Genomic DNA, 121,896 nt, shown 5'->3' on the forward strand with positions numbered 1-121,896 from the left:
TGATATCATCCGTCCATCTTCTCTTGACCTATTCCTCTAATTCAGGGAGGCAGGGCAAAGGATCCAATCCCAATGGGTGCTACCTGGACAGTCCATCCCAAACACTCAGGGATAGAAACACACACACACACACACACACACACACACACACACTGTTAGTGGTCTTGCTCGTGCCTTGTCTGGATGGTTTTAAATCTCACGTCCTCGAGATGTTGATGCGAGAGTTTGGTCAAATTTCAGCTGAATGGTTTTCTTGCTTTAAGCAAAAATGTTTCATAAACGTTCCTTCTGTGCACGTTTTGAAATATATCTGCTTCTCAGTTTGATTCAAACGGGCATTATGTGTTCACTGGTGACTAAAAAACAACAGATTCGGCACTTTGAGAAAATGACTTTTATGTATATCCAGGCTGCAGTGGTTTGACAAACGTTTTCCAACATGTTGAATGTATGGAGAGAAAAAAAGCCTCTATTTCATATTCAACACAGATTTCATTTAGAAATTTCTTGAGAACTTTCCTCAGACTGGAAACTAATTTCCAGGCCGTCAGAGTTTAATTTGTATTCCCCTTTTGTTTTTCAACGATGATCTACTTATTTGTTTGCATTATTATTGTGATGTTTGTTGTGTTCATATTAAAAAGTAGTCGCTGCCTTTATTAGAAAGAAACTTTAGTTGCTGGAGAAGACAATAATAAAGTTGAACACCACACAATGCCGTTTGAATGTTATCTAAGTAATCAGTATTATTATTGTGGTTTGGATGTGACAGCAGGATTTCATAATATCTTCATCATCGTCATCTTAAAAAGGACATGGACTCAGGTTTTTTCAGCAAACTTCAGAGGCAAAAGAATTCAATAACCTTGAAGAAAACAAAATGGTGAGATGGAAACACTTCACATTTCTTTTATTCCACTGTGGTGACCAATAAGAGAAAGACTTTGATCATTCATTTGTACTTTTTTTGTGTTTTCACGAAAGACTGTGTACAGTCAGAAGTGCCTGCACACTAATGAAGCCAACCATGGAGAACTACTGTTCAGTCAAACGTTGCCAGAGTTTGCTTGTGTGTCTAACGTGAGGACAGAGGGGCTGAAACAAAGTCATGCTTCTGCTGTAGGATCATCTAACCTCTGCAGAAAGTCAATAAACTGGTTAAAAAGTAAAACTGAACAGGACAGAATCTCGGCCTTGTTTTGCACCACAACGGTTTCAAGTAAAAATGGAAAACTTTCTCTGCTGCTACTGAAAATGCAACTTTTTGACGCTGCAGGCTTATGACGTGTTCTTTCTTACACCACATAGATAATTTATGGTTTTGACATGAGTTTCTCCAGATGTTAAGATTTTTGCTAATGTTTACCGTGGACTTATTTGCTATGGTTCGTAGCCAGTGTTGGGAGTAACGCGTTACCAAAGTTACGCAGTTACAGTAACTTATAACTATTTGCTGTTACACAGCAATTTTTTTTTAAGAATGTAGGAAAACAGCACAAGACAGAAAATAGATCATCAATATATTAAGCTGAGCTTAATATATTGATATACGCTGATGATGCTGTGCTGTTCATCCAGGTTGTGATGATAGGACAATTGCTGACAACCTCACAAATGGACTAAGCAAAGTGCATGACTGGCTTGAACAAAGTTGCTTCATGCTCAACTCAAAAAAGATGGTCTGCATGATGTTCAGCAAAAAAATAGTAAAACAACCATCAACACAAGTCAGATCCTTTGTGTTCTTGGATGGTGAACAATTGGAGTTGGTAACCCAGTTCAAATATCTTGGGGTCATGCTGGACTCCAACCTCACATTCAAAAAACAGATTAAAAAAGTCAAATATAATTAAGTTTAACTTACAAAACTTCAAACAAATCCCACTTTTCATCGCAACAGAGGCAGCAAAATCCTACCTATTCTCCCACATGGAATACTGCTTCACAGTGTGGTCCTTTGCTGGTGTCACTGCGCTTAAGCCAACTGAACAACTATATAAAAAAGCTATGAAGATATTTGATCGAAAGCCTCAGTCTTTTCATATTTGATAGAAAAATTCAGTCTTTTAAATTTTGAAAATCTAAACATTTTTGAAACTAATTGCCTTGTGTACACAGTGTTGAATGGCCTGGCCCCAGCAGTGACACTAGTACCCGATCCACAGTGAGGGGGGACCGTGACGTGCAGTTTTGGAGAGCCACGTTTGCACAGAACGTGCTTTTAGTCAAGGGTTGTTCTAGTTGGAACATTCTACCAGTGACCGGAAGAGGAAGCACCACTTATGTCTCATTCAAGAGACAACTTAAAACATTTCTTCTCAACCAGCAAAATTGTGACCACTTGGAGGTGTTTTAGTACACAGGGACATGTATCTTTGTATTTTCATATTTTATATCATGAGTAGGTCAGTGTGAATGAGTGTGAGGGGGAGGGAGGAGTGTATGGCTAATATTGGAACATGTGATAAGGCAGTAACTTTAGCACTTCAGGGACAGATGTAGTAGTTTTTTAAATGCTGTACTGTCTGTTTGGTAATGTGGTATGTTTCCTCCTGCGTTATGTCATATATGTATTTTATCTGGGAAATGGCGCTTTCACATGGGCCACAAAACATGTCGGATGTGGGTCACTTGTGAGTAAAAAGTCAGAGTTGGGTTGTAATTCCCTGCTGTGTGAACGAGGCCTAAAGGCCCCTGCATACTCCCATAAGAACCCATAAGAACAAGAACAGACAATCGGCTGTGACGTCAGCCAGCCACTGAGTTCATTCTCCGTGAAGAAACTGTCAAGCTCGTAGGCCACGCCCCCTCACGACAGGCACACATCTGTGAAGGAGCGTTTTAACTTTTCAACGGCACAGTTTATTTCTCGCCTCCAATGTTTTCAGAAATAAATGTATCTGAACTGTTTCAGTAATAAAAGAGAAAGTTTGTGTCTGAGCCGCCATGATGGTCTGGTTTTAACTGCAGGAGCTGAGTGATGCATTCAGGTGCATCACGTAAGCCTGCACTCCGGCATTTTAACGAGCTGCGGGGCTCATACAGTAGCGAGGTTACAAGGTAGATATGATTAAAGTATGATTGATAGATATTAGCGAGCTGGAACATGCATGCGCAGCACACGGCAGTGCAGACAAAACGTGCGGCATGACATAGTTTGGCCAGGACGGTTGGCATACCCGAACCAAATTTCTTTGCTAGAGGGAGCTTCTAGTTCTTATGGAGTATCAATTGGCCTTAAGACACACCAGGAATGCTGACATACTTAACCAACAACAGGGTCCTTCTGATCATATTACAGCACTTGGTTTGACTGGTCTGGTCTGATTTCATCAATTAACACTTAAACCTTGTAAGACGGTGGCTTTTTTTTTTTCCTCCCATTTGTCAGGACCTGAGGTGTCAGTCTGGACAGTTTATTGATATTGGTGGCGTGTGATTCTCTCTGTGGTGGATTCTAAATTTATATTACTAGACAGTGTCATGGATTTAATCAAACCGCTGCATTGTGGATCTATGGATCTTAGTTAGGTACAATATTTAGTGTGTGTGTGCTTGTGTGTAAAGTTTAAGTACTAAATGATCAAACCTGCTTTGATGACACTTCTCTTGATGAATGTGATACTATAGTTTATATTATAACAGTAAAAATGTCAGGTCCAGTTCTCCAAAAGCACTTTCTGATTGTTGGTAAATCATAAGTTATATTCATTCAGTGTATGTTGTCTTTGGGCTGCGAGCGTGAATAAAAAGAGGATAAAATGATAGAGACCAGCATATAAAGAGATTGTGAGTTTTGTGATGTCATCAATCTGTAGGTTACATTATAGTGGCTCCAGCTCTGTCGTGTTTCATTTGAATTGACCTCGACTTTAAATATCTGCAGCATCTTCCTCATAACTTAGCAGACTCTTGTCTGTTTTTGTGATTCTGACGGTCATTGTTACTTATTCTATTGCGCCATGAGCCTTTACTGTGTCTATTATATGAAGTTGTTGGTAACTTCAGGAGCCGACACAGTCATTATCCTAGAGCAGCTCCACTGAATCCAGAATCAGCAGCAATAAACTACATTTCAGCTATTTAGAATGCCTGGTCTGCAGCTATTTTGGTGAAAGTAACTCAAACGTAATACAAAAGTAGTATTATAATTCAGAGACAGTAGCCTGATATTGCAATGTAAGTAATTACTTTGAAATGACAGTTACTAATAATATATAATAGATTACATTTTGGTAACTTACCCAACACAACTCGTAGATAAGCTATTTTTCAAGTTTGAACCAGAATGTGAGCCAGAAGGAGAGCTCCTGAAGACGTTCAGACAGGCTGCAGCAGGACGTTTCAGAACGGTGAGAGTGTTGTTACAACCATGGACATAATAAAGAGTAGACGCCGCATCGACCGCTACTACCGATTGGCGCTGGCGAGCGGTGGCGCCGCCATCTTGGCCCGGTCGTCCGCCCGCTCAGTCTCATCTGCTTGGCAGGAGCAATGACGTGTCAGCGACTTTATTCAATCAGAACTCGATGAATACTGAACTGGTTTTCTTTCCTGTAAACATCCTACATGTAGCTCTGATACAGGACACATGGTGTGGGGTATTTTGATCTTCAGAGTGGACTAAACAATAATACAATGTTCTGATTTGTGATCTATGATAGGTCATTTATAAAACACACACACACACACCCACCCACCCACCCACACAAAAAACACACACACACACACACACACACACACACACACACACACACACACACACACACACACACACACACACACACACACACACACACACACACATACAGAAATATATGAAGCAGAAGCAGATTGTGCACTACTCTGCCATTTTAAAAAGTATAAAATATAATATGAAAACATTAGAAACCCATATATAAGATACAACACAATAGACAAGTTATCGATCAGAACAAAATCTAGATTTTTTTATTTATTAATTAATTTCAGGCATACGACACTTCACATGTGTACAATCACATACTTACCAATATCCATATAGTCTGTATAACATACAAATACATCTATATACAGCCTATGATTAGAATATAAATAAATGATACCTTGTGAAAATATATTCAGAGAAAATAGATAATCTATATTTAAGTATACCCACACACATATGTACATACCTCATATATGTAATTAACATGTCTGAAATGGGGCAGGAAGAACTAAAACTTGTCAAATACTCCATAGTTCTACTTTATAAATATCTTTCTGTATTAAACACACACACACACACACACACACACACACACACACACACACACACACACACACACACACACACACACACACACACACACACACACACACACACACACACACACAGGCAGATGGCAAAAACCTTCAGCACTCTAACCTAATAATTATCAAAGGAGATGTTCAGAAACTTCGGCGGAAGAAAGAAACAATCTGAAAGGCATGAATGCTTTTAGTATGAATAGCTGAAATCAGTAATTGGTGATACTTCTCATTTCACAGATTTTGAAACAACTCAGCAGGGATGTTGTTTCAAACGATCTCAGAGAATAAACCACAGACTTTCGATAGCTATAGGCTTGATAAAATCCTTCTATTTCTTCCAAGACACACTGTTACAGTATTATATTAAAGCGCTTTACGACATTAGTTGTATGTTTGAGGTTGGTGAATACATTTAAATCCAATTGTTAATTGCATTATTTGTGTGAGAAATTCCAGTTTTACCTACAGATACCTAAGCGTTTCACATATTTCTGACAGAAAGTTGAGTTTAAGTGCGATTGTAATAAATTAAAGCTCTAGTGCACCTGGTGCAACTATGTTAAAATATTTTCTAAAATCTCTGTGTTGTAATAAAACCATCCACACACCAACAGTGTGTGTTGCACTGTTTAAAGGTCCCATATTGTGCAAAAGAAAAGTTTTCAATGTTATTTCTAACAGTAATACAGGTACATCTCAAAAAAATTGATTATCATGAAAATGTTCAATATCAGAAAGTCAAACCCATATATGATATAGGCTCATGACACATAGAGTGAAATACTTCAAGTCTTTATTTCTTGATGTTTTGATGATTATGGCTTACAGGTAATGAAAACCCTAAATTCAGTGTCTTAGAAAATTGGAATATTACAGAAGATCAAGAAAAAAATTATAATTTAAAGAAAAGTGTAAGGCTTCTGAAAACTATGTTCATTTCTATGCACTCAATACTTGGTTGGGCTCCTTTACGGAAGTAAACAAAACTATGTTAATTACATACATTTTTTGTAACGAGTTAAACACTTCAAATCAAATAATTAAATTAACGCATGTGTGTGTATATATGTTTATATGTGAATCACTGTGCATATGTGTTTGCACAAAGGTTTACACTCAGGTTTAACAGTGTATAGAAAAATAGAATGACTAGAATAATATTCATATAAAAAACATTTGTGTAAAAGATGGTGTATATAAATATATCCTTGTATGGTGGTGTCTGTATCATCCTCAAGTTTGGGTCCTCTACCAGAGGGTTCTGCACAGTATCTTAGCAGTTCCAAGGACTTTTCTGGACTGAAACCTTGTATGTTGTTTCTGGGATCTACTGCAGCCATTCTTCTAGTTTGAGTGTCACTGCCCTGAGTGCTCTTACTACTAATGGAACCACATCAGCTTTAACCCTCCACATCTGTCCCAGCTGTTCCTTCAACCCTTGGTACTTCTTCACCTTTTCAACCTGCCCATCTTTCTGATGTTGCTGTCAGCTGGTACTGACACATCTATCACCGTTTTCTCATCTGTTGTCTGTCAACCGCCACAATGTCCAACAGTTCCAAACCACCTTCATGAGGATCTGCCACTGAGATTTAGGTACTTTGACTCCATACTGGGTACAGATGTTTCTGTACACTATCCAGCCACTTGGTTGTCTGTCCATGTCTGCTGATGCTGCTTGCATCTTAAACCCTGCTACTATGAGCTGGACCATCTGTGGGGCATCTACAGTATAAACACCCTGCACCTTGGATCTGATCGAGAATAGAATAGAATAGAATAGAATAGAATAGAAACTTTATTGTCATTGTCACAGGTACAACGAGATTAAAAAGTGCCAACCCATCTGTGCATCATAAAAACAATAAACATACCATAAACACTGTTAAAATATAAAAATAGAGGGATAAAAACAAATAGTCCAGTTCTTCTGGTGGTGTTCCTGCTCCAGGTCAGGTCCTTCTCGATGTGGACTCCCAGGAAACGGACGTCAGCCATCCTCTCCACACAGTCCCCACCAATGTTAAGAGGCATTATGTCTCCCTTTTTTCTTCTAACGTCAATGATGACCTCTTTGGTTTTGGAGGTGTTTAACAGGAGATTGTTTCAACACACCAACCAATCAGTCGCTCCACCTCATCCCTGTAGGTGGTCTCATTCCCCCTCAGTTCCACCATCATGGTAACGTCTGCAAATTTCACACAGCCCTGTGGGGAGCTGGTGCTGAGGTCAAGGGCTGTAGATGTGTGTGGGGCCACTCTCACCCTCTGACTGCGACCAGACAGGAAGTTTATGATCCACATGCAAATCACATGAGGGAGACCCAAGTTCACCAGTTTGTCCACCAGTCTATGAGGTAGGATGGGGTTGAATTCGGGGTTGAATGCGGAGCTGTAGTTCACAAAAAGCAGGCGCACGTAGCTCCCCTTCAGCTCCTGGTGGGACAGTTCAGCATGGAGGGCTGTAGCTACCGTATCTTCTGTGGACCTGTTTGCCCTATACGCAAACTGGTGTGGGTCAAAGGTTGGAGGGAGGTAGAATGTGGTATGACCCCGGACCTGATTTTCATCGCTACGGGGTTGAGTGCAACTGGCCACTAGTCATTAAGGCTGGTGATGTGCCATTTCTATGGCAGTGGGACTATGATGGAGGATTTCTGGCAGGGTGGGACGGTGGACTGGAACAGGGACTGGTTGAAGATCTTGGTGAAGACTCAAGCCAGCTGGTCTGCGCAGTCCTTCAGTACCCGTCCAGGTAAGCCGTCGGGTCCAGTGGCCTTCCTCGAATTCACGGTCCAGAGCGTGCGCCTCACTTCACTCTCCTCCACCTTGATGGAGATGCTGTGTCGGGCCTCAGGGTAGAGTGCAGCTCCACCTCAAAGTGGGTGAAGAAGAGGTTCAGCTCCTCTGCCAGTAATGTGTCACCCTCAGCATGTGTCCAGGTGGTCTTCAATCCTCCTCCTGTATTCCGACTTGGTGTTCCTGATGCAGGTTGTGTCCAGACCTGAAGGGGACGTTCTTCTCCTTCAGCAGCTGCTGGACCTTCCAGTTGGGATAGATCCGGATATGTCTGTCCACCGTCACAGTGTCCATGCAGTATTTAATCTAACGCAGTACTATGGCCGACCCTGGCCTCAGCTTTAAACATTTAAGAAAAAGGTTAAAATTCTCCATTTCCAAATTTTTCAAACAGTGTCCCTTAAAGGGTTAAATATGGATGGCTTGCACATTTATTTTTATCTCTTTTCATTGATATTTTACCCACAATATCTCAACTTTTCTGCAAAGAAGGCGCTCCTCGTGATGCCCTGAAATTAAACAATTCACAGGTCAGCAGTGTGGATCTATCAGCACTGAAACATGCATCCCACTGCTGAAGCTGGTGTGGAGGCATCATGAGAGCAGACCTCCAGACGGTGGTGTTGCTCTGCAGCCGAGTGGATTCGCTGACGTCCTGACGGAGGCTCGGCTGTGGACAGTTGTGGCCCACGGTGGCCCACGGTGGAGCTGCGGTGGAGCTGTGACATACGGCGCTGAGGGAACGACGGAATTTCATGACTCACTTGGACTGACAATGTGTTCATCCTCCCTGCGAGCTCCGCTGCAGGCGAGCCAAGTGCCTGTGGACACATAAATTACCCAAAAGCAAGGACATCACCACGCTGTGTGAGCCAACACTGAATAGAGGCAGGAATACAGCACATCTGCAATTTTACTGAGCAATTTTCAGACCAAAACAAGCAGTAAAGAGTCTTTTAGAGAAATAAAACATTTTCATTGGTAGATGAGTATTTTCCTCAGATTTTCTTTATGTTTTGGAAGAGATCATGAAATCAATTTTTCATAAATTACTCAATCTTTAATATATCCATCCAGTTATTAAAACCTTTCCATATTTGGTAACATGCAGATCTTTTCACATTTCTTCAAATGCTGAAGTTAAGAAAAGAGAATAGAATAGAATAGAATAGAATAGAATAGAATAGAATACTTTCTTAATCCCAAAGATATTGAATACATAATTGAAGAGTAATGCTTTACATTAAGATCGGCGTAGCTTGCGTTCAGAATATATGAAAACGTCTTCTTTAAACTTTTCATAACCCTCAAATACTGTAGCGCTTTGAGCCTTTGACAGTCGCTTCAAAACATGGAAAAATGTTAAAAACTCATTGGAATTCTTTCTGTACTGCATTTTTCTATTAAGTCAGAGTGTTTCTTCAAATAACAAAATTAACTGTTGGACTGCAGTACTCAGTAAACTTGGCCAAATATAAATTCCAAAATAAGTGTGATTTTGGTCAATTATAAACTACAAACTTGATTTTGTGACGTATTAATGACATGAAATGAAATTTTTACGCACTTAAATAAATAGGAAAATTAAACAAAACTAGTAGTGCAGCAGCAGGATCGTAAAGCAATTGAATCAGCTGGACTTGTTGACTTTACTAGGCTACTAGTTCCCCATCGTTTAGGTCCCGTTTACACAACGCTTTCAACTGAAAACAGAACATTTTTGTTGTGTTTTGGTGTCCATTTACACGCTAATGGTGATCAGAGCCCCTGAAAACACAACTTTTTAAAAACACTCCATGGAAACGGTGGAAAATGCCACTTTTCTAAAATGCTCCAACATGCTAACTACATCACTTTCAGCATTTCTGCCATGAAACTTTTCTGAAACAATAAGATTTTTTTTTTAATAATGCTTTGTGTATTTGTGGTTTAAACTCATCCTCCTGCACTTAGTGGTTTAGATGATACAAATATAATGTCAGATGATATTCACAAGCCTCTGCATGTTTCAGAGTGTTAGAGAGTGCTGCGATCTCACTTCATTTAAGTTTCATATGTTTCCGTTCATTATGTGTAGTGTTGTTGAAGAGGCAGGGAAATCATTTCATAACAACATTTTAGATTCATTTTCTAACTTATTGTGAGTCATGTTGCACCTGGTCCTAACTAACCTCCGCCTTTCAGTTACACTAACTTCATATATTTATTCCTCCATTCATCCATTCTTGTCTATCCATTATTCCTCCATTCTTGTCTCTCCTCTCTCATTCAGCTGTGTTGATTCCAATTAATTAAGTCTTTTTATACAGAAACCCTCATGTGTGACCCTCATCACACTCATTCTTGTTCTGTTTGTGTAGTTGAACATGATTGAGGTAAATTGCGAGAGTGTAGAGGTGTGGGAACTCATAGAAATAGAAGAAGTTAAGTTAAACTTAATTTTCAACCAGATGAACTGTGTACATGAGCCAGTTGAGCAAACTGCACTAAATATAGCATTTGTCTTGATCAGGGTTTGAAATGTGTTGTTGAGCCACGTTTCCATAAAAACAAAAACACAGCACTCTTTCGCCGTCCTTGTGGTTGAGCGGAGCAGTCGGATGTGTTCCAGCTTGTTGTCCAGGGAGTGTACGTTGGCCAGTGCGATGGTGGGGATCGCTGCTGGCCTAGCCTGGATACCTCTGCTCTTACCCCTCTTCTGCTTTCTCTCCCTCCACTGTGGGCGAGCTGCAGGAGTGCGGGTCGGTGGTGGTGGAGTAGGCCTCCAGACTCTGTACCTGTTCGGCAACCCTATGAATGCTGTTCTGTCAATTTCAAGCAGAAACTTGCGGCAGTATGTTCGCCTCACTATTGCTGGACACGTAAAAAAACATTGAGGTTCACAAAAACATTACTTTGTCGGGCGAGAGAGAAGCTGCAGCATCTGAACATGCCGTCATCTTGGATGATCATGATCATATCCCTAATTTTCCATACACCTTTCAGTTTTTTATGTAAATTTTTCATATTACAATCCATATTTGATGTGTTTTCCAAAGTTATTCAGACTTTTCATTGCTCTCCACCTTAATTAGAAGGTTCATACTTTATATCAGATGACGACCTGAGAAACCGTCTCTGCTGTGGATGAACCGGCAAAGCTTCTGCTCCCCCACTAACGTGGCACTTTTCCTGTATGAACCACCAGTTCTTGTTTAGCTGCCAGCCTTTACAATGTCGTGCCCCCCCCCCCCCCCCCCCCCCCCCCCCCCCCGCCTTTCAGACTGTGTACCTTTGTCTGTGCTGATGAAGCTGGCCAAGCTTTGCCGAGCAGTTCCAGGCGACTCTGTTTGCCCTGGCAGCCGGACCACGCCACCTTTAACCACCGTCACTCTCCAGCATGTCCTTGTATTGCCACTTGCCGCACTGTACTGCCTCCGTGTCTATTTGTACTTTTGAAGAGAGCAAAGTTTCCATTGTAGGGTGCCAAATTGTTTAGAGGATGAAACTTTAATAATTCCCAAGAGGATATTGAGCCGTAGCAACAGCATGTAAGACGCAGCAAAGAAAGGGAGGGTATAAATAGGGCTGCTAACAGGGGTATTGAACATACAGCAACCTGTAAGATGAGCTGGTAATGGCTCAGTTTAGAAGAAATGTGTTAATGAAGGCTTGAGCCTTCAGGATTGTTGCGGTTGAGATGCAGTAAAACACAGAAGTCTCAGGTCCTCTAAATGCATGATTTTATGTAATAACAGGTCTCAAGATTTGATTGACAATGAAAAAAAGTGTCAAATAGCTTTTGTTGCACCAAAAATACCAACATAGCCTTCAGAAAACCAACTTAAGATGTTATATCCATGTTTCCATCAAAAGTAAGACATAATCAGGAATCAAAACTCCAAAAATGGACAGATTAAAGCAAAACAGTAAGAGCTTAAAGCCTGAAGTCTCTTTTGAGAGCAGAGGTTACCAAAATGTTGAATCACAGACCCCTGGATTCCGTAAGAGTGGGAAGGATCCTACTCTGCTCTCTGAACAGCCTGTATCTCAAATCTGGTTGGTATCTATGTGCAGACTGGACATATACTTTCCATTACACTTACCACTCATTCAGTGATAATAATATTTATTCTTAGAAAATAATCAATGGGTCTACTTTATTCTTTTTATCATGTTTTTTTTTGAAGACATTCCTTCGACCCTCAGATTTCTCAGATTTCTGCTCCCTGGAAGCTCACGACACACACACTGAGAACAACTAGCTTAAGTTAGGGCCCCGTTTACGTGACAAAGTTTCAAGAGAAAATCCATTGGTTTTTGCGTTTTCATTTTGTGTTTACATGATAACGTTACGGTGACTGTCAACGATAAAACCACCAAGTCCCAGGACACTACGGACTGAGAGTCATGACACTCTGGAGGAAAACGTTGTTATTGTTCACCTACTGAGCATGTGCAGAAGAACTATTTACTACGGTCATAGTGCACCTGTGAAGTAGAATAGAATGTCTTTATTGTCATTGTACAGGTACAACAAAATTGTAAGGTGCAGTCCTCCTAAAGTGCCGTTACAAAAAATTAAGTGTTAAAAAATGCACTAAATAAAAACTGAGTGCACAATATTAATAAATAAATAAATAGATAAAACATCAATAAAACATCAACCGGTGTAAAAAAAAATTACGGGAAAGACAACGCCAGTCAAACATTATTAAGTGCAATAATGGCTTTTGTATAGAAACGGTTTCTTAGTCTGTTTGTTCTGGCCTTTAATGTCCTGTAACATCTGGCAGACGGTAACTGTTTAAAAAGTGCAAATCTGGGATGAGTTGGGTCCTTGAGTATCTGCTGGGCTTTTCTGAGGCAGTGGGAACCGTAGAGATCCTCCAGGGATGGAAGGGGGCAGCTGGTGATCTTCTGGGTTGTGGAGATGATTTTCTGGAGCTGTTTCCTGTTTGCTGCTGTGCAGCTGGAAAACCACACACACATACAGTATGTAAGAATGCTCTGTATGGAGCATTAATAAAAGGACACTAACAGTTCCTGTCTGAGGTAATTGTTTCTCAGTATCCTCAGAAAGTAAAGTCTCTGCCGTGCTATGATGGCTGTAGTGTTGGCACTCCAGGTCAGGTCATCCTCTGTGTGCACGCGCAGGAATCAGCAGCTGGAGACCCTCTCCACACAGTCCCCGACAATGAACAGGGGCGGAGTATCTGTTTTCCTCCTCCTAAAGTCTACGATGATCTCCTTCGTTTTCTTGATGTTCAGGATGAGGTTATTCTCCATGCACCATGCAGACAGCCTCTGCGTTTTCCCTCGTCTCCATAGAGACAGAGACAGAGCATTTTCATAAACGTATATTATCTCCACTTTCCACGTGAAGAGAGGTGGAGATTGCAAATATGTCACATTACCTCTTCATTTTATTTCATAAATACTCTAATCTCAACTGTTTCCCCCCATTTTTCAATACATATATCTAGGGATGCGCCGATACTGATACCAGTATCTGGTATCGGTTTGATACGAGGCATTCGTACTTGTACTCATAAAACTGTTTTATTGAAATGTTTTCTAACAGTATATGGCAGTGCCATAAAATAACTCATTTTGAATGTCATTTTCCACAATGTTCAAATAACATCTGTGGAAAATAATTTGTGTATTGGCCCAAGTACTCAGTACCGGTATCTGTGAGTACTCCAATGCAACCACTCATACACTACTTGCTTTGGAAAAACGTGGTATCGGTGGATCCCTACATATATATCTTTACAAATACAGCAGCAATTGGCTGCTTGGGGGTTTGGGGGGTGTCCCCCCGTGTCATCGTGGGCCCGGGCCAGCAGCACTCTGTCGCCCCACCAGCTCTGCTACAGAACCACCAAGGTCACCAATGTTTTTCACTTCATCCAGAAACTGCCTGGATATTGTTTTGCCTTTCATAGTTGAAGGGATACAGCGCTTCAGTGCAGCTAAGTCCAATTGAAATGTTATAGTTTGAAATTCTTTATGTGTAACAAGAAAAAAAGGAGCAAAACGTGTCACAGAACACGAAAAATAGATGAAATTTTGTGACCATTTGACAAACTGCCGTGAGACTGGATTGGAAAATTAGTAGGCGTCAACGTCCTGTGGACTCCTACACACACGTCATTGTTTGTTTCTGATGTTTGTTTTTAGTCCACTGACAGATTAGGAATATCTTCACTGTTCTGTGTGAACAGTGGAAGAAGTGGAGTGACGGATCACATTCCACTGGTGTCACGATAAAGGTTTTGTTGTGCCAATTAAATGAATCATAGAACACCTGGACTTTTTTATTAGGATTAGGATTCAGATTTATAGGTGATGAGTAACGAAGAGTCATCTGGCATCTAATCCAGAACTGCAATGTAATGGACATTTTTATATCCAGAAAGTGCGTGATTATATATTGATATGTTTTTACAGAAAAAGAACCATACTTACCGTATAGATCCCAATAGAAGAGCACCGCCCAATGGAAGAGCACCGCCCAATGGAAGAGCACCGCCCAATAGAAGAGCACCGCCCAATAGAAGAGCACCCCTCCCATTTCCAACGATGTGGAGCACGTGAAGAAAGAACTAACCGCACTGATTTATAAAATATTATATTTTGTAGTGGATGTAAAAATGCAGAAACAACAGCCATGTCGCCCCTCCTCTCCCAGTCGCTGAAAGCCAGACGAGGTTAGATTTTAAAAGGGAGACAGCTCTGGGAAAAAAGCTGTTCCTCAGTCAACTGGTTTTGGACCTGAGGCACCTGCCTGAGAGCAAAAACTTAAAGGCACTTCCATACTTTCTGCATTGCGCGTCCGCAGACCACTTAGGATTTGCACGCGAGTTGCAGATGCGCATGTGGTTCCATTCATACTATATTTCAGGGTTCACGTCGGGACACGTTCCCTAACGTAAACTAACCATCCCAAATATATTTCCACTTCTGGTGGCAGGCGTTCTCCTCCTTTCCTAAAGGAGCAGGTTATTGTCCTCCATCATTGTATTCAGTCATTATCACATGTTACTGAAAATCTATAATCTGGACATTTTGAACATTGCTGGATTATTTCCATGAAAACATTCTACAGCAAACTGAATGATCAGTTTTTTTGTAAGAACTATAAAGCGCTCCACATTTGCTTTGTATTGAACTTGATTAAATTGGATTTTTTTCCTCATTTACTCTGCACATAATTACCCAAACCTGACAAACACAACACAATACCAGAATTTTATGCCAGATGAATGAGAAATAAATTTGGGCTTCACATTGTGTTAGTGGTTAGCTTTTTTATCCAACAGTGAGGACTTCGCATGCCTTTTTTAGCATGGTTTTCTTTTTTAGCATGGTTTTCTTTTTTAGCATGGTTTCCTTTAGACGGTTTCGCCCCGTTTTGTGGAAAACACATGAGCCGATTAACACGGTTTTGTTTTTTTGTGGTTGTTCTCTACAATGTTTAAAAGACATAGACCAGAGTAGACCAGCTAACCAGATCTGATGCAGCAGGCCATACAGAAATTTAATGGCGGCCACTCTTATGCCGTGATAAATGGATATGATTGGGCAATAGCCAATGCCTTGTTACAAGTAATAAAAATACAATTTTGTTTGCAGCAGTCCAAACAAATTTAACTATAGGATGATTACAAAAAAAAGAAAAATACGGATAAAAAACGTGATAATGAATACTTTGGTATATTTTTTCACATTTTGTTTTATGATATAAAAAACGTTTTCCAAAATGAAAATTGGTCTTAAGCTTTCGTAAAATTGTTCCACATTTTATAATGTTGGTTTGCACCTCCCGGCCACTGTACAAACTATTGCTACAGAACCTGCTTTTCTATGGTGCTGTGCACAACAGTATTTGGTTTCACTGGAATCTTTTCATCACTTTAGAAAGCAGACATTTAAATATTAAACCCTACCTTGTTAATGAAAGTACTTACTGTTCTAACATTTACACTTTTAAAAGACTCAAAAGAAGAAGAGAAAATTTGAGGCATTTATATTCAATAAATATATGGAATGAGTAAAACTGACTGAGATCACGTATATTCCTGCTTCAAATATCCTTCATGTGGATTTTGTTCATCCTAGATTTATGCAAAAGGCACTATATATATATATATATATATATATATATATATATATATATATATATATATATATATATATATATATTAAACATGTAGAAATCACCACTTGCAAATGTTTAATGCACATTAAGTGGCCTACTATCAATATTGAGTTCTCAAGTTTAATATTTCCCATTTTCATCTTAAATTGTAATAAAATTTGTGTTTTCAAAGCAACAGTAACAATTCCATTGTGAACACAGTGAAACAGGGTGTGTTGCTCTTTCATAATTTCCAAAAGGTATAATAAATCCCAATTGAATATTGCTGATCTGAAAGTTTAACACAACTTAATCATAGTTTCTGTGATCATAGTTCTTAACCAAGTTATCAAACATGTTTAATTTAGTAAGGATCAACTAGAACTGTTACTGGGGCACATGACAAATAAGACAAAATATTGTGATTCAACCTTTCTTTCATGAGAATACTCTCCTCTGGCCGCAGTGGCAGTTGCTCGAGCAGCAAATGTAATCTACATGCAGCATGTCATAACAACCCCAACCTCAACCGAAGCTGATCAGCCACGCTGTCTTCCTGTGTCCCAGTTTGCTGCTCCTTGCTGGGGTTTTCAGACCCCGATGCATAAGATTGGAATCAGGTCGCTCTGCTGTTATCTCCACTCAGCCATTAGATAGATGGCTGCACTGTAAGGACAGCTGACTGCACAGCTTCTACCTGACAATACACTCTGGTACTCACACACACGAGGAACACACTAGACAAAAAAAAAAAATAGAACATAAAGGAAAACACCCTACACCAAAAACATAAATACCCAGTGTGAACTCCCAAATAAACTGGTTGAAATCAAATTCAAACTCCACAAAGAAACAGTGTAAACCAAGGATTATCTCTAAACTAGAATATTTAAGATAAACTTTTCAGTGTGTCTGCCGCTCGCTGCTAGAATCTACTCCATACTGCCATTACAAAGAACATTCAAACAGCAAAAGCTCTATCATTGTGTGTGAGTGTTTGAGAGAGAGGATAATATGTATCTGAAATAATGACAGTAATTGTGAAGAAGTATCAATAAAGTACCACAAAAAGTTAAAAAGTAGCAATAAAGTAGCAATATTACAGAAAAAGTATCAATAAAGCACCAGTAGAAGTTAAAAATTATCAATAAAGTAGCAGTCATAGTGGCAAGGTTTCAATAAAGTACTAGTAATAGTGGAAAGTATCAATAAATTACCAGTAAACGTTAAAAGAAGTATCAATAAAGTATCACTAAAAGTTCAAAGTTATCAAGAAAGTAGCAGTATTAGAGAAAAAATATCAATAAAGCACCAGTAATAGTGGAAAGGTACCAATAAAATACTAGTAATAGTGGAAAAGTATCAATAAAGTTGAGATAATAGAGAAAAAGTAAAGTACCAGTAACAGTTAAAAGAAATCAAGAAAGTACTGTTATCTATAAAGTACCAGTAATAATGCAAAAGTCTAAAAATAAATACCAGTAAGAGTTAGAAATGATCGATAAAGTAGCAGTATTATAGAAAAGTATCAATAAAGTACTACTATTAGTGGAAAGGTATCAATAAAGTACCAGTAAAAGTTTAAAAAGTATCAAATAAGTAGCAATAATAGTAAAATGGTGTCAATAAAGTAGCAGTAATTGTCCGGTGGAAGAAAAAAAAGAAGAAAACCAGACCAGTTCCAAGAAGAAGAATGTGCCTCACCTATTACATTGGCACACACACATAATCGAAAACCAGAAAAATCTGTCTAAATCTAGTACAAAACTGCAGAAAACCATTCTAAACCGGTTTGAAAACCAAAGGAAACTTTGAAACCCAGAGTACACAATGAAAAACCACAGTATATAGAAATAAAGTAATTACCTCAGAAACTCAGTTTCACACAGAATTAACTGCAGAATTAACTGCAGAAATCATGTGCAAACCCTGTGTGTTCAATCCATTCCTAAACTACAGAAAATCTGCAAAAACACATTATAAACAACAAAAACCTAGTGTTAACTGGGTCTTCATCAGAAAATCAGACTAAAGCCAGTCCAATCCTTGAAAATACAATATAAATCAAGAATAAACATAACCAGTCTAAACCCAAAACTACATAAAATATGCTAAAACCCTTTATACACACAAAACTAGTGTAAACTGGGGTTTCCTTAGAGAAAACCAGACTACAACTCGTCCAAACTTCAGAAAACCAATGTGCGTAAAGCAAGTTCAAATATTAGAAAACCATCTAACCCACTCTAAAAGTATAGAAGAATCATCAAAACCCAGTTCAAACTTCAGAAAATCACTCTAAATCCATTATAAAACTACAGAAAATCTGTTAAAAATTCACTATCAATAACTGATAACTAGTTTAAACGGGGTCTTCATCAGAGAAAACCAGCGTAAACTCAACCCAATCCTCAGTGAAATCTGGGTTTGGAATCTGGACGAACTGTAAATCTCTTGGACAACTTGCAAAACTATAAAACCTCTACGTTTAAAATCGTCTCTTTCCATTAAATGGACTCTGACCATTCAAACTAAACCAGTGTGTTTGCTTCAGGAGTCAGAACGTACTTTCCTCATGAAGAGTGAGCCAAACCCAAAGAAAGGGACTCAGGAAGCATGGAAAACCAGACAAGCAAAGCAAACTGGATCATTTTGGAGCTACAAAAGTGGTTTAGAGCATGAAAATAGACTCAAAAAACCCAGAAGATGATGTCTACATTACTAAAGGAAGGTTTGGGGTCACACAGAAAGCTTTGGACGTTGTAACTATAAGTAACTTGTCTCAGGTATCTAAAGAAATGTCCAAAAAGAAAAAAATACTTGATTGTTGCATCACTGAATTTTCCTCACTGTGCCCACATCATTGAGTGTATTACTGAATATGTGTTGTGCTGACACTTTCCAGTTATATTGTTGTAGCTTAAACCCTAAATCACACTGGAGTTGTACACTTGTCATCGTTTCTTTCACTTTAAAGAAACGATGAACACATTTCAGGATGAAATGTTTGAAAAAGTAAAAATACAACAATGTGCAAGAAATAATTGCTCGTTTTCTGATGTGTGTTATCCAAATCGATGAGTGAGTGAATGGAGCCTGAATGGAGTGTGTGTCTTTGTTTGTCTGTTGTTGTGGGGTCCACACACTGGAAGGAATATACTTAGTGGGTTTAACATTTGTTGAGTTGTCAAAAAGTTGAATGATTGGGAGTTGGGACAATGGGTTTGGCTTCTGGTGGCGTTGGGGAAATCAGTAAGACGTTGAAAAGGGAGAAGGGGTTCAGAGTTGGGCGTACACAGAGAATATTATGGAGAGACGATGAAGTTGGATTATTATTATGGTGACTGTCAACTATAAAACTACCAAGTTGTAGGAGATTATGGACTGGGTGTCATGACACTCTGAAGGCAAACATTGTTCTTATTGTCCATCTACTGAGCATGTGCAGAAGAACTATTTACTATGGCTGTGGTGCACATGCATAGTAGCAGTGTTTTCAAAAAGTTGCATTTTCCTCCATTTCCACACAGACGGAAATAGGGCGTTTTCAGAAAGTTGTGTTTTCATTGGCTCTAAGCACCATTGTCGTTGAAAGTTTTCCATTTTCACTTTAAAACGTTGAGTCAGCGTAGAAAACTTTATCATTTAAGAGGTTGGGGTCATGGTGAGGGTAAGAGTCTCTAGACTTCAGATCAGGGATCAAATATGATTGATTAAGCAGCACATAAAACACAAATCCTGAAAGTGGTGTCAGCTTGTATCACATCTTTGTACATGTGCAGGGATGGAAAGGCACATTTTTACCACATTTTTAATTTTCAAAAGAAGTTTTCTTTTTGTTTCTCACAGTGTCAATACATCAGATGCAGTCTCTCAGAATGTCACGAGGAGAAGCGGCGATGGATGCTCTCTGACCTGGGCTCTTTTGACAACAGGAGAACACTTATTCTGAGAAGCCGGTTGAGTTTGAAGCTCTTTATTGAAGCGCTCCACGCTTGTGTGATGAAGCCACAGTGGAGCCGGAGTGTGTGGAGTGACATTGACCTGCACTCACTGACTCTCTTGGGTTTTCGTGGTGAAAAGCAACTGAAATTCCTTCTTAATTTTTGTCAAGTGTTCTTACACAACATGTTAAACTTCATAACTCGCCAGAGGGCTGGGGAAGGCCACGGACCACAATTGAGGTATTTAAAGAGCTAATAAGCACTTATTTGGTTAAACTTTTTACCCTTCAAGCTATTTGCTTACTTTTACATACGAACGCTATTAAGTTGCAACTGTGTGACCTCTGAAATCCAGCCTGAATACAGAGTGTACCAATGCACCCAGAGATAGGGCAGGGCCCCTGAGATAAACACCAACAGTGGAAAACCTCATAAGATTATTCTGCTTAGTTGACACAATATCACAGCAATAGTGCTGATGTGCTTATGTGTGTGTTTATACAGAACAAGGTGCGAGGCAACAAACACACAAACCGCACAGGGGCGGCTGAATGGGACTTGTCGGAACAAATCTTTTTTTTGCATGTCAACGCGTTACAGATTCTCCCTTCCGATAAGCGAAGTTCGCATTATTTCTGAGAAGCGAGCACACCTCGACGCCCTCTTTTCCGACCCCCGCCATCCGCCGTAGGAACGCAACGGAAGCGCGCTGAGCCCAAGAGCCGTTGGTTTTTCGCTTTACAAAACACCGCAAGACCGCAGTGACCCGATTGAACCGATTAGCAACAATGTTTTAGAGATGTTTTCTTTTTTTGCTTTGCACGATCTGCGATTTTACACGTCAACAGGTCGCTTCGGAAGATGCGGAAGGTCGCAGTTTTTTGGTCCGACTTTGCAGCCTTCCGTGTCTCCGACGCTTCGCTCTCGCCTGATGGAAAGCAAATAACAAGCCGCATGAAAAGCGCCCCCCCCCCCCACACACACACACACACACACACACACACACGGGCACGCTAACCCAGCACAAGATAACAGGGCCTCTGCGGGGGAGGGGGGGGGGGGGGTCGGGAGATGAAGGGGGGGTGAGGTATGGCACACACACACACACACACACACACACACACACACACACACACACACACACACACATACACACACACACACACACACACACACACACACACACACACACACACACACACACAAAGGCAGCCCTGAAATAGCCCCCTCGCACAATGAGACCTGCCACTCTGTCTATGAGATAATGTCTAATTGAAAACACTGCAGCCATTGTGCTCCTGTCACCGGCTCTATTGTCCAGATAGCCCTCCACCCCCACACCCCCCCACCTCACCCACCACCGCCGCCGCCACCTCTCTTTTTTCCATTGACGCGGCGCAATTGTTCCTCGCCATTGTGGCAACCCTACTCTCTCTCTCTCTGTTTCTCTCTGTCTCTCTCAGTATTGTTATAATTTCATTACTTATTTGTTTTTTGTTCTGCTTCTCCTTTCACTCCCCTGCAGACCTTTTGTTTGCCTTATTTAGGCACTTCATTGGGATCTGCTGCCAAGATGTGTGTGTGCTTGCACGTGTGTGTGTGTGTGTCTGTTTCAGTGTGTGTGTGTGTGAGCAGGTGTCAGTTTCACGAGGAGATAAAAACAGGAAGCAAGATAAAATAGCTCTTTGAGATGAAATAAAGCCCTCGCAGGCATCACAGAGAGAGAGGAGTGAGGCAGAGGAGGGGAGGCTGTTTCATCCACATGCAGCTCTGTGAAACCCGGCCTGCTGTTTATCCGCCGCCTGTATTTTTCTTTTTAATCGATGTCGTCCCGGAACTCTTGAGCAGGCTGTCGCAGCTGACCCCAGGGGATGAGTGGCACTGTGCCTCGGGCCTTCTCACTCTGTAGCTGAAGAACAGTAACACTCATGTTAAAGATGGCTTCACTCAGTTCTAGCTCAAACAGGAAGTGTCAAAGGCCCCGTTTTCAAGTGAAAACGCAAAACGTTTGCTGTGTTTGGGTGTCCGTTTACACACTGAAAACCCAGCTTTCAAAAACTTCTCACAAGGTGGAACTTTTAGAAACTTTTAACAATCCAACTTGGTCGTCTGTCCACTAGAATGTCCGTCTACTCACCATTGTTTATAGCGCATTGTTCTATGCTGCATGTGTGTGTGGTTTCATGAGGAAACAAACAGAGCAAACTGGAGGCCCAACATGCTCACTATATTGTTTCCAGGGTTAGACAAAAATGTTAGAAACATGTACACAAAAAATCATGGATTTCCACTTGAAACGTTGGCGTTGTCGTATAAGCGGGACCTGAACTTAAACAACACAAGCTGGTAGACCTACAATGTCTTAAGGTCGCTACACACTTTGTGATTTTTGGCCACCCCAGATGAAAGATAAGTATCGTTAGAGAATCGCGGCAGTATCTTTGGTCTTTGCTGAAAATCGGTGGCACGACATGGCTGTGTCAGACAGGTTCAAGGACGGCCTTTCTTGTGACAATCTGCTATAAAATTCAAACATTGTGAGATATTTGGGAGGATCAAGACAGGTGCTGTGACCTACGTCAACTACCTAACTAACTAACTAACTAACTAACTAACTAACTAACTAACTAACTAACTAATAGGAATGCAGTATGACCTACTGATCACACGGGTACCAAACCCAAATAGATGCTTTACAGTGTGTAGCCGGCGTTAAAGAAATAGATTGCAAATCTTGTGAATTGTGTTAAATAAACTTGCTTAAGTTTGGCTCTTAGTGGTCAATGTGAGCAAACTGCAGCTGTACTTTCAGACTTGGAGGTTATTGTGAAGCATTTCTGTCGAACGTGCCCCAGCAGGACGGAGTGAAGGTGCGAGCGATCCACTGTCGTCTCCGGGGTGAAAGAACAGACCCTCCCTTACTTATGAGAGCTGTTGCCCCTAATGCATTCGACGTGATTTCAAACACACACACGCACGCACGCACGCGCGCACGCGCGCACACACACACACACACACACACAACGAAGGTTTGTCCTCTCCCAGTGAAACTGGTGAGGCTCGCAGACTATAGTGGCGAGAAAAGACCCGTCTTTGTTCCCGTATGACTCTGCCAGGCTGGAATGTGAGACTTATTAGGCTGCTTTTGTGCACTAACAAGTCAGGCCACACATGTCATGTTGATTGAATAAATTGCTTGCAACAATGATAATCATCCCCCCCAAAGAACTTCTCGAGCACCTCTCCACCTGCATCGTCACCACGCTGAACTTTGGACCAAAAATATCATTAAAGCTGCGAGACCGAGATGAAGATGAATGGTCGCCATGGTAGCACTTAACACAGATCCTGATTCCTCTCACCTCACACAGTGTTTTTTAACGATTCGAAAGTGGTAATTACGTGAGAGAAAATCTGCTTCTATTTCGCTGGCGTTTTTTTTTTTTTGGTGAGTTTCAGTAGTTTGCTTTTGGAGCTGATGTCAATCAGTGATAAGAGCCCTTTTACGCGACGATTCAAGTGAAGACGTATTGATTTTGCATTTTTGTTTCAGGAAAGTTTCACGTTTACACAGAAACAGTCATTCGTATGGACAGATGATGAAGTTAAATGTATTTTTTTAATTTATTTTAACTACTGCTGAAATTGCTTCTTTGGGCAGTTGTTGACCAGATGACCCATCGGAAGTATTAGTGTGACTGTCAACTCTCAAGCTAGGTTTTCAGTGTATTTACGAGGTGCTCCAGTGTTAAACAAGTTGGGAATCATTAACAAATCAAACTCAGAGTCAGTTCTACTCTAAAAATAACAAACCAAAAATCATCCTATTCTCTCAGGGGTAAATCTTACGTAACAAACGAAAGAACAAAATATACAAAAAAAACCTTACCTCCCTACCAAGAATAAATGAGAAAAAGATTGAACTTAAAAGTTAAAGCTCACTCCAACACAGCACACACTTCTCTCTAACTGTTTGACTCAATGAAGGATGGCTCCGCCCCTCTAATCCAAATTCTGCCACCTGGCGACAAGATGTCAAGATGGTACAGTCCTATTTACATAGTTGAAGAGAAGCACACAGAGGACACAGAAAACACACACAAATACGACCGCAGTCGTAACAATGTACTGAGCATGTGCAGAAGAACTGTCTACGAAAGCTGTGGTGCGCATGAGCAGTAGCAGAATTTCCACAATCTACAAAGAGACACAACCCGAGTGTTTCCAGAAAGTGTTGTTTTCGCCCATTTAGACAATGATTGCGTCAAAGCGTTTTCAAAAAGTTTCATTTTCAGCGAATCCAAGCCCCGTTGTGCAAACGGACACCCAAAACCAAATGAAGGTTTCATGTTTTCACTTGAAATTGTTGTCGTGTGAAGAGGCCCTAAAGCTACTCATGGATGACAAGACCCAGAATGGTTGGATTATGTGTTTAAAAGGTCATCCTTGCTACTTAGAAATAGATAAACTACCCACAACATTCACTTGAAGTTGTATGATAATCATTGACTTACACTAATTAACTGTGAGCTCACACTAGCCTCAGCCTTGTGTTGACACTAATGTGAATTTGAGGAAACTGCTCATTGTTTTCAATTGTAACGGCTTTTATGTATTAATACGAGAGGAGGTCAGCAATAGAGAATTCAAGACTGTGAAGAGAGTCAAGAGTCTGCAGAGAGAGAGAGAGAGAGAGAGAGAGAGAGAGAGAGAGAGAGAGAGAGAGCCCACACAGACTACAGGAGACACATGGTGAGTAAGAAAGGTAAAAAAGCTCAGTGGAGGTCCTCCAGCAGTCTAAACCTTCAGTAGCTTCACTAGAAAATGATTCAGAGTGACCTTAACCAGCCCTAACTGTCAGCTTTATTGAATAGAAAAGTCTTAAGCCTAACGTTTAAAGTAGAGACTGTATCAGCCTCCCTACGAACTGCAGCATCTCAGATCAGTTGAAGACTTTAAGCAGGTATACAGACATCCGGATAATATGGAGGTACAATAGTCTACTCTGGTCATAAGAAATGCATGAATGTCATATATTGATCAAGATACTATAACTTTATGGAAAAACATGAAAACCCAGTGGAGTTGAGTTGATAAACAGGAAGTGCAGCTTGTGGGACTTGAGGAAACATCCATGCTTGTAAAAGTACTGATGAATGGATGGGCTGGGGACCATTCCTCTAACATTATTGTTATACATAATAATTTAAAAGTTAATTTAAGTGATCATTAACGGCACACCTGACAATAACACTGATGTAAAATAGCTTGAACGCAATGGAAAACACAGCGTTAGTCCGTGTCAATAACAAGTGAGACAGACATTACCGAGTTCCTCTTCAATATTTACAGAGCACTAATGCAGCAGTATTAGCAGTTGTTCTCTTTGTTGCTGGGGAGCAGCAAAGGAACAAAGGCTGTTGACACAATGCAGAGAAAAGTTGAGCTGCACTCAGGTAAGATGAGTTCTCAGCCGGCTGGATTACCTTTTGTCTGGTGCAGGCACATGATCAGGATGTAACCCCTACTGACCTGCGAGACTGAGTCTCTGACTCTGCCTGTATTTGTCTTAAAAGCACAACTAAAACAGATGTTTGATGGTGTGTGAAACTTGAGGCTGGATTCTGCTTTGTTTTTCTTAATTTCTGACTCTTTAATGTGTGGAGATTGAATAACTAAAACCACTGCAGTAACAAGATGTCCTTCGTTCTTTAATTTAGGCAGAAGGGTTTCAAATCTAATTCCAATATGGTGATCAGGGCAAACTCATGAGGGTATGTAAAAACCGAACATTCGTACTAAGGTATCCAGAATGTGATCATGAATTATTACAAAAAACTGAGTACTGGACACAAAAATAAGTCCCAAACAAACCCTTAAGCTCAGGAGGTTATTGCCATCCGAGAAGTGTTGTTCTTGTGTCAAGCTGATTGAAAGACGAGCTTTCGATATTGTTGTGCTTGTTTAGATTTAACATTAGATTGCAGTATCAGGAGTATTTTCTGGAAGGTTCATAGAGTTGTTAAACGTTACGCCATTGTTGTTATTGTCTGTCACAAACCATTTACGAAAGCCGCTGTTCCACCGCGCAGTACGTTGCGGAGCGAGGTGGAGTGGGAGGTTACGGTACAGTAAAGCGCACCCAGGACCAACTCTGTCTCACGGTCCCACCACAGAAAGTACGGTAAAAATGTAGGCGGGGTTGTGAACGACACGGAGAACGTCCAGCGAAGAATATGGAAGCGGCCGGCGGCCGTCCGAGTCGTTCTCTGTGACTCAGGTTAAACTTTCTCATTGGAAACAGCAGCATCCAGCTCCTGATGAATCTCCTCCTCCTGTTCCTGACGGAGGAGCGTCTGTATCTCATTAAGAGACCGCAGTGTTGTGTCGCGCGCCGACGTTTCAATAAACCCAGTTAACAAATTAACCAGTGAGTAATGTATGTAAACCACAACAGGAGGGTTTACAGGCGATTAAATAATTAAATATTGTGGGCAAGTAGAGAGTGACGATCCTCACTACCAACCAGCAGACGTCTGCGTTGCAGCTCCTCCTCACAGACCCGTTCCTCGGTCCCCGGAACCTCAACAGAGGGGTAGCGGAAAATTGTAGCCAGCGGTCGCGGGTTCTTTCTGTACCATCCACAACTTTTCAGTCGGACTCCGCGAAAACCCGCCCCGCCCTGCAATGCTTCGCGACAGAAGGTGCGGTGGAACCGCACCTTATGACCACAGTCATAGTGTTTCAGAAAAGTTGCATTTTTCCCCTTTAAATGGAGATCAAGTTGATGCTTTGGAAATGTTGTGTATTCAGTTGCTTTGAGCACCGTTGTCATGTAAATGGACATCCAAAACGCAACGGAAGATTGTCAATACTCTGCATGCTATCGCTCTTATAAAGAGACAAGGAAATAAAGCAGCAACTAATGCTAACATTACTTAGGAGAAACTGAACAGGAGCTTAGTAATGCTGTAACAATGAGCCAACATAGAGACAGCCCTACAATTATTTTAATGTTTTACAAAAATGTCTTTAAAACCTTAATAGCTACTGCGCATAAACAATTGCTCATTCAGTTCCCGACCTCATAACACATTACTCACAAACATTAACAAGTGTCGAGTTTGATTGTGAAGACAACAATGGCGTTTAAATGCCAGCGGTTTTAATGAAACTGGTTCTTCCTGTTACCATCTACCGAAGCATTCAAACTTTTCTGAAAACTAAGACTCAAATCCAACAGCCGTCAAGAGACGTACCGGCTATTTTGTTTTTGAATCCAGACACAACATGTTAATACAAATACTTTGTGAAATAAAGCTACTCCCCTGTCATGGATGGTTAATGAAATAAAGGCTCTTCCAAGGTACTGACGGGTTTTGTTTGGAATGATAGAAGCTGATAAACGTGTCAGGCTTATGAGTCGGTCGGTGTTTGAGATATAACTGGAGCGCCGCCCTCCGCCCTCCACCCCGCCACCCCGACCGCCGCTCGCTGACCCCCGCCACTTGTGGAGCAGACCAAGCTGACATGTTCATCAGATCCCCTCCGTGTTACAGCCAAACAAGCTCACAATGAAAAATGCCTCCACATTTCCCCGCTTTCACAAACACTATTTGAAACAAAAAGCCCTTATCGGACCTGGGTATTATTCACCATGTTAATTCCAGGGGAAAATAAATGCATTGTACATCTCAACGCTGCTGTTAAAACAAGATAAGGGCCGGGCGAGCGAGTCCAAGGCAGCGGCTATTGAGTGAATTGTTTAATAGAGAAAGTGTGAACAAGTTGGAAACAGTTTTTTCCCCCCATTCTTTCTCTCGCTGCTGTAGTTTTGTGACTAATGTGAGCCGTGTGGTAATCCCCAGGTAGCTTTCATTCACTGATCCTCACTGATCAGACGTCAGACATACACGTAAATAATATCGAAAGTGGAAACATGGAGTCTGGATTCCCTCTGATGTTCCCTCACTGATTAAGCATTGAGTGTTACAGTGAGCCTGAGCAGATGTGGTATTTATGGGGATTTAAGCAGGCGTGAGGTTCCATTTTTGTTCCATTCTCCGCAGCTGTAGAGCTTTTCTCCACCTCGGGCCACAATGGACCTCAATCTCTCTGTTCCTGACAGGTACAGCCACCTTCTAACACCAATGTGACAGCAGTTACTTATTGGTTTTTCTTTTCTTTCTTTTGTTTTTTTCTGAGCGGCCCAGTGTCTCAAGTTCAAGAGAACATTAGAACATGGCGTAAAATGTAGATTATTTCAACGCTGTGTAGAAGACATGTACACATGTATCTTAAATATTCTGAGCCTTGCTCAAAGAATTTGGGCTCTGGTCTTGGATTAAAACAGTCCTGGTTGAGTTTAAAGAAGTGAAGTACAAGTAATTGTGGTCTGTTTGACAAACCCCAGGCGTGGTTTGGTGAATCCAGGCCCTTAAGAGTCTGGATCGTACAAAACAATCCTTGTCTACTTTTTAAAGGACCTGGTTGTTCTTTTCAGAGTCTGCATGGAGTTTATAGAGTCAGGGAGGAAGAGTCTTAGTTTGGTTAAAATAATCCAGGTGTAGTTAGAACAGTACAAACTCTTCCACTCTTAAGGTGTGAAGTCTGCTTTGAACTGAAGTCTTATTGAAGTAGGCTACATGTGAAAGAAACTAAGGTTCAGTTTGGATGGATGGATGATGGACGGATGGATGGACCGACGACTGGATGGACGGACGGGTTAAGGGATGGACGGATTGACGGATGTACGCATGAATGGATGGATGGATGGATGACGATTGGCAATGCTTCAGAATACTGAAAAAAGAGCTTATTAAATATGTTACAACGAACAAAGTGAAGCAGAACTCTAAATCACTATTTGGTTTAAAATGGATTTTTTCAGAAAATGTCAAGGTTTTTCTTCAATGAAGTACCGACAATTTAAAGACTTTAACTTAACACGACGCAAAGAGGAATGTGGATCTTTTTTTCCTTCTATACTGCCTGACACCTCTAAACAATTACTGAAATCCAGAGAAAACACTCTTCAATCATGCAGGAAAGCATTACAGGATGATCTTCAAGCTCTGAGGCTCTGCTGCATTAAACACGTGATTATGTGAAACCACAGCATGAGCGCAGGAACACTTCTGAAACTGCCGCCTGTGAACACAGCTCATCCGTTCATCCACAAACACAAGTTGAAGGTCAAAGAAGAAGAGACGCTGAGTTAATTTAATGCTGTTCTTTCATCTGATGAAACAAAAGTTCACTTTTCCACCCAGCTTGTTGTCGGTACAGAAATCAAACACCAATATCAGTTCTCAATACAGTTGGATCTGTGATTATTCCAGTAGTACTTATCGAAATTTACAGAGAACATCTGACTGTCGCATGAGAATGTGGAAACTTGATCATTAAGTGAACAAGTGGTTTTATTGTGTACTCACAAATAAGTTTGTATGTTGTGGCTTCAACGCCACAAACCATAACTCGGTTTGTGCAGCATCCACCGATGGACGGAAGCAGTATGGTAGCAGATAATTACATCGAGAGTCACATCTGTAAAGTCCATGCTCGGTAAAGCTTGGGCAAAGAAAACCAAAACATGATTACACACGTAGCTATAATTGGTTCGCTCTCCGTGATGCAGGTCGCAGCAAGTTGCTCCACCCTGCACTGAAGCGATTGTCTGCTTTGAATGAAACATGTCAGCTTGTTTGGTCGAAGCTTTAACGGCTCTGCGATAACATCTGCACCGCGGACGGGCTCGGGTGCACGGCCAGGTGGAAGGTTGAAACGACGGGCCTTGATTCAAAGTGAGCGCTGGGGTTTTTTTTTTTAGAAATGCAATTGTTTTCACTACCTGTGCCGCGAGCACCATGTTTCATTACCGAGTGTTGCGTCATTTGACATCAGCAGCTCGAAATAGTTGAGGAGTTGGATTGTGTTGATCTCTGAGTGACTAATAAAAAACAATCTGATGGAAGGACAGCCATGTATCACTTCTGCTTCATCATTTTGCAGTAGATCAGAACAAACACTTGCTGATGGGCCTTCAGTCTCTGCAACTAAACAAAGCACACACAAATACATACAAAAATCAGGGCAAGGGATGAACTGATAGTACTTTTTTTAAAGGACAAGTAGGATTACTAACCATTAGCTACTTGTTGATACAGAATACCAATACAAGCACTTAATAAATACAATTACAACTAGAACGGGCACTCGGTAGAGCGCATACCTTCGCCAAAGCCACGTGTGTTTGCAGAACCAAGTTAGCATCGCTAGCAGGTCAGCCGCTCGCTCACACTGAGCGGGGGCACACAGACCTATTCCTGTGTATTTAACACGAGCTTAGTAAATCAGATAAACCACCACCTCAGTCAATGCGCTCACACTGGTGTTTCTGCATACTTGCCAAACTGAGATATTAGGTGTGAGGTCTGGAGTGGAGTTAGTTTAGCACGGTAGCTTCCGTGCTGCAGCCCTGACCGACAGCGCATCGCAGAGCTCCAGTGTGTCGACAACAGAGTAAATATTTACCTCTCCAGGGGCTGTTTGATCCCAAAATCTAATCGATTGGTCCTTGGATGATGACAAATCATCCCTGGAGATTTTATGCAATTCGGATCAGTAGTAAAAAAAAAAGATATCCTTCGCTCCAACGTTTATTGGTGACGATAATTACAGATGCACCCCACCAATACAGATACCAATATCAGTTTAAGGGTCTGATGCCGCACTTTCAGAAAAACTCCCTGAAACAACCCGGCGAGTATTACATGACATCAATCTATTACATGAGATCAAACTCAACCTGCAACCTATTCCTGTGTATTTAACACGAGCTTAGTAAATCAGACACATAGTGGTCGGAAAGATTCTGCCTTCAACACTATGAAGGTTTTACATTTCCTATATATTGACACTCAACTCCTATTAAAGCACCACCTACTGTTGAAAAGAGAGAATTGGGCCCTGATTACATATTTTGTTTTCATTTCAGAAAAGTTTTACGTTCAGTCGTTAACTTTAGAAAACAATGTTTATTTACATTGAAATGGCAGAAATGCTGATAATGAAGTAGTTTTCATCTTCATACTAGTGGAGAGATGACTAAGTTAGATTGTTATTACTGTGACTACAAAGCCACCAAATCCCAGGAGAATATGAACTGGGAGTCATGACACTCTGGAGGAAACATTGCTGTTCTCGTCCATCTCCTGAGCGTTTACAGAAGTATTCTATACTTGGGCCATTGTGTGCATGCACAGGAGCAGCGTTTCAGAAAATGTGCATTTTCCCCATTTCCAACGAGCATTTTCAAAACTAGTGTTTTCCACCGTTTCTGTAGAGATGGAGTCAGAGTGTTTTTGAAAGGTTGCTTCGTCAGTGGCTCTGGGCACCATTGTTGTGTAAATGTACACCAAAAAAGCAATGAAAGTCCCCGTTTTCAATTGAATACCTCTGGTACGATGCCTGATTGTTGAAGTGCAGATGAAGTTACAACATGGGAGAAAGATGCTGGATACTCTGCGTGCTATCACTCCTTTTTAAAAATGTATGAACTATAAACAAGGAAAAGAAGAATCGACAAAGAGTAAGAGAGAGAGAGAGAGAGAGAGAGAGAGAGAGAGAGAGAGAGAGAGAGAGAGAGAGAGAGAGAGAGAGTGCAGCGCTACAATTCTTTCAATATATGACAAAAGTGACTTAAGAAGCTCAATAGGTATTGTTAACGTGCTAATAATTGCTCAATCAGTTCCCGACTTAATCATTAGTCATTCACAAAAAATAGTTCCAAGTGTAAATGTGTTCAAAATATCCCCTTTTCACTGCCGCCAAGCATTGTTGTCGTATAAACAGACACCCAAAACAAAAGTGTTGTGTTTTCGCTTGTCAACAGAGCCTTACATTCCACCGCAGCTCAAACTGCTGCATTGGCTACAGAATAAGGAAAAAGGTTGGGACGTCATCAACATAAATAGTTGAGCTGGTATTGTTTGCACATGTGTCAAACCGGCTCAGGCAGAATTGCTCAGGTAGTCAAGACAATCACGGCGGAGGAAAGATGAAACACGGTAAACCTGAGGAAAACACAGCACAGTTCAGTTAACCACAGAGCTGTCAGGATGAGTGACACTTTGAACTTCACTAAGTGCTGGAAATGACATGAGCTCTGGCTCCGGGCCAGACACTGCAGTGAGTGTGGCCGAGCTCGTAGAAATACAAAGATCACAATGAACTATGTTGTTTGATTTACAGAACCTTGCGGTGATTTAATGAGTGAGTCGAATTGTGGATCAGAGCTGCAATCTCCAGGCACACCGTGGACATCCTGTCAGTCAGCGGGGCAGGAAGCCGGCGGCCAGCGGGTCGTCTGGCCGGCAGGACCGGGCGCGCAGGGGTCAGACTGTCAGGTGGAGGGGGGGCAGGTAGGTGAGGCCGCGAGGGGAACAAAGAAATACCAGCATCCACCTCCTCCTTCCCCATCCCGTCTGCCTTCCCTTCCCCTCTGAACAATCGGCACCGGCAGGAACAGGAAGTGATGTCGGAGGATCCAAACGGGGCAATTCCTTTTCGGAGGCTCGGAAAGACGAGTGTGGAAGTGAGGCGAGAAACAAAACACACGCAGGGCGAGAGGCAGGAGGGCATCCTGTTAGTGTGTGTGTGTGTGTGTGTGTGTGTGTGTGTGTGTGTGTGTGTGTGTGTGTGTGTGTGTGTGTGTGTGTGTGTGTGTGTGTGTGTGTGTGTGTGTGTGTGTGTGTGTGTGACCACTATTTTTAGAATATCCAACTTCAGACAGCGTGTCGTTCACTGCTGACATACACTATGAAAGAGTCGGAGTCTTTGCCACTATAACTTTGGATGAGGCTCATCTCAACGCTTCACCTGGCTCCCAAAAAAGTTGAGACACCAAGGCCCTGTTTACACAACGCTTTCAAGTATAAACAAAACGCTTTCTCTGTATTTTGGGTGTCCGTTTACATGACAATGAGGTCAATCAGATTAAAAATAAATAAAAAAATGAGGACAAGCAAATGATCCCATTTGTGTGTGTGTATGAAAATACTAAATGTTTAATCATATGTGTGCATGTACAAATAAACAAATTTGAATAAATAAAAAAAAACATGAATCCTGTTTGATAAAAGGAGTAGGAAGAATTATGCACTCTTTTTTCTTAACTGTTCTTACTATCAATAATTTGTATGTGATTTCCTGCCGGTGTAGAGAGATTTTTAAGATATAAGATATGAAATAGGAGCAACTGTTTTATCAAACACCAGCAAAACTGTTTAAAAAGCCATTTAAGTTTAATATAAACAAATCCAAGAGAATGGTTAAAACAAACAAACAAAAAAGATGAATAAATCATTGAATAAAAATATATAATTATTATGATTTAATAATAACATCAAAAATATATTACATTATTATTATTAGTAGCAGTAGTATTTAAGTAAAGAAAAAGAAAACTTGTTATTTCAAATTTTTTAAAGGACATTATCTAAAAGCTTGATTAAAAAGTCTTTTGTGTTTGTTTGTTTTGAATTTTGACCCTCTGAGCTACCCACAAACATGGGGCACAATGTTGGAAAATTGCTTCCTCGGGGGGTTTATGTCTCAACCTGCTTGCCCGATACTGGTGGAGTCCACGCTTCAGTGGAACGTCTCTCTTATAGGAGACCAACACAACATTAGATCCTAATGTTTTGGCTGATCTGTGTTTTATGTTTGTTGGGATTGTGTTGTCCATCCTTGTGGCTGCTGTCAGATATGAGGAGACACTGTGCCTTGACTGAGTGAGGCCGTGACAGCAGTGTTAACCCCCCCACCCCCACCCCCCTTGATGCTGGCCTCCCATCATTGTTATTTTGACTCGGGGGGCCCTCCGGGTGTCGGCCTGCCAGTCTCTTCTCTCTGCCTTCCTTGAGAATGTGAGCAGGCGCGTGGCATTGAGCGCCCATTCCAGCGGCTCGCAGCTCAGACACCAAGCATGTGGCGCGACAGCGATGCCCGACGAGTGACGTGACGACCGTGGGCGGACGGGTCCCCGCCCTGAAAGAGGACACCGCAGCCTGCGCCACCAGGGCTTCTTGCGTCTTTTCTTTCCCCTCCACTTGCGGGTTCTCGTCTGTCCACGGCTGCTAATTTCCGTCACACGTCCTCCTCTGGAGGAGGTGGTGGGAGGACAGGGGGGGGTGGCAGTGGGGGTGGGGGGCTGCAGGCCTGTGTTGTATGTTATTAATACTATTGTTAACTGCACACTCAAGGCTGGCCTCCCTGACTCAGCTCATCATGTTACAGGTAGATTGCGCACAACAGAGAAATGAACAATCCTGCTTTTTATAATCCCGTCTATAAATATCGGAGGGAATGCCTTCGCCAGTTATGGTCAGATACAGGCTGATTGTCATGGAGCATCTGCCTCAAGACTTTCAAAGGCCCCGTTTACACCATAACATTTCAAATGAAAATGCCTTGTTTTTGTGTTTTTTATTTTGAAAAGGATGTCTGTCGTGTGCAAGAAAACATTGATTTTTAAAACAGATTTTTTCAGAGTGGCGACACAACACAACACTGAGACTGGAGCTGAGATCTTGGGGATGCTGCCATGAAAGACAGCTACCTCGATGCTATCATACTACCTTCAAAGCCATGTTGGCAGGGGGAGTTTGTAAAAACACCCACAATGCAACACCTAGAGGAGGAGTTTTGGGGATATTTCACTGTATTTGCAGCAGATGGTTTGATTAAAAATGGTTTTATGATGAGATTTCAATTAGTTTTGGGACTAAATGTTGACATTTTCATCACATATACACTCCACAACAAACTTTAAAGTTAAAATTGAAAGGTTATTATGGCATTATGTTACCGCTCAGGATGAAATTGGGTTGTTTGTGGCCCCTGAACTAAAGTGAGTTTGACACTTCTGGTTTATTGTCTGATGTGAACAATATTTTTCTCTTTTTCTCCATCTTGATCAGCAAAGCTGCTACAAAGCTAAAGACATGCAGATTGTTTCATATGGCACAGCACCCTCTAGAGGTTTAGTCTGGTTGTGCAGCTTTATGTCTGGCAGTCTTCACCTTGACTTTGTTTTTGTTTCAATTTCTTATATTTGAATCTCCATTTGAATACCTCAACTAATACCATAAAGATGTTCTAACGGGGACTTTGAATTGATGATTTGCCAAGCGAGCGGATTATCACAGAGTGAAAAGAGAGACTTCTTATAGCAATAAGAGCGGTTCAGAGGTGCAGTCCATGTATGTTATTAACAGCCTCATCGCTTGATTAACGCTTATTCTGCTCTTCAAAAAAACCTGCTCGCTTTCAATCAAAAGTCCATTTGCGATGGAGAAATGGTTCGTTGTGCCGCGTTACAAAGGCAGCTTTTAACCCATTGTGTGGAGGGAGTCAGAGGTGAAGGTCAGCTCGCTGGTAGAGACTCAGCTTCATGATCTGACAAGCTGCTAAACAGCTGCCAGTGAAAATCTTCCGCAATTGACAACATTCACTCTAAACAATGTGTAAGAACTGAAACTAGGAATAAAAATAAAGCAGTGATTCCTTGTTTGCCACAAACATACAGAAGCAGGAACCTTCATTTCACCAATTCATTGTAAATAAACATGTAAATAAACAAAGCCAAGTCATATCCAAGGACAAGTGACACTTTGGACAATGAAGGTGGGAGGGGCACCCTGAAGAGGCGGGGCTTAGTAGCAATCTCACCAATTACTGATTAACACCAGAATGACTGACAGAATTAAACCAATCAGCATAATTTCAAGGCTGAGACTTAGGGCTCTTTTTAAATCGCCCCTGGTTCAGTGATTGGTTTAAAGTCCGTTCTGGTTTGTTCTCATGTGTTTCTACAAGATGTTGAGATGAAGACAACAAGCCGTGAGTCTCTGATTATTAACTCTGTTCCATCTCTTCTAATTTAACAGTTTGAAAGAAGAAATTTGGCTGAAAAGCTGCAGGTCAGGTTCAACTTCCTCCATCATAGTCATTTTTAAATGCACACAAACAGAAATGTGTTCAGAATTTTGCAAATGTGTCCAGGTTTGTTAATGTTTATATATGCTCATATTTATTAATGACTGAAAATCTAAGAGCTTAAAGTGTTTCAGTTAAGTTTCTTTCAAATTATTCTAAAATGCTTTAAAAGATAAATTGATGTGTTGTTTGAAAATATACCTGATATACCTTTTGTTTTCCCTAAACTCAGACTCTTTTCCAGTAAACCAGCCCCAAAAACACATTGATTTTCTAAAAGGGACTAATGAAGCTTCTGCTTGTATTTGTTTCTAAGTATGTTAATAAAAGAGTCTTAATAAGTGCTCTCTGTTCACTCGCTGTTTAAAAGAACTATAATGCTTCATCACTGGAGTTCTCTCAATCTAAATAAGGCAGGATTGCTGTAATCTGGTTTATAAACACACTGTATTTAAATGAAGTTATCATTGGCTGAAATTGAATAATAATAAAGAGCCTCACCTAAGAAATTTACCACCAGTCGCCACTGCCTGTTGGTGTCACAGTCTTCTGCCACGCTTTTTCTGTTTTCCTTTTCCTGTGTTTCCCCTTGTGTGTCAGTGTGGTGGGCGGAGTCGACATGCCCTGCACTGGAGCTGAGCTGCACACCTGAGAGCCATCATCATCACCGCCTCCATAAAGTCTCTGGATCACTCTCCTCTCGTCGCCAGATCGTCCGTTTACTCAAGTGGTATCATGCTCGGCCAGCGCAGTGTTTTGAAAAAAAACTTTTGTGCCCTTTTGGACCTTGTTTTGCAAACTCGTGTTCTTCCTCCTCTGTGCAGACTCAGTGTGTGCTGCTCTGTTTATGGATCTCCGGTTCTCGACTCCAACTGCCTGACCCCCGCTTAGCCTCAACCGCTCTGGTGGGTCCACCTGTTCCAATAAACAATCTTTTATTCACTTAGTCCATCTCCTCATCAGCGTTTGGGTCCAACACGCATTGTAAACCATAACAGTTGGCCTGTTATGTTTCTCTCTTACCTGTTGCTCTGTTATGTTTCTCTCTCTCACCTGTTGCTCTGTTATGTTTCTCTCTCTCACCTGTTGCTCTGTTATTTTTCTCTCTCTCACCTGTTGCTCTGTTATGTTTCTCTCTCTCACCTGTTGCTCTGTTATTTTTCTCTCTCTCACCTGTTGCTCTGTTATGTTTCTCTCTCTCACCTGTTGCTCTGTTATTTTTCTCTCTCTCACCTGTTGCTCTGTTATTTTTCTCTCTCTCACCTGTTGCTCTGTTATGTTTCTCTCTCACCTGTTGCTCTGTTATTTTTCTCTCTCTCACCTGTTGCTCTGTTATGTTTCTCTCTCACCTGTTGCTCTGTTATTTTTCTCTCTCTCACCTGTTGCTCTGTTATGTTTCTCTCTCACCTGTTGCTCTCTCTGCTCCTGTCCCTCCCTCACTTTGATTCACTCTCCAGTCCTTGATGTCTCTGCATGGCATTCATGTATTTACAATAGACAACATTACATATAGCAATGACAGTGACAGCATTTGACTTGCATAAATAAAAAAAAGTGTGTTAGGGTTTTTGTCAGACATTTAACTGAAATGTAGATGTATACAGGCTCATGCACTGTTAATTTTATTTACTGCATAGTTTGACCTTTACAGTAAAATATTTCCCTACTTTATTTTAAGACCTCCCCTCCAGCCCTGGGCCGTCCTCTCCTCCTCCTGTCTCCTTCCTGCTCCTCATCATACAGAATGTCTTCAGAGATGCAGGTCTAATGTGCAGCATAAATGTGAACCATTTTAAAACTGAACTGGGAAAAACAATTCACTCACTGGTTATTATGGAGAATCTCACCCTATAAATATTCAGAACACTCGTGAAATATTGCTGCTGATCACCTAACCCAAACCTTCATAGTACTGTGAATTAATTATTAAACATGTATCTTTAAAAAAATCTACTTGACATGACCTGTTCTCCTTTTTGGACCTATTATAATAATAATAATATGGTTTTTAAATGTTACTTCTCACCCTGAAGCTCCACCTCCTCTCCCGTCTCTTCTCTAGATGGATTACAGTTAATCTCATAAAATAGTTTGTTTCAAAAGTATTAGGAGCTAATCCACATTTCACTAATCAATTTAAGACCTGAAGCTTCCTCAGTCTCGCCACCTTTCATTGCTTCACTGCTGTAAGTTCGATCATTCTCCCGATGAGACATTTTACACATAACATCTAATATAAAGTCATTGTCAGATTAAATTTTCTATCTAACTTCTCTAGATTCTGCATGTTCCACAACTGTGGCTGACTATGGAAACAACAGATCTGCGATACTTAAGAATTAACACAATTATTCATTAAACAAAGACATTCTCACCACATGGTCAGCTGCACAGGTCACGGCCGTGCTCCCCCAGTTTAAGGATGGAAAGAGAGAGAGAGAGAGATTCTACCCCAACATTGACTTTTGAATCAGAGAGGCGGTTCTCCTTCCATCTCTGTGAACCGCCTCCTCTGACCACTTCCTGTTTTACACTTTCCGCCAATCACAATGGACTCTGTTCTCGGAGGCGGGCTCCGGTTTGCAGTCACTTCCTTGTTTACACATCAACAGGCTGTTGCCTGAGTATCAATGCAACCAACATGGAGGAAAATGGAAGGATGCAATCCTAATGTCTCTCAGGCCCCGTTTACACGACAACGAATTCGAGTGTATCCGCAAAACTTTCTTCACCTTTGGGGGGTCCGTTTACACGACACCAGTTTGCGGATGCACTGCTTTCACAAAGTTTTTATATCGGCTCTCAAGGTGGAAAGATTCTTTCACGGCGCAAATCCCTCCTGCAGAGACTGATGGAGGCTACTGAGCCTGTTACTGCCCATGCACATCTCTCCCCCTCCCTCCTGCTCATTCAGTTGTAAACAAACATGGCGGCCGAGTAGTGGTACGACTCGCGGTCCATATTCTAGTTTTATCGTCCAGATCAGTAGTTTAATAGTTGAGACTCACCCCTAATAGCATCCGATGCGTCATCAGTCCATTCGGATGTCAGGTTCTCTCCATTTTCTTCACGTTTATAGTGTCTTGTTCTCTGCACAAGTCTGTGTAGTTTCATTACAAAATCAAGCAACAGCGCCCTCCAGTGGCCCGCCATACTAACTACATTGTTGCCTCTGTGTCCGCTGCTGCAGTGTAAACGCACTCCTTTATTTTAACGGATTAGGTGTTGTCACGTGAAACGTTGTCATGTAAACGGGGCCTAACAGTGAAGCTAAAATGGCAGACTCCATAGAAGAATTCTAGTTAAAATAATCCAACATCATACATGTTGATAAATGTTGGAGTGAATAGGTTGTTCTCCTTGTGCACTGTAATGTTACTCACACTGACATTACTCTTTAAAAAAAATAACTCTTGCTGCAGTTTCAGCCTTTTCTTCAGTGACATTGTACTGAAATAAGATGACAAACTATTTAGTCCAGTGTTGATGATACTCAGAAACACTGACCCAGTTAGCAGTGAAATAAAGGACCAATGACCGTCCCAGAATTAAGACGAATTCATTCAACAGGTTTTGTTTCTAAATATGAATGTAAACAAAGAACATGACTTTATAAATGAGCCATATTCGTGGCAGCGTTCTCTCTGGGGGTATTATTGTAGCCAAACTATTTGTCTATGCATATGGAGAGTTGTCTGTCTGTACCTCAATCTGTCTGTCTGTACCTCAATCTGTCTGTCTGAAGTCAGAGTTATCCATGTGTAAAAGGATTTGTCAACGTGAACCTGAATCTAAAAAATTCACATTCGAATACAAATGCAGAAAATACAGACAACTCACCAGTTATGAGTCGCGCAGTTTCACAATTGGCTGTTTTTTTACACGTGACTTTTGCTACACTGCTGTCTGAAGGAATCGAAGCTGTAACGCATGGGTTTTGCTGCCCTGACCTCAGGCTCACAGGCTCCTTCATTCTGCCCTGCGCCTCAGTAGTTAACGACTGTCAGCCATCAGGCGGCGCTGTGCCCCAGGCTCATTGAGCGTATGTGACATAGACGGTGTGCAGACAACGATGGAATCCCGACTGCATGCTGTGAGTACATATCAATCATTTTTCACTTTTCTACAATTAGTGAGGCGATTGCTGGGCCTTCTCTAAATATCCTATTCCAGGTGTAGGTAGACAGATTCAGGTACAGACAGACAACTCTCCATACAAAGAGACAAATAGTTTTGCTACAATCATACCCCTATAGTTCTCCACAGAGCATTTTACCTTGTTCAAAAGAAGTCCTGTAATTAAAAAAACCCACTGTCCATTGCTCGGGTACATCCGAATTGTGATTGTGATATTGAGAGTGTTGATCACTTGTGCTTTGAATGTATATTTGTCAGTACTTTCTGGGAAGACTTTGATTTCTGGTGCTCATCTAAATCTGCATCCCCATCTCACCTGGACAAAGGCTATGTTTTATTTGGAATAGTTATAGCTGACAGCCTGCAAGACATTTAATGTTTTACTGATGATGGGGAAGTTTTTCATTCATAAAAACAAATATATGAAGAGCGCTAAGAGAGCGCTTCCAGCACCGTCCAGGCCAGCATGTTTACCTGCAGTAGCTGTGGTAGACCCTGCCTCTACCATCGTCTTCTGACACTGACAGCTGCCAACTGGTTCACTAATGAAGCAGTTACAACCTAAAGACACTACTAATATTACCTAACACAGATCATGACATAAAAATGTTTTTTAAACTTAGCAAAGTAAGTAGATAAAATTTAAAATAGAATAAATATATCGTAGCGTCCCGCAGGAAGTTGGGAAGAATGACGACCTTCTTGACTACAAAGTCGCTTTATTTATGAACGGAACATGGTTACTGTAGGCCGTAACCGCGCCAACACAATAAACCAGGCATTTACAGACCAAGCTGCTCCCTCTTTCATTCACGTCCAACTCCCTCTCCCGCGGCCGTCTCCTCACCCCTGCACTCCTGACCCGCCCCCAGGCTCCACCCACAGCCACTTACATTCCAACAGTGCATTCACTGAACAACTAAACAATAAGAACAATCAGAACATCATTCCTGAACAATAAAACCACAACTATAACACCACTGTGGAGATGTTACAACATGTTAAAACTACATGAAACTAAGGTGAGGACCCCGGCGAGCTCAGTAGGTAGAGCATGAGATTCTAAATCTCTAGGTAGAGGGTTCGTGTCCCACGCCGGGTGCCACCTTCCCGTGGGCTCACCACCTGCAGGAAGGTTCTTAATCGGTGCGATGTGATCTGGGTGACAGTGCTCAGACTGTCACCCCCGTGACCCGGTAACAGATAAATGGGAGAAAATGAATGGATGAAACTAAGGTGACTTGACGTGCTTGACGTGCTTGACGTGCTTGCGTGCGTTCAGGTTTTTCCAAAGTGAGGAGCCTTTCGGCTCACATTTGGTTTTCAACCTGCCCTTTGGGACATACCTAAGGGTCCTGTCCAAGGATGGAACACACTGGATCATATGAGGTCATCATCTCATTGATGGAGCTTGCGAGGGCCAGAAGTGTTTTAGAAGTAAGAAGCGACATGTTTCAATTTATTTAATGAGGGAACGTTTGTGTCCGTGCAGCGGTTCATATGGTCAGTCACTGTCAAATATAGCAGGTTGGCTCTGTGGGTCATCTGGTCTCAGATTAAAAGAGTCAAGAAGTTAAGCAAGTAATCAGAGTATTATCTTTATCAAGCTTTTTCTATCTTAACAATGAAATGTGTACCATTTTCCAGAAGGGCTTCGAAAATAAAAGAAACAACAAACAGTCTGGCAGCACATAGTACCACTCCTGTCCATATTTCTAGAGACACTGTCAACATCCAAATCTCTCGCCGTGTTGCCTTCTGACTTAAATCACTGCTGCAACCTTCTCACTGGAACATTACATGGTTCTGCACGGTCTATGAATGTGTGTACATGTTCAGTGGAGTGTCTCAGTGTCTCAGTGTCTCAGTGTCTCAGTGTGCAGCAGTCAGGTCAGTTTCTAGTCAGTCTGACTGAGGGAGGTTTTTGGACGACAGTTTTTCTCTGAGGAAACAGATCAACATCAAGCAGCCTCATGGTTTTGTGGGCTTCATTTCAGAGGGACGGGTGTTGACAGAGGAGACGAGTTTGATTCTCTGGACTTTACCTGTGAAGCAGCAGCAGAGGAGAGTCCAGATGAGGACGCAGATCACACTCATGTTTCTGATGAGGAGGATGTCTCTGTCTTCTGTTGTCATGAAGGACGGCTGTCAGTCATCCAGTCTTCAACTGTCAGGACTATAAACTCTCCCAGAGCACTGGAGCCTGGTGCTGCTGAAGCAAAGTGGCTCTATGGAAATGATCTGACTGACTCCAACAGGGACCTGGATCAGTTTCACTCAGGCAAAATTCCATAAAGGAAACCTAGACGTTTAGAGATCATGTGTATTTGCATTACAATAAGACAATTTGTTCTTTCTAAGATGTTTTGCTTGAAACAAGAACCACTTCAGTTTGCACAGCCTTTATTTCACTGGGCTTTTGAAGACAATGTCCTCAATGAAAAGTGGACCTTCTGTTCATCATCTAAAGTTTGAACACTGAAGTACAAAGTTTCCTCCTTTTGTCTTTTGCAATGAAACCTGTCAGTTACATGATTCACCAGTGATATCTCTCTCTTGTCTTGGTTACAGACAGATGTGAAACATTTCAAAGCCGTTTCATTCAATCTTAGAACAAACTAGTGGAAATGGAAGCTTCTTCAGCTGCAGTCTGCAGGAGGGAGTTTGACTTCCCAAATAAAAGAGTGAACTGTGACCCGTAGGATAGATTTCAATCTTTACTGGAGGTGAGTCCCGGAGTGGCTTAACAACATTGAACATTTACTAGTATTGATGTTTTCTTTGACTTCTTTGGAATCCACATCTCAATGTATGAACAGAGGTTCAAAACTCTTCTTTTATTTACTTGTTTACAGTTCTTTGAATGAGAACACTATGTTATTGCATTTTTCACATATGCTGTACTATATACAGCCATTGTCACTCAAAGACATAATGAAGCATGGTTGTGAAAAATCCAGCTGATTCACTTAATTTTGCTATTTCATGATTTTCTTTTAAGGACAAACTATATTTGTTATAAACACACACACACAAAAACATTAAACAAATAAGCTCCTTCTCAGATCCTCAAAACATCTTATAGGCTATGGGGTCAGTTCACACAGTTCACAAGTCCTGTCAATTGAAGTCACACTTAACCCCCATTCCACCTCCCATACAAGCAATATAAATGTGTGTGTGCATAGGTACGTACATACATGCAAAACATATATATATAATACATAGAACCTAAGGCTTAATTTCACTTAAAATCTGGAAAACAGTAATAAAGGAATACAAACTATACGACAATATAGTCATCCTTTCTGAGGGGGGGGCTGAGGTTCTTGCTCTAGCACTTGCCCCGGTGCATGTATTTCAGACTGTGGGGGAAAACCGGAGTACCCGGAGGTGTGCTGACCACTGCTCCACCGTGTGGTCTAATGAAGAATTAGCGGCCTTATGTGAGAAAATGAAGAAAGGTACACTACTCAGTTTTGAAAGGATTAGAGAGGAATAGTCATTAGAACTACAGGATTTTCATCATTACTTACAGATGAGACATTTTGTCATTGAACAGACAAAATGTGCAGCAGAATCAAGCAAACAGCTGTTAGAGCTCTAAACATGAAAACAGACTCCACCTTATATGTCAAAACCAAGGGGAAATGAAGGGAGGAATAGATATAAGGGAGGAAGAGTGGTTAACAATATGGGTATATCAAAGGAAATGTAGCGGTTCACAGAGTCGGAGGGGGTTTGGATAGAAAAGCCTGATAAGACGCTTTATTGTACTTGATTGATTATGAAAGAAACCCTGCCGCCTGCTGGAGACATTGTGGAACTACATGTGCAAATCACTTTGTTTTGGGGGCCTGAGGAGAGAATACGTAATGCAATACAAAACATTAGAGAGAGAAATTACCTGCCCCTGTAAAGTGAACATTTATTTATTTGGCCTCCTGGCTGAAATATGGCCAAAGAGAAACAAATACATTAAAAAAAAAAAAAAAAGAAAAAGAATGATTCGAGAGCACAATCACATTTGGCATACGAGAAGGAATAAATACAAATTATTAAACAAACGTGGTCATGTTTGTAACGTTTCCTTTTTAAACACTGGTGCACTAACGCAAAACACTTTGCTCGCTCTCCCTGGACGCCGCGAGCTGCCGCTTGGTTGCTGTGACGGTTCCCTTGGATACCACTATTCTCCCACAATGCACCGCTTCGAGGAGACCCTCTTTTGTTAGCGTTTGCAAGGCCCCTACATGCTGTCCTTGTCCGCGAGTGTCCGTGAGTGCGCAGAGAACGCGAGTGTCCGCGGGGCGCACACGATTGTGGCCATGCTCGACTTCTGGTCTCGCGGCAGCACGCGTTCCACGCATGCGCATTGGTCCACGCATCCCCGTCGTCAAGGACGCTGAGCATTTTTGTGTGACCGCTCCTCCTTGTCACCTTCCTTATGTGGCGGCATACCTGCTCCTCTTTGCCCAGAGTGGAAGCTGTTTCACGCCAGGAGTGAGCAGAAGGTGCCTGGGAGCCTGACCTCAGGGCACCAAAACCCAGCTGTACAACTTCCAATCCTCCAGACGGCAGAAGATAGTGGAGCAGAAGGCTTAAGTAAAGAATATGTAAAGAACACTGCTCGACTCGTGACTGGTGAGTTTTCTGTATTTTCAGGATTTGATGCTGAAAACCGACTTTTCAATTACAAATATCTTTGTACGTATTAACAACTCTTTGTACGATTTACAAATATTTTTACACGTACAAATTCTAATACAGATGAGCAGATGTTTTACACATTTAAATACCCCAAACCAGACAGACAGAACTACAAGACGACTTTTACAGATTCAGGTTCACGTTGACAAATTATTTTACACATTGACAACTCTGACTTTGGACAGTTGGATTGGAATACAGACAGACAACTGTCCATACAGACAGACAGACAACTCTCCATACAGACAGACAACTGTCCATACATACAGACAGACAGACAACTCTCTGTTACAATGGGGGGGGGGGGGGGGGGGGTCTATCCTATTGATGCCTATGTGATGCACCGGAATAGGTAGAGACTGGCGCATGCGCAGTCGGCGCGCATAGTTGCGCACAGGTCGCGCGGTCACAAAATTTGGGCTGCGCGCCGTCGACAGATGGATTTTGACGTCACGCGTACTCTGCGCACATGCGGCCACTCGCGGAAATGGGTTGCATGAACGCCGTTTCTATGAAGGGGAGGAGCGGACATGGGTAGCATGTAGAGGCCTTTATACGGTAAGTTTTACCTCATGACTGAAGTGGAATGCTACTTATTGTTTGTCTTTTGTTCAAGTGGATGGAAAAGAAACGACAGTGAATACGAGTGAAGCCTCTGGTTGAGGGAGCGACAGCTGGGTAACTACCGTTAGGTCGTTGCTAAGTTTGCTAACAGCAGCGCAGCTTACGACACGATAATAAACAAACCAACCTGGTCCATCTCCTCACATAGCTGCCAATAAACAGACTGGCATCCCTTAAACGAAGCGCAGAACATGCTCATGACACATCTAAAGACTATTCTAAACAACATTTTTAGGACGAAAAAGTGTTGGACGACACTCAGAGTGTATTTAGCGAATTCAAAGTCTGTTGCGGTTTTATATATAACCGCAAAAGTCTTCTCTAGTCTTTTGTATTTTTCACAGCTCTTCCGAGGCTGCAATGTGTTGTATATTGTGCATTTCCAGGTGTATATTGTACTATGTATACATAATACTCGTTTTCATGGGTATATTGTATTATATATTTCACATTTCAGGGTATATAGTTTTGGGTATCGCACTTTTTAGTGGTCTATTTGATTATATTTTGCGCATTTCAGGGTATTTGGTTTTGTGTATTGCACATTATATAGTATATATTGTTTTTAATATTGCACTTTTCATGGTATGTTGTATTGGAAATCGCGCCTTTCAGAGTATGTTGTAGTTTAGGGGTATATTGCATCTTGTTGCACATTTCAGGGTGTTTTGTATTGAATATTGTATATTTCATATAATTTTGTATTGAATGTTGTACTTTTCCGGGGTATTTTGGATAGAATTTTTATTTTAGGGGTATATTACATCCTGTTGCACTGTTTGTGTTGCCCATATTCTCTGTTTATTGTTTTATTAATTCTATTTTGGGTGATATATTTGGTATTTATGTTTTATTCTGTGTGACATATGTCTACTCTACATCTTAGGAGGGCAAACAAGACGAAATCTGGATTCCACTTTGTGTCTTCGTGTCCAAATTTCGGATGTGTTTCTTTTCTGGGAGTTAAACTCAGCCAGGAAATTAAATGTAGTAGCTGGCTGTTAACTTTCAAACAAGCTGTATAATACCAACTGATTAGATGTTACAGTTCAGACTGATTATGAGAGATGGGGACTATCATTATTATTGTTACTGTTATGTCTTTTATAGCTTTCTTCTGGTTTTCTTCTTTTGTTGGTTTTGGTTGTTGTTTGTATGTTGTACAAATGTTAGGTTTTTCATAGAATTGACAGGACAGGCATAAATAAGCCACTGGCTTCTGCCTCTTCCATTTCTTTGTCAACTAAAGGGAACAGTATTTGTTAGTGTTTTCATTTTCTATGTGTTGAATTATGACCAGAAATAACCATTCTTTTATTAATTCAGTTTAATTCTGTGTTTTCCATCTTTTTCAGGGAAATCCGAATCAGTGAAATATGGAGAAAGAGCAGCACAACACAGTGATCTTCAGTGCCTCCAAAAAAGAGCTGTTCACCTTAAACAATGGCTTAAAATCCATGCAAAAGAAACTTCGAGCTCAGTGGAAAGTCCAAAGGTAAATAAAGTATTTGTGAGGAAACACATCACCTGTGGATGGAGTAATTACTTTTTTCTTTGATCAAAGTGCCAGTTTCACTCAAATCCAGTAAATTGTCTCTTCCCTGGGAACGTTTATACAATGTAATGTGCAATTGTTTCCATTGCATTTACCTCCCGTCTCCTCCAGTACGAAGGAAGAACTGTCGTCGGAGAAGCTGAAGGGAGTCAAGTTGTGGATAACTGCGGGTCCAAGAGAGAAGTTCACAGCGTCAGAGGTGATTTATAAGTCAAGCTATGTTTCCCTACTGCACGGTGGAGCAGTGGTTAGCGCTCTCACCTCGTGGGTTCAGAAAACAGCTGGACCTTTCTGTGTGGAGTTTGCATGTCTGTCCAAAAACATGCATGTGAGGCTGATTGGCGACCTGAAATTGCCCCGAGGTGTGAATATGAGTGTGTGCAGTTGTCTTGGGTCCCATTTGCACCACTTCGGTCTCATTTGCACCACAACATTTCAAGTGAAAACAGATCATTTTTATGTCTTTATTTCAGAAAAGTTTACATGGCAACGTTTTGAAAACAATGTCCGTTTACAGGGAAACGTCAGAAATGCTGAAAATGATGTAGTTAGCATGAAGTTGGCGCAGTTTGTTTTAGTAATGAAATCACACACATGCGGGCAGAGAACAATATGCTATTAACATTACTAATGGCGAGTACACAGACATTCGTATGGACAGACAACAGAGTTGGATTGTTAATATGGTGACTTGTCAACTATTAAACTACCAAGTCACAGGAGTCTATGGACTGGGAGTCATGACACTCTGAAGGCAAATGTTTTTGTTGTTGTCAATCTACTCGCGCATGTGCAGAACTATTTACTACAGGCGAGTCGGTGCGTTTTCAAAAAGCTCCACCTTTGAAGCAACTCAAAAAGATCATTGCCAGTGTCTCAAGAGCACCATTGTGGTGTAAACGGACCACCAAAACGCGACCAAAGTTTTTCGTTTTCACTGGAAATCATCGTCATGTAAACGGGTCCTGCCTCTCATCTTTGCCCTGTGATGTACCCTGAGATGGGCTCCAGCCCTCCTCCACCCTGCACAGGATGTGTGGAAAGTATAGAAGTTGGATGGATGGATGTTTCCTTATAGATTTCTGTGCAATCTAATGTGGCACAAGTCCTTCCAGCTGGTATCTCAATGTGGTAAACATCTGCATCAGATGGTCACTTTTTACTTGTTTTCTCCCTCTTTCATCTAGCTGGAAATGCTGAAGCATTACCTGGATGCAGGAGGGAATATTTTAGTCATGCTCGGTGAGGGAGGAGAAGTCAAATACGACACAAATGTCAACTTCCTCCTGGAGGAGTTTGGAATATTGGTCAACAACGGTGTGTATGGAGATTTGTGGAAAATGAGAGTTTAAAGCAAATGTCCCAGACATCATGATTATAAAAAAGTGTTTCTGTGGTGATTGTTTTGTGGCACTACAGACGCTGTTGTGAGGAATGTGTACTACAAATACTTCCATCCAAAGGAGGCACTTGTGTCCGACGGTGTATTGAACAGGTTTGTGACACGTCATGGTTTTTCAATCATACAAAAGTTTGAGGTTTTCTTGTGTTTAGCATCTTTTTTGTATTTATTCATTAATTTTCAGTAAAAACTAAGAATAATAACTTAACTGTGAATGTGTCCTGTAGCATTTATCTCATGTTGGAACCTGGCCTTAAGCCCGCTGGTTCCTCCGGGTCCTTTGTTCCTATACTTGGTTGTTTAAAAAGGGTCTCAAGACAGCAGGATACGTTTTACCATTTATTTAGCAGAGAAAGTAAAGAGCCGTATGCGATGCGCAGCGCTGGACCCTGAACGTCTCAGCAGGAGGACCAGCAAAGTATCCAACTTCCGTGGTTCAGCATTTTCCTTCTGGGTGGGGGCCACACCTCGACAATAGGTTGGGCTTGATTGTCCAATTTTGTCATGGCGTCTGTTGCCAACCGAAATCAGACGTCTTCAATCAATGTGCGTCATGAAAGCTGTATGTGTGTATGTTGTCATCCGGAGTAGCTGAGTTCTATTTCTTCGTCAGGCTGAGAGCTGAACAACCTTATCCTGGAATGAACGCTCAGAATGTCCTGTTAGAATGAACTGTCAGATTTTCAGTATCTAAGCATTCACGTAAACCGTGATCATAGTATTGCTAATGTAGTATCCTTCACTCACTTACTTAAAAATCCAATTTTTGAAATGACAAAATAAACTAAAAAAAAATAGAAAGTTATACTCCACTGTGGGAAGTTTTTAAGCCAGTGAGAGGAATGTTGCAAAATAAGAATTATAATCAGATACAGGTTTTAACAACATGACTCTTTGGCATTGCATGATGGAATAGAAGCCTGGTTTTGTCAGACATGGTTAAACTTCCCAGTGTCCTTCCAGTTATCAAAATAGGACAATATCAAGACATTTAAGGGTGTTTAAGCTATTTGTCCTTATTATGTTGTTAATTTGTCTATAATTGTGTGAATTCTCTCTCCTGTTCAGAGAGATCAGCTGTGCTGCTGGCAAAGTGGTCACAGGAATCACCGAGGATGAAAACATTGGAAACAACGCCCAGTAAGTGACTCGCTGTCGTATCCTCTACGTATAATAGTGAATTTATCTTCCAGAGCTGCTTTTGAGTGGAAGCTGTTGTGTGTCTGTCTGCGCAGGGCTCTGACCTTCGTTTATCCATATGGCGCCACGCTGAGTGTCATGAAGCCCGCCGTGGCCGTCCTGTCCACTGGCTCGGTCTGCTTCCCCCTCAACAGGCCCGTCCTGGCCCTCCATCAGGGGAAGGTCCGAGGCACAGTGAAACTGCACGTTTGGGAATTGTACTGATGAGAGATGATGGTGTTGAAAGATGTGTCGTATCCTCTTAAGGAGTCGGGAAAGCTGGCGGTTTTGGGTTCCTGCCACATGTTCAGTGACCAGTACGTGGACAAAGAGGAGAACAGTAAAATCATGGTGAGCTCAGACAACGTCTTTTTGTTGTTGAAGAATTATCAGAAGGATAACTGCTACCAGTTCTACTCTGTTTTTTGGTTTATTTGCTGCATTTCATTGCAGGACGTTGTGCTCCAGTGGCTCTTAACTGGTAATATTCAGCTCAATCAGATTGATGCCGAGGACCCAGAGGTGAGGCAATATAGTGAGGCATGATGCAGAGTGGTGTTACAGTAGCTCACATTTAAAATGTCCTTGTCTGTACTGTCCCGCAGATCACGGATTACACCATGTTGCCAGACACAGGCTGCTTGTCAGACCAGCCTCGAGTGTGTTTACAGGAGGTGGACGAGAACCCCCGGGGCTTCAGCTCCCTCCTTAACATGACTCTGTTCAATTTTTCCACAGACACTCTGCCACAAGTCATCAGGTGAGTGCAGCTTACTGTGGAGCTTCTTGTTTGTTTGCATTACTAAAGCTTTTTTTTTTTTTTCCTCTAGCGCATACAAGCAGCTCAATGTGAAAGATGAGCCCCTTCAGCTGATCACACCACAGTTTGAGACCCCTCTGCCTCAGCTTCAACCTGCTGTAAGCTTCAATCCTGTCTCACATCTCATGTTTGGTAGTTTGCATCTTAAATAGCAACCAGTATTGACTCAGGCCCCGTGTGCACGACGCTTTAAGTAAAAACGCAAAACATTCATTGTCCGTTTACATGATGGTGCTCAGTCACTGAAAACTTTTTGAAAATGTTTCCCACGGTGGAACTTTTTGAAAACGCTCTGCTTTTGTAAAAGTCCAACTCCTTCCCCATATAGATGGAGAAAATGCTGCTACTACGCATGTGCACCACAGTAAATAGTTCTGTACATGCTCAGTAGATGGACATAATGTCACCACTCCCATTCCATCTTCTCCCGCACTTGGTAGTTTTATAGTCGACAGTCACCATATAACAATCCAACTTGGTCGTCTGTCCATGTACTCCCACTGTTAATGTTTAGGACATGTTCTCTGCCTCATGTGTGGTTTCATTACAAAAACAGCACCACCTTATGGCCCTGCATACTTACATTTTCAGGGTTTCCGCCTTTTGTAAACGGACATCTTTTTCAAAACTCCTTGTAAACTTTTCTGAAAAGCAAAAGCAATCAATTTCCACTAGAAACGTGTAAATGTGGCCCATTATAGTTTCTGGTTCCTTGAGAACATGATCTTGGTAACCTCAGAGCAGGAAAAGCCCCTCTGTTAAATCAGGCATCACACATACTTTGTTAGGATTCACTGCTGGAAGGGAACATTTGCAAACTTTTTTCCCTCCTTAGGTCTTCCCACCTGCTTTTAATGAGTTGCCACCTCCCATGCTGGAGCTCTTCGATCTTGATGAAGCATTCTCCTCTGAGCAAGTTCGCCTGGCACAGCTCACCAATAAATGTATGCCGCAATTCATTTTTACAAACATTTTATTACTTTGAAGGTACCGTACATAATGTTGTATTCACAGGCACAGACGATGATCTGGAGTTCTACGTGCGGAAGTGTGGTGAAATCATGGGGGTGACGCCAAAGTTGGACAAAGAGCAGCGGGATGCAAAGCACATCTTGGAATACATTTTCTTTCAGGTTGTCGAGTTCAAGAAGCTCAGTCAGGTAAGAGAACTCAAACTCTCCTGCAACTGAAACAAATTCCCCTTTGAAACAAACCGTTGTTTCTTGCAGGAACACGACATGGAGGCAGAGGCCAGATTCACGCCGATACAAATGGATTCAAGAGTTGTGGATTAGAACAAACAAAGGACTCGTCCAACTGTTATGGACTACGCAGTTTCAGCTGCTCCCACCTGTATCGCAGTTTTGATACCATAAAACTACAGGGACGGTATACGACACTTAGATAATACTTTGTTAGAAATGGCCATTATATCACAAATGATCTCATCAATAAAAAATAATTTCAAGAGTTGATGGCACAGTTGAGCAGTTTTCTGGATGAAGGCAGACAATAAGTCCAAACATTCAACTGTTCTCTGGATCGCTCATGGAGAAACAGGCTGGGGAGTCGGACTCCATATCCAGTCTGGGGCTCTCAGATTTAATCAAAGATACGTCCCACGTCATCTGAGAGACACTGAGCTCAGTGTTGGACAGATCAAGGCCAGCCATCAGTTTCAGCTTCTGAAGAGACAGCACCTGCGGCGTGGAGGACTTTCCCTGGAGAGGAACGGCCAGCTGGTATCCGTCGGCATCCGGAGGATTTGGGATGTTCAGAGAAAAACCCGGGAAAGGAGAGCCGGTGTCTGACAACAGCAGATGGGAGACCTGGAAGGACGGCTTGCCGTCTGCCCCGTCCGCAAACGTGCCAGTGGAAGCCCTCGACGTGGACAGCTGCTCCACAGACATGGCCGACGAGTTCTGCTCCCCGTAAAACTTTCTGTCCAGCTCGCACAGAGACGAGCACTCGAAGCTCTTCAGATCTACAAGACACAATGTTGGACAGCTTTTAGACTCCGATGAGAACGAGGCTACATTTAACGTTTCAAGTGAAAACATTGTTTTTGCATTTTAGTTTCAGAAAAGTTTCTCGTTACTCAACATTTTGAAAATTGGGTCCCGCTACACAGCAACAGCAGAAACACTTAATGTAATGAGCATGTTGGGCCACAGATGTGTGTAGTTGGTTTTTGTAATGAAATAACACAATCTAAACATTAACAATGGTGAGTACACACATTCATATGGATGGACGAGGGCATTGATTGTATTTTCCGGGTGACTCGACTATAAAACTGCAAAGTCCCAGGAGACTATGGACTCTGAGTCATGACACTCTGGAGGAGAACATTGTTCTTATTGTCCATCTACTAAGCACATGCAGAAGAACAATTTACTGCAGCCGTGATGCACATGTGCAGGAGCAGAGATATAGAAAAGCTGCATTTTCCACAATTTACAGAGACCGGGTCAAATCCTTTTCAAAAAGTTGTATTTTCAGTGGTTCTGAGCACCGTGTAAACAAACCTCAATCATTACAGAAGTTTTTCATTTAAACTTGGAAGTGTGTAAACGGCCTGAGTCAGCTCATTATTGACCTCATCAAACCAGCTTTACTCACCTTTACTGTCCAAACCCTTCTCCATGGTTTCCTCGGGCTCGTGAGCGTCCTCGTTGCTCCAGCGCAGCTTTAAAGCTTTTGTTAATTGGCCCAGCTGGAGGCCGAGCAGGTCGTCAGGCTGGAGAAGGTGGGAGGAGTCTGCAGTTTTAGCTATGAAGACGTCATAAAACAAATGCGTTCGTTTGTAAGTTTGTTTTCCATACTTATATTTGTGAAATAAAAGGTTTTTTTCATAAAATATTCTACCTGACTCTTACCTGCAAGTACATATTTAGCTTCAAATGTTTGAGTAGCTTTGTATGAAACACTGTCATTATATAGTGTAAGGCAGTATAGGAGGAAATTGTTTAGTTCTGACCTGTCTGATGTCAACAACAAAAACAGTTCAAATGTAGTTTTTAAGTGCTTATGTCAGATTAGTGGCCATAACCATTTCAAATCATTCTGAACTACAGAGCAATACCAGCGTGAAGAAAAATACTAATTAAGAACAAACTGTGTGTCAATAAATAACATTTGTGGTTTTATTTTAACAGATCAAATTGAAACATATTTTCTCAAATTGTTCTAGTTAAGTGGAAAATATCAAATGTAGGTCTTGAAGAACAAGTGAAATTTTTTAATTCAGAGATGTAAAACTTACTTCTGCTCTATGAAGCTTTGAATGGTCTCTGGTCTAAACACAGCTCAGATTTACTAGTAGAATATGAAACATCCAGACCCCTGGTGTCCTCAGGAGGAGGGAGTTCCTACTCCTCACCTGTGGGACAAACTTCCTGAACACTTGAGTGCAGAGCCCCAGACATGGCTCCTGAAATAACATTTTAAATTGTGGCCACAAACTACTATTTCGTGGCATCAAAATAGTATTTTGTGGTCTTAAATTACTATTTCATGGCCATGCCATAGTAATTTGAGGTAACGAAATACCATAATGTGGCCACAAATTGCTATTTAATGGCCATGAAATACTAGTTTGTAGTCACAAAATAGTCATTTTTATCACAAATGACTATTTCCTGGCCTCAAAATAGCATTTCCTGTCTTCAAATTACTATTTCGTGGCCACAAAATAATAAATTGTGGCCACAATTTGAAGTTTTTTTTCAGATGCCATGTCTAGGGCTACATACAAAGCTTTTACTTAATTTCTTTTTTACTCCTTTTTTCTTTCTTAATTGAAATGTTGTTTTGTTATATTTCAGAATTGCTTAATGTTTATTTTTCTGTCTCCTGCACCAAGGCCATCTCCACACTTTTTAAAAGCATAAGTCAATCTAACTCAAAATATCTGGTATGTAAAAGAAAAGTTGGACAACGGAGGATGATTTTAATATTTTACAGGAAGGATGGGAGAGAATATGGTAAATACAATGGAATTCAACCTGTTCAAACATGTGGAAAGAACAAATTTAGATGAACACCAGAAATGAAAGTCTTCCCAGAAAGTACTCACAAATATACATTCAAAGAACAAGTGATCAACACTCTCAATATCACTATCACAAAAGGTGCAAGAATTCTCTTCAAAACCAAAACGAAGTCTCAGAAACTCCTTGGAAGTGTATATGCCATTGATCAATTTGAAATTAACTTCTTTAAGTTTTGGAGCAACAGGAAATTGTATATATTTACTCCTTAATTTGTCCACTTCCTCTTTGGGAAAAGTGCTTACAAATTCGGGTTCTGTAAAGTGAAAAGAACGCATCCTCTGACCGTCCTTTCCACTCTTCCGGTTGTTGCTTACGCGCTTCCAGTTGTTTCACCGCGCAGCGCTTTTGCGCAGCTACGTCATGGTGACGACAAGGAGGAGGAGAAGGGCGCCAGATAGAAATCTGTGAGCGCGTATATTCCGGTCCGCCCCGCTCCCGCTGCTCCTCCAGCTGCTCCTCCGGGCTCCAACATTTACGAATCAAGACTCCCCGGATTCCCAGGACCATTAACAACAACAACCCGGTGGAACTCGGCGGCTTTACAGCGTGTTTACAAGCGTCAGAGGATAAATCTTTAACAGCCGAAGAAGAGGAGGGAGATGTCCTGGTGGTCGCGCGGGTAAGATGATCATATTTATGTGAAATAACTGCAGCACTGTTCGTAATAAAAAGACATAAAACAGGGTTAAATGTAGTATTTCGTGTGGTGAAGTGAATGCCCCGCTACTATAAGCCCGCCTTTGTAAACTTCGCGGAGTGGGCTCGGGTTTGTGCCGCCCTTTTTCCTGAACACTTCCCAAAGTAGTAGAAACCTAAGTGCTAACTTCATAACTGCGCTGCACTGCCATCGGTGTGTGTGAGTGTGAGTGTGATATGATCGTTGGCCGTGTGTGTGTTTGTGAGTGTGAGTGTGTGATATGATCGTTAGCCGTGTGTGTGTGTGTGTGTGTGTGTGTGTGTGTGTGTGTGTGTGTGTGTGTGTGTGTGTGTGTGTCCTGGCTGTGCTGACCACCTGTTGTGTGTCAGGGAGGATGGAGAGGACGCCATGCTGCAGGACACAGACTCAGATGTGGCAGAGCAGAGGGACGGAGGGAAGGTGAAAGTCAAATGGACCCAGGAAGAGGTGATTGTTGTCGTCCACCACCCCTCCCCCCAGCATCAGACGGACCCATGGCTCTCTAACTTGTTGATTTCATGCTTGTCTACAGGATGACAAGCTCAAAGCGCTGGTCCACAAACTGGGGACGAATGACTGGAAACATATAGCCGGCTACATACCTGTGAGTTCTGATCAGTAAACTTAAAGCCCTCTGTGTGATTGATTGTACTGCTCATGAAGGTCAGATCATGTATTGCTTTAGTTTTCCATAAATCACATTTGCAAAACAACATCCCAATCTTAGATTATGGTGAAGTGATCTCCAGGGGGGTATTCCAGAAAGGAGGTTCAATAAACTGGGAGTCTTTCCCTGAACTCTTCAGTTGACTCACTCTGAGTTTCCAGTTCCAGAACAGCTGGTCTTCTTTAGTTCAGTCAACTCCAATATGGGAACCTTGAGTTACGCGTGTGCACAACCAGAATAAAACGCCATCATCAATGGACTCTGATACCACGAGTCAATATGGCAACACACCGAAAACCGTGTTATCGTCCTGTAAAAATAACTGCACTGCAGCAGCAGAGGAGAGAGAGACGGCATGGGAGAACTCATAACTGAATGCATTACTCCTTTGACTGAACATTTAACTTAAGATTGCAGCATACTACTGTACCTGTATGCTGAAAAAATAAATAGGTGAAAAATCTGAATTTCATTTAGGTGCAATCCAACAGGAGAAAGGCGACTTGGAAGCAGCTAAAAGTGAAAGATAAAACATAATTCAGAATGAAATGGCGCATATGCAATGATGACGCCTCACTTTGATTTTAATTTTAATATTTAAATTGATGTAGGCTGTTAAATTAAAAAAATCATTCAGTGGTCACTTCAAGTAGTAATTTAAACCAGTAACAAAATGTTGTTTGAACGTGGAGTCATTTAAAATGTGATGATGTGTAGATCAACACTCAATAAAATACTAAAATTACTACATAAAGACACACACGTGTGTGTGTGTGTGTGTGTGTGTGTGTATATATATATATATATATATATATATATATATATATATAAAATTTATTTTCTTAATTTATAGTGCAAGGGTGACTTCTCTAACCGCTCTACACAGTTGCTTTACCAATATTATAAAGAAAACTACCATTTCACAAAAAAATGTAAAGCTATGCATAAAATGCTCTCTGATGTGAGGCGCCGAGTCAATTGTGGAAGGAATTTCCCCACTGGGAATTAATACGGTGCAAAAAAACACAATAGATAAACGTTGTCCAAGATCATCACTTTGAAGCTTGCTTTGTTGTTTAGAGTCACTCTGAACATCAGTGTCAGCACCGATGGTTTAAGGTCCTGGATCCAGAACTCATTAAAGGTCCTTGGACCAAAGAAGAGGATGAGAAGGTACGTGGCCTTTCACAGGATTGCAATCTCACTTAACACATCCTACCTGATGGTGTTTATATACCCGATGTCTTCCCCGACAGGTTATCAAGCTTGTGAATCAATACGGCAACAAACAGTGGGCGATGGTGGCCAAGCATCTGAAAGGCCGGCTGGGGAAGCAGTGCAGAGAGCGCTGGCACAATCACCTCAACCCCAACGTGAAGAAGTCGTCGTGGACAGCCGAGGAGGACCTCATCATCTACAAGGCTCACTGCCTGCTGGGTAACCGCTGGGCCGAGATCGCAAAGCTGCTCCCCGGGAGGTGAATACATGCCTTTCGTTGTCACTGATCAGCTCACCGGGGTTTTAACATTTTAAAAGATACTTATCTGTCCACTTTCAGATTTTATGCCACATAAAAGAGTTGCAGCTGGCTCACTAAACCAGATTTGGTTTACGCTCCTTGTAATACACATTATATTCATAAAGTTGTCAGTTTTATTCTAATTACTGTACTCATTGTGGACTTTCAGCACATTTTTCTCTCAATAACAATAAAGTAAACTTATTAATCTTTCAAAAGTACTCAGTAAAAAAGGATTAGATTAAGATGACTGTAATATTAAATATTATTATGCAAGATTAAAAGAAACAGAATATTTTCAAACTGAATAAAATGAACTACACCTCAGGTTTAATGAAGACATCTCTAAAGTGTAGTTTTGAAGTTACTTAATATCACTTTGAAGCAGTAACCAGGATATGAGCTTGTTATGCCACAGAAATGTTAAAATAATGACTTTCTCCTCCATTGTTTCCCCTCAGTGTGTACATTTTATTGTAAAATTGAAACGAAGTAAATGTGAAGGGTCCATAATATCAACAGCTGGTGGCTGAACGTGGAAGATCACACTGTGCGAACTATCAGATCGAGATGAAATTAATCCATAAATCCTATTTGGTTTGGATGAAAATTAGAAAGACTATGTGATGACTGCAGAGGCAGAGATATTTTCTCATCTTCAGTTCTTCATCAGTTTGGCTCTTTGCTATATTCATTGACTTTATCTCAGCATAATGAAAAGAGTAAAAAAAATTTTTTAAATACAAACAAAGGGCTTTGTTGTGAACATGCTATAAGAGAAGCAGTCTTGCATTTAGACCATGGGTGTGAAGCATAAGTCCAGTGGACCCAAAACAGCCCCCATGGGGCTCCAATCCGACCGGACAAATTGTCATAATTTCAAATATAAGAATGATTTGAAGAAGAAGAAGAAAAACCACACAACCACCAACAGACACAACACAATACTGAGACTGGAGCTTAGATGTCGGTGATGCTGCCATGAAAGCTCGCTACCTCGTTGCTATCAAACTCAAAGCCATGCTGACTGGGTGACTTTGTAAAAACACCCATAATGCAACAGCTACTGTATAGGAGAAGTTCACTGTGTTTTGCACCGGGAGGTTTCATTAAAATTGTCTTATTGAGATTGTGGTCATTTTCCGTAGGAATTGTTTGGGTTTGTTAAAATATCAACATTTTCAGCAGATATACTTTGCGCCACAATAAAGAAAAACTTTAAAGTTTGAGTTGAAATATTATTATGGCAATGTTTTACCAGTTCGACCCACTCAAGATGAAATTTGGCTGTATGTGGCTCCCGAATTAAAATAAGTTGGACACCCCTAATTTAGACCAATACGATAGAATATTAACAAATCGATGGTTGGATTTACGTGAATATGATCATGGACATGGGATATAGATTGAATATAAATATTTAGAGTGAGTTTGTAGTGATGTGGTGTCTCCCTGGAGTGTGAATAATGAAAGAATAATCAATGTGATGTATATTCATTTCCAGGACCGACAACGCTGTGAAGAATCACTGGAATTCCACCATCAAGCGCAAGTTAGAAATGGGCTTCTACACCGGGGAGGACTTCAAGCCAAACGAGCTGGAGGAGCTGCTGGCTCGAGTTAACAAGGATCTACAGGTGGGTGTTCTTCACGCCCTCTTCTCCTGTTCAACTCTGTGAACTGTGCACAGTGAGTTTTTCTCTGGTTTCTCAGATGCCCGGCTGTTCTCAGGACGGCCCAGACAACGACCCCGAGCAGAAATATCCTCCTGCAGTAAGCAGCCCAACACATGTCTAAGATTTCACAAGTTATGAGTAAAGACTGAACTCTCCATCCTCAACCTGCAGGAAGCATCTACCTCCAACACTGACACCAGCGTCACGGTGAAGACCGCCTCCTCTCCAAAGGACAGTTTGAGCCCGGACACCGACATGGAGGCAGACGCCTCAGGAGACATGAGCATCACCAGCTGGGTGGTGGACAGCTCGGGGTTTCTCTCCCCGAATGGCCCTGTGCTGAAAGAAGTCCTAGACATGGTGGACGGGGTAAATATCCACACATACTTCTATTACGCTGGTTTCAGGATTATACCAGTACCAGTTTAGTACACTGCACAGAGTACTCAAAGATCCCTGATACAAACCGACAAGTATTACTTAACGTCATGCGTCAGCAACGTCGCCTGCAGGTACGAAAGAGAGGACGGGCGATGTGCGCGGTCTGGAGATTTATTTTAAATTTATTTAGACTTTTTTCATTGATTTTTTGGGTTTTAGTACAAACGAGGAAAAAAAGATCAAGACAGCAACAACCAAAGCCCCACCCCAAAACTCACAACACTGCAGTACACATACCTATACAACAAATAAGGAACGGGATAAGTGAGTATAAAAATGAAGATGACAGGAGACAGTAGTATTGTACATAAATGAAAAGGAAAACAGGCAGTAATTAAAGGTGAGTTATAGTGTCTGAAGGAAGGAGTACAATGGTTTCCATATCCTCCAAATGTATGATAAGTTTTTTAGAGGGATAAATGCAGAAATCTGCAATAACCACATGTCTCCTACGGGGACCTGAAGAGTTGACCTCCGCAGCAAGATACATTTTTTTTTAGCTAAAAACAAAAGGATTGTTAACAAAAATGTTGTGTTCTTATCAAAAAGATTTACTAGATTATGGCTTAGACGATAGAGAGAATGAGATCGCAAAATCTGTTTACCAGTGATCTCCTGAATTATAGAGTAGACCTTCCAGAAAGTCTGAATGCGCTCACATGACCAAGATAAGTGGATAAAAGTAGCTTTATGCATTTTACATTTACAACAGAGATTCTGTCTGAACAGCAGCGTTTACCCTCCCCTATCCTGTCCCCAAACGACAGGATGAGAAATCCCCTAAAAAGACACTGGGTGTTTGAAGCATAGATCAAATCAAAATTTTGCAGAGAGATCACAGTAACAATTTAGACACAAGCAACAGTCCGCGAGGGGTTAGGGTTAGCCTCCGCCTTCTCCGGCAGGTTGATTATTTTCAAGTTTTTACGTCCACCGCGGTTTTTCAAGTCATTGATTTGAAGCTGCAGGAGCTGGACTGTTTTTTCCATGCGGGTGTCGTGGGCACCTTGACCGTCTTCTGTAGCAGAGACCCGTTCCTCCATCTCCTTCATCTCCTCCATGTCCGCAACTCGGTCAGAGAGAGCCGACAAAGAGCTCTCTGTCGAGGAGACGGACACTTTTCTTTCATCCAAAGTGCCGTCAATTGTGTCCAGACGAGCATCGACTGGTTTATCCATGTCCTTCACCCAGGAGGCCACAGATTATATTTCCGTTAAGATTCCCTCGCCCGGGGAGCATGGAGCCCCTTGTTGAGCATTTTTCTTCTGAACGTCAACACCCGGCGAAGAAAAAATAGAAAAGTCTTTGTCTGGCTGCAATGTAGGCATCTCTGGAGTATAGCACGAAAGTTGGAATAGGGTGTATCTGGAGAAAGTCGTAGATTTGGTCAAAGTCTGGAGCGGAGCAAAGTCTCAAGTATCCATCTTGGTCTGGGTCACGTGAACACCCACACTGGTTCTTGGTGATTGTTTTTTGATAATTCCGAGAGTGACGAAAGTAAGAGACTGTCAAACCATCAAGAGGAGGCAAGAAATAGTTCATCCAAGATCAGGAAGTTAATCAGCAGAGACATTTGGACCAGCAGACTTCGTCCGATGTTAGCTTAGCTGCTCAGTGGATCCAGGAGGATCCGTCTACTACATGTCCAGGTGTCCTTGAGCAAGACACTGAATCCCAAATTGCTGCCAATGGATGGACTGTGCCCTGTGGCAGCACCTCCATTGGTGTTTGAATGTGTTGAAGCGTCAACACAGAGGCTGTACAGGGGCGGTTAGGTTTAATGGCATTTAATAAGTTCTCATATCAGCCAGCAGCTAAAGATTAGTACTCGTACTTTACAAGAGTGGTAGCTGTGCATCCCTCATCAGGATCAATCAGATGGTTGAAATAACTTTTTTGTGTGAAGGATCTTGATGGCTGGTGCAACATCGCGGCCTTTGACCTGCCAGAGGAGAGCCCCAGCCCGGAGCGACACCACCAGTTCCGCCTGGAGGGCAGCGCCCTGCAGGAGCTCAGCAAAGGCAGCAGAGGAGAGCTCATCCCCATCTCCCCCGGGGGAGTCACCCCGCCCTCCATCCTGAACCGCCGCAGACGCATCGCCTTGTCCCCCGAAACCAGCAACTCCATGACTCCCAAGAGCACGCCGGTCAAAATCCTGCCGTTTTCCCCATCTCAAGTAAGACATGGTGGTTTTTATTCTATTCTCGCGGCTCCTGATGTCACATGAGCTTCTAACCCCAACGTGTTGTTCTTGAACAGTTCCTCAACATGTGGACCAAGCTGGACAGTCACGACCTGGAGAACCCGTCCCTCACGTCCACGCCGGTGTGCGGCCAGAAGGCCATCGTCACCACGCCGCTGCAGCGAGACAAGACCCCCCTTACACAGAAGGAAAACTTAGTGTAAGTTACATTCATACAGAAAGCAGAGTTCACGTGTTCTCTTGAGGCCCAATACAGGTTGATATTGCATCATTTAAAGATTGTAGAGAGGGGAAAAGGTTATTTTTTCAAAAAAATTGAACTGTTTTTTATATGTGTAGAAAGAGAGATTCATAATATATGGATCAGATGACATTAGAGTAAAATAAGTGGCAGGTTTAACCGTGAAACCTCGACCCAAACAGTCGACCACAGGCTGCAGAAAACTCACATCCCTGAAGAGGCACTGAGAAAGAGGATTTCACTGGACTTTTTACAAATATATTTTTAGTTTTCCACCTGTTTAGTGAAAATGATCAAGGCGGACATCTTTACACCAAAACTAAGTGAATGGTTTTCTAACAATAATAAGTGTCACCATAGCCTGTGTATGAGCCCCCATAAGCGAAAGTCTGTTCTCCCCCTCTTGCTTGCTCCACTTTTTAGTCACTGTGCTCATACAGGTAGGCCTATCGCGATAATCAATAAATCAATCTGTCAAGAAGACAGCAGCACTACATCAGACTCTGTCTCCACCATTAATACTTCATCTCCGTATGATTACCGTACTTTCAGACGACAAGCCGCCACTTTTTTTTTTTTTCTTTTTTTTTTTTTAAACATGCTATGAACCCTGCGGCAGACGACTCGGCTTTTTAAGGGATAACAAGCTTCAGGCTGCTGATACGTGGGTGATGCGTTCAGGTGCATCACGAAACTCCAAAGCTCACGGCAACATATTGAAAAAAAAGAATTATTTCTATGAATTTAGAACTATGAACTGAACGAGTTCATATTAAAATTTGTGAACTGAACTTTGAATTAGTTCATGTAGAAACTGAACTTTCCCAACACTGCCGGTCAATCACTCTTGTGTGGGGAGGCGGGGCACCTGGCACACCTGAGTGCAGCATGAAAACCCCGTGAGGAGTAGAGGGTGGGATGAGGGGAGAGAGAGAGAGAGGTTGTTTTGACTATTTATTTTGGATATTTACAATCTCTTTGTTCATAATACAAATCCAATTTTAAATATTCTTAAGAAATAAAAGTTTATTTATCTTTAAAAGGGTATTCTTGCATTATTATACCATTATTAATATATTAGTGGAAAAATTGTATCAAAATGGCAAAATTATCATTTATCGCAATCATTTCTGGGACAATTTATCGTCCAGCAAAATTTGTTATCGTGACAGGCCTACATACAGGTGATGCAGAGATTTTCTCTCCATGACGTCCTGCAGGGAAATAACCATTCCCTCTGGGGTGGAGCTCTGCCTCGCTGATATACTGAATAAATTCAGTATCATATGAAAAAGCGTAACAGATTTCCTTACCGTTTCCAGGAGCTGGAGGTGGCAACTTGGTAGTAACTGTAACAACACATGCAACCAAACTAGAACTATGAACTATATTCAGACACGCAATGTTTTTAACTCTCCAGCTTCAGAATCCTCTCCTTCTGGGTCAGATTCTGGATCAAACTTGGATCAACGGCAGGTTTATTCAAGGTCATAGTGATAAATCCACTAACCCTAAACATTGTCGCGTTGTACTGGTGTTTTGGATTAAGTGGTTTCTCTGTCAAATGGTGACCGGTTTCCTTTGGTGTCCAGCATTGCTGCTAGTAACAGCATATATTAAAATAAGACTCAAAGGTTAGACACTTTGAAACTTGCTGTTAAGACGCGTTCGTCAGGACCAGTACGGATTTCTGTCTGGTTTTTAACATCTGTTATTGGCAGCAACGAAGGATGCTAAAGGGTCACCAGTTCTCTCCCCGCACAGGGGAACCACTCAATCTGAAACACCAGAAAGCTCTTCTCCCTGAGATGGGCCTGGAGTAGGTGTGGACAGACACAGAAACAGCCTGTTCTCAGCAGAGCTCACTAGAGGGACTTTTAGACTGAAATTCGGGACCGAGGCTGGGTTTGAAGAAATACACTTTGAATACAATGTTGTTAGGCCTCTGATACACATGTGACATTGTTGAAAATCTATATGATATGGGACCTTTAAGTAAAAGCAGCAGAGGGCAGTATGCCAGTGAGAGATGAAGAGGTGAAAGGTGACGCTTTAAAAACAAATACTGAAGGATTCATTACGTTTCCAAGTGGAACCAAATTCAAGGAGAAAATTGGATTTTGTGAAAAGATTAAATGGAGACGGATTCCGATTTCACGTCTTTGAAATGTTACAGTCGCTTTGTCTTAATGGAATGAATCCAGCTCACATCAAGGTTCTGTGTTTAGTTTATAAAAATGTGCTTTCCTGTCACTCATTTCAAAGAGTAAACCTGCAGTAGAGCGTCTTTCCCGTTCCTGACACAGATCTGAGGTCAGTTCTGCTTCTCATCTTTTCTTTCCCTCCAGGTTTGTTACGCCCAATCACAAGTCGGATCTCTGCACAACACCACGCACTCCCACGCCGTTCAAGAACGCCATGGAGAAGTACGGCGCCCTGCAGCCTCTGGTCAGTGTCGACCCGCCGTGGCGCTCAAACGTTTGTTTGTTTGGTTTTTCTTGCAGTCAACATAAACATTGGTTTCTCCTTGCTTTGTTTTTTACGTGTAGCCGCAGACTCCAAACCTAGAGGACGACATAAACGAGGTGATCCTCCGAGACGCAGGGATGGATTTGGTCATCAGGTGTTCCACTCCATCCAAGCAAAGCCGCAAAACAATGGTGAATACTTTCAGCTCCAACACCTTCACTGAGTTTAGTCTAATGGTGCTTTCACACCAGGATAGTCCGGGGACTATTCGGGGGAGGGGGCGGAGCTGTAAACATTCAGTTTCACATTTTTCAAAAAGAGGACACTGTTCAAATCAAACATTTATCAGTTAAAGAAGAAATACTCTGACAAACTCAACACTTTCTGATCTGAAATAAAACAAGATGGACGTGAGTGGAAGTTTTGCTGTCAAGTTTTCTATACAGTCCAGAGTGGGTGGGAGAGGGTTCAGACAATTTACTGTTTTCATCTCATGTACAATCAACATAAGAGCTCTTAGAATATAGGTTATTTTTTCTCTCATCCCTTTAAAAGCACACACCCCTAAATTAGCTGTCACAGCTCAAAAGTTTCACAGAGATTTAAAATAGTTCCTATTTCTCTTTTCACTCCTTCATCAAATTTATCCAATATAGTGCAATCCCAAAAGATGTGGGAGAAGTCTCCAATTGCACCACACCCCCTCCGGCAGAGGAGGGAGGCCCTCTTGTCAAAAGTAAAACTTTCTTTCAGCGTCTGCTTTTTTGGATTTGTGCTGTTTTTGTTTTGTTTACTACCCAGAATGCAATGCGCTCTACATCCCGTCCTCTCACTCCGCCCGCTGGAAAGTTTGCTGACAGTCTCTGACGTGCTCACACTGTTCCCGGTTCAGACCTCAGTTCACTTGCAAGTGAACCGAGAACCAAAGTTTTTAGGAGGACCAGAGTTCACTTCTTTGATTGGGACCAGAGTTCGGGGGATCAGAGTTCAAAGCTGCCCAAAGGAAGCAGAGTTTCCCTGAAACAAACTCTTGTCCTGATCAAACGCACTCTCAGGCCCCGTTTGCAGGACGCTTTGGATGCTGGGAGCCACTGAAAACACAACTTTTTGAAAAATGGTTCCCACGGTGGAACTTTTTGAAAACACTTTGTCTCCATGGAAACGGGGAAAGTTAAGAAGTACTGACTGCCACCAGCTATCAATGTTGGCTGATTAGCTGAAGCACTAAATCACAACTGCTAAGTGTAGCTTCTGTCATCCTCGCAGCATCGGCCTCCGATGAAGAAGGTGCGGAAGTCTTTAGCCCTGGATGTGATGGACTGTCAGATGACATCCAAAAGGAAATCTGCAAAGCTGGAGGTGAAACACGGCATCAAGGTAAAGCCGGTGGGAAGATGTTTGACTTCAGCCTGTCTGCTGCTTCCATGTGTCTCATTCTGAACTTGTGCGTCTGCAGGAAGAGCCCATGCTGATCTCCCTCAGCTCCTCCTCGCTCTGCAGCAAGCCACACGACAGCATTCTGGACCAGGGCTTCCTCTTAGGACCCAGTGACAGCGCCATATTCCCCAGCACTGTGCCTCCGGTTCCTGTACGTTCCACCTTCTGATTCTCCGAGGCCCTGTTTACAGGACAATGTTTCAAGTGAAAAGGGCGTTTTCATTTCAGATACGTTTCATGTTTATACGGACAGTTTCTTTCCTGTTGGCCCACCAGTGTGTGCTGTTGGTTGTTTTAGTAATGAAAGTTATGCAGAATAAGGTACACTACAAGGAGCCGTGACATACTACAGATATGTTGGCTTTGGCCTTCATGCATTCATCCTATTTATCTTTGTGGTGTTTTTTCAGGTGTTTGAATAAGTTTGTTTGGTTGCCCTGTGGCTCAGACACCACTCGATGACACTCTTTGCATATGATTATATTTTGGTCAGCATCATTTGCCCTGAATCCAAAACGGCTCCAGACTCCTCACCTGCAGAAGCTGCTGTACTGTCACCTTCTGCTTCTGACATCAACTTTCCCTCTTGCATCAGCCAGTCGACTGTTGAATAACTTGAATAACCTATCCCCTCACCCCAACCGGTCAGCAGAAAAGCCTCCACCTCTGAGTCAGGGCTTCTGCAAAGGGTTCTTCCTGCTAGAGGGAGTTTTTCCTTTACACAGTCTGCTTGTTCATGTGGATTAGTTGGGTGTTTCTGTTTTCTCTGTTAAAAGCACCGAGAAATGACTGTGTTGTGTTTGGTGCTATATAAATAAAATTGAATAGTTGAATTGAACTTGAGGCTGCCGGTGCAGGGTGCATTTGCTTTTGAGACGGCTTCATGAACCCCTAACCACACTTTCGCCCCCTGGTGGTTGGCTGACTATTGAGGATGTGCTTGATTTGACATGGAGTAGAGCCGTATTTTCATTGTTATCGCTGGCGATCATGTTAATTTAATCGTTGCCGCTGAAACCTTGATTAAAATCTGATTGATTTTAGCCATTGTGTGCACGCACAGTTCCAGTGTTTCAGAAAATTTATGTTTTCAAAAAGTTCCACCTTGGGGGCAATTTTTAAAGAGTAGCATTTTCAACAGCTTCAAGCATCCTTGTCTTATAAACAGACACTACAAAAGTTCTCAGTTTTCACTTGAAAATGCTGTAAATGTGCCCAGAGAGCTAACCCTAACAGTGAGAAGAAGCATCTAACTGACTGTTTTCTCTTTCAGATGTCCAAAGAATGGGAGCGGGTTGTGTGTGGACAAACTAAAGACCAGCTCATAATGACGGAAAAGGCCAAACGCTACCTTCGCTCACTGAAGTCTCACCCTCCCAGCCGGGCTCTGATCCTGTCTTGAGACCTCTTGCCAGCAGGACTTCATGTTACCATAGTTTTTTTTTTGTTGCTTTTTTTTTTTTTTTTTTACTTTACTTTTGTTGTTATCACAGAGAAGAAATAACGTACGTAGGGTTAGCACAGAGTTTGAGGTGTTGGCTTGGTGTAGCTCAGTCACTTATGTCAGAGAGACAACAGTTTTTAGATTGAGACTCCATAACAGGCCATGTGTTGTTGTGAAAAACACAAATCAAGACTGTATACTTTAGCTATCAATGATAAGACCTGCCTTTACAATGCATAATGTGTCTCATTGAACCGTTTTTATACTTGTGAACTGTTCAAACACCTGAGTTCATTTGTGATGTGCAAACTCAACCAGGTTTATTGTGAAGTCTGTTTAGTACGGTGTTGCAGAAGGATCGTTGGATAGTAAAGACCTAAAACACAAAAACAAAGGACAAAACTATCATGTCAATAGTACAGTTTCCAGCGTTCAGACTGTGTGGATCCTTCTGGGTCACTGTTGTTTCAAACCAAACGGAAAAAGAAAAAAGATGTTTCATACATCAGTAATCATCCATCAACTTGACATGTTCTGATCCTACAAAATTACCTTTTTATTCTTGTAATGGAGAGGGGATTGTGTTATTGGCACTGTAAATATTTAATGTTGTGTGTTTTGATGTCATGCAACATTTGGTTATTGAAAATAATTAAATATATATATATATATATGTGTGTGTGTGCAGCATAAATTTGCTTTCTGAGCCTGACTATTGATAAAGTATTTCAATTCTACATCTCTGAACAGTCAAATCCATTGACCGGCTGAGTTCAAGTGCTTAAACCCAGATTATCACTCATCCTCCCATCTTCTTTTCACAGCTTGAGCTAACTTCAGCACAAAACATGCAAACTCCACATGGAAACGTGCCCAAAACTGAACCACGACACCGGGAGTGTCTAACATAAGACCCGTGGGCTGAAAACGACCTGCAAGAAGTCCCAATCCGGACCAGAACATAAATTGTAAAAAGAAATTGACAGAAACTGATTAAGCAAATTTCTTAGGAGTGGTGGACACAAGAGGAGATGTGGGTGATGCTGCCTCATCAACCGTCCAAATATCAATTCTAATTTAAAATGGCAAATTAAGACAAACTTCCATGAAAGAACAACATTCGTTTCCATCTAACACACATGTGTCGAACTCCAGGCCTCGAGGGCCGCAGCCCTGCACGTTTTGCATGTCTCCCAGCTTCAACACAGCTGATTGCAATGAGCAGCTCGTTATCTGGCTTTGTGCTGAATGTGATGATGAACCATCAGGACATTCAGGGGAGGGAGACATTGAAAACGTGCAGGGCTGCGGCCCACGAGGATCTGAGTTTGACACCCCTGATCTAACAGTCTCAATTTTGCAATTTTTGGGGTAAAAAACAAGTCGAAAAGTTGGGCCCAGAGCTGCAGCTGCAGCCTCAGTATGAGGAGTGTCAGGATCTGGAGTGGCCTCAGCGCTTGGAGGAGCTTCAGATGCCGGAGGAGATTCAGCTGCTGGACGACCTTCAGGATCTGGAGTGGCCTCAGCGCTTGGAGGAGCTTCAGGTGCCAGAGGAGATTCAGCAGCTGGACGGCCTTCAAGATCTGGAGGGGCTTGAGGAGCTGGAGGACCTTCAGGAGCTGGAGGTGTTTCAGCAGCTAGAGGTGCTTCAGCTTCCACAGGAGCCGGAGAGGCCAGAGGTTCCACAAGAACCAGAGAGGCCAGAGGTTCCACAAGAACTGGAGAGGCCAGAGGTGACACAAGAACCAGAGGTGACACAAGAACCAGAGAGGCCAGAGGTTCCACAAGAACTGGAGAGGCCAGAAGAGCCTCAGAGGCCAGAGGGGCCTCAGCACCTGGAGAGGACTCGATGGCTGGAAGACCCTCAGGAGCTGGAGGAGCCAAACCTCAGCAGGGGGACCCGGAGGAGAAAGAACAATCTTCCAGTTGCTGCAGAAGCCAGAGGATTGCCAGAAACCGGAGGTCCTGGTACAGAGTCAGCAGCTGGAAGAGCCAAAGCCCAGCCGAAGGAGCAAGAGAAAACAGAAGAAGAGGAATCCCAGCACCCTGAGCAACTGGGACTGCTGGGAATGATCTCTCATGATATGAAGAGCAGACAGGTGAAGCCCACAGTCGAAATCCTCTTTAAGATTTTTTATCCAGAATGACATCGGCACAACCAAAGTGTCTCAGGAAACCTGCATACAGGCATATTTCCTAGCTAGAAATACTTGGTAGTAACTGTAACATGACATACGACCAAACAAACTAACATACCCAGACACACAATAGTTGAATCTAGAGAGACTTTTAGGCTCAAATTCAGGACCGAAGCTGGATTTGGGGAAACACACTTTGAATACCTGTAATGTTGTTGGACCTCTGTCACCCTGTGTGAAATTGTTGAGGAGCTGTTCAATATTTGGCCTTTAAAAAGTCAATTTCTCACCGTGTGTTTGTGTGTTCCAGGCCCCTTCTCAGACACCTTCTTGGAGTGGGAAAGAGCAGACTGCAGGGAGACTCTCACAAGAACAAGCTGCGCCCGCCATAACATGGCGCCACAGAACATGGACATCCTGCAAAAAAAAGAATAAAAAAAACCCAACATAAACAACAACAAAAAAGAGTTACATTACTACTTGTGGTCATTAAAAATGTCATCTGTGGCAACTGGACAAGTCGGGGCCTGAGCAATCATAATTAGGGACCGAGTACGAAAGGCCAGGACCAAAGGTCGGTAAGAATGTTGTAGAGAGCTCAAACCAAAACTCAATTGTTCATCTCATCAAGACCTACAAATCACGCACTGATACTCCGGACCTAAATCCAACAGGAAGTCCGCAATATATAAAGATAATAAAGAGGATGCAGCCATAACATTTGCAACACAGACAACCAGAAAGCGAGGCACAGAGATGTAAGCAAACATGCACACCAACAAATAAACAAACCCAACTATTTACGGATAATAATAATAATAATAATAATAATAATAATGATGATGATGATGATGAGAAGAAAATGGGAAAAATACAGTTAAATAAAGAGATGAAATAAAATATATTCTTCTCTCTGGTTCTCTCTTGAATGTTATTGACTGAAACAAGTTAAACATATTGATACATTACATTTAACATTACCAGCAGGTTGTAAAAAATAATAATCAGATTTTGTTATTTTACACAACAAATGTGATTTTAAAATGAAAGCTTGCACAAGCCAACTGAATGAGGATGTGTCAAATTATAATGTTACAGTGCTTGAAAGTGATGTGCAGTATTTGTATATGTTCTGTGAAAAATCAAAAAAGATTGTCTTTTTAAATAATCTATTTTCTATACGTTATCTTGAATAAAAAGTCACTGCTTAAAAAGTCTTCAACTAATTCAAAAGATCTTAAAGAACTGCTGGTCCCAGATCTCCCCAGAACACTTGGTTCTCAGAGTGCTGGCTTACTGGAGGTTCCTAGCTTTTCTAAAAGTAGAATGGAGGCAGAGCTTTCAGGTTCCTCTGATGTGGAACCAGATCCCAGTTTCAGTTAAAGAGTCTGACACAGCCTCTAATTTGAAGGTTAGGATGAAGACTTTTCTATTAACGTTTACAGTGAGAGCTGCTTCAGGACACCTTAGACCATTTTCTAGTTAAGCTGCCAGAGGTTAAGACTGCTGGAGGACCTAAACTGAGCTTCTTTCCTTTTTTATTCACCACTATTACATGTCACTAACATTTGCCTTTCTCTCCTGTAGTCTGTCTCCCAACCTCCCTGCTGGATGTCTGACAGTGGAGCTGAAGGTGGATTGAAGCCTCCTGTCCTGATCAGTCTTCCGGGTGGATCTCTCTCTTATCTATCTGTCTGTCCTCTCCTCTGTCCCCTCACCCGACCGACCAGCAGGAAGCCTCCACCTCTGAGTCTGGTTTCTGCAGGTCTCTTCCTGTTAGAGGGAGTTCTTCCTTTCCACAGTCGCTCACGCATGCTCATGTGGATTTGTTGGGTTTTCTCTTTTAAAGTGCCCAGTGATTGTATATATAATAAAGAACAATGACATGCTTTATGATGGTTTTATTCTTTTAAAGGTGTCATAGGTGTTTGTTGAAGGTTTGTCATGGACATTTCCTCCTTTCCTGCTGAAGAAACTACAGTTATTCTCCATTCTTATCGTTTGTTTTGCTTCATGCAGCACACATTGTCACTGGATGAATGAAGGAGGCAGATCAGTTTGGTAGCTGACCTCTGACCCTGAGCTTCACTGTGGTTACAGCTGCAGTGTGTTGCTGAAATAGGCTCAGAGAGAGTTAGACAACTTAGTCAATCATGTACGCAGCAGGTGTATACAGAATAAACTTATGTTACATGGCTCGCCGACAATTTGGGATATAAAATGACACAGGTGCAGTGAAGTGAAATGTAAATGTAAAGCAGAATTTAGAATAGAGCAGAGTGGAGTTAGATGTGACACTTTTCTTATTTTGTCCTGACGGTAAGGAAATATGACAAATAGACATCCTGAAATAATTCTACCTTGTTTCATTGTCAATAATTCATTTCTAGTCATACATTATTTCCTCAAATAGCAATGTTTTCATTTCTTTTCAGAAAGTTTGTAGTGATTCCATCTGAGCCTGGAGATCAGTCAGAGGCTATTTTTATGATACTTCAATTTAAATCCTCCTCACATAAAGGTTTCATCATTTACAGTAATAAATGATTTAAAGTAATTCAGCATTTTGTTTAGAATAAGAAGAATCATACAGGTATCTAAAGAAATTCAAGATCTCCTTCACTATACTTTTTGGTTCTAAGTATTCTTCCCCATTCATCATGAGAGTGAATCTTTTCTTTCTAGGCTGAATGTGGAATATGATGGTTTCCCGGTTAGCTCAGTTGGTAGCGCATGAGACTAACGTCCTCTAGGTAGTGGGTTCGTGTCCCACGTCAGGCACCACCTTCCCGTGGGCTCACCAGCTGCAGAAAGGTTCTTAATTGGTGCAATGTGATCTGGGTGACAGTCTGAGCACTGTCACCCAGTGCTTCCCAGAACTGGACATGACCCATGAAACAACTTTAGCCACTGACGTCATTCTGCCTTTTAAATATGGCGGCGACCACATACAAGTATGGCGGGGACCGTAAACAAGTATGTCGGCAACCACAAACAAGTATGACGGCGCCCTTACGCCGCCATTATTTGATACCGCACTGGCGGGGTTTCAATTTTGAGAATAGTATGGCGCTGACCGTGTGCCATTATGGCGGTGACCGCTAACCACTATGTCAGCGCCCGCAAACAAGTATGTCAGCGCCCGTAAGCCACCATCTTGATACCGCACTGGCGGGGTTTCAATTCTGGAGAAGCAAGGTCGCACTGCGGATCATGTACTCTTGCCTCCCACCGACGGTAGCGCTGTGATTGTGCTTTGGAACAAAATGGCGGCGACCTGCAGGAAGCGGCCATATTTCATGTACTACCGCCTCCCACCGAGAGTGGCGCTGTGGTGGTGATTCAGAACAAAATGGCGGAACAATGTGGCGGCGATCATAAGGAAGCAGCCATATTGTCGGCCATTTTGGATTCCCCACTGGCAGCCTCTCCCAGGATCTCCTCTGGCTTCTCCTGCTAAATGCATTATGGGTAAATTGGCTTCCCAAGCCTGCACAGGTCAGTGTCGATGCATCCTCGAAAAAGTGTGCGGAGCGAGGATACATCCGGGTATTCCATGTGTACTCGGTGAGAAACGGTGTAGGTACCAGATCTGTCCGAGCTACCAGATCTGTCCGGGGCGGGGCTTGCGCATGCGCTCAGGCTACCAGATCGGTCCGGGCGGAGTTCGTGCCTGCGCCTGTCAAAGACGTCACACACAATATTATCTACGGCAACGCCATATTAACAAACTACATTATGGGCTGGATCGATCGATAGATAGATAGATAGATAGATAGATTGATAAACATTTTCCTAAGAATTCTACCTTTGTCGCTATGTCCAATATTATAATATTGTGTACGTATTTGGAAATATAATGAAAACAGTCACTTATCTCCACATTATATCTGAACATTCCTTCTCATTCATGTGGCCACAATATTTATCTTCAGTCTTGGAAAAGACTCAGTTTATTGTTTCACCTGCTTGAGACATGAGAAACAGACTAAATGTCTCAGTCACCCATCACAGGTCTTTACAGAATTAAGTGGGTAAAAAAAGGACACTTCATAAAATCAGACGAAGCTCCAACAGACACGTTCTGCCTCTAAACTCTCCTGAAGTTAAACCAGACAGATCACTGCTGCTTCGGGACATTCAGAGACATAAAACTAGTCGTAGCGTCCTGTTCACCTCACACAGCCTTGTTAGCTTTTCACGGAGCTACGAAGCTAACTGTGAAAGCTAATGTTAGCTTCATACTGTGACGGGTGAAACTTATAGCCAGTAAAAATGCGAAACGCCGTCATAGCCAATCATAATGTGAAACGTCATCACCGCGCGCGGGTTCAAGCCCTGCCCAGGACAGCTCTGGTAGTTCAAGCGCATGCGCAAGCCCCGCCCCGGACAGATCTGGTAGCCCGGACAGATCTGGTACCTACAACGGCCTAAGAATTGGAACAGTACTTGGTCTCCCACTGATGACGTTTCACGAGTGCACGAGAGCACAAGTATTGACAAGTATGGGTATTGGAAAACGGCCTTAATTTAGGTCGAGTGGGTCCCGCCACGTCACTTCCGGCATTTGCGTGTCGTCTACGTAACTTCCTGCATGTTTGGTCCGCACGTCACTTCCTGTGGGTCGGCTTTCGTGTACGTATCTTCCTTCACGTTCAGTCCATTTCGTCACATCCTGTGGGTCGGCTTCTACAAACGTCACTTCCGGCAAGTCATATTGCGTCATTTCCGTCCATGCTTCCATATAGCACCATTTCAAGATGGCGGCGACCGAGAAATAAATATGGCGGCGCCCGCAACACCGCCATCTTGGTTTTCCCCACTGGCATCTCTTGCAGAGGGAGCTGGCCGAAGGAAATGACGTCATTTTCTTCGGCAGGACCCCGCATTGCCGAACTTCATGTTCTTATGGAGCATGAATTGATCTTTACGCTTTTTAATACGATATCAACCCCAAACTTGACTACAGATTCAGAAATCCAGCATTGAGCTTTTTAAGTAGCACTCGGTGTGACTGTTTGATATGCTGGAGTGTTTTAAAATCAACTCGTCCATCACATTGACAACCATAACCATTTTAAAGTTTGTTATGATTTTATTTTTGACAACATATATCTAAAACCTATATTTATATCTATGGATGACAACACCCGATTAAAATGTTTTGGAATTGTGCTGTTACTTTGAATTTCACCTCAGCCGGATGTCGTCTCTGCCGGAAGTAGCTGTCGGTTTTGGTGACGCTGCATTAGACTGCTCGACATGGACCGGTTTGGTAAATCAATTCATTCCTACAAATGCGCCTTTAATATGTAACATTTTTCTATTTTTATTCCTCGATATGTCGTGTAAGTTAGTTTTGAATCATTCAGCGATTAAATGAAACCAAAGTGGCGGCGCACGTTGCACGCGCTGTGCTGCTTCCTCCTGACGTTAGCTTACCTGAAGCTAAAGCTCGAGCGTCTTCTTTATGAATGAATGCCACTTTGAGGAATTCACGTTCAATAATGTTCTGGGATTGTGTGTGACCTGCTCGGGGGGTTAACCTGTAAACCCGTGTGTGTCCTCAGTGCTGCTCGGATGGCTCCTCTTCAGCCTGGCTCTAGCCGGAGCTCAGGCTCTCACCCCGGCTCACTACCTCTCCCTGTCCGACGTGGCCCGATTGCAGAACCACCTGAGCCGACAGTTCTCCGACCTGGAGTCCGCTTACTACTCTGTTATTGGCCTGACAAAGCTCGGAGCCACAGTTCCTGATCACAGTGTAAGGAAATCGCTCATTAACGGCTACTAAGGTGGGGGATAAGTGACAGCTCCAGTCAGACTGAGATGATAAAACAAACAAAAAGAAAAACGCTCATTGAGAACTTTAAATGAGACAAGCACACTCCTATAATCCTTGAAATAAATGACATTTGATTGAACCAATCTAAAGGTGCATGCACTTTGTCCAATCAACCCATTGGTCACAACTTCTGAAAGTCATGGCAGGTTATTTCACTTCAAAGTCTACAATTACCACGTTTTCATCCACACACCCGTCTTAGTTCCTTCTTATGCACAGACTAAATAAAATAATTGTGAAATAACTGGCGATATTTTTGGTCTTGGTTCTAAATTGGTGGTCCTACGTTGCACTGCCAGGCAGGTTCAAGGACAGTTGTTGTCATGGTCTTGCATCCAAAGACAACCAGCGATAACATTCTGACTCAACCAACCAATAGACATGCAGTATCAAAGGTTTGTTTTTTTTGTCAGCAATGGCAAAACGCATCAGAAAAAGGATGTAAAGTTGCACAAAACTGAATTTGCTGGTCAAAGCGGATGGGATTTTGGTGAAAAACACAAAAGGAAGGAGATACTAGTTGGCAGCGAGCAGCAGGCACACACAAAATGTCATCAGAAATTTTCTAGTTTCAGATTGATGATTGTTTTAAAGATATACTACTATTTATTGCAAGAGATTTGAATTCAGTCCACTGACTCAGGCATTTTCTGTTTTATTTCCCTGTGAACTGAAACGTGACGGCTTTCTGGCTCTCATGTGCAGCTCCAGTAGAGAGTTGATCTTCCTCGTTTGTTTTGTAGGATGTGTGTCAGTTCCTGAAATCCCAGCTTGATCCGACCAGTGTCGACTCTCTCTTCTTCGCTGCTGAGACCAGTCAAGCCATCTCAGGATGTGAGGTATGACGCTCTCCTGACTCTCTTGATGTTCACCGCTCAGTTTGTTTTCTCCCACCAGTATTTCACGTTTCATCCCGTGTGTAGGATTATGTAATGACACTTGTCTGCTCTGGGTGGGGCTGCTGAGCAACCGTTGCATCTTTTTGAGGAAAAAAAAAATATATATTTTTGCTCAGATTTTGTCAACACAGATTCAGCTTCAGCAACATTTGTGGGCTGTTGGTTTTGTGGTGCCATTAAATGCAAGAAAGATCTGATGCGACTCAGTTAAATGGACAGAGAAAAGCAGCTTTCAGAGCTCGGTTTCTGTATTGGGTCTGAATCAAGAGACACTGAAATGTTATCACTTTTTACAGGTTTACTCTGTCGGCGAAGGGTTTGAGGATAAGTCTGATAACGGGTAACATTTTCTGATGGGCCACATGAACATTTACTGAGCAGTTTGATACATCAGCTCAAGGAGTGTTTTGGACATTTCACTGTATTTGCACCAGAAGGTTTCAGTAAAATTGGTTTTATGTTGAGATTGTAGTAATTGCTTCACTTTTAATGAAAATGTCAACATTTTCATCACGAATACTCTGCGCCACAACAAAGAAATAATGTAAATTTAATGGTTATTATCGCTCTATTTTACCAGTCGGGCCCACTCATGATGAAATTAGGCCATATGTGGAACTTGAACTGAAATGTATGGGACGTTCATGATCTATATTTTCATAAAATCGAACAATTGCTTTGGAAAATCTCAACATAAAGCCAATTTTAATGCTTCCTTCGGGTGCAAAATACAGTGAAATATCCCAAAAACCTCTCCTATAGTTTTTGTGTTATGGGTGTGACTGCATGGCTTTGTGGCTAGTTTGATAAGAACGAGGTGACTAGCTTTCATGGCAGCATCACCGACATCTCAGTGACAATGAAACATTTTTAATTTGTGATAAAGGTCACTGAGAGCTCCTGTATCATTAAAGTTTTCCTTTATAACCAGTGGTGAGGTTTCTCAGTGGCGCCTTTCCACACAATCTGTTACTCAGATTCCCGTGTCCAACGAAACCCGTGACATCCTCCTGGCAGCAGTCAGCGAAGATTCGACCATGACTCAGATCCATCGAGCCGTGGGTGCACTCAACTCTCTGGGGCTTCCTCTGGCCTCGCAGGAAGTGGTCGGCGCTCTCACAGCTCGCATCAACAAGGAGGACAACGTGATGGCGTGAGTGTCAGCTGCACCGAGGAGGTGGAGAGGGTCTGGAAGTCATCTCAGGAGTCAGATAGTGAATCAGTATTGTGTTGTTTTTACAGCATTACCTCAGCGCTGCTGACAGCATCACGTCTGTCCAAGCAGACCGAGCTCGGAGGAATCCTGGAGGAGATCGAGGTGAGTCTTAAAGCCTCCACTAGGGGGAGCTATGTCACTGTCGTCTGACCAAAAGAGAATCTAAATTGTTTTTTTTCGTTTTTTTTCTTCTAATCTTTCAGGATCTGACAGTTCGACTGGATGATCTCGGTGGCATTTACCTGCAGTTTGAAGAGGGACTCGAGGCGACTGCCATGTTTGTGACCGCTGCATATTCACTGTCTGACCACGTGGACATGGAGCCGCCTCTGAAGGAGGTGAATGTTCTGTCGTTTCCATTCATCTCTCACGTCTGCACCAAACACTGATGGAAGTTATGCTCTCTGCCTGCAGGACCAGGTCATCCAGCTGGTGAACTCCATCTTCAGCAAGAAGTCCTGGGACTCTCTTGCCGAGGCCTTCAGCGTGGCGAGCGCCGCCGCCGCTTTGTCCGGCAACCGCTTCCACGTGCCGGTGGTGGTCAGCGCGCAGGGTCCGGCCACGGTGTCCCACAGCCAGCCCACCCTGCAGGTAGAGCCGCAGGAGCTCAGCGGAGGTCCGTGGGCATCCAAGTGGCACCTTGCTGACTCTCTCTCTCTCGCTCTCTCTCTCTGATTCACAGCTTCTCGTCACAGACATCATGTCACAGCCTCTCTCCTCTGCCAACGTGCTGGTGGAGTCTGCGTACGGTGTGGCCTCCAAGAGCACCGTCCTCAGCCAAGCACCTTTCACTCTCAACGAGTACGTAAGACAGGAGAGATGAGTGGTGTCTGTCCTCCAGAGCCCCCCGGGGCCGCTAGTCATCTAATGTGGGGACACGGGTGCGCAAAAAACTACCAGGAAAGATGTTGAATTCCAGCATAAATATTTCCAGTCAGCGTGTGCCACTGCAATATAAACAAATATAGTTCATCAGTAATTTTTTTTTAATTTGTATAACAGTAACTACCAAATATTAGATTTAGTTGATGTTGTAACTATAACACCAATACCCGATACTAGACAGAGTACTCGTACTTGTAGATCCCCCAATACAACATCCATCAGCAACGTCACCTGCAGTTAGACGAGACAGGACGAGCGGTTTGGAGATTTTTTATTATTGAGAATGGCAAAAGTAAGACAGACTTTAAATTATGATCTGCCAAAATATCAAGAAGAGGTGAAAGCCAGAAGTATTTATACTAATTAGAATTATTCTACATGTAAATACACTCACATACGCACAGGCATGAACAGACACACACACACACACACAAATCTACACATATAGATCCGTTGTAATTGATCTCTAAATGTAAATAAATATTTATTTTATGAAAATACTTGCATACAAAATAAGCTGTCCACTGTACCACCTGAATATAAGCCGCACCCAACAAATTTAAAAAGAAGAAAAGCTAAGGTCGGCGTTAAGTGATGCACCTGAACGCATCACTCATCAGTGGCATGAAGCTTGTTAACCTGTAAAAATCCATAAATTAGCCGCGTCATTGTTTAAGCCAGAGTTGAAAGTGTGTGAAAAAAGTAGCGGCTCATAGTTCTGAAATTACGGGAGTTGTTCTTTGTATTACTTTGGTGAAAAAGCCTTCAATTGTCTTCGTGAGTCATTTCTCTCACTTCTAATATAAGGAAAATGGTTTAAATATATCATAAATGTTTAAATGAGTTGGTCTTTAAATCTGATCTGATCTGAGTCTGTTTAACTTCTATCGACTTTGAAGAGTCCAAAAACAATGAGTTTGATTCATGTTTTGAAAATCCTGAAGTCTAATTCGGATTTGTTGGACAATTTGAGGATTTGTTGGACTGATGTTTGTTTCTGTGCTTCAGCGGCGTCTTTGAGTTGAACTTCATGTCCAGTCAGCCGGCCAGCGGATATTACCAGTTCACCGTGGCGGTAACTGGAGACAGCCGACTGGTCGCCAACCACGTGGAGGCAAGTTGTTGTTCACTTCATTTCAGAATTTTCTCGGCATGTTATGAGCTCATATCAGCTTTGAAATGATTAAGAGATAGATCAGTTGTGCTGAGGTTTTGGATTGAATAAATAAAAGTGGCGGCGATGGTTGTGTCATCATCTGATCCTGTTTATTAAACGGGATGAGTCAGCACTCCGAATCAAAAGAAAGTTAAATAGGGTGAACATCAGATCAATGACATGTTGGAAAAATATTTTGCTGTGCGTCTAAACGTTCAGCACAGAAAACATGTGCTTTTTTAATCAGCCTAAAAAGTTGGAAAATAATTTTGATCACAGTATCTTGTTTACTTCAGGTTGCACAATCATTTTTGCTTGAATTAAATGTCCTCCTTATACGTATGGATTGAAGTATTTCTGCCCAATTTTGAGGAGCTCTTTAGAGCAAACCACATTGAGATGATGAATTAGTTAGAATGTAAAGGGCAAGTCCTGAGACTCTGCATGTTGACTTCATATAACAATCTAGACATGAATATCCAGTGAAAAGCTGGAAGGAGACAGTTATTTTCACCCATTCTTGTGTCCTGCAGCTGAAAGTGAAGGTGTCCACCGAGGTGGCCATCACCAACATGGACCTCTCCGTGGTGGATAAAGACCAGAGCATCGGCACCAAGACCACCAGGTGGGCTCATGCACGACTAATACCTTGGTGTGATTGGTGTGTAAACAGGGCCTTGATTCTTTCCTGCTCTTGAGCCACATTATTTGTTCCTTCTCCTTCTTTTTCAAACCGACTCGTTGCTTGTGTGGAACTCAATGAAAGAATATTTTAATGCCCCGTGTTTAAAATCAAAAGATCCATTTAAAGCGGGTCCTAAGCAAATGCTCGTGCAAGGATCTTAATTAAGTTATTCTGTATTTTTTGCTTAAAATCAACATTTATATTGCACTTTTTTTAGCCTTTACCTTTTTTTTTAATATTTATTCTATTTTACTTGAATCTGTGTGTTAAAACACGATGTTGGGGTGGGAAGAACTGTTCAAATATTGACATAATAACCTTTACTTTTTAAGTTTTGTTGTGATGTATATCCAGCCCAACCCTCATTGTTCCAGTAAAACACAAAACGTTAGTGTTATACTTGAGTAATTTTCAGAACCAGCATATTCTTATTTAAATGAAGGAAATGAGTTAAATTGCTGGTTTTTATACGCCGCTATATGTGTTTCTCTTAAAGCAAAGAGTGTAAGTATTTCACCGCTTCATGTTTTATTGATCAAATCGGTTTTAAAGATAAACTAAATAATCTTTTCTTCTTGTTCCCTGAACGACCCAGGGTGGATTATCCCTCCAAAGCCAAGAGCTCATTCACTGCAGACAGCCACCAGAACTTTGCCATGGCCTTCCAGCTGGTGGACGTCAACACTGGAGTGGAGCTCACCCCCCACCAGGTCTGTAGCCCTGGTCTACTTTCCTCCTCCTCTCTGTATCTGCACAGTCATCACAACCTCCGTTCACTCCGTTGCAGACCTTCGTGCGGCTGCACAATCAGAAGACGGGTCAGGAGGTCGTGTTCGTGGCCGAGCCTGACAGCAAGAACCTGTACAAGTTCGAGCTGGACACGGCCGAGCGGAAATCGGAGTTCGACTCCATGTCGGGAACATACTCTCTGTACCTCATCGTTGGAGACGCCACGCTGGAGAACCCCATCCTGTGGAACGTGGTGGGTGTTTACTGAACCTCTTTACTATATTACTGATATTTCGTTGTCAAAAAATGTGTACATGAATGAGATCTTCTGCCTTTCATTGTGTGGCAGTTCTTGATTGTTACTTTGTGATGGTTCTGAGAAACAAACCTTTAAACTGTGCTAGTGAATCTTCTGATTGGAGTATTGATAACTAGTACTGTATTTTCTGGACAATTTGCACTTTTGTTAGTTTGGTTGCTCATGTGACATTTTGGTCAAAATATATTAGCACTTACCATGCGTTACCACTAGATGTCACTGTTTGACAACAGAAAGCTGCTACAGCACCACAGACAAAACAGAGTAGGAAAAATGTCTAAACACAGCAGAATTTAACGTGAGAATGATCAAATGTGCAGCAGAATGAATTTCGGAGTCTGTCAAAAACTTTAAATTCCGTTTCCGTGATGAAGGCTAATCTCGGGCTAAAAGCATGACGGGCAGAGGTAAGGAACAAATTCTCCGAAGGGTCATGAAGCCGAGGATTATCAACCGTCTAGTTGCATCCAGTTATGTCCAGTCCAGACAGTATGGTATGTGTCCAGAATGTCTGTGCTTTATGATAGCTTTCTTTAACTAGTTTTCAAATGTTTCCAGGCCGACGTGGTGCTGAAGTTTGTGGATGAGGAGGCGCCGGCTACCATTCAGCCCAAAACTCTCTACATCCCCAAACCAGAGATCCAGGTAAAGCTATGAAACATGAAGCGGTGAAGACATCACTGCAGCTCTTTTTAACCTCTCCTCCTCCTCCTCCTCCTCCTCCTCCTCCTCGTCTCTGTGCAGCATCTCTTCAGGGAACCAGAGAAGAAGCCCCCCACCGTTGTGTCCAACACCTTCACCGCTCTGGTCCTGTCGCCCTTCCTGCTCCTGCTCATCCTGGTAATTCAGGCCCTGTTTACATGGCAACGTGAGAACAGAAAACTTGAGTTGCGTTCTGGGTGATCAATCGGAGTCACTGTAAATGCGACTTTTTGAAAATGGCTCCCAAGGTGGAACTTTTTGAAACAGGAGAAAAATTTAATAGATTGTTGTTGTTTTTTAAAGCGTCGAGTTACTCTCTGTGGAAATGGAAGAAAATACAAGTTTTTGAAAATGCTTGGTGTCTGTCTCCGTGTAGACCGCGGGTGCACCGCTACTGCAGCCTCGCACAGCCGTGCTACATATTTGCTCCACACATGTGCGAGTAGACGAGCAATGACAACGATGTCTGTCTCCAGAGTGTCATGACTCCCGGTCCATATCCTCCTGGGACTTGGTAGTTTTATAGTTGACAGTCACCCAGAATAGCAACCCGAGTTCCTAATCTGTCTGGACCAGAGGTCTCCAACCTCGGTCCTCGAGGGACCCTGTCCTGCAGGGTTGAGCTCTCTCCCAGTTGCAACACACCTGATATCAATGAGGGGCTCATTTTTGGGCTTTTTTTACAACCTTGGTGATGACATCATCATTAGATTCAGGTATGCTGAAGCAGGGAGAGAACTAAAACATGCAGGACAGGGGCTCTCGTGGACCGAGGTTGGAGACCCCTGGTCTGGACGAACGTCTGTGTACTCGCTATTGTCAATGTTTCTTTCGTATTGTTGTCTGTGCAAGTGTGTGGAGTTTCATCACCAAAAGAAACTGCGCCTACTAAAGGCCAAACATGAAAGTGCGGCCTCACACTGGTTCTGACGATTCCCATCAGGAATCAGAGCAGACGCACTCTCATTCTTAATCACAGCTGCCGCTAATTCAGGCTATTATGTGTGAAAAAGCTCTTCATACACAATGTGAATGAGGCTCCATCGTCAATTCGACATCACAAAAGCCGGGCGTGTTGTATTTTCACTGCTGAGTCATTGTTGCGGCACATCGGCGCATTGTCCCTCCTGTGGTAAACAAGTTTTCAGGCCTTTTGTTCGCAGCTCTCACCGAGCACGAAAACCACATTGTGCGTCTCTCTTTCCGTCTCTGTAGTGGTTTAAACTGGGAGCCAACATCTCCAACTTCAGCTTCTCTCCGAGCGCCATCCTGTTCCACGTCGGACACGCAGGTCAGTCCACAGAACTGTACACGAGTGTTCAGCCTCAATGGGACGAGAAACTCGGGTGACACATTACCCATCATGCATTATTCATCTTTCATCCAATAAAGGAGGTCTAGTCAGAAACGGCCCGACGTCTCCGGAGCGTTAAGCCCACTTTGTTTGAGTCACAAGTCAAGCCGAGCACAAAATAAAAAAAATGAGATGCTAATGAATGCTAATTTCCATTCATGTCTGTCATGTGAGGAGAAGGCATTAATTCAATGTGAGTCATTTGGTTTTTGAAGGGGAACACCTTGAAAATGAGAGAAAATGCTCCAAATGTTGGAAAAGAAATGTTGGATTTTGACTTGGTTTTGGTGAAATTGATGTTTATGATGCAACAACTCATCCAATTCAGGCAAATATAAAAATTTATTTTTTTAGATATCAAATGATTCCTTCATCGTCGAGAAAAACTAGGGATTTGCTGATACCACTTTTTAAAAATACGAGTACCAAGTTAATTGCTGATACTGAGCACCAATACAAGTAAGCTCTGGGTCATATCAGGGATCTTTTACTATAGTATAGTAATAAAAGAGTTAAAACTAGGGCTGAACGATTAATTTAATTTGCAATGATATTGCGATTTGATAAAACGGGATTTTCTATTCGCAAGGGCTGTGATTTGACTGCTTCAGTGATCTGGCCACGTGACGACTTGCACATACTGCTTGTGTCATCTGCCCAGCTTGGCTGAACGGGCTAGTGGTTTTTAGGGATGGATCCGATCCGGGATCAGGATCCGATATCAACGGAATTCACGGATCAGAAAGTTCCGATCCAACCTGCGGAGATTTCTGATCCATGAAGCCTCGTCTGCTTCACTGTTGCTGAAATGACTCCACAGTGTTTCCCTGCTGCTGCTCTGCTCGCTGGCTGCAAACTGTAAAATGGATTTCCTGAACGGAGGCGGGTCTCAATGAGACGAGGAGTAATGAGTCAGGAAATCCATTCCACAGTTTGCAGCCAGCGAGCAGGCTAGGGAAGTAGCACTGTGCTAGCCAACTTTGCATGACAACATGTTGCTGTTTGGATGGATTTTACACTGAAAACACCAATAATATTAAAGCAAACAGAGCTCTGCTATCAGAATCGTATCATCAGATATACAAATTTAAGTATCGGGATCGGATGGGAAGTGAAAAAACATGGATCGGTGCTTCCCTACTGCTATGTAGATGAGCAAACCGCTCAAAATCCTTAATGTCCAGCCCTGCATTAGTATAGTGACCAAGCCTGGGTTTACGGCTTTAATAAGCACAATGGACAAGCGGTTGGCTTGTTGTGGTGAACACTTACAAGACTGCAAGTCACAGTATTTAGTAAGTTTACAACTGTAATTGAAGTAGAAGATAAATAAACTGTCTTTCATATTAATACATGCTTCATTTGACTTTATCCTAACATAAGCCTAGCCTATAAGAAAGAACAGTTTATGTATAATAAATCTGATCTTGTTTATTATAAGACAGATTGATTTATTGCTTGTTTGTTGAAAAATAAATGAGAAGAGGACCTTGAAAAAATAATCGCATATTAAATCGCAATATTGAGGAAATAAATCACAATTAGATTATTTTCCTAAATCGTTCAGCCCCAGTTTAAATTGAAAATTACGGCTGAAATTCAGGCATGTTATTTGTAACTGGAGAATTTGTCATTAAATAGATCCTATCACACTTTAATTTGACATTTCTGTCAGTCCCCATAATGTCACACGACTTGAAGCAAAAGCTTCTTAAGAATAAAATTCAGGCTCCTGATTGTTGTGAATTGATGGTGTCAAATTACAAGCATATTGTGTGACCATTTAATGGGGAAGACTCTTGAATCAATGCAGGGGTTTTTCTGGATTATGGCCAAAATATAATGCAGCTGACTTTGCCTCGACTCAGTTTATGTTGACATCAGTTTAACGTGAACCAGAAGTCAATTTCTTTGTGAGGATATTACAGATATTTACAGAGCAGCGTGTCATTTTCTTCATGTTTTGTTTGATCATTAGATCACGTTATATTAAACTCTGATACTTAATAAGCTTCTTATTTGATTTTCCAAGTAAAGAAATCATGACCAATCAGCCTTCTTTTACAGTAGAATGAACATGAATGAACCTCCTGTTTCCATGGAAACACTGAAACAAACCAGAAATCATCGTGTAGCTGTTGTGACTAAGACTCCAGGTCACGTCATCATTAACGTGACCAGCTTGTGGTTGATTGTTCACAATTCTTGGTGTGTGTGTTTGTACTGTAAGCTGTACTATTGTGTGTGTTTTCAGCCATGCTGGGCCTCATGTATGTCTACTGGACCCACCTGAACATGTTCCAGACTCTGAAGTACCTCACCATCGTTGGTGGCGTCACTTTCCTGGCCGGGAACCGCATGCTGGCCCAAAAAGCAGTGAAGAGGTACACACACACCTCCTAAGTGCATCTCCACACACACCTATCCACACACACAAGTGCATCCCCACACACACACACCCAGCTGAGTAAGAGAAGTATGTGTTCTGAGTGTTTCCTCGTTGGGCTTCCAGAGACTCTGACCTGAGGAGGAGCTTTAGGTTCTGCAGGAGTGGAGGAGTGGCCAATTAGTTCATGAGGGTCCCAGCGGACCGTTTGGAGATCTCACCTCCACTTCTCTCCACTCCTCTCTGCTCTGGAATCCTCTTTACCCCTTTCAACTGGGAGAATATGGAAATGAAAACACGGACCCCCCCTCCTCCCTCTTAAAGCTGTCTCTTTCTAACCCGTGTCCTCGCTTGTCTGTCTTTACTTCCTCTTCCAGGATCGCAGCAGAGCAGAGTAGTAGGTTGGCAAAGTATAGGAGCCTTCGATAAAGGCCCCCTCCCCACCCCTACCCTCCCCATTTGTAACAGTTGGTTCTACTTCCAGACTGAAGTAAGGGCAAAGCATCCGCGCTGCATCTCCATGATGTGTGCTTACAAGCATGGCCGTCAATCATCCCGGCTCCCCAGTGTACTTGCTGCCCCCCCCCCCCCCCCCATCTCACTCCCCCCACTATCATCAGCACTGTGGTGGTCCAACACGAGTGGCTCTGCATCGTCCTCATTGCGAACATGCTCTCGGTCTGCTCAGTAACATTGTTTCTCTGTGAAGATTAAACGATGCATGATTCACCCGACAGGAGGAGTGGAACCAGAAAGCAGCAGTTTGAAAGATTAAAGTTAAATACGGTTCAAACCTTTAAAGAAGATGGAAGTTGGGACAGGATCCAAACATCAGGAGTTTGTTGTATCATATTCTGCAAAACATGTTAAACTTTCAAAATATGCTAACACATTGACAAACTTCTAGTTTGAGTGTCAGTTTGAGGGGACATTATGTCCCGCAAATCTCCTCAAATGGTTTGTCTTGAAAGTTTTGAACTGAAAAATCCAAACTTCCATGGTGTTTCGGGCGTTCGTTTACGTGACAGCAGCGCTCCAAGCCACTGAAAACACAACTTTTTGAAAACGCCTCCCAAATTGGAACTTTACTGAAATGCTCCAACTCCGTCTCCATGGAAACGGTGCAAAAACACAAGTTTACTAAAAAGAAATGAACTGCAAATGTGCATCACGGCAGTCATGGCTCTGCACATGCCCAATAGATGTAGAGTAACAACAGTGTTTCCTCTGTGGTGTCATGGCTCCGTCCATCTTCTCCTGGACTTGGTAGTTTTCGTTGACAGTCACTGTAATAACAAACAATCCAAATTCATCGTCTGTCCATACGAATGTTTGTGCACTTGAATTGTTAATGTTTATAACGTATTCTTCTCTGCTGCATGTGTGTGTGGTTTCACTACCAAAACAACCAACACCACCAACTCGTCACCCAACTTGTTAACGACATCATTTTCAGCATTTCTGCCATTTCCATGTAAACGGACGTTGTTTTCAAAACGTTGCTGCGTAAAAGTGAAGCTTTTCTGAAATGAAAGTGCAAACACAATCGATTTTCACTTGAAATGTGGGAAATGGGGGGTTATTCAGATTAATATTTAGTTATTTAAGCTATTATTATTCTAATATAACAATTTTTATTAATTCGGGGTCCAAACTTTGTGAAGTACGAAACATTTGTGATTCTGTTTTTTATATAAGATTAAGAATAAACATCTCATTGTAAATCTCAATCCTTTACCATTGCATGTGTGCTATAGATTGGAAATTACAATCTATATATGTTGTAAACCTAACTCATTCCACTGCATCATGATTATTTTCGGTTTATTTGCATGGCTATATTGGATTGATTTGGTATTGATAACAAGTTTATATTAAAACAGTTATTCAGGGAGTTACATCATGACACACACACACACACACACACACACACACACACACACACACACACACACACACACACACACACACACACACACACACTCTCTCTAGTTGTTACTTTCTCATCATTTTCGATAAAACATTTGACATGCCTTCTGAAAAAACAGTCTCATCCAGCCTCAGTTAAATAACAACTGAGGTTTGAAGCACACGATCAGTTAAAAAGTCAAACTGATGCGTTCCACTCCTGCCTGTCTTCATATCATTTCTTCTTTCAAGTGCACTGACGTGATGTTTCTGTTTTTTCTTCCACAGACTTGAGAAAAAATAAAAAGAAGACATCAAGGATCTGGTTTGTTTTGGCTTTTTTAGTTTTTGTTTCTAAGAAGTCATCCATCAAAGTCGGAATAAAAAAAAAATTAAAAAAAAGTTCCCGAATCCATTCGACGGTTAGAATTTTGCAGTTTTTGTTGCCAAATGGACAAACTCTGAAAAGCTACTGATCATTGCACTTCATCGTCCTATGAGATTCCCTTCCTGTCCTCACGCCGTCGTTTTCTCTCTGTGGTTTGCCGATGACTTTTGTTTTGGGGATTTTTTTTGGTTCGTTTTTTTTGTACATTCCTCTCAGTTGTCTCTTGGTGCCCGTTTCACCTCAACACTAAGCAAAAAGCTCACATCTTGCACTGACGATCCGTTTGATACAGAGTCTCCGAGAACGGCTGTTAATGAGAATAAATCTGGGCAATGTGAGGATTGGATGTTTTTGTAATGAAGAAGAGAAAATAAAGATGTTGAGGTGAAGAAAAGTCTCCAGAGTCTTTATTTAGTAGAAGCTACATGTTCTGAACGTGAAGCTGCTGAAAACATGCCAATCCAACATCGAACTCACGGGTGTCAAACATAAGGCCCGTGGGTCCAAAACCGGCCCACAAGAGGCTCCAATCAAATATTTCATTTTTATAAACAAATTTCTTAAGACACATGGACACAACACAACGCTGAGACCAGAGCTGAGCTATCGGTGAAGCTGCCATGAAAGCTGGTTACCTCGCTGCTGTCCAAACCATAATGCAACAGCTCCAGAAGTGTTTGGAACATTTCACTGTATTTTGCACCAGAAGGTTTCATTAAAATTTGTTTTAAGTTGAGGTCGTACTAATTTTTGTACTAATTGTTTGTTTTTTGTGAAAATAACATTTTCATCATGTGTACTCTGCGCCAAAACTTAAAGGCTAATATGACACTACTTAAAAAAGGGGTCATAGATTATACAGCTTTTCAAAACTTTCACATGGTCTCGTTGGTCCAAAACGATTGTATTCAAAGTTTATTCCCCCAAATCCAGCTTTTGTTTGATTTTCCTCCATTTAAATATCGGATCATAGGAGCTGCATTCAGAATCTGCTGTGTCTGTGTGAGCTGGACTGGCTCCGCCCACACATGCCCATCTTGGGAAGGGGAGGAAATACTTAATCTCCTGGTGCCTTGTGCTAGAGCAGAGCTACCTAATTGTGGGAGGAGTCAAAGGGAGGGCTTACATTGATTGTGATTGGCTAAACCCCTGATGACACTATATAGGGTTTGAGTTCTGATTGGCTGGTTGGAGCAACACACTTTTTAAAACCTGAAACAAGCCAGGGAGAGAGAGGACAGACTTTCTTCACTTCTGGGGCGTCAGTCCAGGTATGGGAACGATTTTTACTGTTGGTAAACCATTGTAGAGGGAATTTTGCTTAATACGACCCCTTTAACATTCATTAGAATGATTTTCCCTTCAATTTGTATTCTTCAGTAGCTAAATTCAAGAAATTGACCAACGCTTTCATGCTGAAGTCCCTTAAATATGAACTTTTCGACACAATGTTTTATTATTTTTGCACTTTTATAACAGACACAAAAACAAACAGCAAATACAAACATGACGAGTCCTCGGACACAAATGTCGTAATGGAGGCGAAGAAGCGCCTCAGAATTCAGGTGTTCCATGACAAAATGTCGACCCTGCAGGATTGTTTATATCAGAGCACACTTTGCATGCCGGGTCTGCTCTTGTCATTTTGGGAGATTATTTCGGAATGGTGCCCTCATCTTATCAAGCAGCTTCTCATTTCCTTGTAGTCTAGAACCAACAATATGGGTATGGTCGATACCAGCTGTAGATTCCCTATCTGATTAGAAAGCAGCTCAGGGGAATTGCACGTCACTTTTCAAACAGACTCTGATCATCACAGGGAGTTTTCACAGTTTCTGTTCAATCCACGTCCACATCGCTAGTTTTTGGTTGAATTATTTTTACCAAATCAACATGCCAACTTATCCACAGTCTCTGTGCTGCTTTTCTTGTGTAGAACGAGCTGTTAAAATGTTTTTCTCCACAACTTTTAATGTGATTGACAACAACATCATTTCCACTTGGAACAAACAAGGTGAAGAAAGAAAAAAAAATCCAAGATAAAAAGTTTGACGAAAGCCGGTGGATCTTTTTTTCCTCAACTCAGCAGTCTGTGAAGAAGGAAGACTCGGGTTAGTGTGTGTGTGTGTGTGCGTGCGTGCGTGCGTGCGTGCGTGCGTGCGTGCGTGCGTGCGTGCGTGCGTGCGTGCGTGCGTGCGTGCGTGCGTGCGTGCGTGCGTTTGCTCACCGTGGCCTGATGACAGTCCCATGCATGCCGCTGTATCCACGATCACTCCGTATAGACGTGAGGCGTTCTTTATAGGTTCCCTGGTAGATATCCGACCGACGCTTCATGTAGCTCTGGTCCCTGTGGATCACACGAGGCGCCAGGTCAGGTTTGATTTGAAGTTTCAGTGTGTGAGCTCTTGGTACGAACTAGTTCTTACCCGAGACGTTTGCCCATGATGGTCTGAAGGAACTTCCTGGCAGAGATCTGACCCAGGACCTTCCTGTAGCTGTTTGTAAAGATGGCGTCGGCGTGACGTCCTGAGCTGAAAAGACAAGAGTTTGTGATGATTCAGCGTCGTTCCAGAGTTGTTCTCATCAGAACGGAAATTCATGTCAGTGAATCATTGGTTAAAGATAGAAGTGACAAGAATCAGCCCACAACAGTTTGTATTCAAAATGGAACAATGGTGACAATGGTGCTGTAATCAAGACCACCTAACCTGAGTCACGACCCAGACTACAGCATTTCAAGACCAAGACCAGATCTAGACCAGGGGTCACCAACGCAGTGACCGCAGAAGTCATCCGCAGGCCTGTTCTAAAAATTAGATTCAATATTATTCTGTTGCTATTTATTTATTTCATTTATCACACTTGCCTTTATACAACTTTAAAAATGACAATATCTTCAAAATAAAGTAAATACAAATACTTCTTATACATGAAGTTTAGATCCCTGGTGCGCTGTGTGGAGGATCGATGATGACGAAGGTCCTTCACTTCCTCATCACTGTCACAGACAGCGGCAATTATTCACTTAACCTTAATCAGGATCTACACAACAACTGGATGACATCAGCCTGACCGCTCACACTCATGGTTCTAAGAACCCTGAACTCCCGCAGCTTGGCACGATTAAATAATGTTGTCGCGGCGGTGTTCGCCCGGGGCGTAAAACAAGCCTGGTCCGAGGCTGGGTATATATATATATATATATATATATATATATATATGTGTGTGTGACTCCACACACGTCTAGTTATTCTACTATCAGCTGCTGTTCAGTTGACACACTCCAGATCGCTCAGCATTCAGAGAAAGTCCATGGAGTTGATGAGAGAGGAGGATGCTGCAGGGAGCGAATGCTGTCACGCTGTAGAACACATCAGCACACATCTCAGCTAATCCACAGGCTCAGTTACAAACTTCACCATTACAGGTGATTCTTGATATTCTTGGAAGATTTATTGGAGCCAGAATAATGTTCCAGGAATGTCAGGCCCATTTAAGAACTATCTTCAGAAGCGTTACGTCACATAAAGAAAGTCAGGTACCTCACCGTGCTGACGTGTAAACACACCTTTACCTTCTGTGTGGGGAGACGAAGGTTAAAGTCCTCATCTGTGCATTCATTTATTTAGATATGTTTAGTTAATTCTAAAGATTGGGTTTTGTTTATTCGTTTTATTTTTCGATCCGCCATTCCTCAGTGTTTTTATTTAACACAGAGGTTAATGCTGCATTTACACACAAGCACGATGCATTGCAGATATCATGTTCCCATCATTCCAAACATTCTTCATGTGACATTACACATCTGGACGTCACATTAAGAATGTTAAGATTGTACCAGGCATGATGGAAAAGTTATATTTGTAAAGCATCTTGCCGATGTGTAAACGCAGCATTAAATCGATATCTGCAGTGTTCTCTTCTTTTTTATGCTCAGAGGGTTTTGTGGCTCCAGAGTCAGTGGGAAACGGGTCCAAATGGCTCTAAGTGTTGAAGGTCACGACCCCTGGGCGAGTGAAAATGGGACATGTGTTATACAAGTGTTGAATATTGATATTATCCGCTTCCCTATAGATGAGTATCAATAATAAGAAGTGTTATTTCAGAGTGTGTCAAACTGGCAGCCCTTCATATGATTCAGTACCTATGAAGTCGCTCTCAGTCTCAAAAACACTGGTGACCCCTGGTGTAGACTTTAAAAGGCCAAGACTGAGTTAAGACCAAGACAAAGACCAGAGCATCTCAACACCAAGACTTTGATGATCCGAGACCGAGTCAAGACCCTGGGTACGACCGAAATGTCCCTCCTATCTCCTTATCTACTTTACCTTAGATAAGGCTTTACCTTAAACCTGTGGATGACGTCACGGGGTAAAGGAAAGGTGTTAGGAGGCGTCCTAAAGGAGTTAGTGAAAGGCGATCACGGTGGTGTGGCAGTCGGACCGTACTTTTACTTAGTGACGTCATAATAATGCGACAGCGGCGCAAGTTAGTGACGTCCACCATGGAGCGCAAAGAACTACAACTTTCAGAAAATGGACTACAAAAAGCTAATTTGGGTTTTAGATGATTTAAAGTTGTTCAAGGCAGATTATCACTTTGGTAACTTACATGATCTGCTCCCTTTTTCTGACATCTTGAGTTTCCCTGAACGCTCGGATGAGCGGGTCCCTTTAAATGTTGTCGCCGCAAGGAATTGTGGGGCAGCATGAGCTCACCTCCTTTGATAAAGGAAGCATCAGCGGTTCCTATGCTAAAGGAAGCTCTAAAGGAAGCAAGGAGCCTCCTTTCCTTTGCTTATTGAGAATTCAGACAGTCTTTATCATGGCCGCCACACAAAACACTTCTGGGGTGAAGGAAAGGTCAATAGATAAGGAGATAGGAGGGACAAATTGTACGTATTTATGGAGATAGAAGGGACAATTCAGACTTACCCCAAGACTGGTCCTGACGACGAGAAAACCTTGTTAGCACCAATCTGGGTGATGACAGGAAGTGCCATCGTATTTCAAATTCAACATTAAAGGTTGTCAAATTGCTGGTTTTCCTGCACGGAAAGCTGGAAGCTGATAAATGGACGAACTTATACAGCCCCAGCTTTACAAAGCTCATCACAGTCACACATTCACACACCATTTGAGGCTGCAGCTGTGCAAGGTACTGTCACTCCATTGGGGGCAGTTTGAGGTTCAGTGTCTTGCCCAAGGACACTTCGGCATGTAGGCAGGCAGAGGTGGCGGAGATGGGAATCGAACCTGCAACCTTCCAATTGGGAGACGACCCCTCTACCAACCGAGTCACGCCACCCCGTAATCACAGCACACATCAAATACAACAAAAACGATACTGAGTGTCAATTACACCAGCACATGAGCAGTCTGAGGCAATAGTTGAACAATCAAGATTTTTACTTTGATTTTCTTTTACTTCTTACATAAAATCAATAAAAATTACAAATCCGTTGAGTCTGTATGTAGATTTTACAGTGTGTACTTTCAAGATTTGTGTCTATCAAATTTTGTGTGTAATATGTTGGGAGTGACTGTATTGAGATTCACGTGAGTCTAGAAGGACGTGTAAATGTCTTCTAAGGCAATTCTTCTGTAAATTAGGTTTTTATTTGCCCTCTGTAACATTAGAAAACATCATGCAATTACAGCAACTGCTTGTTTGGGGGCGCTGTTGAATGAAAGAAACACTGACCAGAGAGGAAGTAAAGAAGAAACATGGCTCATTGATTGGTCCGGACCCAAAGCAGAAGTCTCGCCATTTGGCCCGTGGTGGCTAGGCTAATTAGCTTGTGGCTAACGGGTAGCCTGCGACTACTTCTTCTGATTCACGCTGTTAGCTTTGTTTGTTTAATGTCCAAAATGCATTGCGCTCTACGGGACGTCATCGCACCCGGCTCACTGGAAAGTCTACTTGCAGGAGAGCCCAGACCAATGTGTTCAGGGGGACCAGAGTTCCCTTGTTAGATCTGGATCAGAGTTCAGGGAAGCGTTCACTGATGCCCAAAAGAAGCTGCCTTTCCCAGAAAGTCCCTGAAGAGAACTCTGGTCTGGGTCAAACAGGGAACTGCCAACGTGCTGTTTAAAAACATTTCCAAGAGCTCCAGGAATCAAACTCTGAGACAGATCAGACAAGAACGGAAAAAAAGATGAGGTCAGGTGATGAGGCTGGTGTAAAATGACACGTTTTCAGTTTTAGATCAGGATAGGCTTCCAGTTGTTAAAAAGGGAAACTTCCTGGGAGCAAATCCTTGAGATGTTCTTTGACAAATGTCCATTTCATTAAAAAAAAACAAAAAAAAAACCCTGACGTTTCCAAGAGCACCAGCTGAAGATGGAGATGTGTGATGTGTGGGTGTGTGACGGTACTGACCGCAGCGCTGCTCGCTCCAGTGCAGGACGCCTGTCCGGATCCTTCACCAAGGACGTCATCAGGATGGACGTGTCCCTCCGGCCAAACCTGTGAAACACCCGCCAACAAACGCGCACACACACACACACACACACACACACACACACACACACACACACACACACACACACACACACACACACACACACACACACACAGACACACACACACACACACCAGTATGAATGGACTCATATTCAAACTACACTTATGTAACCCAAAAAATCCAGAAATACTGATTTGACCTAATGATTTGTGAGTCTGATGACTCCCTCCCTGCTTTCTAATCTGACATATTCTGCAGTGTGGATGTAACACGGTGACTAATCCAGACATCTTGACCCTTGTTAGCATAACAAATGCAGAGGACAAAACCAGGACATGCAAAACGAGCCGAGAGGCTGGAAGCTTCACGTAGATGAAACCCGTCAACGCTGAAATTCATTTCATCCAAACCAAACACTTTTCCCCTCACTTCCCGCTGTTTTATGTTGCTGTGACATGAGAACTTTTCCCTCCTGAACGTGATCGGCGTTGGATGTGTGAGAGTGACAGTGAGTTGCTCACCTGATGGACGGGTAGAGCGACGAGCCCGGTGAAGACACCAGCAGGCAGCAGAGCAGCAGCAGAGCAGCTTTCTCCATCATCACCACCACAGCCGGTCCTGGAGAGATTACAGGGGAGACAGCGAGCACCATCAACGACAGGAGGAGGAATTTCATCTGAAGAGAAAAGTGCTGAGAGCACAGTTTTCCCTCCATTGCTCATCTCTCTGCACAGTGGAGTGTCAAGGAAATGAGCTTTTCACAGAGATTCTGAAATGTGTCTCACCTCGATGTTCTGGTGAGTTGCTCTTCACGCTGCACCTTCTGCTCTCATCGTCTCACAGCGAGCGAGCCGCAGCAGCGTTTCTGTGGTCACTTTATAGCCGACCTGTGGATCCGTGTCACTCCCACTGCACACATCATCACCCTCTCGCTATGATTCACACTCAACTTCAACACTGGAGAGTGCCACACTGTGACGAAACATCTGATTGAACCATCACCTCTCTCAAAACTGCTGGATTACAAGCATCACAATGTCTCAAAACTGTTCATGTGTAAATAGAATATCATATATACATATGAAAATCTTGAAATGTCAATTTTCTGAAAATATTTAATCAAATCAAATAACTTGTGACAGTTTACTATTGTGATTATGAGGCATTTCCTCCAGAATTAACAAATTTACTGAAATCGTCATTATACCAAGAGGTTTGATAGAATTATATCTATATGTAGAGGCAAGGCTAATGTATATAGAATAGAATAGAATAGAATAGAATAGAATAGAATAGAAAAAGGTACATATACTTTACGGATCTTTACAGCGCTGCTCCACACAGAATAGAATAAAACAAATTGAATAGAAGGCTAAAAAAGATCAAATAGATAGAAATAAATCAATAAATAAAATGTTCAATGTTAATATGTAACTAGTCAGTGAGTAAATTGAGCACAGAAAGAATTAAATTCACAGACAAAAGCAACAAACACTATTTATTATTACATTAAAATAAGGAGATCAAGAACATTTAGCTTAAAAAATGAACATTATGAACTCCATTGAAACAAAGTGATTAGAAAAGGATAAAAAGGAGGAAAAGCTTCACCAGAAGTTCAGATAAAATAATATAATAAGTACAAGCTATTGTTTATTGGAAAGCCAGAACAGATAATGTGTGTGAAGGATTTAAAAGAAGTGACATTATAGTCACAATATCCAGAATCTATTAAGAACAATGTGGAAGTAAATGTGGTTTTCTTATAAAAAGCTTCAAATGTCATAGTTTTGGGAAAATGCTGAATTCCTATTATGTTATGATGCATTTGATTAAGAATGAATGAATGAAGTAAAATTGTCATTATATCAAACGTTTTAACAATCATAAACGATTGTTATCCTCATTACGATTCTTATTCTTATTATTCATTTTTTGTGTAAAATGTGTTATGTGAAAAATCCCTCACAGGTTTTCCTGAGATCAAAATAAAGTTACTGAGTAGATTTTGAATTAAAAAATTGGTTTATAAAAATGATTCTGGTCTCTTTTATTTACATATATTTTGAACAAACAAACAAAATAAATAAATAAACAAAAAAATAATAATAATTTCTCTACTTTCCAAGCTATTATTTACTTCTTCTTCTTTTTTTTTTTTTTTTAAAAATTTGACAGTATCTAGAACATTTGTGCAGCACACTGTTCTGCTGTGACTAAACAAAGTCCACCGTGATTTGACACAGGTTCCTGCTGGGCAGATAATAAGGGTAAAAGGGTAAAAACAAAACTTACACGTGATTGTTGGAATATTATTGCTGTTGTTGTGTATTGTTGGAGTGACATTTATGCCATAATAAATAAGTAAGTAAGTAAGTAAGTAAGTAAGTAAGTAAGTAAGTAAGTAAGTAAGTAAGTAAGTAAGTAAGTAAGTAAGTAAGTAATCTCAGCTTCAATCGCTTTGAGGAGCAGAACGTTGCTCCACGTCAAAATTTCCTTCCGGAACCTGAAAAAGGACGTACGAGGGGAATGTTTTACAACACGGACCTGGATGTGGGCTCAAGATGGAGTGGGGTAGTTACTTCCGGTTTCGTCGACGAGTACAGGCGTCGATGGTCGATCAGTAAAACAAAACTTTAATAATAACTAGATTCTAATTATAAATGAATCAGCGAAGGGTTATCTTCTAATGTGCACATGCGTGGCTTTGTTAATCAATTTGTAGACATTACAAACACAAAGGTTCCGGTTGATTCTGTTAAAATTCAAATAACTTCAAATTTAAATAAATAATCCCAATGAAGTCATACACAGAAATCCAGTAACAATGAACAATTTACATGGAGACAAAATGCGGTATATGTTAATATAACAAATTATCTTACTAATGTTCAATAGCTAATTTCTCCCAGTCTTCTTTTAGCTGTAAAATAGATAATAATTCAGTGTTGCAGATCAGACTGATCATGAGAGAAAAGGAATATCATTAATTATGTTATTCTCGTGTTTCTTATTACCAGAATTCATTCACTAATTTATTACAACAATAACAAACAAATCCAATTTTGTTTTGAGTCCATGTCTAATACTTACTCTCATAAATTAATGAACGACAACAGAAAACTTCTTTCTTTAATCTGCTCTTTCTCAAATGTAATCCTCATTCTAATCTCAGGACTGTATGATGCGAACGGTGGAGACGGAGGAGGGATTTTTCTTGTCCTTCAATCATCTTTGGCTCCACATGTTGTTCCTGTTGTGTGACATTTCTTCGCTTCTCTTCTTTACTGGAACTCGTTAAACACAGACTTCTTTTCTTTTAATCTCCAAAATGTTTGTGTGCGACCACATCTGAAGATTATTATCTGCACTTATGAGAAGAGCAAGACGTCATGGAGCTCCTGAGGACTTTCCCGTCACTGTTTACCGTCCAGAGGTTACCTGTCAGGTGCGCGCAGCTCAGATTGAACTCCTCACAGAAGAGGAGGGATGAGTTCAGAGGACACGTGTCTTCTGGTCCAGACTTCAAGGACTTCATCAGGGGACTCCCACACACTCAGAGAACTGCAGAGGAACATCTCACAGAGACACATGAGTACCTGGGTGAAGATCTGCACGTGGGGACCTCCAGGAAAGGTCAGTGTGCAGCTCTGGGAGAACATCTGCAGACATGTGTTGTTTAACTGATTGTTCTGATTGTGGTCTGCAGTGTATTTTGAAACCTACGGATGCCAGATGAATGTCAGCGACACACAGATCGCCTGGTCCATCCTGCAGAAGAAAGGCTATCAGCGCACTGCTTCCTTAAACGAGGTACAGCTGGATTACAAGGAGAGTTTCACATTTCTGTCACCTGTTTCAGTCTAATTAATCTCTCTTTGTGTGTGTGTGTGTGTGTGTGTGTGTGTGTGTGTGTGAGTGTGTGTGTGTGTGTGTGTGTGTGTGTGTGTGTGTGTGTGTGTGTGTGTGTGTGTGTGTGTGTGTGTGTGTGTGTGTGTGTGTGTGTGTGTGTGTGTGTGTGTGTGTGTGTGTGTGGTGTGTGTGTGTGTGTGTGTGTGTGTGTGTGTGTGTGTGCGCGCGCTTGCAGGCTGATGTTGTTCTGCTGGTAACGTGCTCCATAAGGTGAGAAGTTACACCCAACATCTGGAATGCAATCCAGGAAAGCAGCTAGTAGGAGGAAGACGCTCTATAATCTGAATGTTAGTGGAGGAAGATGCTCTAAAATGTGGAAGTCAATAGAAGGAAGATGCTCTATAATGTGGACATTAGTAGGATTAAGATGCTTTGTAATCTGGATGTTAGTAGAAGGAAGATGCTCTGTAATCTGGATGTTAGTAGAAGGAAGATGCTCTGTAATCTGGATGTTAATAGAAGGAAGATGCTCTGTAATCTGGATGTTAGTAGGATTAAGATGCTCTGTAATCTGGATGTTAGTAGAAGGAAGATGCTCTGTAATCTGGATGTTAATAGAAGGAAGATGCTCTGTAATCTGGATGCTAGTGGAGGAAGTTGCTCTATAATCTGGATGTTAGTGAAGGAAGATGAAACTGATCCGTTTCCGAACAGAGAAAAGGCCGAACAGACCATTTGGAACCGCCTACAACAGCTAACAGCCATGAAGAAGAAGCGAGTGAAGAGTCACACGCCCATGAAAATCGGTATCTTAGGTACGACTCTGCAGGCTGATGTGTTTCTGATCTCTGTGGCGCTCTAACCGGATGCTCCGTGCAGGCTGCATGGCCGAGAGGCTGAAGACCGAGCTCCTGGAGCGGGAGAAGCTGGTGGACGTCCTCGCCGGGCCGGACGCTTACCGGGATCTCCCGCGCCTCCTGACGGTGGCTGACGGAGGTCAGCAGGCGAGCAACGTGCTGCTGTCGTTAGAGGAGACGTACGCCGATGTCATGCCCGTGCACCATGCTGCTCGAGGGAACAGCGCCTTCGTGTACGTTTGACGGTTGATTAACTAAACTCATGAATTTGGGAGAGTTCCAATTCCAAAGTTGGAGGTTAAAATGCTTCCAAGACACTGGAGGTGATTCCAATTGATCCAATTGGGGAAAAAGCTATCGCTGAATACATTTAATAAAGAATATCTTGGAAGAAAAACACAGTTTCATTCAACATGGAACAATAAAAATGAGTTTACTACCAGGAACGCTGGTTTACTGATGCGTTTGAATTTGTAACATGAAAGTTATGATGAAGATGCTTGATTGCTAAAACGGACAAAACTATAAGTAGGCTGAAGAAGATAATCCACAAAAATAGCCAAAACAGTTAAACTGACTGAAAGTGAGAAAACAATGTTAAAACAACTTTAAAAAGTCAGAAATAAACAAAACTGCAAAAATGGGTACAATGCTAAACCAGATAAAGGCTAAAATGGCTAAGCCTATTAAAATGGATAAAAACTATAAAATGGCTAAAACCATTTGGAAAACCATTAAAATAGCCTGTTTGAAAGAATAAACAGCAAAAAGCTAACACCATTTTAAATATCAGCTAAACTGTCTAAAAATTTTAAAAGAAAAATAGCTGTGGGTTTTTACCATTTTCAACCGCTAAATTGACAGAAATTGAGAAAAACTGTTAAATCGACAAAATAAAGATTTCTTAATTTGGCTAACAATGCTAAGCATGTAAGAGATGGAGCTAGCCTAATGGCTATAATTACTATAATGTTTAAAACTTAATAAAATGGAACGACTAAAACTAGTTCATCAGCAAAACGCCAACAGCTATGATAGCTAAATATAGCAGAAATGGTGGAAATGGCCAAAATTGAGAAACACTGTTGAAACAACTAAATATAAATGAAAAAGTGTCATAAAATTGCTAATTTGGCTCACAATGCTAAACCTACTAAAACATATGAAGGTAGCTTAATAGCTAAAATTATTCAAATCAGCAAAACGCTAACAGCTATGATATCTGAATAAACGGCTCAAGTGGCAAAACTGCTAAAAAGGCAGGAAACGGCTAAAATTGTGAAATTAGCTAGAACAGTAACGGGCTGTAAGGAAAATTTGTCAAAGAATGCAGTATGAAGAGCGGGAAAAACAATATAGATGTCTCACTCGTGTATTAAAACTAATTTATGTTTTTACACGTAGACATAATTATAGTGTTTTTACCCCGAGATTTCTATGTTTTTGTCATCATGAGAACAGTTTCTCTGCTTTTCTCCAAATTTTCTCCAAAACTCTGAAGTCAATCTTATGTGTGTGTGTTTCAGCTCCATCATGCGAGGCTGTGACAACATGTGCAGTTACTGCATCGTGCCGTTCACTCGCGGGAGGGAGAGAAGTCGACCGTTCAGCTCCATTATGGAGGAAATCCGAGTTCTGTCAGACCAGGTGGAGTTGAACTAAAACCACGTAGACGTGGACCTTCCAGATTTGAGACTGTGGATTATTGAAAACACCTAAACCCTGAAGTCTTCTCGTTGTTGGTTTTGAATGGGAGGTTTTGCAGGATTTTCACTGCTGTGTGTAAAAAATGCTGCAACTTGCAGATAAAATGTTCAGAAATGTGTTAGAAAGCTGCTCTTTTCAGCTGTTTGGAGAATCCTGCTGTACATTTGTAACATTCAATGGTTTCTGTTTTTGTTAGCTGTTAGCTTTAATGCTATTGTCTGGAACAAAAAGACATTTTTCTGGTGAGACACATGAAGAGGGAAAATGTCTTTGTGAATATTTGAACAACGTTCTTCTGCCAACATGTTGACTGTACTTAAATGTTACTTGTTAGCATGGTGAGCTAAGGTGAAACATTTGCTAATAGTAGCATTAAAAAATAATCCCATCAATAATCATGTGAGATGCTTCTGTATTGTGAGGAAAAAAACCTCTATACGAGATGACGAATGAGCATAATGCCATCCAGTGTTGCAGTACCACTCCTTACCACAAGGTGGTGTAGTAAATCGATCTTTGATATGAGCTGTAAATGTATGTTGTAAAATTTTGAGATGAGCATGTAGCATATCCACAGATTCTGGTTCTGTTCCTCTGATTTGATGGACTTGATGGTGTTTGTGTTGGGTGCTTGGCGTTCAGGGTGTGAAGGAGGTGACGTTGCTGGGTCAGAACGTGAACAGCTACCGGGACACTTCGCAGGAGAACTTCTGTGGCTCTTCGCCCACGAAGCTGAGTCGCGGCTTCAAGACCATCTACCAGTCAAAGCGAGGCGGTCTGCGGTTCTCCGACCTGCTGGACCAGGTGTCCCGCATCAACCCCGACATGCGGATCCGCTTCACCTCTCCTCACCCCAAAGATTTCCCAGACGAGGTTCAATCGACCGCCTGAACGTGCCCTCAGAACGAACGTGTCCCAAGTTCTAAGAGTGGATGTCGACTTTCGCAGGTTCTACATCTGATCGCAGATCGAGGGAACATCTGTAAGCAGATTCACCTGCCTGCTCAGAGTGGAAGCAACCAGGTGCTGCAAGCAATGCGTCGTGGGTAAGAGGTCATTGGTATTCTCATTTAAAAAAACAAACAATCAAAATGATTCAATCTGTTAAATATGAACTGCTTCAATTACCAGATACACCCGAGAGGCTTATCTGGACCTGGTCAAGAACATCAAGCAAATCATCCCAGGTACTCAACACACCTCCCACAGGTCATTATTGGTATTGTGCGGTATTCTACAGTAAGTTCCCTGAAAATAGATACAATTCCTCAAAAATGAACTCAGAAAGTTGACAGAAGGCTCCATTTGCATCCGACTGTGTATTTATTGATGTGGGTCGCGTCAATGGTCATTTCAAGTCTGCGCTGAACCAGACTACAGGTGGAGTTCCTCAAGGCTCCATACTGGGCCCACTCCTGGTTAACAGCAACCTGCTCCCACTGGCTTAGTTGTTTGATAGCAATACAATGTGTCATCATAACCACGCTGATGACACAAGGATTTACATCACTCTCTCACCTGGAGACTTCAGTCCAATAAAAATGCCAAAATTCTCTTGGGCTTCTCAAAGATGTTCTCGTAATGGGTAATCAAGGTCCAAATCCTGGAGATTCTTGAAGTCTTTCCTTCTCTGTGTGTCAGATGTGAGTCTGAGCAGCGACTTCATCTCCGGTTTCTGTGGCGAAAGCGAGGACGACCACCAGCAGACGCTCTCTCTGATCCGGGCGGTGGGCTTCAACGTAGGATTCCTCTTCGCCTACAGCATGCGGAAGGTGAGCGCGTGTCCCGTGCCGGTTCTTCTCCACTGGCTGCTCTGAGATTTTCAAGGTTCGTTCCACTGTTTTTGTTCTCATCTCGTCAGAAAACGCAGGCCTTCCATCGGCTGAACGATGACGTGCCCGCCGAGGTGAAGCAGCGCCGGTTAGCCGAGTGCATCGACGTCTTCAGAGAGGAAGCCCTGAAGGTCAACGCCGCGCTTGTGGGCAGCATGCAGCTCGTCCTGGTGGAGGGAGTGAGTACTGCAGGCACATCATCGCACCATGCGTGGTTTTTCTCCTGCTCTAGATGAATAACTTTCGTTTACTTCTGAGCAGGAGAGTAAAAGATCTGCCGAGGATCTGTGTGGGCGAACCGACGGCAACATGAAGGTGATTTTCCCCAAAGAAGACGTCAGCGTTCAGCCTGCGGGTTCCAGCGCGGCTCCCATCACAGCTGGAGACTACGTGCTGGTGCAGGTAGGAAATATAAGTGTGCAGTTCCAACTCAACTCATGGCTGCATTTCTATTTCCGTTATTTCATTGTCTACTTTCGTTTTAACTTTTTTGATCGGCCAGGCCACGAAAAACAATTCAATTTCAATTCAACTTTATTTATATAGCACCACATAAAACAGAGAGGAACTTAACCAATCAGCCCTCTGACACACTTCTGGGCCGTGACCTGCCAGGTGAGGAGTATAAACAAGATGCATTCAGGGACAATTCAGAGTGTAGGTCACTCCTGTTTTGGATTACCTCTGTGCTGAGATTCATGCTGAATATTTCAGGACATATTTTTTTATGTGTCACTTTTCAGAGTCGGTTTTACAAAGACAACTGAATGTTCTTTCTACGTAATAAAAAAGCTTTGTTGTCTCCTGATCACCAGGTTGCCAGATAAAACTAGTTCAAGTAGAGCTTGTTCAAACTACCATTGCTTCTAAGTTGTAGCAGATATTTTACAGAAATCAAGCAACAAATCTGTACAATTTAGACAATTTTAAAGCTTTACTGAGTTCGTTTGACAACATCTGCATAACACTCATAGTTGGGATATGGGTTAAGATTATTTAAAGTTGTTCAATGGATATTATTGCTTTGGCAGCTTAACATGATTTTCAGTCATTGTGAGTTTCCGTGAACGCTCGGATGAGCGGGTCCCTTAAAATCAGGGGTCTCCAACCTCGGTCCTGGAGAGCCCCTGTCCTGTATGTTTTAGTTCTCTCCCTGCTTCAGCTTACCTGAATCTAATGATGATGTCATCAACAAGGTTGTGAAAAAGCCCAATAACGAGCCCCTCATTGCAATCAGGTGTGTTGCAACTGGGAGAGAGCTCAACCCTGCAGGACACCGGCCCTCCAGGACCGAGGTTGGACACCTCTGGTTTAAATGTCGCCGCAACATGATCTGGTCTCCTTTGGTAAAGGATGTGTCAGTGTTTCTATGCTAAAGGAGGCTCACACACACAGCAGATTCTGAATGTAGCTCCTATGATCCAATATTCAAATGGATGACAAGCTGGATTTGGGGGGAAAAAAATGTTAATACAATGTTTTTGGACCAACATGAACCATGTAAAAGTGTTGAAAAACTATATAATATGACCCCTTTAGTTGCACTCCAACTATTTTGACTAGTGCTATATAAGGGGTTAATGAGGTGTCCCTTCTTTCCTAAGCAGAAGTGAAATGCTTTGTAGGTTACCTTCATAGTTTTTGAAAATGTAGAATTTCAACACTTTTAGCGTCAGTCTGAAAAAAACATGATTAAATGTTATTATCTGTAAGAAAAATCTGTTGGGAAGTGATTAACCGGACAAAATTACATTGTGCTTTAAAACTTCGGCCCCGTTTACATAACTGTACTCGGAGCCACTGAAAATGCTACTATTTGAAAACACACAGGCTTTATGTAGATGGCAAAAATGCTGCTCCAGCACATGCACGCAGGGTTACGGGTTAACGGGCTTCATGCTGCAAGATTCTACTTCTGCATGTAGAGACACTGTTTTGAGCCTCTGCTTCTCCAAAACTTGCCATAAAAGTGATATTTCTGCTCTTCGTGACCTCGTCTTGTGCTGCTTCCCATGGCCCAGAACTCCAGTAGCTGACGGCCGTGAGTGATGCGTTCAGGTGCATTACGTAAAGCCGCGCCGCTCGACTCCGTGGCTGAGAAATCTTCTTCCTCAGAATCACAATCAGCAAATAACCGATAAAATTGTCAACAGAGATAAAACCCTGTGATTGTGCATTTCTCTGGAGGAATTTCCAGCACTATGAAAGACAGATTTGGGGGAATTGATGAAAATAAACAAACCCCGATTAAAACTAGAAGTCACAAAATGATGACTATATCCATAAAGGGTTAATCATATCATTTATCCGTTTGAAAAGAAAATGACAGACAAGTGGAAGTTGTCCCTCATGATTTCATACCTCGTGTGTTTCAGATCTCGTCGGCCAGTTCCCAGAGCCTGAGAGGTCGAGCGCTCGGTCACAGCCGCCTGAGAGACGCTGTGCGGCAGTGTGACACTCTGCACGGCCTGCTGACCTCGTGACCACTGCCATGACTGAAAACTCCCGAGAGCTGCTTTTGTAAATGAACCTTCTTTATTTAAACTGAACTGCTGTGATGACAAATAAAAACATTTAACTGATAACTCTCCACAATAAATGAACAATGTACATATTGCAGAAGTTAAAATAAATTTCAAATGTGGCAGAAGATTATTCATGATTACGGTTTTGTCTGGATTAAAAGTTATCCGTCATGGACACTGTACAGGCACTCAATAGCTCATATTTAACTTTCTCTTCATAATTAACCCTAAACATTCCAAAGTTGCTTCTTAATATGTCACATGACCAGACAATGAATTAAAGGATAACCTATACTTCATAAAATACAGAAACCCACAGAAAGTTCAATCAACTAATTGAAAAATGGTTCATTGACAGCTCTAATTTAATTCCTGGTGGCCAAAGGTTAAAAGTCTGAAGCACAGCAATCAAGAAAAAAAAAAAAGACAAAAACCAACAAAATCATCAAGCTGCTGTTTCTGAAAAGCTGCTGGAGTAAACCGAGGACACACTATGGAAGAAGAAAGAAAAACGCAGGTAGTCACGGGTGGTGTAAATCAGGTGGCACGAGAAAGAACACCGTTTTAAATGAAGGAATCTCAATGTGAAGTGTTTGTATTTATCACAAATCAACACTGGACGGACGAGCCACATTATTCTTCCTGTTGTGGCTTTCCGAGTGATTGAACAGAGCTTAATGGGACGCTCCTCGCCGCAGGCAGGATGTCGGAGATCAGCACATTTGGAGAGAAACAGGAGTCCGAAGCTCGGAAGGAGAATTTTCCGTCCGTCAGCAGAAAGCGCTTCAGAGGAGGGGGCGTGTTCCAGAAAGGATGGTTGTGTCAAAAAACAATGAAGAGCTGCTTCTTCCACGGTCGTTCCTGGGAGTGCAGCTCAGACCATGAACTGAACGTCTGTCCCAATCAGCATGTAGTCCTGCAAACCAAAAACAGCTCTCACATTGTGAATTCTGCTCATCGGGTAGAGATTTTATTTTTTAAACCAAATTTGTGACCGAGTGAAGCATAAAACTACTGGATACCATCATCTGACCTTCAGGATGTGAAGCTGAGTGCTCACAAGCTTCATCTTGCCAATGGTCGGCAGTGGATATCCTTCAGCAAGACGCGCTGCGAAAACAAACGTCTCGGTTACAGAAACATCTTGTTTTTAATGTGCTTGTGTTGATTGATCGCAGTTCCTGCAGGGATTACTACTAACAAAAAGTAACAAAGGTTATCTGGATCTATAAATGTTTTAAAACAGTACTGCTCATTTCTATAGACTCATTAGAGCAGACGTGGATGTCATGCAGCCTCCGCATCACAAGTATTATGGATTGAAACCATGTACACGATTGGTTTACTGGTTTACAGGTTTTAACGACATTTGAACCTCATATCTGATGTAAATATTGAGAATTAAAAGGAAATTTTCATTAAATCAGTCAACAACAATTTAATATCCTCTAGGTTACTCCCATTTATCCCGGAAAAAGTGCCTGGGATTGCTGGTGTCCTAACTGGGAAGTTTGAAAGCTTAATTTCCTAGTTTTAAGAACATATCTAAACATTGTTGAACTGGGAAGTTCCCACTTAGATAGTGGGATGTTCCTGAGACATTATCACGAGTTCACTCATTAAGTCAGCATCTATAGATTAGCATTAAAGTGTTTCCTTATGATGTATTCTGATAAGCTGATAACTCAGTTAAAGTGAAAATGGATCGATCGTTTCTTAATTTCAGCTTCAGTATCGCGAGCCAGCAATGCTTCCAACCTAACTTTCCCGATCTGAAGAGAAAATACCGGAAACACGAGATACTGTGTGACTCAGAAAATAGTTTTCAATCACTTTGACAGACAAGTTGTGATTCCTCACATAAGTTATGTTCATTGTTGTGTCAGTTTGAGGCACAAGAAGAAATATTTTGACTGCAAACCAACTAAAATCCTCTGAAACCAAATAATGAATGAAGTTTAAAAAAATTTTAAATCGATGACTTACCATTGAGGTTGGGTAATATCACCAGATCGAGGACCAGCTTGAAGATGTTGTTGAGTGATTCGACCTGCAGGATTAAGTTCAGTTCATGTTTACAGATTTCTTTCTGAATACGACATGCGTGTGAGAGTAACTTTACTGGAATCAAATGAAAAGTCCGTTGTGGAGCGAAGTCCTGAAGCTAAATGGGTTTCAAGGTCTTATTTTAATTTCCCACATGTTATGTAACAAGCTTGAACACTTTAGCTGAGCTGTGCCTGATGTTCTCACAATGTGAAACCCAAGCCTTGATGTTCAAACTGGATACTACAGCAACTCACTACTGCCACCTAATGCACATAAAGTGACTTAACTTTGATTTACATTCCTACTTTTCAATCAACCCTATACATTATTTTAAAACAAATCGGAAAAAGTTTTATTTTACTTTTGAAATCAGCAGACTGGTGATGTGCAGACTGACACCAAAATATCAATACCTTGTGTTTTTGGATTGATTGTCATGTTAAAATATTGACGTTTGCATTCTAAATATGTGTTTATTTGTCAAAGTTAAAAGATGTTGTGCTATTTAGGTCCTATTAAAAGGCAGCCAGCACAATTACTTTTTTTTAGGTTTAGTTTATTTAATTAATTGTAAAAAGAAAAAAGAAAAATAAATCCTGAATGAGAGGGAGCAGAAAGAAGATTAACTTATATACACTGCCCCTTTATATCAATTCATCTTTTCTATTGAAAATTAACACCAATTATCAGCCATGTTGGAAACCACATGTACAGTACGTTAAGTCTAAGCTGTCAAAAACCGTTGGTATATTATATAATATTAAAACTTTACTGAACAGAAATGTCTGTATATATTGTACTCCTCTCTTGTGCTACCATACTTATTATATTGCTCAGAAATTTGTTTGGTTTGCTTGTAAAACAAACCTGAACCCAATCGTTAAACTACAAAAAAGAAAAATAAATAACGCTGGATTCCGACAAATCGACTCTTTATAAGAGCCGAACAATTAAAATTTATGGATATAGTTAAGATAACATTGCTGGAAATTATGTTTGGTGCTGTGAATGGGAACTTTCACATGAGCATCCAATCCTTTTTAAGAAGAGGACATTATAATTCTAGAGGTTTGCTTCGGTTTGAAATTCACAAAATAAGAACCAACATCAAACAAAAGTGTGTTTCAGTTGTTGGGGTGACATTATGGAACGATCTTAGTGATCAATTTAATTTAATCCATTCTCTTAAAATTCAAAAAATCTCTAAAATGTGATATGATTAATACATATCAATTATGTGAATAGTCCCTGCAGTACATTTCCTTAATTGAAAGAAGAAAAAAAACATTTAGAGAAGGTTATAGATGAAGGTGAGCATCGTGGCAAAAGTTTATTTGTTTATTGTTGTTGAGTTGATGTGATGTACAGGGTGGGCTGAAAAAAATAAAAAAAGCATTGCTTCTGCCCAAACCCTTTTTTGGTTGTGTTCTTGAAGGGAATATGCAATTGGTGAATGTAAACAACCAAAATAAAACTTCATTTCATTTCAAAAGCAAACAGCAAATATCAAACAAAATGACTATAAAATCCCAGAGACCTACAGAGCTGCTCTCCCTTATATATCAGTTAGTTTTCTCAAAAAATACATACATAAATATACTTTGATTCTCCTGTGTCATTTCTTTGTATTTCAATAAAAACCTTGCTTTAATCGTTTTTTTAAATCTACCGTGTGCTCTTCTGCTTGGATCTTTAACCGCGAGGATGAGATGTGTTCAGATGACGGCTGATCGTGAACACAGTCATGTTCGGAGCTCGAGCACTAAAAGAGACACGACCTTGGTCTTGACTGAGAATTTCACAGCTTTGAGTTCTTTCTCTTACACATAAATTTGAAGTTACTCTTCCACATATATTGAGGATTCCAGCTGTTATTTTAGCTGGTACTGGATTTGAAACAGGAATCAGAGATCTCTACTTTGAGCAGCAGGGATTCATTCGTGATTTCAACACTTCATTTTATGTGCTTGCCTCTTTTCTAAATTCTAATCGGGTCAGATTTACCTTCCTGATGTGGAACCATTTCGTGCTGGACTGTATTGACGGCTCGTGTCAGAGTGCAGTTCTTACCTGAAACGCTCCAACGTAACTGGTGACGAGGGTCATATTCATTCTGTGCAAATGAGGGACAAAATTACAATGTCATTTCCATTTTTACAAGGGGTCAGAGTTCAGCCTCAGTTTATTTCTTTCCTTTTTTGTAACTCACTTGTGGAGGGTGACTTCTCCGGCCAGCTTTATTCCGCTGACAAACACTCGGCCGCCGACGCCGCTCTCCTGTCAGGAAGGTAGTTAGCGGGGTTGAAGTGTTTTTCCTCCAGACAAGCAAAGAGGCTTTCATCTCGTCAGCCGGATGACTTACCAAGTTCAGGATGAAGAGAGGAGAGAGCGTGGCGTTGGGCTGGATGGCGTAGGCTGTCACCGAGGCAGTGGCCTGGATTGTCATGTTGTCGGGTTCAAACGTGATGGTGGGGCTCCTCACCGTCTTCACCAGCAGCTTCATCGGCAGATTGGGGAATTTCTCCTTAACCTAAGTATGAAATGTGCAGTGAACTGGTTTGCGGCACTGCTAAAGGTATCTGTAGCTTTTAAAAAGGTGGTGGAGTAGGTGGCTACTTGTGGCACGAAGACGCCGAACGACTTGGTGGTGAGTCGGAAGGGAGAACTTTTCGGGATCTGTGGTGAAAAGACGAGAAAGATCAACAATCAGTGAGATCTTGTGGAGTAAACCGTGATCTCATCGGTCAAAAGAAACAATCGTGATGAAATCTTTTGTCGGGTCTTGAAAGTTGTGGACAAATCGCAGATGGAGGAGTGACCACAGACTCTCACTGCACCTCAGAATGTTTGATGTTTTTGTGTATTGTTTATTCCTGGGATCCAGAATAGGATTGCTGATATCAGCCACTTGTGATGTGCGAAAATGCCCCGAGGAAAACGTAACGTTTCTGAAACGCTGCTACTGCGCATGCACACTCCAGCTGTAGTAAGTAGTTCTGCACACGCACAAGTAGAGGGACAACAACACTGGCGGCCTCTGGAGGGTCAACAACTGCATAGTTGTGTTTATATGGACTTGGTTTCATTTCCATTAAAACAGATTGTGTCCAGACACACACACATTAGATGCAGGATCGTTTAACAGCCTGCGTCAAATTGGCTCGGAGTTTGATGGACACCACTGACAGCGAATCAGTGGCGGACTAAATCAGTCTGTTCATTTTGACATCAGGAAGGGAATGAGGCAAACTTAAGAGGAAAATATTTCTTTCTTTCTTGATGTTAAGTGAATAATTCCAGAAAAGCCAACCTGTTTGGTCACCTTGGGACATCTCTAACACACAAATTTGTTCTCAAAGCAGGAACCACTTCTTTTGCTGTAGATAATTTGTCATTTTTCCACTTCACAGGTTATAATTATTTCAAAAATGGGATCTTCTGCGGTTCCTTTTGCATTGTTTCTGAAATACGCATGAATGCTGAAATTCAAGTGACTGTACGGAACTGAACCTGAAAACGGGAAATATTGGTTTGAAGTCCAAGAATCAGGAAGATCAGTTCATGAACTCAAGTGTAGATATCAGGAGTTTATTAGAAACTACATACTTGCTAAAATAGTCTGAATTTGATTTGCTAGATTTGTTCACATCACATCCCTGACCCTTTCAATAAATTTTCAAATGTCACTTGTATAGGACACTCACCAAGTTCTTTTTATTTAGTTTATTTCTACAAATTCATTTTATTTAATTTTGAGAAAAATTTGCAAGCCGGTGAAAGCCAGCAATCTTTTTTGATGAGTTTAGGGAAATATGCATATGCGAGGCTTCAGAAAACATCCTAAAACCAACAGGCGTTCACCAACATAAGCCAAAATCTGTGGCAAACAGGATTTCCAATTGAATTATTCAGCATATGAGACAGAAGCATTAATTGTTACTACTTTCATTATGTCTTTTTTGCACTAAAACAAAGGGGAAGTTTGGGTTTTGTTTATTCCTGTGGTCATTTTCCAGCTCTGGCCCAGTTGAGATCAACCCGGCTGTGAGTTGCACTTCAACTGAAAGGAGCTGTATTTGTTAGAGAGACTCCAGGAATCTTCTAACCATGTCATCAGTGACGGAGAGGCTGAGCACTCCGGCTGTCATGTAGACGAACGCCCCCGAGTTGACGGTAAAGGCCGACATTCCCAAGTACATCATGTTGTTGGCCTCAGTCGGCATGGAAAAGTCCTTGGGAGAGAACGGAGGCTCTTGATGTTTCCCGATGTTGTAAAATTCACCCTAAAAATAAAACACACACAGGAAATGTGACATTTGAACTTTATCTAAAAGGGTTTTTCCATTCAGGTGTGTAAAGTACTCTACCTTCAGATTCAAATATAAAGAAGTATTTGAAATGATGGGCGACGACACCATGGAATATTCAATCTCTGCGTACTGGTCCACCTTCGCCAAGACTGCAAGGAGACTGATGCTTATTTATTTGTTCTATGCAGAGGCGGTGACCGAGCAAAATAACTGATAAAACAGGGTGTTTTTACCATTCATGGTCTTCAGCTCAGGGTTCAAGTCTGATACTGCACTGCCTATCAGAGGGCAGATCTGAAATAATAGACGAGAACCAAAAGTTTATCAAGACTCCAAATAAAAGCTAAAAAAAAGCACATGCAGTTTTGTGTGTGTGTGTGTGTGTGTGTGTGTGTGTTTACAATAGAAAATAAAGGAGGCTGGTTGGCTCTCACCTGTTTCTCCAGGGACTTACGCAAAGCCTTATCGATGGCCTTTCTGAACAGATTGTACAGCCAGCTGGGACCAACAAAGACACCATTTGTGACGACAAGAAACTCACTTTCCTTCTCATACAACGTCCAGTCGAGCAGTTATTCCCAACCAGGGGTGCCGGCCCCCACGAGCCGTGCTACACATTCATGCAGGGTTGCGAAGCCCTTCTGATTTTAAGAGGTGTATAATTTAGTCAGCATTTAATTCATTTTGGTCACAAAACTTCTAAGTTTAAGTGTTGTTAACATTACAAGTGTATCACTAACTTATTATTTCCAAGTGTCAAAAAAATGGCAGCACGTCAGGCGAAAGACAAGGATGAATTGGTCAAAAAGAATAAAGAAAAAGTACCAAGAGAGTTCCTGTACATCGGATGTGTCTTCATAGAAGCAATGAACAAAATAAGAGCTGAAAAATGGGGGAATCAAAGTTTGGAGTCCCGTTTACACTACAACAAACACAAATGAAAACGGTGATGTTTCAGTAAGTTTGGGCCTTTTGTTTGCACGTAAGCGAAGCTACAAGTTATCGAAAATGATAATATATGAAAACTCTGGCCAAAGTGGAGATTTGGAAAAAACTACATCTTTGTATTTGCATATCGACACTCAGAGGGAGGCGGGGTTTGACGTCACAGTATGCGACAGAAGCGTCATACGTGTACGAGCTGCGTTTCCAGGATTCTGATTGGCTAGCATGACTTCATGCTTCTCGTCACACTGCCCCCTATTGGTCTGGCATGCTCATAGTAGCTCTTAACAAGGTTTTTAATGGCTGAGGTTTACAATGGTAAAAATGTGGCTTCCTCAAGAGAACGGTTGGGAATCACTGTAGTAGAGGATTACTGGTACCTGGCTCCACCATGAAACTTGATATTTACGCCTCCAACGGAGGCCGAGCAGCCGACGGCACTGACCACTGGTCGGCCCGTGTCGTCGCTCTCGATTTTGATGCCTGTTGTGATCGTGAGTCCATTCACTTTGAGGTCGAAAGAACCGCGGTCCTTTCTGTGGAGAGGAGAGAAGAGCTTGCTTGAGAAGAAACCACGTCTTTAATCAGAAAATGTTCTGCATGACCAGATCTTCAATCACTCACATGACTCGGAGGTACTTGACCCTCCATTTTCCACGCAAACTCATGAAGGCTTCACCGATAGACAGTTGCACTCCGATTCCCGTCTCCAGATCCAACGCAGACTTTGGCAATCCTGCGTCTGTTATTTGCATCCTGAAAAAGACCATATGTTTAACTGTTAGTGTAGGAAGCATCCCAGCTAGATATATCACTTGAAAAGATTGCTGTCTTACTCTGACAAAGAGTATTTGACTTTCCCGATGGGAGAGACTTTGGTCGATCCAGACATATCTTGGATTTTGATAGACTTCAGTTTCGACTGAATGGAAGCTATACCCAGCTGTCGCCCTGGCAAAAAGGCGAGAGAATTAGACCAGGAGTCTATGAGAAAGGAGATGATTTAAGGTTTTGTCTAGCACCTTACCATAGTCAAGGCCTTTCTGAGTCAGTTCCACTTTTACTCCAGGACTGATGCTGACAGTCACAGGAAGGAGAACCAACAGAGCCAAGCACTGCAACATCCTGACGTCTGGAAGGAAAAGGACAAGATTCTGAACATTCAAGTGAACCTTTTCCTGTAAACAAAACCAATTGACCTGATTCAGTCGCTTTGAGAAAGACCAAAGTTCTGCTTTTTAGACTGGTTGGAATTTTTGCCGTTTGATGTTGAAAGCTTGTGAAGCAATTTCTTGCTTAAGTAGAGGATGGTAGTTTTTGTTGCATTATGATGTAGTCTATCCTCCATACCAGTAACAATTCACAATCAAGCACAAAGTTGTGTTAGAGACTGGACATCTAGAAAAAACATTGTCCTTATCAGAACAAACACAATGAATCAGAAGGGTCAAAAATATGGATCCCAGCCCAAAACTCAGCTGACACAGCGTCCAATCAGGATGTCCCAACATGACATGACAAAGACTGAGCAAACTGTTGTTCCTAGTTTGTCCAATGTAAGTCACACTGTTTTAGTGTGAGTAGTGGACATACTGTATTACATCACCATGGGCCATTTTCTGTTCATTGCATCCACTTTAGTTTACTAAAAAAGTAACTAACTCTAAGTGAGGTAGTTACTTTTGTGCTGGCAGATTCAGATTAGCATCAGTATGTGTGTCGACTGAAAGCTGCGGAAACAAGGTGGTAAGTGACAAAAGATTTGGAATGATTAATCGCTCCAGTTTTACTGGGATGATTCAATACAGGATAAAGTCGTGATCCCTGAACTGAGGCCCAGTTCACACAACAATGTTTCTTGTGAAAACACATTGAGAAGAAATTTGTGTTTACGCTGCAATGTTTTGAAAACGATGTATTTTTTCATGGAAACGGCAGAAATGCAGAAAACAATGTAGTTTTAATCTTGGGCCATTAGTAGGTGCTGTTCTTTGGTTCCGTATTGAAACCATACACACAAGTGCAAAGAGAATAAAACGCTATTAACATTAACAATTGGAGCACACATACATTCTGGTGGACAGACAATAAAGTTTAATTGTTATTACGGCAACTGTCACCTAATAAAGGACCAAGTCCCAGAAGAATAAGGACTGGCAGTCATGGCACTCTGGAGGAAAACATTGTTGTTACTGGCCAGCTACTGAGTATGTGCAGAAGAACTATTACTACTATTATACTACAGCCGTGGTGTGCATGTGCAGTAGCAACATTTCAGAAAAGTTGTGTTTTCCCCGATTTACACACAATTACAAAATGTGGCAGATTATTACAAAATGCGGCGTTATTACATAATGAGTTGAAAATGTATTACATCATTCCATAATGTTGCGCTACAAGGGGCCTGAAGTGAATATCACAATCCTGCACTGAATGAACGCAAATGACCTTAGCTTTAGGTTTGGGCCTGAAAACTGTCTCAATGATTCCCTCTGCATTGTCTGATGATGACTGTCCACCGTGTCCAATGGAGAATGGACATTATCTACAGGTCTCTGATCCTCAAGTACTCTTCTAGGTGTGGTAGTTTTTAGTCCAAGTTCAAACTGGGGTTAGTTTTAAAGTTTGGAGATTATACGTACATATGGTCGTCACTAGGATCTCTGATTATGAAATTGTGTTGTTATCTGAAACAGAATGAAGGTGTATTATAATACTGGATTGTATGGGCTTGGTCTGAACAAACACGAGATAAACTTTACATTTAGTTGATGACATGTTTGTTTCTCCTCCGTATGAAGCACTCCAAGAGAAACAGGGGATTTCTGCTTCAGTTTATTACTGCAGATAAAACCACATGATCTGTGTTAGACTGGAGTTTATTGAATTAATGTGAGATCCAGTGCTTGAAGTTGTTATCAAGTGTGAATGTGGAAAACTGAAAAGTTGCAGGCTTAAGAAATAATGATCAAAAAAATAAAAGCATGTTGAAGAAGCCTTTTTGAACACAGGACTGTTAGCAATATAAAAAAAATCATAAACATTTTAACAACTTCTGCTTTCACGCTGGTGCTTTTAACTGCTCAGTTTTTAGGAAGTAGGACGAGGTTGGTTATTCCTTGTTTTTAAATCAACTGGCAGATTCTTTCACAGGTGAAACTCAAATAATCAAACACAAACTGAGGCACTCATCATCTCTGACTACACAAACCAAGTGTTTCCAAGTATTTAACTGGAAAAAATCTGAAGTCCATCAGTCCTCATCTGAACACTTTACCCAACAAAAACAGAAAAAGAACCTTTATATAAATACAGAAATCAGGTTTGAAGAGGGAATTCAACTGAGCTTGGATCTCTAATCTTCACCTCAGGTTGTTTTGCTTCTATATTTCTTCAAATTTACACATTAAAAACCTGATCTGTCAGGTACAGACATGCACACTCACCTGAAGTTAGCTGGGTTCAGAAGATTTCCCCGGGTGATGTTTCACCGAGGCGCCAGCTGAGTAAAGTGAAAGAGGAAGGCGAGGCGCATGGCCTTTAACTCACTTAGTTAATCAGGAACTGAAGTCCTGCAGGGGGAGTGGCCCAGCAGCACAATCCTGGAACTTCACTTATCTCCTTCTGCTTGCTCCATAATCTGCACACAGTCACAGTGGTTGAGAAATCTCTGAGCTCTGTGTGCTGTACACATTTCAGGCCTCTTGCATTATTTGATTGCTTCGACTTCCTTGTTTGGATTTCTTGTCAATCATCACATCAGGAAGTAAAGCGCTTCAGAGAAAAACCCAAGTGGTTTCAGCTTCAAAGCAAAAAAAAAAAAGTAATAAAAAATCTGAAACTCAGACATTAGCGTTTAATATTTGTTTTGTTTTTTCCACTGCTCCAAACTTTCTGCAGGCCTTCTATGTTTCTGTAGATTATACAGATTTTAAATTAAAAGTCTTTTCTGTACTAACCTTTAGTGTTAATGCAATTACTAACCTGCCTCTTTTACCTTTTTTGTTGTTGCATTTGGGCTGCTGAATACTTGAATGCTCAAGGACACAAGACAAGTTACTGAGACTGCTGTGGACATTTGTGAGACTGAGCCAAATGTGGGTCAGGGTTTGGACGCACACAGGCTTCTTAAGAAATACAAAGGAAACAAACACAAGTCAATTGAATGAGAGTAAGGTCTCCAACCTATCGCTCTCATTTTCTTAGTCTTCTTCAGTTTATATTGTGGCAACAACCACAAGAATAACAGGTGTTGTCTTTCCAAAGCACCTGGTGTCTGGGGACGTCCAGCTATGACTTTATAGGCCCTTCTATACTTTCCGTGCGTCCACTTCGGTCCATGTGATGTAAATATCGCCATCCACGACTGTGCACGAGGGTGGTCCCCCAGCCCAACCTTTTAAACCCCATGGACTGTGCGCTCTGGCCGCGCATGCGCCACAGTGCGCCGACCACACGTGTGCTCGATCAACATACAGCGCTTTGACTGCGCCAGAGCCAGAGCCAGAGCCAGAGCCCACTGGGCCCTTGTGTGAGGACATCCGACGGTCTCCCTGGCTGTACGATCACAATTTAAAGGACAGTCCCTCCAGGATTTCCAGGGCCTTTTTTGTGATTGTTGCAGGGAAAAATTCCTGAGTTCGCCGGAGCTTTTCCATAAATTTGTGATGATTCATATAGCGCCAAGTACAACAGTCATTTCAAGGCAGTTTTACAGAGAAAACCCAAGAAATCCTCATGAGCAAGCAGAAGCGACTGTGGAAAGGAAAAATAATCTTTTTAATAGGAAGAAAACTGCAGAACCAGGCTCAGAATTGGCCAAATTGCAAAAACAAGCGAAAGTTTTGATGAATAGTTAAAATTTTTCCAGTTTTTTGCAGTAATTAGGGTGCGAGCACTGAAAGTGCTGAAGGACCGGATTGAAACTGTAAAGCTTATTATTGACTCTTATACTTTCTTAATCATGGGAAAACACGGTTTTGAGGGCCTAAACATACAAAACGTTTTGCAACACTTTGCACAGTCATCAGGCCTGGCGAAAAATTTTATCAATTGGAGGAATCACACATGTGACTAGAAAAGTGTCTGAATGGCGCCACCTGAGAAATGACAAAAATTCAGATCCGGATCCCATTTCATCTAGGGCTACGAAAGTCGGCAGACATGTAACACCCCAAGACACACAAAAAAGTCTCTCACACACATACCGAATATTCAACAGGAAGTTCACAATATTGAAATATACTGGATTTTCACAGATTTTGGACCAAATTGAATTTCTTAAGAGAACTAGTCCGAGGGGGGAATTCCAAATGACCTGAAAATTGGCGTGGTGATAGAACAGAGATTGGTGAGCAAAGTATCTCAAAAGTGTCTCAAAATGGTGGCAAAATATCTGAGGGTGTGGGCAAAAATGGACGTTTCGTCATGAAACAGTAAGTGTAGTGTAAAAACAGGAAGTGACATGTAAAAGGCCTCAACATTGCTTGATCAGTGTTGAACTTGGCAAATTGCATCAGAGACCGGTGTAGGTACCAGATCTGTCAAGGCCACCAGATCAGTCCTTGGTGGGGCTTGCGCATGCACTCAGGCCACCAGATCGGTCCGGAGCGGAGTTGGTGCCTGTGCCTGTCGATGACGTTGCACAGTCTTTCAAACCACATGGCGAGTAACAGGGAGTAGGAAATGGAAGGCTTTATTTATTAACTTTTAGGTAATTACTCAATTACTTTAGGAGTTGTTAATGAGTAAATGACCATTTACTTCCATTAATAATTTCAATTTTTCATAAATTATTTCCAGTGATTTATTACTTTCAGTAATCTATTACTTAGAGTAATTTAATGCTAATAACTAACCATGAATCCCATATATATATATATATATATATATATATATACACACATCCAAATGATATGCTCCAAACCGTACGTGTGTTGAATACACACAAACTTCCCACTGTACAGTAGAAACTATTTTCACAGCCAGACACTGTACTGATTGTACTGATAGTTGTCTGATTATTATCTGTGTGCCATTTTACCATTCTCTCTTTTAGTTTTTCCTTATAAGTACTACAACCAATATTAGTTGTAGTTTTCACTGCTTGCCACTGGATTTTCTGGAGGTTAATTTAGTCATAAAGTAATCAAGTAGTAAATATACGTGCACAGTTCTAAATGAATGTTGTGCTTTCTCACTGAATCAGATGAGTGGCTGTTTTACAACTGCCAAGGAAAACCCCTCCTGGTAGTTATGACTCCAAAGCAGGTGTGTGAGGTGCTGAGAGAGTGTCACGACAATGGGGGACATCCAGGGAGACGAAGAACGATGGATAAAGTATTGGCGTCCTACCACTGGAGAACTCAGCGTGAAGATATAAACAAATGGGTGAGAGCTTATAAAGGAAACGTCAAATTGTTCATTGTCAATGAAACAGAATTAAAAAAAAAAATACTCATACATTACTCCAAAAGTACAGAATACTCTTATAATGTATCTTAGAAATTAAATCAAGAAATGACTTTGTTATATCCTATATTCTAAATAATACCCTTTTTTAAAGGTTGACGAGTGTCCCCAGTGTCAGCGGCACGACACACTCAAAACTGTAGCACCTGTGCTCCGTCACCTTGGTGTTCGGGAGGCATGGAGTGTCCTGGGGATCGATCTGATTGGTCCTCTTCCTACCACTGTGAAGGGAAAACGGTAAGTATTTTGTGTAGAAGCTGTTGTCTAAAACTAAATATTAAATGAAATTCAAAGATGCTATTCATTTACAACAAATTGCATGTTATGTTGTAGATCTATACTGACGGCCACAGATCTCTTCACCAAATGGGTCGTGGTCAAATCGATGTCCAACAAAACCGCAGCGGAGGTGGCCAGAAAAATCTCTAATATTCTGCTCGACTTTGGGTTGGTTGAGCGGATTATTACAGACCAGAGCCGTGAATTTGTTAATGAGGTACTGCTATATGTATACAATGTAGTTTTGTGTGACACATATTTGTGCTTCACGATATTTGTAATTGAACCAAACTGTATCTATAAAGATCATTTGTTTACATCATCCTGTCTGCAGGTCAACTGCAGTCTTTTGGCTGCTCTGGGAGTCAAGCACTGCATCCCATCGACTCACCATCCCCAGGCCAATGGACAAGATGAACATATAAACAGAACAATTCAGACTGCACACTCAGAATTACTGTGGGGAGCAGCAGAACGACTGGGATGTTCATTTCAAGGGTGTTGTGTCCAGCGTGTGAACCAGCTCAATAAAGAAACCTGGTGCATCGCTGCTCCCTTGTGACTCAAGACAGAACAGCAGCCAGCGTGTAAATAAAAAAAAGTCCACACATGAATCAGCAGGATATCATGCAGAATTTCAACTTTTTATAACAGTAAACAAACCAAAAACATTCACTATTTTTTGTGTTTTGATCCTCAGAACTTCTGCTCGCTTAACTTTTTCTATTTTTCTTCAATTGTAGTTGTGTTTTTAAGTTTTGTTTCAATTTCTAAAAATATAAACATATACATCTGTTTTTGTGTGTCTGACTGAACCTAAAAGATCACAATTATCTACACGAGACATCATGATTCAGGTGAAAGGAACAACACACTTGTAAAACTCAAAAAGTACAAGAAAAAACTGTTTGTTTTTTTTAAAGAGGAAATGTTATATTTTATTTTGTTTATGTTTGCATGAAGATTTCATTGCTGACGAACAACAACGACTTTAATGATGATGATTTTTTCAGTATGTGACGTCTGTCCAACTCTGTCCATTATTTAGGAAATAATCCAGATTGTGCAAAAGCCTCTCCAGGCTGCTCATTTTCAATTCATTTACCAGGTAAACAAACACAAAGACGCCAAAATAATGGGAATCACCCTGAATTAACCCAAACGGATTAGTTTTTACGTGTTGGCCTTACTTAGCATCTCCAAAACAAACAGCAGATTTCCCATTATTCCTCGCTGCACTGATTCACAGACACAGCAACAGTAAATACACTGAGTTTATGTATTTATGTGGAGTACACAACTTGCATAAATACCAAATTATGAGTTAAATTAATTCAGGAAGTGAAAATATTCAAGTTAATTGGAATTTTTACAACTATGTCCACTTTATTTTATGTATTGTGCCTTAACAAAAGCCCACCAGGCAGCACCTTGTGGATTTTTTTCATGTTTCAGATAAATTGGAAGGAAAAACTAGATAGTGAGACATATTTGTGTTTTTTGGGTATTTCTTGTTTTGCGCTTAGCAAAGCTTCTTTTATCTTAAAAATATGAAAGAAAAATGTGCCCAAACATATGAAGATATATGTAATTTAGCATTCTTCCAACACCGACAGCGTAGTCTGATGCGTCTGTGGCTGTAGCTGATGGCCCGACGAGAGGATTTACCTCCGAGAGCCTCATACAACGGTCGCATGATGTGGGCAGCTCGCGGTATGAAGCAGTGATAAAAGGTTACCATGCCGAGGAACTCTCTGAGTGACCGCGCAGACTGAGGGCGTGGAAAAGCCACTACTGCCTCCACCTTCGACGTAAGGGAAGTCGCTCCATCCCTGGTGACGTAGTGCCCGAGAAAGTCAATGGCAGAGCGGCCAAAAACACACTAAGCTGGATTGATGATTAGTGCGTGCTCGCTGAGCCTAGTGAAGAGGGCCCGTAGGTGGGTGAGATGCTCTTCTTCGGAGGCACTTGCGATGAGAATGTCGTCCAAGTAGACAAAAATGAACGGCATGTCCCGGAGGACTGAGTCCATCAACCGCTGAAACGACTGGGCAGCGTTCTTCAACCCGAATGGCATGCGCAGGTACTCAAACAACCCGAAAGGGGTGATGACTGCAGCCTTGGGGATGTGTGTTGGGTGAACTGGAACCTGATGATAGCAGGTCCACCTTTGAGAAGACCCGTTTGCCAGACAAGTTCGCTGAAAGGTCCTGGATGTGGGGGACTGGGTAGCAGTCGGGCCTTGTCTTGTCATTGAGGCGACGGTAGTCCCCGCATGGACGCCAACCGCGATTGGGTTTGGGGACGATGTGCAAAGCGGGCTGTCTGAGCGGCGGATGATACCCAGTTGCTCCATGTGAGCGAGCGAACTCAGTAAACGCTGCTGCGAGTTTGACCCGGTTGAGTCGTCGCACTCTGGCGAAAGTCGGGGGGCCCTCGGAGAGGATATGGTTCTCCACCCCATGTCTGACTGCAGATGCCAAGAATGTAGGGGATGTCAATTCCAGGAACTCGGCGAGGAGGTGGATATGTTTGTCCTCTTCTGACAACGAGGCTGAGAACCCGTCATAGGCGGCCTCACCACGGGAGCATGGGAGGGAG

At 41.9% G+C, this 121,896-nt stretch overlaps 6 protein-coding genes across 11 annotated transcripts; 4 read left to right on the forward strand and 2 right to left on the reverse strand.

Moving 5' to 3' along the window:
- Nucleotides 1-45,258: 45,258 nt before the first annotated feature.
- Nucleotides 45,259-53,432, forward strand: ift52 (intraflagellar transport 52 homolog (Chlamydomonas)). Of its 2 annotated transcripts, none has more exons than XM_080461633.1 (14): nt 45,259-45,545; nt 46,967-47,106; nt 47,278-47,365; nt 48,354-48,483; nt 48,586-48,661; nt 49,637-49,708; nt 49,804-49,930; nt 50,015-50,098; nt 50,201-50,269; nt 50,353-50,507; nt 50,578-50,665; nt 51,403-51,511; nt 51,582-51,727; nt 51,797-53,432. In XM_080461633.1, the coding sequence occupies exons 2-14, from the start codon at nt 46,988-46,990 to the stop codon at nt 51,860-51,862; spliced, it is 1,329 nt and encodes a 442-aa protein (XP_080317759.1). In that variant the 5' UTR covers nt 45,259-45,545; nt 46,967-46,987; the 3' UTR covers nt 51,863-53,432. The 2 variants fall into 2 exon arrangements, with proteins under 2 accessions (XP_080317759.1, XP_080317760.1); XM_080461634.1 differs by having other exon boundaries at nt 45,540-45,665.
- Nucleotides 53,433-55,004: 1,572 nt separating this feature from the next.
- Nucleotides 55,005-67,875, forward strand: mybl2b (v-myb avian myeloblastosis viral oncogene homolog-like 2b). The gene is made up of 15 exons (XM_080462192.1): nt 55,005-55,241; nt 55,649-55,745; nt 55,831-55,902; nt 57,046-57,138; nt 57,222-57,442; nt 58,989-59,121; nt 59,198-59,257; nt 59,332-59,529; nt 61,508-61,777; nt 61,861-62,003; nt 64,394-64,493; nt 64,595-64,705; nt 65,781-65,891; nt 65,971-66,102; nt 67,225-67,875. Exons 1-15 carry the CDS (start codon nt 55,222-55,224, stop codon nt 67,351-67,353), a joined length of 1,890 nt encoding a protein of 629 aa, XP_080318318.1. The 5' UTR covers nt 55,005-55,221; the 3' UTR covers nt 67,354-67,875.
- Nucleotides 67,876-74,732: 6,857 nt separating this feature from the next.
- rpn2 (ribophorin II) lies at nt 74,733-88,392 on the forward strand. 3 transcript variants are annotated; one of them, XM_080461636.1, is made up of 17 exons: nt 74,733-74,808; nt 75,104-75,294; nt 76,119-76,214; nt 77,252-77,427; nt 77,517-77,592; nt 77,694-77,828; nt 77,905-78,081; nt 78,173-78,291; nt 79,384-79,489; nt 80,065-80,156; nt 80,812-80,926; nt 81,004-81,198; nt 81,823-81,909; nt 82,009-82,104; nt 83,182-83,257; nt 85,575-85,704; nt 87,903-88,392. In XM_080461636.1, exons 1-17 carry the CDS (start codon nt 74,796-74,798, stop codon nt 87,916-87,918), a joined length of 1,896 nt encoding a protein of 631 aa, XP_080317762.1. In that variant the 5' UTR covers nt 74,733-74,795; the 3' UTR covers nt 87,919-88,392. The 3 variants fall into 3 exon arrangements, with proteins under 3 accessions (XP_080317762.1, XP_080317761.1, XP_080317763.1); XM_080461635.1 differs by lacking the exon at nt 87,903-88,392 and adding an exon at nt 86,084-86,196 and having other exon boundaries at nt 74,742-74,808; XM_080461637.1 differs by having other exon boundaries at nt 74,760-74,881.
- Nucleotides 88,384-95,421, reverse strand: ghrh (growth hormone releasing hormone). Its single transcript, XM_080461638.1, has 6 exons — nt 95,254-95,421; nt 94,990-95,086; nt 94,384-94,470; nt 90,429-90,533; nt 90,230-90,349; nt 88,384-90,092 (listed from the first exon to the last, which is right to left on the reverse strand). Exons 2-6 carry the CDS (start codon nt 95,067-95,069, stop codon nt 90,080-90,082), a joined length of 405 nt encoding a protein of 134 aa, XP_080317764.1. The 5' UTR covers nt 95,070-95,086; nt 95,254-95,421; the 3' UTR covers nt 88,384-90,079.
- Nucleotides 95,422-97,687: 2,266 nt separating this feature from the next.
- On the forward strand, nt 97,688-105,370 carry cdk5rap1 (CDK5 regulatory subunit associated protein 1). The gene is made up of 13 exons (XM_080461224.1): nt 97,688-98,104; nt 98,178-98,281; nt 98,556-98,590; nt 99,035-99,135; nt 99,200-99,410; nt 100,704-100,824; nt 101,527-101,757; nt 101,833-101,930; nt 102,016-102,071; nt 102,526-102,656; nt 102,746-102,895; nt 102,978-103,118; nt 105,092-105,370. The coding sequence occupies exons 1-13, from the start codon at nt 97,861-97,863 to the stop codon at nt 105,197-105,199; spliced, it is 1,731 nt and encodes a 576-aa protein (XP_080317350.1). The 5' UTR covers nt 97,688-97,860; the 3' UTR covers nt 105,200-105,370.
- Nucleotides 105,002-116,266, reverse strand: LOC308108369 (bactericidal permeability-increasing protein-like). 3 transcript variants are annotated; one of them, XM_080461228.1, is made up of 18 exons: nt 115,992-116,224; nt 115,308-115,386; nt 115,188-115,232; nt 113,573-113,677; nt 113,382-113,496; nt 113,170-113,301; nt 112,926-113,081; nt 112,035-112,098; nt 111,834-111,894; nt 111,658-111,749; nt 111,397-111,573; nt 109,907-109,966; nt 109,653-109,820; nt 109,500-109,567; nt 109,361-109,403; nt 107,228-107,291; nt 106,275-106,351; nt 105,002-106,157 (listed from the first exon to the last, which is right to left on the reverse strand). In XM_080461228.1, the coding sequence occupies exons 4-18, from the start codon at nt 113,667-113,669 to the stop codon at nt 106,116-106,118; spliced, it is 1,416 nt and encodes a 471-aa protein (XP_080317354.1). In that variant the 5' UTR covers nt 113,670-113,677; nt 115,188-115,232; nt 115,308-115,386; nt 115,992-116,224; the 3' UTR covers nt 105,002-106,115. The 3 variants fall into 3 exon arrangements, with proteins under 3 accessions (XP_080317354.1, XP_080317353.1, XP_080317352.1); XM_080461227.1 differs by lacking the exon at nt 115,308-115,386 and having other exon boundaries at nt 115,992-116,266; XM_080461226.1 differs by lacking the exons at nt 115,188-115,232; nt 115,308-115,386 and having other exon boundaries at nt 115,992-116,266.
- Nucleotides 116,267-121,896: the final 5,630 nt, after the last annotated feature.

The sequence above is a fragment of the Lipophrys pholis genome, assembly GCF_963383615.2.
Source record: "Lipophrys pholis genome assembly, chromosome: 4".
Classification (NCBI taxonomy): domain Eukaryota; kingdom Metazoa; phylum Chordata; class Actinopteri; order Blenniiformes; family Blenniidae; genus Lipophrys; species Lipophrys pholis.

Bases quoted from the DNA above. Each gene is read 5' to 3' on its own strand.
- ift52 (XM_080461633.1), top strand. From the start codon at position 46,988: ATGGAGAAAGAGCAGCACAACACAGTGATCTTCAGTGCCTCCAAAAAA. The intron at 48,484-48,585 runs GTGTGTATGGAG...GTGGCACTACAG, and splicing joins TGGAATATTGGTCAACAACG to ACGCTGTTGTGAGGAATGTG. The intron at 49,931-50,014 runs GTCCGAGGCACA...TATCCTCTTAAG, and splicing joins TGGCCCTCCATCAGGGGAAG to GAGTCGGGAAAGCTGGCGGT.
- mybl2b (XM_080462192.1), top strand. From the start codon at position 55,222: ATGTCCTGGTGGTCGCGCGG. The intron at 59,258-59,331 runs GTAAGCAGCCCA...CTCAACCTGCAG, and splicing joins AGCAGAAATATCCTCCTGCA to GAAGCATCTACCTCCAACAC. The intron at 64,494-64,594 runs GTCAGTGTCGAC...TTTTACGTGTAG, and splicing joins ACGGCGCCCTGCAGCCTCTG to CCGCAGACTCCAAACCTAGA.
- rpn2 (XM_080461635.1), top strand. The intron at 79,490-80,064 runs GCAAGTTGTTGT...TGTGTCCTGCAG, and splicing joins TGGTCGCCAACCACGTGGAG to CTGAAAGTGAAGGTGTCCAC. The intron at 82,105-83,181 runs GTAATTCAGGCC...CCGTCTCTGTAG, and splicing joins TCCTGCTCCTGCTCATCCTG to TGGTTTAAACTGGGAGCCAA.
- ghrh (XM_080461638.1), bottom strand. From the start codon at position 95,069: ATGATGGAGAAAGCTGCTCTGCTGCTGCTCTGCTGCCTGCTGGTGTCT. The intron at 94,471-94,989 runs GTGAGCAACTCA...GGTGTTTCACAG, and splicing joins TCGCTCTACCCGTCCATCAG to GTTTGGCCGGAGGGACACGT. The intron at 90,534-94,383 runs GTCAGTACCGTC...TTGTCTTTTCAG, and splicing joins CTGGAGCGAGCAGCGCTGCG to CTCAGGACGTCACGCCGACG.
- cdk5rap1 (XM_080461224.1), top strand. From the start codon at position 97,861: ATGGAGCTCCTGAGGACTTTCCCGTCACTGTTTACCGTCCAGAGGTTA. The intron at 98,105-98,177 runs GTCAGTGTGCAG...TGTGGTCTGCAG, and splicing joins CGTGGGGACCTCCAGGAAAG to TGTATTTTGAAACCTACGGA. The intron at 99,136-99,199 runs GTACGACTCTGC...TGCTCCGTGCAG, and splicing joins CATGAAAATCGGTATCTTAG to GCTGCATGGCCGAGAGGCTG.
- LOC308108369 (XM_080461226.1), bottom strand. From the start codon at position 113,669: ATGTTGCAGTGCTTGGCTCTGTTGGTTCTCCTTCCTGTGACTGTCAGC. The intron at 109,404-109,499 runs GTGAGTTACAAA...TCATTTGCACAG, and splicing joins GGAGAAGTCACCCTCCACAA to AATGAATATGACCCTCGTCA. The intron at 106,158-106,274 runs GTCAGATGATGG...TTTGGTTTGCAG, and splicing joins CTCAGCTTCACATCCTGAAG to GACTACATGCTGATTGGGAC.